Source organism: Thunnus maccoyii, chromosome 15 (genome assembly GCF_910596095.1).
Source record: "Thunnus maccoyii chromosome 15, fThuMac1.1, whole genome shotgun sequence".
NCBI lineage: Eukaryota > Metazoa > Chordata > Actinopteri > Scombriformes > Scombridae > Thunnus > Thunnus maccoyii.
In genome coordinates this window covers 11,999,147-12,136,007 of record NC_056547.1, presented here as the reverse complement: position 1 = coordinate 12,136,007, position 136,861 = coordinate 11,999,147, and the positions used below count along the sequence as shown (strand labels likewise).

General features: G+C 40.3%; 2 protein-coding genes and 1 long non-coding RNA gene across 3 annotated transcripts; all 3 read left to right on the top strand.

Moving 5' to 3' along the window:
- The first annotated feature begins 18,333 nt into the window (after nt 1-18,333).
- On the top strand, nt 18,334-39,016 carry LOC121913625 (TGF-beta receptor type-2-like). The gene is made up of 7 exons (XM_042436358.1): nt 18,334-18,719; nt 21,472-21,613; nt 22,550-22,740; nt 26,062-26,837; nt 27,706-27,847; nt 36,646-36,770; nt 37,874-39,016. The coding sequence occupies exons 1-7, from the start codon at nt 18,647-18,649 to the stop codon at nt 38,051-38,053; spliced, it is 1,629 nt and encodes a 542-aa protein (XP_042292292.1). The 5' UTR covers nt 18,334-18,646; the 3' UTR covers nt 38,054-39,016.
- A 10,827-nt stretch (nt 39,017-49,843) lies between these two features.
- Nucleotides 49,844-132,027, top strand: LOC121912805 (dolichyl-diphosphooligosaccharide--protein glycosyltransferase subunit STT3B). The gene is made up of 16 exons (XM_042435245.1): nt 49,844-50,378; nt 84,684-84,792; nt 92,490-92,777; nt 105,952-106,017; nt 113,045-113,144; nt 114,655-114,753; nt 116,885-117,031; nt 120,978-121,026; nt 121,732-121,886; nt 123,297-123,508; nt 125,012-125,199; nt 125,998-126,169; nt 126,726-126,899; nt 128,149-128,262; nt 129,961-130,167; nt 131,246-132,027. The coding sequence occupies exons 1-16, from the start codon at nt 50,119-50,121 to the stop codon at nt 131,318-131,320; spliced, it is 2,415 nt and encodes an 804-aa protein (XP_042291179.1). The 5' UTR covers nt 49,844-50,118; the 3' UTR covers nt 131,321-132,027.
- LOC121912806 lies at nt 98,284-101,497 on the top strand. Its single transcript, XR_006100155.1, has 3 exons — nt 98,284-100,545; nt 100,677-100,799; nt 101,234-101,497. It is a non-coding gene; the product is annotated as an uncharacterized LOC121912806 (long non-coding RNA).
- Nucleotides 132,028-136,861: the final 4,834 nt, after the last annotated feature.

The following is a 136,861-nucleotide window of genomic DNA, read 5'->3' as shown; positions in this document are numbered from 1 at the left end:
CACAGCCAAAGCCTATTGAAGTTTACAATGACATTAGTGGAACAATTGTATCCCAGGGGATCCTGGGGGCTGCACAGAAGGCATTGTTCCCCAGGTGGCACTACAGCGGGTCTGTGCCAAGGGCCCGGCTCTGTTCTCAATATGCTGCTGACAAAAGGTGTTAATTGAGGATATGAAGAAAATCCGTACCTCATGATTTTCATATTAATGCTGCCTGTCATTAACCCTAATGTAACCACTCAGTTTGACTCATGTTTGAACACACGGAAGGTCCGAGACAATCACACACCTGTCCTCAATTTCAGTTTTACTTTCAAATAAAGATCATTTTGGCTCGTTCACAACCCTTTTAGTTTCTTGTAGTCGCTATGGTGAGTCCAATAACTAATAAAATAAATAAGATCTATCCTTAAAGGAAACTCAAAGTGAAAGGGCAACTGTGAGGAACCCAGGTGTTTCCTCAAGCAGCAGAGATGCAGCGGAAACAAGAGAGTTTCTATTCTCATGTCAGTCACACCTATTCGAGATCTACAATTTCAGAAATTTTATTTATAAACTTAAGACAAATATCTATTCAGAGGCTAAGAGCTGTTCTGTTGGTCCCCTCTGTATGATCTGGTTTTGGCCAGTAAGAGGAGTTACGCCAGCCTTCGTCGAATTCCAATTGTGGGAAGAGATCTTAAACAGTCGTGAGTCATTTGTGCATGTGTTTATGTGAATATGCTGAGATGGCAGCTTCCCAGCATGCCGGACACAAGAGCTGACCTTTACTCTCCTTCCCACTGGAGCAGAACTAGTGACAAAAAACAATGACAATAGTCTTAACTTTAATGTAAGTGTATAGAAGCTAAGAATAACATGATATCTCCTATATGTTCTTAAAATATAAACATGTTCTCCTACCTTAGACCCTTGGGAGACAAATATAAGACCTGCATTTACATACACTGTATGACTCTCCAGTGTATTATTTTCCTGCTCTTGGGGGGGGGAGGGAGGGGGATCAAATGATTTGCTGTGAACACAGTACAGCTATTTCTGGAAGGAATATTGGGGCATCTATACTCGGATGATTGTTGCTTAAATGTGTGTGCAGTTCAATGATCTATAGCTTCCTGTTTTACATAAATATTTTCAGACAAGAAGCAGTCACAAAGAAACTGATGTTGTAGCTTTCAGAGAGTCAACACTTCTTGGCTTGGATACGCTGCAAGTCAGAGCGCAAAATCACAATCAATCAAGTTCCTCCTACACTGAGATATCACAGAGATCCTATGGAACACATCTGAAGGTTCGTCCTCAAATAAAACTCTAAAATCCCCTGATCCAGTTTCCAATAGGGATTGAGGGAACGCACCTTTATCCCTTGCCAGCCACTGAATGAAATAAACCATGCAAACAGAAATTCACCTTAGCGAGAGAATTTCCAAACACACCGTCATGAATGGAGATTGAGTTTTTTTGAGTGTGTCGTGTTTGTGCCGTGTGCGTGTGAGTGAAAAGAACAAAGGCGTGGACGGAGATAGAGAGGGGGAAACTGGGAGGTCAGGGTTGAAAAAAATTGGAGGAGAGCGATGGCGAAAGGAAATGAAGAAAGAAAGATGAAGAGAAGACGTCAGAAATGGGAGCAGAGGGGAAGGAGATGGAAAGAGTGTTGAAGGAATGGGAAGTCAGTGAAGGCAAGAGACAGGGTGAGAGAAAACTAGATAAATGGAGAGAAAACAAGAGAAGGGATATATAGGAAGAAAAATAAAGAACAGAAAGGATTCGTCATTTATTTCCTCGCTTTATCCCCCCGTGGTCCATCAGACCTTGAGGGCCGCAGGATGAGGTCCTAATAGCTCACTATCACCTCCAGGCCAAGTGATGTGATCTACGGCAACAGTGTGCAGGTGGATAAACAGTCCCCCCAATAACAAGAGAGAGACCACACATGCCCCAGGGGCCAACCCGGCGCCCCAGTGCAGCAGATTTGTGGAAGTGTAATGGGAACGTGTGTAAGCTACTGAAATGTGAGGCCATAAAGCACAGCTCCAGCCCCGGGGGCCTCCAGAACACCTCATCCCCTCCAGATGTGACCCTGATGTGTTAGGACATACTGTATATGATTGGAAGAAATATGAGGTTTATTTTAGCAATGTACTGTAAAACATCCCTCTCTATAGAAACGCTGAAGATTGAGCGTGAATGTTAATTCTTGAACTTGGAAATAGAAGTTTGACAAGTCCAATTGCTAGCTTTTTCAGAACTTTCAACACCATCTCATGATATTCCTCAGCAAAGACAGTGAGATGGGGTTTTGCCCTGTTGTCATGTGATCATGTGATGTGAAGTTCAGTAATGGGTTTACAGTATGGAGCTTGGGTCATGCGCTCATGCTGAGGAAGACTGTGAGATGTGGTTGAAAGCTCTAGAAAAAGCTAGTCATTTTTTTTGTCAAGTTTAACGTTGTGTAATCTAGAGAAATTTCTTTCAAGCAAAAAAAAAAAACAGTTTGCACCAGTAGAGTAAGAAAAAGTAACTTCACTGAATTGTTAAAAAAACTAGCATAAAAATCAAGCCATGCCAAAAAATACTGAATACTATTAAATTCTGTGAACCAATCATAAACAATGTGACATGCCACAGTAAGCGTCTTCATCTGAACCCAGTTCATTTTGCTATATTCTTCATTACTGTGGCTAATTATCTGCTGTATATTTAAACATACACTTGTTCTGCTCATGCACTCTTAGCTCTTTACTTCTTTTAGTAACTTTCTCACTAATCACACAGTTGTTTACACACTTTTCAGATCTGCTAGTTACTTTAGCTTAGCAGTTAGCGATGGATTTTCTCTTTCCCTCTCAATCTCCTGCTCTCTCTTGCCTCAGTGTGTCTTATGTTTAGCTATTCCTCTGCCTCCTCTGGTGATAATGGTACATGTGATAAATGTAGTACATTTACCGTGTTGGAGGCCAGGCTCAGTGAGTTAGAAGCACAGCTCTGCTCCATGGAAACCCAGTCATTAGCTGCTGTAGTTAGCCGACCCCCAGTAGCCAGCGCAGGTGTCAATCAAAACGTGATCTGCCACACCTACACAGTCACGAGAAATGGTTTAAACAGCAAAATTAGTTGTTTTATGAAATAGGTTTTCTAATAGTTATGAATGTTTATTTTCACCCAGATTTTTGTGGATGCTGAATGAGACATTCAACTGTGATGTCATATATTCATTTTTACTATTTCATGCCAAACCTCTAGAGGCTTTAATACATATTTTGGATAATTGTTGATTGATGATTTGACAAGCATGTAATCCGCTTTTCAGACTTGTTTCTCATCAGCTGTAACTGAAAAGCAGATTGGATATGTTACTAAGAAAGTTCAATAAGCAAGATTATTTTTCTTGGACAAGAAAAAATAAGATTTATCATGTTTTTAAAAACAAACCATGACTGAACTGAATTGCCTGTTTCTGCAGTGCAGTTTCTAAAACTGATACCTGTAACTAAAGTAACAATACTATATATAATATATATCAAATAAAAATATATATATAAAATAAAAAATATATAATATTTTACAAGTATCACCTTAAAATACACAGTGTGTGTAATAATGTTTTTCTTATCTTATCCTTTGTCTCACATTTCCTAATACACTCTAATTCTGTTGTTGGTCGCCCTGTTTCCCAAATCACATGGTGTTCAATTCATCTGTCAACTGGATAACCCTTTGCCCTCATCAGGCTGTGTGTTATGAGAGCATAGTGAAAGAATGGTGCATATACCACAAATGTCATGCCCTCTCCGGCAGCAATAACAATGGAAGGTGGACTTAAGGGCAGGGTTAAGGGCAACAACCAGGGGAAATGCCTCACTATAAATACGTCAGAATTGCTGTGTCTGAGTCTGTGAACGGCTGGCGTTGACTGACCGAGGCGGTTCTGGATTTAAGACGCTGCGAAGGGGTGTAGACTGTAAGCAGAGGAATGAAATGATTGCTGCTTATTCTGGGTCAGTGGCTATGCACCATGCACACAGACCTATACACCTCATGCAGCTTAAGTTGATATACTGCCCGGGCATATTTTCTTCTCTCACACAGATGCTTACATACTGCTCACCAAACTCAATGCAGTGTTTCCTGAAGAAAGGCCAGCAGAATGTTTTCTAATCTCTCCAGAGTTATGGTACATTACACATGTTATGGCTGCGGCAGACTAACCCTCTGCTGAACTACAAAGAAACTCGACATAGGTGAGGCCGGAGTCAGAAGGGGGCCCAAACTCTCTTAAGTACTCCCACATGTGGTGTATTTAACTCTGTATGTGCGTGTGTGTGTGTGTGCGCACATGTACATTTTACTGTGTAATTAATTTTTAGGAATTTAGCTGACCCACATGGATGTATGCATGACCTGATTCCTGCGTTTGACTGTGATTGTGTCTGTATGTGCGAGCCACAGATTGTGCTTGGGGACTAAACAGAGCAAAACAGCCATCAGTGGAGATTATCTGTCTCAAAATCAGGGGTCTCAGAACTGTCTGGTCTAGTTTTCCCCTGAAAAATCTAACTTTTCCAAGCAACATTGTTAACCTGAGACATAGTTCAACTGGCGACATGTTAAAACGGCGCCCTGCTATGTCACCATATCCCTTGAGCCCTATATGAATATAAGACCAAGATTGTAAAAAGCAGAGTTTTCTCTGAGCTTCTTCCTGCCTCTTGGACACTGCAAGTGACTGACCCAGACATCACATTATTTTTATTTTGTCTGTATTCAGTATGATTTATAGATTATATGTTTTTAACTGTTTTGGACAACAACAGAGGTCTACAGCACGGAGGAATACGATATATCACGCTTTGGATACATGCTTGTAAGTAGGATGAGTTCATTGTTGGTTTGGCACTGCACATGAGATTTCTTGACAATAAGAGAAATATAGAAAATTGTTAGCATAATTAAAGGATAAAGTTTAAGAATAATGGAATATTGCCAAGCAGTTGGCTTTCATGCATAGTAGTATGTTTTTGAGGTCCTGGCATGTGTGCAGTGCAACAACCCCACATAAATAATGAATGAGCTGCATGGATGTCAAGCTCAAGCCATGTAAACCTCATCGCACTTGTTCATCACTACCCACACCATCATGATAGGAACTGAGGCTAAAATATCTCTAAAAAATCAGATCTAATGGGGAATTTCTATGATGAGATGAGCCAGAAGACCAACAGAGCTATGCAGAAGTACTTCACCTTCCCTCCCTCAGTTTTTCACTGCTGTGCTTTAGGAGCTGGCCTGGCATTTTAATACTCACTCTTTATTGCTTTTCCTCCTGTTGCCCTGTCTTTCTGCCCAAATGTGTGTGTGTGCGTGTGTGTCTGTGTGTGTGTGTATCTCCCTCTCTCATAGCAAAAGTCTAGCAGAACGCAGACCTGTTGCCATGGTACCAGCTGGACAACAAGTGTACACATTGGTGAAGATTAAGACGTGCAGGCTGGAGTTGGCATCAAGCAGGCGAAGGGCTCTGCTGTGGCTAATGATGCTGTATTACAGTGCCAGAACATTCCTTACTGCTTTTCCATGAGACTACAGAGGGATTTCAAGAAGAATTAAAAGAGACAGATAGAAGGAGAGAGACGGGAGAGGCATGGAAAGAGTGGTGATGATATACAGTACTGTATGCCTGATGAATACAACTGGCAGCTGCTGTAGTCAGAACATCTGGAGTTAGGGGCCTCATTAGATGACAGATGAGGGCTGGATGAGTATGAGTGTCTCTATAAAGTTAAAATAAATACAGTCCTCTCTGGAGGCTTCGTGTGACCAGAAGATCCTGTGATGAGCTGTCTATCTATTACAGATTACTGAAATCTACAACATAATCTGCACACTGGTATACCAGAGAAACACTAACCACACGGCACATTTTCAGTACACTGCCTGACAGAATAAACCACTTACTATCTTATTTTCTGACGGCATATCTAACTGTACTAAATGCCATCTATAAAAAGCCGAAGAACATCCACTATCAAGCAGCGAAACTCAGAAGGCTGCTTAAAAGGTTAGGTATTAGGCCCAAAAACAGCACTGTTAGTACAGCTGTGTATTATTTAGTCATAGTTATCTGTAGACAATGTACATGGAAGTGCTAGTTCTGACTATTTGAGCTATAAAAACAAATATAAAACAATTTGTTCTTTCAGGGTGGTGTGTACTCTTGTAACCATAGCTGGCAGCAGAGAACCTGTGGAAGCAAAAATGGCCATATCCCTCTTTGTGCAACAGATTGGCTCTAAATTAGGATATCATAATTTACAGTCATGCAAGCTATTCTTTCAAAATATTTTGCATTCTTTGTCGCTCCACTTTCCTCTTCCAGCACACCACAAATTGTCTCAGTCACAAAAGGTCCACTTGAAAAATCTAAGCCCTATAATTTTCTGGCTGATTTCAGGTGACCACACTCTTTCCTCTGGACAGCAGTAGCAGCAGCGGTTTTCCTGTGAGTACAATACACCGATCCTGCAACACCCAGCCACTACTATCATTGTTCTAGCAGTTTGGCCAGTGGTCAGATAATGCAGAAGGGGTCGGGTCAGTTGGAAAATCTCAGCATGATAAAGCCAGATGGACCGACACACACACTCACTTTTTTCTGTCATCCTTATCAGATTGGAAGCGTTCAACCTTTCCACCTCATGTGCCTCTAACAATGTCTCCTCTGTGTGCTGAGGTTTCTGTCAGGAAAAATTCACCTCACCTAGCAGCTGCACTTAAAACAAAAAGCTTAGGCAGCAACTTGAGGTATAAGTTGAGCCATAATAGCAATGCATTTTAATGAGGCTGGACCACAAAGCCTGTCCTGGAAATAGACGCAGCATAGTTCATTTCCTCTGCAGATTTTTAGGCCAGGGCCAGCGTGCGTGAAAATGGGCTGCTGTGGAGAAAATGTGCTTTTATGTAGAACACATTATGCCAGAATATATAGTCCTGAATGGATAGCCGTGGACTGCTTTTCCCACTCCCACTTAAAATTTAATCTTAGCTCACTGAAAGCACATTTAAGAGAACCTTCCTCTGCTAATCTATTATGGCTGAGGGCTGGTCTGCTCTGCTGCCTGAATGAGACGTCTAAATGTTGCAAATTCGATGCAAGATATTGAGCCTTGAATTCCCTGTCCGGCTCCCATGGATTTCTTAATCTTGCATTAAAAAAACATCACGAATCGCCTTTCTATCTCAACAAGTGAAATTTCAACATCCATCTGAAACATTTAAAGCACTTTGAGTATGATCTTCACAGCTAGTGACAGAAAACAGCTTGAGAAAGCAGCCTTTACAAGAAAAAGACAAGCTCTGTTATCTGTGTTAACAAAGGCCAACACATTACTGACTGACAGTGTTGGTATTGTGAATGCAGCTGCTGATTATGTTGTAAGACCCCCTTTTTTTTTTTTTTTTTTTACAACGTGGTAAACACTCTTTCTTTCCTCTGTGTCCCTCACTCACTCCGATGTCCAGATGCACAACCCAGCAGGAAAGATGGGATTTTAAAGTTGTGTGCACCAGGAAATAACGTCCGGGTAAGTTTGGTTCTGTTTTGATTTCTAAATATATTCTGCCAAACACTGCATCTTTGTTTTGGTTTTTCTTTTTTACCTGTTTATAGCAATATAAACACTTGATACCAAGAAAGTATTACTCAGTGTTGTTTTGGGCGGTTATGATTGTGGTTGGAACAACATAATCGCTTGGCCAGATTTTTAGGGAGAGTACTATTCATCTGAGAAACATCATATTTCAGATTGGACTTCATGATGAAATTCCAGCAAAATATATAAATAATTAAAGACTCTAGTGTCTTACACTTGCACTGGAGCAGAACTGAGAGCTAAAGTCTGATTTCCTCAAATACCTAAATCATCCTGGTGTCAGGAGAGGTGGTGGGAGTGCTCTGTAAGGAAATTCCTCACAGCGAGAAAGCTGGCAGTCACTCTGTTTGGATAAGCACACTGGGATCTGGCAAAGAAAAAGCGAGGCGGTTGGCTCTGGAGTGAACCCCGACTTCATTAGATCTGATGAGTAAATGTGAAATTGATGCCTTTGTCTAAATGAAAAAATCATTTCATGTGGAAGCAGTGTATTCAGCAGGCGAAGGCATCAGTATTCAGCCTTGACATCTGTAAATCTGTGTAGTTTGTGTTCGCCAGAGAATATTTTATGATTTTCCATCAGCGGCTTGTTCTGAGCCTCATTAGCTGCACTATATGCAACTGCAATACAGTGGTTGTACTGAATAAAGCCTACGATGGCTCTATTAGAGGAGGGATGTAATTTTCTTGTCATTTGCATGCTGTGTTGATGCGCGGGCTATGAGGGAACATACAGAGGTTCAATCTCACTCTATGTCATGCACAGTTTGTTTAAAAGGCAGAAATTGCGAGCAGGTTTTCTGTGATCAAAGTCATCCACAAGAGCTGAGTGGATGGGCCCGAATTTCCATGGAGTGGGTGAAAATAAATGCATGTTCACAGTCACGGTAAATTTACAAACCGGCGAGGGAAAATGACTGCTTCGGCCGAGGAAAGCTTATGGAATGAGGCGTTAAATTAAATCCATTTGGACGATTGACGTCACAGCCATGCATATCAACTGTTTCTTAAAATGTTTGACATATTTCTCACTGGGCCAAGAGAATGAACATGTTGTTGATTGTTAGTGATATCAAACACATTCGGAGCACTTTCACACTCTCAGAGCATCACAAGTGTCTAAATATAACTCCTGCATTAACACTGGAATATAAAAGATCTCAGTGCCACTTTGTTTCAACCCCCCCTATCTAGTATCAGTAAATAAACAATCAATAAATGGTTCCTAACACACACACACTATAGTGTTCTTGTAAATATCAGCATATATGAAGCATTAATAACTGGTACACAAACAGACAATGAATGATAAAATGAATAAATGAATAAATTATTCGTTTAGAAATACTTCTTCACTCTCTCTGTATGACAAATGAGCAAACTCTGTCACCTGATGAAGGCCACAGGATGCAGCTGGAAGCCTCGGAAGTGAACTCTGAGTTAAGGTTTGGCTTTGACTAGATTTGACTATTATTCCCACGATCAAGAATGAACCTTGAAGGTCAACATATCCTCATAAATGACGAGTTTAAACATCGATCATTCATCATCTGAATGATTTTTACAACTGTAGAAACAGTTGATTAATGTAACAGGTTGTAAGGATTTGTTCTTCAGCTATGTTATGTCATTCATTAACTGTTGATATAAAGTTAATGAGTTAAGAATGCTTCATAGGAAAAGTTATGGTTCTTGACAAATGCATTAAAGGAATAGTTTCTCATTTTGGGAAATATGCTTAATCGTATACTTGCTGAAATTTAGATGAGAGGATTGACACCTCTCTCATGTCTGTAAGGTAAATATGAAGCTGGAGCTAGCAGCTAGTTAGCTTAGCTTAGCACAAAGACTGGAAACAGGGGGAAACTGCTAGCCTGGTTCTGTCCAAGTTAAAAAAATCTGCTCACCAGCTCCTCTAAGACTCACTAATAAACACATTATATCTCATTTGTTTAGTTCATATAAAAAAAACAAAGTGTAAAATCAAAGTAAACAGCCTGGCTAAGAAATTGTTTGGCACATTACCCCCCATAAAACCATGTGTTGCTTCGGTTATGTAAGGATGAAACAAATTAGATATAACCAGTTAATGAGTTATAGAGGTGCTAGAAGTTGGATTTTGATACCTTTGGACAGAACCAGACAAGCTGTTTCCCCGTGTTTTCAGTTTCCAGAAGGTTGCTTTTATCATTTTACTTATTTATATTTGCATGCATATAAAACAGCATAAAGTCCAGATGATAGAAAGAAAACAGATGGACAACAGACCTCCCCTCGACTTAAGAGAACAAAGGAAAAAATAATAAAATAATCAACGCAACATGATTTAGCAAAATACAAAGAAAATATGACATGAAATAGGTTATATCCCAAAATGTTGAACTGTCCCTTTAATAAACACTCAAAAAGTCCTAATATCATCTTACAGTGAGGAAGGAGGTTGGGTTAAAGTACAATGTTACCAGGATATCCACATTACATACATAGTGTGACCTTGCACATAAAAATCAAATCTATCTTTCTCTTTATTGCTTCATTTATATCAATCTCTCCTTTTCTCGCTCACGCACACACATATAAACACAGAGTATATGGTTCCTCCATTGTCTGGCGTTGTATACCACGTGGCCATGGTTCAGCTCCTTGTCCTTATCAGTGTTGGGTCATGGTGGTATTTCCTGCCTGTAACAAGAGCAGAAGGTGGCACAGGATGAGCGCTGCTTCCTGTGCTGGCACACCCAACATGTACCCACTGGCCCCATCCACTCTGCTCGGCAGTCAGTAGAAGTGCAGGGCTTGCTAAGTTGCTCCCGATATATACAGTGCATGTTTTCAGCTAATAATTCATACATCTGTTTGCCTGAGATCAAAGATAGCTGTGTGATGCTGACTAGCGGTTAGCTGAGAGCAGTTCATTTGCAATTCATTTGATCTCTACTGGGGTAGTGGGTGATTTTAAAGGCGTTTGTGCTCACTGGACAATATGTGAAAGAGTGACAAAAAAAAAAAAAAAGGAGGGGAGGGGTCCTGAGGTAGACCCACATCAGTGCTAGAGTGGGGGAAATGATACTTTAGCTTTAGTAATTCTGCGGGCTGTCTCAGTCATTACAAGATGAGTTAAATATTACAAGAGAGTCAGTCATTTCTTCTAATATTTGCTCAAATGAATATCCTTAAATTCCTTGTAAGGTAGAAAATCTACTCAAACAGCATATGAGATGTTAGATCACAGGACAGTAAATCCTTATTTATATCCATAATGATTCAGACACTGCTATAATCCTAAGATTAAGAAGTGATATCAACTGAAACTGCAATTTGAGGGCCTTCAGATAACCAGTAAAGCATTACGATCAATATGTAATCAAAATACTTCATGAACGTGCTTTCAGAGGAGGACTAATATCTCATTTTTTTAAAAAGATAAATATCAGGAAACCAGTTTTCTCAGTCTAAGATATTGTCAAATGTTCTTTTGATCTCCACCAATTAAGCGTTTGCTTCTTTGTGTCCCAGCTTCTTAAGAGTCCCTGCGACTCCAGATGGGGCTTTCTGGGTAGGGAGGGCTCTTTGTGTGACATTACAGTAATATACCATCCGCTAGCATTTTTATTGTGGAAATCTTGTTTGGCTGGAATGTTGTTTCATCCCGATCTTGGCGCAGCCTTTCCCATGGGAAGTACACAGAGGAATCTTTGGTCTCATCAGGGGGAATCTGCAGATGTTTGTAAATATGCACGCGGCTGCTGAGACCAGGGAGGACTTGCCTTCAAACACTCTGATGTCGAATGTTTATTAGAAGTGGGTTTCTTGGGAAACCATGATCACTGGGCTCGCTGACTGAATGTACTTGGAGTGTGGCCTGTTGCATGTCATTACAAACTGGCTTTTCTTCGCATACGCCCATCCCCTCCATCTCCGAGCTGCATCCCACAAGGAGTAAATCAGTGGATGCTGCTTGTATATTACAACCTTCAGTGGACCACTGACATTTTTTCAGTTCAAGAGCTTGATATTGGAAACCCTTGCATTTGGAGGGCAGTAGTAGCTGCAGAAACTTAATTTTATTAGTCAGTTAAAAATGATTCAAAAGTCTAAAATTTATACTTCCATGAGCAAAGATGATCTTATAGCCACATGTATTCATATTTGTATAGTGACCACTCTTGCAGACAACCTGAGAAAAGGTAGTTTTGTTTTACATTTAGACGTGTCAGTAGGAAAAGCACAAGTTTAACTAATAACGTTGACTCTGTTCTATTCAAGCGTCCCAGTAAACCATGTCAGTGTGATAGTGAACCAGCATAAACAATACCAGGAACCTGAAACCCAGAAAGGTAAATGGAGTTCAGCCATCATTCATTTTATTATTAACACTTGCTTTCCTGCTGTGATATGTCAAAATGTCCTGTGTGAAAAAGGGCATGTTAGTAATGGAAGATGTATTCTGATTAATTTATTTTTTGGCCGGTGCAACAAGCTGTAAAACACAACGTTGACACGTAATCAACTCGCAAAGTTAACATGACAAATGTTTTAGCAAATGGTTCTGCTTATCCAGCACGGCACCACATTTGCTTCCATTTAAAGTTGTGTTTGTGTCCAACTGGTGATTGTAAGTCCAATTTCCACTCTCTTTTTATATTTGTTTTGCTCTCCACAAACTGGCTCTTTAGCTGCTAAATGCTCCACTATGTTCACCATTTAGTCACTAACTTTGTCTGCTGTTCGGAGCTGGGCAGGTAGCGTACCAACAGTTTATTTGAGTTTTTTTTGGGGGGGGGGGACAGCTGCCTGCTTCTGGAAACACTGATGAAAACTGTGAGAGTCAATCGAAACAAGGAAACCAGACATTAACATGCTCTATATAGCTGAGTGGAACTGCAGAGTCAAGTGATAATTATCTCTACAAGTAACATCATTCCTTTCACAATACACATAGTCATTTGACCCATTTGTCATATAAAGCTTTTGATTGGTTCCACTTCAAGTAAAAGTAAATGTAGGTCATAAAATTATTTTTTAATACATATTTCATAAGTATGTCTTTATGTAAAAACTGCAAAATAACTTGTAAATGTCTAAGTTGTGCTGTCAAATAAAAGTAGAAAAGCATAAAAAATATACTTTTTTCTCAAATATAGTAAGGTAGAAGTATAAGATAGCATAAAATTGAAGTATCAGTAAAGTACAAGTACTATAAAACTATGCATTAGTACAGTACTTGAATAAATATTCTTATTCTTACTTTCTACTCTCCACATGACTATGTCAAACTGCTGTATTGCTGTGCTGAACAGGTCTGCAAACACACAGCACTGTAATTATATAATAATAACAATAAACTTTATTTATATAGCACTTTTCTTGACAAGGTTACAAAGTGTTAAAAAGAATTAAAAAACAGCAATTAAAATGAAGTTACACAAAAATATAAACTGTCAAAAGTGGGAAAATTAAAAAACAGCAACATATCAAACATTCATGAAAGCTTTCCGATAAAAGAATGTTTTAAGAGATTCAAAAGACAGTAAAGATGTTGCCTGTCTGATCTCGTTAGGCAGACTCTTCCACAGTTAAGAATAAGAATAACCATAATTATTAATGTAGAGATCACCTGCAGTGCATATGTTTCCTTCCTAGTATGCATGAAATTCTTTGATACACTACATCTACTCCCTCACAACACAAGACACTATGATTGCATTTGTGTGTAACTGTATCCTCAGCCCACATTAGGGACCCATCTTGAAACATTTTATTGGGGGACAGGACAACTAAATCATCCCCTCTTTGCTTAAGTAGTCTGTTCCCTGTAATCGAGGTTTGGTGAAGGGCATGACCATCATCTTCATCATCTTCTCTCTTCTCTCTCACCACAGAGGTAGTTACAGGCTCGGGACCGGTGGCAGGACAGGCTTTAGGCTGGTTTAACTCTACACTGCACAGATCACAGCATGATACCCCTTGAAGCCATTAGATAATTTGGATGCATCCAATCTGTGGTAAAAAGCCACTGGTTGATGTGTGGCATTATGCTCTAAGGAAAAAGATGGTTTACAATATCATGTGAGGAAGGAAGATGTGGGTGTTTTTTTTTTTCTTCCTCTTCCTCTTCTTCCTCTTTTGCAAGCTTTTTCTGTTTTCGGTTTCCTGTCCTCTTGTTGCTTTTTTGTGATCTTTTAAATTTAGCATGAGAGCTCGTTTTCAGGTTAACAGTGTGTGCCAATTAACAGCACTGACTAAAATTGTTTTACATAATATAATAGTTGTTTTTTTTTAATTAGCACTGCAGAATACCTAAGTAATAAACTTTTTGGCTTGTGTGAGATTGTGTTTATGCCCAGTACCATATAGGCAATATTTATGGCTTATAGAGTATCTAACCTGACTTTACACGAGGTCTGTAACTTCACCTCGACACATGAGCCACACTGAGAAACAGGATGTTGCTTGTCACACTAAGATGGGAGTCACAAGCTGCAGCATTTGCTCACATGTTTGCTTCCCCCTACAAAGCATTCTCTTTCTAAAACAAGATTTGACAGCGTTTTGGACACCTATCGATGTTCTGTCAGAGAACAATAGCCCTAAAAGTATTGCGATACCAAAGGTTGTAACCTTTGGAGCTTTTACTATTAAATAAACTTTCCCTTCCTTCACAGCATCTGACTAATGCTGGGAGACAAAAGCCTGCTCACAGCTGTGGAAGACAGAGAGAAGTTGCTGTTGTCAGAATAGGCCATTGTGACTTCCGTTTTACCAGTGGCACAGAGAAAACTGTGCCAAATCATTGTGTGGGGGTGTGTGTGTTATTGTGTATGAGCCTCAATCTGCACTACTAACTATGTTGTTATGTGTGTCCGTATGAGTGTGAACACAAACTCACATGCCAACTGTGTTGAGTCAGATTTCCCTACTATTTCACTCTAGAATTTGTACTACGTGCAAAAGAACATAAAAGCAGGAGGTTGTGTTTACTGTAATATCTTAACCATACATGGCCTGGATTCCTGCTCATATCTGTGGGTTAACGGTAATATTATTCAACTGTATTAGTATGCATACTCTATTAAGTCACGTTCCTCTTACGAGTTTCAGTTGTGAAATGTCTGCACATGATTCTTTGATGATTAAGTAATTTTTAGCCAGCTAGCAGTGTGCCTCTAGGCATGACTATGTCGATCTGTCAGACAGTCAGTTCACCACTTTTGTCTAGACTGAAATAACTGAACAACTATTAGATGAATTAATGGTCCTCAGAGGATGAATCCTACTACAGTAACTTTTGCAATCCCCTGACTTATCCCCAAGTGCCAAGAGCAGGTTAAATTTGTCACTTGTCCTAAGAAATATCTGAATATCTACTGGATAGATTATCACAATTACATTCATGGTTCCCAGAGGATGAATCCTACTGACATTGGTGACTGATTTTCTAGTTTTATTATGGGGTTGTGGCTTTGGGTTAAAATGTCTCTCCTTGGTTTATGACTTAATTCCTGCTAAACCAATGACAATCTTATCAGCCTCAGCTTTATATTTTTAGTGTTAATGAGCATGCTAACACACTACACTAAGATGGTGAATGATGAAGACCCTTCAAAGCTAGTAGGCTATCTTATGCAGTATTACTGTAATGCTGTGAGAAATGATATGAACTCTGGGTGAAAGTGTTATCTGCAGGATGGAAGAGGCATATTCACTTGACAGATTGACATTCAAAAGAAGCAGGAAAAAAAAAAAGCTTCCCTGATCTGAAAAAACATTTCATATTCTGGCTGCGTATGCAGGCCCCTTGATTATGTGCAATGTATCTGAAGAAGGCACTGATTTAAAATTACCTGATTGTTTTGTGCCTCTATTCTCACAAGCAATTTGCAAGTTGTATTACATTTCTCTCTGCTGCGCAAATATACATGCCCGAGCTTGTGGGACTCAAGAGCTGTGTTTAAAGATGTTTTTCCTTTGGCATGAGCTGTATTTGTGCATTTTATGCTGCAACAAAGTCTTGATTGAAAGAGGTTTACAAAGACGGGCGGCGTGAGGTGGCACGCTGGCAGTGGTGCAGTGATCCAGCCAGTTGCTTGCTTTTACAGCCAGTGGATAAACAACAGCCAGCAAATCAGTGACTGAACCTTCTCAGCTGAGTTGAGAGCAAGTATGCTTAGATAGATAAATGTTCCAAGCACCTACAGGATGGGTATTTATAAATCAGTTACCTCCAATGTGCCACATACAGGCAAATTCCTTTTGTTGATGAATCTGATCTGCTCTGTGTGAGATCTTCTTCAACTGTTGACAGTAAGGATTGCCTTGCGATGTTAATCTTGATGTACTGTACCGTATTAATGAAAGATTACCCATACCCACTGCAATAGTGGCGAAGATTTAATGCCAACGGGCAGTGAAAGAGGGCCGTGCTAATTAGAGTGGGCAAGCTAATTAAAGACATATTACCAAGCTGTCAAACTGGATGATAAGTCATATATCACATGATTTTAAGACTATGCCTCTTCAAAAGCAGGCATGCTGACATGGAGCTAAGAAGGTTTGGAGGCTGTTAGCTCACTGACACCTCCCAAGTTTGTGCTGCTAGGATGTCAACAACTATTTTGTGGTGATAAAAAGAATTCATATTTTAGTTTTCCTGGCCCCTTTGGTACTTTTGGTAATTTCCATAAAATGCAAAAAGTACAATCTGCGATACTATAAATATAAAATAAAGAAGTGTGACTGCTCTAGAATTGGGTTAAGTAAGTATTTGCATGTCTCATGTGACAATCTAAAACTCAAAACTTGAGCTTTACAGTCACCTGCTGTAGGGGGGGAGGCATCCCTTGTGTAATGCGCTGCCATGTATAATTTTAGGCACCGAGAACATGTTGTACAAAGCACAAATTTAAAATGCAAAATCTCGTGTCGAAAAGCTGTAGCACCATCCAACCTCGAATTAAAAAGATAATTTTCTTTCTCATCAGAACAGCTTAAAACAAAATCTAAATTCATTCAAAACCTATTAGAGTTGAACTAACTTTCAAGTGTCTTTTTAAGTGCCATAAATTCACAGTTTCTAACGGCAATTCAGCGTCTTTCCAACTTATATTTGCACCACCTCAGCTCAGTACTGAGTTGTGACTCAATATTCCTGTGTGCCCTCTCATTTTGTGGCATATTTCCAGTTGGCACTCAGTGCGGGGGAGAGAGATCTTGTAAGAAACGTAAGAAATGTGCATGCGGTTATGCGTATAATCCTGTGTGTGGGAGAGACTCTGCACTTGTGATATCACTTTATTCCTACAGAGATGCAGAGAAAGGTGCAAAGAGACTGACATCTCAAAATAATGTAATGTGCTGAACACGGCCTGTTTGCCATCGGTGTTATCTCAAGGCATGCGTCCAGAGATTTGTCATCAGGTTGCTCTGTTTGCCTTTCCACTCGACCAAAGCAGTTTACAGAAACGCCAAGCACCTGCTATTGAACATAATACCACTCAGGATGTTTGCCTGGCGCTTGTTTATCTGTGTTTGTGCAATGAGGTGGAGAAAAAAAATGTTCAAAGGGAGAGACTCACAGTAAAACTTGTGCTGGGGGGAAAGCTAAAAGTAACAGGCAAATGAAGTAACACTAAAAAAAAAAAAAAAATCATGTTTAAATAAGCTTTTCTTGGCTCACTGAAGTGTTGTGTGTTTCCTGTTGAAATGAAGCGGATAAACTTAAAAATATAAAGGACTTTATTTGGGTGTTGTGGTCAGAGCAGAGGACGCTGTTGTGACCCTCTGGGCTCCCACATGTGCTGAGGTCAGCAGGGTATGGCCGTTTTGGGCTCACAGCGCTGTCGGATCTCCACCTTGTGGCTTGGACCCCATCTTGCAGTGCTGAATGCCTGCCTGGCATACAGAGCTTGAGCAAACACATATGCACACGCCCAACTGCCCACACCAATCCAGAGCCACAAGTGAAGTACGGTCAGTTAAATGGGCTAAAAGAAATCTCTCCCAAACATGTGGACACACAGGCAGGTAAAAATCTGTCTCCCACATCTGTATCCTCACACATAAAAAAAAAAAAAAGTTCTACACTAAAACGGGCTCACCAAAAGCAATACGAGAGCTGCTACTAAAGCTCAGTGGTGTAAGAAGGAGTAGGTGTCCTGTGTGGAGAGTTATAAGCTCCGGGGTCATGGGGTCAGGACTGAAACCTGACATCACGGCTGGAGTATGCAGAGCAAAAACACATGTCTGCAAAGCTCCGGCAATAGACGGGTAATTTATGGGTGTTATAGTGGACTTAACCTCTGTGTGTCTTCAATAAAAACCAACACTATGAGATATGAAGTGACTCTCACCACCTCTTATGTCATCCTTGATTAACCGTGAGCCTGGAACCTCTCCAGGAAAACATGTAATGTAATTTACTGACTTGAAATGGACACCTAAATGACTCCAGCGTGCGGCTAAGTGTGTAAAAATTATAATTTTGTGATCAAATGAGCTGAGCTGAGCCAAACATTAAATAAAAGAGAGATGAGAGAGTTTGACAACTCCAAATAAGATCTGAAAGGTGTGAATACTTTGAAGTGAATCACGGGTGTTTGCATACGCTTGAAGCTTATAGGTGAAGTTTCTGGTTAAGCTATTTCAGAGCATGTCATTTCAAGCCTTGCTCTGCTGGGTTTCAGCCTCTTAATGACATGGTTCAAGACTTCGTGAGCCACACGAGCATGACTGAGTAAAAGAAGAAGAAGAAGAAGAAGAAGAAGAAGAAAAAAAAAAAAAAACTGTCCAACCCCTCAGAAGATTTCCTGTTTCATGAAAAGTGCACAGTATGTGAGTCATATAGGGCAAGTCCTGCCGGGTGTGTGTTTACTCTGACTCTACACGGAGCTGAGAAGGAGCAACAGGCGGACCGAAGAAAGTCCGCGGTGTCTGGATATTAACGCGTTGTCAAGGTTTCGGAAAATTAATGAGAAAGAGGGGAGTGTATAGTCCGTCTCTAAATGGAGCTACTTCGGTTTTCCGCTTTTTGGTGTGGAACGATACTCTTTGGTTGTATTCTGCTCGAACAGGCGGGTGAGTTGAACTTTACACCAGCAGAAAAGTTGCCAGAGCCCCGCGAAGATCATTTCAGTGACATTTATGAAGCTTTATCGAGCGCTACAATGTAAACAAACTGCTTCTTTTGCGAATAACTTGTGAGATCATGTTTTGTTTGTTTGTTTACATAGGCCTACGGAGCGTTATTACAGCATGTATTTAGTTAAAACAACACAAACTGCCACACTGAGGAGCTCAAAATGCCTTTTTCTTACTTAGAACAACTACAATATGTCATCTATTAATATCTGTGTACACGAAGACATGAATCTCCTTTTGGCTATCACCTGTTGTACGTCACGACCTTTTTATGCTCCCCCTCAGATGAGCTATCTTCATCTTTGATGTGCGTCCACATTGTACAGGTCTAGCAGCCCCCCCTGAGGAAGACAGCGTTTTACCTTCCTCTGTCTCAGACTCAGTCCCAGCGGCACCAAGTGGCTTTGGCTGCTCCTAATCCTCTCTCCCCCTCTCTGCAATTATACGTAGCCCTGGGTGACAATTACTACCATTCATCCCTTCCATATAGCCCGCCTCCTGGGTTTAAATGACAAGCTCTTTCAGAGGAGTTGTTCTAATGATATAATTACTCCGGCTCAGCCACCCTTCCCACCACTAGCACTCAGGCATGGACTATCCCCTCAGTGCTGATTTACTTCAAAACACCTCACCAGCCCGCCGGGCAAAGTTTTAAATTACACTGTCAAGTAGTTTAGTCTGGAGTTCAAGTGTAATATTTTGATGTTTTTATTTGTCAGGGAGCTCTTTGGTTAAGACGCAGCCAGAATGCAATATCCGTCTGCAATATCCTGCGAGCTTCTTGTGAAAGTATGTCACTCTGGCAGTGTCTGTGAAGCTGCAGGAACAGGATGCCATTGATGCACTGTATGGTGCTCTCTCAATTTGCTGCTCTTTCACGCCGCAGATTGTACAGTATTTCTGTTTCTGCAAGCCGCAGGTCTAACGCTACCCCGCAGATTGAGCGAAATGACACAGTAGGCTTTTTGTGCCAGGTTAAGAGCACACACACACACACACACACACACCACATTTTCCTCATGTCAGTGTGAAGTGAGTTTGCAGGAAACAGACACTGAACAGATTTCTTTACAGTTGATTTTATCGAGATGTTTGCTTTCACTTACACTTCCCAGCTCAGGACATCAGACTTTGTGGTCATGTGATTGAACAAAGTCTTGTCATTTCCATCTTCGGCCAACAGATACGACTACAGATACACTCCGTTTGTTTGTACGTGGGAGGTACTATTTGAGCTACAGTAGGTCGGTACAAATTAACCCACTTTCTTTTTTGGTTTGGTAACAAGTTACATATTCTCGTGCAAGGAACAGGTTCAACTTCCTGTGCACTTTGAGTCAGTCTATAGCCGAATTGTGGTTATGTGGTTTAACTGTAGCAGCGCTGTCATTTGGTTCTCACTGTAAACTAACATAACTGAAGATCTGGAAGGAGTGAAGTGCTGAAGCTCTTTTTCACCCTCTTCTCCTTCTCTGTTTACTCAATAGACTTGCAATGAGTGGCCTAATCAACATCATCTTCTTAACCATTTGGCCCTACATTGTGACACTTTTACAAACTCTTTATGTATGAAAAAATTCCAGTATGATTGTCTGTAAGCGACATGATGATGTTTCCACTACTGGGTCTAGATTGATGCTGGAAAATTTGTAATATCTTCTTTTAGGATGATTTCCAGCTCAGCTTAAATCCACGAGATCCACTTTCCACTCTTACTTTTATGTGGTGGTAATGTCGGTGAAGGGAACACTCCCTTGTAGGAAAAGGAAAATCATAGAAGAGAGGAGCGGAGAGGAGGGATTGTTCACCTTCTTTGTTGCTCCATCTCTCTTTCCTCTGCCAAACAGAAGCATGCTGTCTATCTCGTTTCTATCAGAGATAGCCTTTGCTCGTGATGAAGGACAAGCTGCTAACTGCAGTTGGAGAATTTCTACAGAATACAAATATTCACCAACGCGTACGCACACGCACACACATTTCTTTTCTCTCTGAAAACATTCATAGACGCTGATACACAATGGCGTCTTTTTTTTTTTTTTTTTTTTTTTCTTTTATATTCATGAACAGAGTTGGCACAACACCTTTCTAGATGGGGAGCCGACTCATTGGCTTGACAAATTAGAGACTTCTCAGCAAGGAGATGCATCCGTGTTTCCTTTGTTTGTTGTTCTTGTCTGTCTGGCAGTTGTCTCCTTAGATGATTATCAAACCCACAGGCACTCATCACACAATCCTGTCTGTCTCACTGGTATGGGTCTGCCTGCCGGCAAAGTCAAGTCTGAACAAGACCAAAGGAGGTGGATGCCACTGCGCGCTGCTGTTATTGTTCAGACTTCACAGGGGGAAAATCTGTCCACCCCTCTAGGAAGAAATAGTCCAGATTTTCTTGTGGTTATGTTGAATATCTGCTTCTACTTACTGGCAGATTCCAAAAGACATGCACTCTTTAATGAAATAAATTTTTGTCTTGCTTTTCATGCTAATAACTATCATGTATATTCCTGTTATTGATCACGATGAAAGTGTTTTGCATCTGTGAAACCGTTTTGATGTCAAATGACTTTTGACTGCTTAAACAATCCATTAAGTATCCAATTGCATACAAGGTAACGGTCTCAAGTCTGTTTTATGTTTTTACTGACTAGACTGAACTGTCTTTCCTCTCTCTTACTTTCTCTGTCTTCTCCAGAGGCTACTATAATGAAGTTAAAAAGGCTCTGCAAGTTCTGTGACGTACGAGCAACCAGCTGTCCTGGGAAAGGGAACTGCATGGTGGGGTGTGAGATCACGTCCATCTGCCCCGATGATGACGATGTGTGTGTCAGTATTTGGTGAGTGTCCACTAGTTCAAACATGACACCTGTATTTCCAAACCACATTCCCAGCTTAATGAAAGACAGGGGGCATACATTTATTATTACGTTATAGTTATATAGTTATAGTTAAGTATAATTATAGTGAAATGAGCTTTCACCTATTATCATACTATTATACTACATGTTCTAACAAATATGTGAGGAAACAAGGGCACAATGGATTCTCTTGTATTAGTCAGACTGGGCATCTTTTCCTCCCTGAAGCCAAAAAATTTCTTCCTTGAGATGACCTTTTCCTTTGAACACTTTGTCAGTCAGCATTCTGGTGAAAACAGTTGGCTGGATTATGACAGCACATGAGTGCCGAACCACCCATCAGCACTGAATCTGACTCTGAATGTGAGAAGCAGCAGGAAGCTGCAGGAAGCAGATTTCTGTTGGTGTTAAAAGCTTAAGGCTGCGCTGCTGTTTCTCATTATATTAGCAACGTAGCGGGCATGTTATGAGCTGAGGTTAGCAGAAAGCTAATGGCACACGGACAGCAGCACCTCTTTAAAATGTTTCTCATAAGAACACGGCCAACGCTGCACAGCAGGGAAGCAAAATTTAAATATTTATATTTGTGCAAGTTCAGGTTTTTTTCCTTGTTTCCTGTTTATAATGATATTTCAAAAATCTTGCTGTTTGTAAACATGACCTCTGAGTTGCAGTGATTTACATAATGCTGAGACTGTGGACTGCCTAAAGAGACAAATATGCCATTTACAGTCACTGCTTTATCACTGTGCGGCTGAAAAATTGCATTATTTGCACGACTGCGGGCATGCCATCATCACCTTGTTTCTTGATAACACAGATATCTGAAAACTCTCCAAAAGGGTTGTGAATAAAGACTAAAAATCGAACTTAACCCAGTAAACTGGTATTCTCTGTGTGCTTTCTCTTTCTAAGGAGGAAGAAAGATGACAATGTCACCTTCGATACGATCTGTCACAACCCAGCTCACAAGCTGTACGGCCTGGTCCTGGAGGATTACAACAACAGCAAGTGTGAGATGAAAGAAAGAAAGGGCATGGGCTCACAGTTCTTTATCTGTTCCTGCTCTGAGGATGAGTGCAACGAGCACATCTTCTTTAACCCCTGTAAGTTGAAGCAGCATTAATTGATCAATTATTCACACATCCAGCAGATACAGAGAAACATTAGCATTCATTTGTCTTCTTTCTGGAGACACGATAAATATCTGTCTGATATACACTCTCCATTTAGCTCTGATCTGGTCTCCACCTACCCATGAAGGAAATATTTGTCTGCTTAGCTCTAAAATGCTCAACCATAATAATTAATTATAATAATAAACTTTATTTATACAGTACTTTTTAAAGTTTTGCAAAGTGTTTTACATGGGAAAATTTAGATCAAACGATTCATCACTATAATTAAATAAATTCAGGCAACTAAAAGTACAGAGAGTGAAACAGAACACAAAAATGCAACAATAAAAGAAGATAAGAGTGAAATAAACTAACAGAACTGATAAAATATATTAAATCGTAAGACCAAAACAGAGGGTTGACATTAATAAAAGGCTAAAAAGTGATTTAAAAGACATTTTTTTGATTCTGCAGCCTCCGATCTTCATGTTAACCAACTAGATGTAATTTTGTCTGCAGTTCAAGTCACACAGTGGGTTCATCAGAACTTATTTGCTTAAATAAGTTTCCCTCTGTGGATGGAAACAAGGTTAAAGGAGAGCGGTTAGAGTGACACAAAACAGTAAAGTGGCTAAAACGCCCTGTAGAGGTGAGGGGAACTTCAGAGTCTGGTGATAATTCTCTTGTGGGTCACTGGTTACAAGCCCCCCATGTCACATTATGCATATTTATTTCATCCATTGTGGATATAAAAATATTGATTAGTGCAGCTTTAAGTTACACAAAGTTACATAAGTCTCTTATTGCTGCACATATCTTGCATCAGTACTTCCCTATTCACAGTGGAGCAATAATGCAGCACCACCGCATTAAGCATGTAAGAAGTGTGACTTTACAGTTTGTACATCTGCACAACATAACACGGTAACGTCATAGTCATGGTCGACCTAATATTATTATTATGCCAGCTCCTATCGGCTTGTCATGTAAGGCGTCATGCATGAATGCTAACACGTGTGCACTGTAATGTTCTCCAGATACATGATTACAAACAGCTTTTGCAGACACTGGCTTATAGGCTCCAGTTACAACATTGGCCCTGGAATCAGATGTATTTTGACTACAGCATCCAGGCAATAATAACACCGAGGTACATTTCCGAGACCTGGCTCTGCACAGAGAGCCAAATTGAAAGCATCTGCACAGTGCAGACCACGTCATGGAAATACATTCGCTCACTCTAGAGAATGTCTGTGCACACTGACTAACATGAGACAGTGTTATAATGAAGGAGCTTCAGTAGAAATAAAAAAATACAAGGTGATAATACCTGTACAGTAAATATGTTGAAAAGGAACCACTCAGCCTCAGCATTCAAGTGAAACTGCTGTACCCCTTAATCTATTAGCCAGTGTCCAGCACCTCTGAGAGAAGGGTTATGATGAATTAATGTTTTAGTACAATTCAATAAACATATCAAATTCAGTATTTAATAGAGTTAGAGGAAATATACACCAGTTTAAATATGCTCGTGTTGCCATAGTGACAGTAAACCCTTTTTAACATCTACTGCCCTGTGGCCTAACAGTGTTTTTAACCATACTATCATGAATACATTCACAAAAACGATTGAAAATACCAATAAGGGTAAAAAAGGAGACATAGATTGTGATGTTAGACAAATAAACGAAAAAGCTTTTAAATAGTTCAGTTAAATCTAAACGATTTAATTAACGTTTAATGATGAATTCATCTGTATCTGCATTAAAAAATGTTATGTCAGCTGTTGTTTCAGGTGCATGGTTGCCTCTTGAGGATCTACAGAGACAGTATCATGGTTGGGGACTGAGACTTAAAACTAGCAGGAATAGTTGAAGCTATCACAGATTGAAGTGCAAAAGTGTGCCATATTTAGAGAGCCACGTTGACTCGACCGCACATTATACATAATATACATTTTACATAGATAATTTGATGAGCTGGAGAGTTTTTTTGTCATGTGATGAAACTAAAATAAGTTGAATGTCTGTTAGGAGTACCGCACCTTAAGAGCCATTATGTAATATAATTTTAAGACATTTGTTAAGTTTACAAACAGAACTTCAGTACAAAAGCAGGTAGGACCTGAGGCAAAAACTTAAATTGAGGCGGTTTAACCAGCATCACGGTCGTCAAATTGACAATTTCTTCCACTCATAGAACATTTTCTCCTGAACATTCAATATTTCATACTATAAGTGAGGCTCTGACCCAAACTGTCTGAGAGAGGCCAGGAGGCACAGTGACAGGTTTGTTGTGAGGAATAGTTTCTCACTCTATGAAAATCAAAACAAACTGGCTGAGGCCATGTTGAGGATTTCAGACATGTGGTTTCCTGTTTAAAAAAAAAAAAAAAAAAAAGAGAGAACCAGTGAGCCTGACTGAGGAGTCAGCTAGATTCGTCCACCCTCATTTCAACCACCTCTGCTCCTCACAGCTAGCCTCTAAATACAGATTCATTTGTTTTTTAGTTCATCCATCTGGACGCTTAAATTGTAAACACATTTCTGGGTGAAACCTGTTTTCATGTCACATTTTGCAACCACAGTCTTTAACTCAATTTAAAACTTAAGGTAAAGTAGAAGCTGTGAATTTTAGAATGGAAAGACTTGTGTGGCGCTCACTCAGAACAACAACACTACATATAAATGCTTAAATTTAGAAGTCATCAAACTGGATTTTCTCATTTAGTATGTTGTGTCTAGAGATATACTGTTTATAGGACGTCTTTTACAGCTGCAGCTTCAGAAACTGGACCATAAACACAGCGTAAGCATAAACTTTCACTGTTTGCCAAAACCGTAGCTCCCAGACACACCACCTACTAAATTATAAGAATCAGACATAAACTATAAAGAGACACAATATGTGGTTGACTGGGTCATGGTTTGGAGCGGTTTGCATTTATGGTCCAGGCGCTAACTTTAGCTTTCTTATGCTTATAGACATTCCACAGGGAAGAGTCAGGTTCCTGTGCTGTTCAGAGAATATTACTTTACTCTTGGCTAGATGTTGATACAATCTGCAGAGACAGAATTTGAGTTTTAAATCTTTTTATTAGGGGAGACAAATCGTTACATGTTTATGAAGGTTCCAAAAAAGCACAAGTGAAAAAAGACAGTGTCTCCAAAGAGCTTAGATCATGTTCTCACAGAGCGGAGAGAAAAATACAAGAGGAAGATACATCTCCCACTTTTTGTCCCCTTGTCTTGCTCATTGTGTTTTTCTACTACATCCTCTTACTTAAGTTTTCACCTTTTGGTCCCTCAGACAAAGATTCCCAGGTGGTGGCTGTCATCTTAGTGAGCTTGGTTCCACTTCTGGTTATGGCTGTTCTCGTCATCACTTCCTTCTACTGTTATCGAGTCTACCGCCAGCGCCAAGCCACCTCCAGACGCAAGAGAGGTCTTCCTCTGGACTTCAGTGACGCTCACGCCATAATGATAGATGATGAAGGTTCGGACAGCAGCTCCACACACGCCAACAACCTCAACCATAACACTGAGCTGCTGCCCATCGAGCTGGACGTTCAGGTCGGAAAAGGACGCTTTGCGGAAGTTTACAAAGCCAAGCTGAAGCAGGGCTCCTCGGTCAGCGAGGAGCAGGGCTTTGAGACTGTGGCTATCAAGATTTTCTCATATGAGGAGTACGCCTCCTGGAAGAATGAGAAGGAAATTTTCTCAGACGCAGACTTGAGACATGACAATGTGCTTCACTTCTTGACAGCAGAGGAAAGGAAGGTGCAGAGACAGTACTGGCTGATCACAGCGTACCAGCCTAGAGGGAACCTTCAGGAGTACTTGATTCACCATATTGTCAGCTGGCATGACCTGTGGCTCCTCGGGGGTTCGCTAGCCCGTGGATTGGCGCACCTTCACAGCGACCACACCACATGCGGTCGCTACAAAGTGCCTATCGCACACAGGGACATTAAGAGCTCCAACATATTAGTGAAAAGTGACCTGACCTGTTGCGTGTGTGACTTTGGCCTCGCACTTCGCCTGGATAACTCTCTATCTGTGGATGAGCTGGCCAACAGTGGGCAGGTAAAGCTCTCTAATCCTAAATTAGAGGTTTTTATTTGGATTCACTTGGCTCTTGATCCTCTCAGAGATTAAAAAAAAAACTCTACACTAGACACGGCCATTTATTTCTTTAATGATATTTATCAGACGCTGAAAAGAGCCTCGCTATCAGTCAAACTTTTCATTTCTAATCATCCTCCTTCATCACTCAGGGACACCATCTCTTAATATTTGGCGCTCTATATCTTGGCCACAGGTGGACAGTGCTGATAGAAATAGTGCTGTAGGTGTTCTTAGGTTGTCATTCTATTATAGTCACAAGACAAAGAGCCTTGTTTGATTCTTAATGGACTCATTATGCTGATGTAATAGGCCAGAGCCATTTCAGACTGTTATGAAAATGACTCATTATGAAAAGGCATCACCCTTTGCTGCTCAGCACACCTAATGCATTGTAATGCCCTTAATGCATCTGAACACATTTTCCAAGGTGGTAATTATGTGAAGACAAGCAACGAGTTGTCGAGCTCTGAGCTACTTTTGTTTTTCCAATTATTTTAAACATTAAACATGTTTTGATTTAAATAAATGTGAATATGACATCTCACTACAGCACAAAATTACCACCTGCCCACTTGATCAAGGCAAGTAAATAACTGTTACTGCAAAGATTGTCTACTTAGCCTGAGATTTTCACAACAACTCCCCTTTAATTGTGAAAATGCAGTCATTGCTTGAAAATGTTATGGTTTGCCAGCTCTCCTTACCTGAAGCACCATGTTTAAGCCACACAAAACAATATTTTACATTCCCTTACAGTTCATGTCGGTGGTACCAAGGACTTAAATGACATAGAAAACTTTTTTATCCCTGTCTGCTTTTGTCACAGGTGGGAACAGCCAGGTACATGGCTCCAGAGGTCTTGGAGTCCAGAATCAACCTGGAAAACATCGAGTCTTTCAAACAGGCCGATGTTTACTCCATGGCTCTTGTACTGTGGGAGATCATCTCCAGGTGTAGCGCTATTGGAGGTAAGATATGATCACACACACGTGACTATATGCAGTTTTGATCAGAGACGTTGGAGAAAAGTTTTGATGCCTCAATTACTGCATGGTAATGTTAGCCTTTGAATTTGATAGTTAATGCAGTAGTTTTGGATGGAAGCTGCTGACAGCTTATATTTTGTGGGAAAGTTTAAAATGTTTACATGTATAAATAGTTTCATCATACTTATCCCGTTGAGCATTCAGACCATGGGACATCAAAACCTCCACTGAAACCTAATCAAAACATTTTGCCTTTTTATCTTGAGCAACTTAAAGTAAATGGATAAATTAGGCAATAAATTAATCATTAATTTGAATAAAACATTACTGAAAGATTAAGTGAATATATAAAATCTGCAAAAAATAACATTTTCATTTATAAATTTTACAGACACACTCTCACTGTAATGCAGCTGAGTTCAAGGATGATATAGACAACAAGCCAGTGTGCAGGCCAAAATCAGTTTAAGCTCTCTATATTGAATTTAAGAATACGAGTGTATAGCTTGCCCCTCTTCCAAAAGAGGTTAAAAATACTGGCACAGTCAGAGAACAGTAGGCCTGGAGTCAGTGTGTTTCTCAGAGACACTCTATTAGATATAGTAGATACAGTAGACACTTAAAAAGCCCCTGAAGATGGACTCTTTAAAGGAATAGTTTGACATTTTAGGAAATATGCTCATTCACTTTCTTGCTGAGAGTTAGATGAGAAGATCAAGAACACTCTCACAACTGTCAAACTGTTAAATTTGAAGCTATAACCAGCTACAAGCTTAGCTTAGCATAAAGACTAGAAACAGGGGAAACAGCTAGCCTAGCTGTGTGCAAAGTCAACAAAGCCCACCTACTAACACCTCTAAAGCTCACTAATTAACATTTTATATCTCTCATGTGTTTAATTTGTACAAAAAGTAAAAACACCAATTTTGTGGTTTTGGTCTTGTTGTCAGCGTGAGGTTGCCAGTGAGCCTGGGGAGCCTTCATTAGGCCGCTGCCTCCAGCACATAATCCCCCATAAAACCACAACTTGACAACTATGGGAGTGGTTTCGATCTTCTTACCAAACTCTTGGCAAGAATAAGCATATTTCCCAAAGTGTGGAACTATTCCTTTAATCAATATTGCACCTTGCAGCTCTCAGCACCCATGTTAGTTTTTCTTAGTGTTTATTATGATTAATTATTCAAGATTCAAGATTAACTTTACTGTCCCACAGAGTGGGAAATTTGTCTTGGGCTCTTCACTCATGCTGCAGCCATAAAAAGACAAAGTTTCATAAACAGAAAAAATACAAATGAGCTTATAAATAACAAACAAAGCTCTAAAACCACATTTCACATACAGAAAATATACAAAGGTGTTAATAAATAACATACCAAGGTTCTAAAAGTACCTAGGCAAACAGAGAAACAGAGAAAATCCCCTTTTCATTAAAAAACAAGGGACTGTGAACCTCCTACCAGAGGACAGTAGCTGGTACTCAGTGTGTAGAACATGAGGGGTCAGTTACTATCCTATTGGTTTGCCTTAGGGTAGCCTGTTTGTAAGTAAACTGCAGGGACATATGCTGTTTTATTTATGTTTATTTATGTTTTAATTATGTTTGGTGGATGCCTACTGTAAACAAGATATTCAAGTGTACCTGGTCAGTAACATCAAACCTCCACTGTACACACAGTAAACATCACTGTGACCTTTAGTTAATAATAGACATAACTACGTTCTCCTTGGTAAATTAGAGATTAGCCTGGGTTGTTGCATGTAAAGGAAATCAATAGAAACACTGATTGATGAAATTCCCTTTGGAGCCTGTGTAAGTATCCTCTAGAAATACAGTAAAAACAAAAATTGCTTCCGCAGCTCGCTTGACCTCTGAGGAATACGAGCACATTGATGACTTTACCAATTAGGAGTGCAGTGACCAACTCCACCTTGAGTTCACTTACTGGATGTGTGTGTCGTTTATATCCCATTAATGTGGGAACAAAATCTAAAAGTGTCACACACACACACACACACACACACACACACACACACACACACACACACACACACACACAATCCGTCTTATAGAAGTCTCAAGGATCAGCTTTCACTTTACTAATGTACCATTGCTTCTGTTTGTCATTCTGTTGCAAAAACAAGGCCAGGATATGTGCAAATAATAGAAATGGGTGATTATCTGAAAGCAAACCACAGGGCAGTATTTCATGTCGACACTCAGCCATTTGTTTTCACTTCCCTTAAGTGTCTCTGCGGAGTAGCTTGTTTCTGTGACTGGTCCTGTCTCCATTGTGTCAGAGCATTGATGGAAAGCTGGATTTGGACATGAACTTGTCTCCTTTAGCTTTTTCCTGTTTTGCCCCCTGTCTCCCCTCGGGGCCCCTTGAAGTGTATTGCACAGTTACGTTGCCCAAGAGTCCTGTGAAGAAAAAAACATGGCCGAGTGACCCACGATCTCCCTCGCTTTTCCTTCCCAGCAGCAAGAATATGTTTGCCCTGTGGGTACACGTTTGAAAAGAAAATAGACTATTTCCTGTTTTGCAAAGAGCACAGTCCCAAGACAGACTGTTTTTTTTTTTTTTAGTGTGAAGTTAACTTTGTAAGTATGGATGTCTTCTTTTATATGAGGATGTTTTGCGGGTAATGTCTCTTGAGAGTGGACCAGGCAGGATACATGTTGGTAGTGATGGACTAAACGAATTCAGGCTCACTGGACGGATGTTAATGTGGCTTCTCTTGGTTTCCTCTTGAGGAATTTGACACACAACAGCTTGATTCATTCCACACATCTTCCTCCCATCCCATCCCTTTCATTCATTTCTTACATCTTACTTTCATTACCTTACTTTCCATTTAGATATTAACAAAAACTGTAAAAGGAAGCAAACGTTATTTTAGGCACATTTAAATACTGAATGTCCTTGCACAGAAACTCTTTGTCATTCTCTGCTTCTAAATTTGACACTCTCAACCTCTTAACACTTCCCTCCCCCCCTCTGTCTGTCTATCTTTTTCTCTGTCTCTCTTTTTCTTCCTACCCTGAGGCAGGTGAGACAGCAGTTAATCACTCTCCCACTGCACCGCAACACTGTAGACGACCATCCAGCCTTACTCATGCCGGCACAGACAGACAGGGAGGACAGGCTAGTGTAGATTTACTGGAGAGAGGGGAAGCAGAGGGGTTTTCATCCCACCCTTGGACCAGAATAGAGATTATAGACAGAGACAGCTTGGGTTCAGTTCATGTGTTTTTCTGTGTATGTCTACCCCCTTTTTCTTTTCTAGACTTGGCATCTCTCCGAGATGAGCAGAGGGGTGAAATGTAGTTCATTAAAGCCAAAAACTTAAGGAGATGTACTCATGCTAAAAGGTTAAAACTTTGTACAAACACAGCCAACCCTCTTCTCTTGACAGATCCTGAGGAAAGTGGAAAGAATAAGCCGTGCAAATGAGATGCAGTAATTTGATTTTGCTTCACTGGCAGCTCAAAAAAAAAAAATCCCCATAGATAGTACGCTGACAAAGATCTGGTATTGATTCTGGAATCAGAGCACCACGAGAGTAAAACTGATGTGTTTACAGAGTGCACTTAAAGAGTTCCATGCTTTCATGCTGCTAGTCTCTTGTTTTTCCTGAAGTTGCCAAGTTATAACTGGAGGTCTGTGAGTCACTCATGACACCCTGAGAACTCACCTCTTTTGAGACAAAATGTGAGTACGTGCACCCAAACACGCACAGATTCAGAGTGACGCATCCCAGGGCAGCGTTATAATGACTGGGGTGAAGCCTTGCTGCTTGCCTCTTGTCTCAGATGCCACCTGTGTACATGTGTGTGGAAGACAGATGTCTGATCAGCGCCCTGCGTCTCAGTGGCAGGCAGCCACACAGCCACTCTGTCAGAGTTCCTGGGGCCGAGGTCTGATCTGAGATCTGCCGGGCGAGAAGAACAAGAACGACAGCGCCAGTCAGCCAGCCATGAGCCATCACTCTGCTTTCTTTATCTTCCCAGACTACAAAGGCAGAGGAAGAGTTAGAGTGAGAGGGAAATGGCATGATAAGCACACCTTTGAGAGAAGGAAAAGTTGGATTCAGGGCTCAGGCCTTTTTATCTTTGCCTCCGTTCCCTAAAATGTCTCTCCTGTATAATTTAGCCAGTCCAGATTTAAGGCTTGGAAAGACTATGAGGGCGTTCCTCAGGCGGGTGGGGCTAAGTAGGGGGATAATAGCGGAGTGGCGTTGAACATGGAGCTGTAGACAGAGAAATGCCTTCAGTCCCTAGAGGGAAAGGTTGGGCTAGACTGAAGAGGAGGAGAGGTTAGGGCAGCTGCTTTCCAGATGTCAGACCATCAGCCCCTTCAGGACTGGAGGGCCTGACGTGTACTGTATATACTGTGTGTGCGCGTGTGTTTTTGTTACCTCATTGGGGACCTTCTCCGGTATAAACACCAACCTTGTTGAGACCAGTAGTCCTCATGGGGACCAAAGCCCAACCCTAATGTGGCAAAACGTCATTTCTGAGGTCCTGGTTAAGGTTGTGGGTAAGGTGTGAATTGATGTTAGGTTAAGCTTAGGGTTAGGCATGAATTGGTTATGGTTAAGGTCCGGGTTTGGGTTAGGCTGTCCACAATGAATGGAAGTCAATGCAATGTCCTAACAAGGATAGCTGTGCAAACTTCTCACTCAGTGGAAAAAAAGAATTGCAAGCATTTTGTGATACACATGAAGTATTAAAACACTTCACATCCTGACAATATATTTTCAATATGGAAACATATATTCTAATTTTTCACTTGGGAACTTCATCATGGTTCCCATCAGTAGCCATGTAAGCCCATATTCATCATTCTGGCATGTAAACCCACATTTTCTATCATGGATACTATATATACGTTTGCATGCTTGTGTTGGCACACACACATACACTGTCATTCACTTATTCATGCACTCAAAAATACTAAAACATCCTTCATTAATGAACACATCGAGACCACCGAGATGCATCAGAATCTCAAATCTCTCAGACTGTTTTGTTCCACATCTTGTATTGATTGCACTTTTACAGACAGACAGTGCCTAATGCTTTCCCCAACTCTGTGTGTGTGTGTGTGTGTGTGTGTGTGTGTGTGGAGCTGGAGGTCCAGCATCTTTTGAGGACAAATTTTGGACTTGAAACCACTTGACTGGGGACAAAATGTTCGTGTCCAATTTGGTTTCAGTGAAGTTGCATCCAGCGTGAGCTAAAATGGTTTTGGTCTTCTTTAATGGGGTTAGGTGAAGGTTAGGGCATGTTATACTTAATGGTAGTGTAAGCCTCCAGGCTAAGTTGATGCCATATGTCCAAAAGTAAGCTCTGCTAATGTGCATTGTACATGCATGCAATGTGTGTGTGTGTGTGAGTGTGTGTGTGTGTTGATCTGTACTAAATGACTTTAACAACCTGCGAGGAACACAAAACAAGTGTCACAGCCACCGCAGCCTAATGAAAACCAGCAGAGAAGGCTGTGAGTTGGATTTGTGTTGTTGCAGACTCAGACAGACTTTGGGAAACAGACAAAGTTGCTGTGATCACATTACTAATTTATTACCACGTTCATGTCGAAGATCTGTTTTTCTGCATTATTTATGTGTTTAGGTGAAAGAATTTCTGTTCTTTTTTTTCTGTATTTATGCTTTGTTGAGCATAATTGGACAAAAATGTCAACTTGGATTGTTAGCAGGACAAGTATATCAAACAAGATATCAAATGTGTGCTTGCAACTGTGCTGTAAAGATTCAAGACGGTTTGTATGTCTCTTTCTCTTTTTTGTTTTGTTTTGTCTTGGCCTGCCACTATAATTGAGCATTTATAACTAAACATAACAAGTTAATGGTTGATATATCAATATGTAGCACAGCATCTGGCCGTTGTATGAAAGACAAAACTGAAGGATGACACTCATTGAGAAGTTTCCCTACTCTGCTGTTGTTGCTAAATATAAGTGAATTTCTCTTGGCTGCAGACTCTCAGACAGTTTCTACAGGCATGCCTGACAACTGGCATGAAAAATAGACATTTAAGGATGAAATATGTGCAAGCTTTGCAAATTTCACATCACTACATTTCAGCTGTCGTAGGAGACATAGTGCATGTTCCCCATAGTTACTGTGCTGAACTTGTTATACTGTATTGCTTTGCAGAAATCTTGTCAATATGCAGTGTGTGACTTCTGCAAACCACAGCATTCCTCACTCGCCCTGTGTTGTGTTTTGAATAGCGTTTGCTAGTTCGGAGTTTAATTTAAGGTTTGCCCATGAAAAAAAAAAAAAAAAAAACATTTTTCCTTTTAGAGAAGGATTGGCAAATCTTTCCGTGCTGGAATACACAGTTTTGTTTACACTGCAAAGTGCCCAGTAGTATGATTTCATATATTTTTGGACCCATTGTTTGAGGATGAACACATAAACATGTTTGCCCAACAGTTTACATAGTGGATTTGCAGTGTAGCACGTAGTTATACTCTCCCTCTAACCTGTCAAAACAAAAAGAAACATCTGTCTCCTTTTATTTTAAATAATGACTGATGTTTGGGTGGGGCTGTGTTAAAGCTTTTACACCAAACCAGAGAAACTATGCATGCAAAATATAGGACATTTCAGCCTTTGAAAAGAATTGCATTAGTTTGTGTCCCAGAAGCCTCCGATTCCCGTCTGCCGGCTTCTTAACTTCCTGTGAGCTTCTTTGAAACATGATTTCAAATAGTGAAATGAAACTCATCTGTTCTGAAGTGGATGGTCTACTTCAATATTTTCGTTTAATCAATGTGGTGTTGTGGATTCCTTAATTCCTTTTATTTTTCAGTAATCTTCATACAAGATGTGTCAGTTTACGAGACATGTTTGCCTCGTGACTGGGCGGGTAACTCCAGAGCTCGCTGACTCTGATCGACACTGCTTTGTTTCAGTTATGTAAACTCTGCGGGACAGATTTACGTGCAGGAAAATGCCGGACAAACCTGCTCTGCACCTTTCATTCAGGTTATGTTTGCAATCTGTGTGTATTTAAAGCCTGATGTAATAAGTTGTCATCTAATTACACAATCAGTAAGATTTGCACGCTTAGAAAAAATAAATGAAGCAATTAGAGCTGCCCCCTGAAAGTCAATGAGTCGAGTCATCTGTCGGATACCCCTCGGTCAACTGAGATTCTTCAAGTCAAGTATGTTGGCAATTCAAATAAGCCGCAATTCAGATCTTGCACCATATGCAGCTGTCTTTTATTGATTTTTAAAATCCTTAAAAATATGCTCCCATGACTAAAAAATCATTGCTGAAACTCATGCCAATGGATTTTCTTATTGCCCAATAGTCCCAAAATGAAAAAAAACAAATAGTTGAATCTGCGTATTGAACAGTCAAATCTGATTTGACTGACAAAACTCTGAGTCGGGTACAGCTAGAAGCTACAACCAAAACAAGTTAAACGACAATGAAGGTTGCAATAGACTAAATCCAAGCAGTAACTCTGCTAAACCCTAAACAGCCAGTAACAGCCTCTGTATTTTATAGCTTATGACACTAAATAGCAGCTAGGAATCATCAGATGTTACATCGTATTTGTTTTTGATTAACATCACCATTGTTAATCATAGTTCCTGCTACACATGATACATTTCTGACTTCTTGAGTATTTACCGTCATTTATCATTCTTGTGTAATAATGACGCGAATTTACGGTATGTTTAACTATCAGAATAATCTGGTAAAATGAGTCACAGTTGTAAAAAACAAAAGCAATGTACTGAATGTACTCCAATCTGTCTTTCTAAGTGGTATCCATTCTGACATACAGTAGTTATTGCAACAGCTGAGAAGCATTATTGTGTTCAGCTACAGTCAACAGTGATCAACAATTTAAAGTTTTCAAAGCAGTGTAAAATAAAGAAAGCAGATTTTCTGTTGTCTTTTCCTGTTTGCTGTTCAACGGTTTTTGTCCGCCTTTGTCACGGTGTTATTCGTGGAATTTTATGTGATTCTCAAACTGCTGTTTCATCTCCTGGTCATCTTTTAATTATTGAAAATCCACTAAAGGCTAATTATTTACTTCAACATTCCTCACACAGTCATGTCCTTCATCAGACTTTTCTTATCTCGCTGGATTTCCGAAACTTGTGTTTTCTTTATACAAGCACTCCACGCTTCAAAGCCAATTGGAATTTGATTTGTTGTTTTACTCCAAGGATATATTAATTCATGTAAAGATAAACTGTCTTTGGAAATTCTTGACCCACAGTTTCCAGAATATATCTTCCAAGCCAACACTTTGAAATCTTGCCCTGAGTAAAACTGGTAAATTGCCTTTGACAAGCACTCTGGGTTTTGTTGTGTAAGAGAGCTGACACAAAGCCAGAGCTGTGTTGGTGAGATACTTTAAGCCCATTGATGCTGAGAGTAAAAATGTGATAATAATAAGTGTTTCTCTTCAGCAAATCTCCCTCTCGGCCCCTCTATCAGCAGCACAGGATTCTTTAGTTGTTTGTGCTGCCTCAGTGCTATTTAAAGTTTGCAACCTGCAGTTTTAATTTAGAGCGCACAGTGAATCCTTTGAGAGGTGTTGTTGATGTGTGTGCTGTGGGGCACTGCCATCTGATCTAGCCTCTCTGTTCAACAGAATTGCATCTTCCAGTAGATGTGAATGAAAGTTTATTGCTTGTATAAAACATCCAAGGCTCACCGTTTTGATGAGATCACAGGCTAATTTTTTTTTTGTTCCTTTCTCTTATTTGTGTGTTTGCATACAGAGGTGAAAGAATATGAGCCACCCTTCGGGAACCTGAGGGAACATCCGTGTGTAGAGAGCATGAAGGACAGCGTTGTCCGAGACAGAGGAAGACCTGAGATCCCCAACAGCTGGATAAACCATACAGTAAGAGACACCACACACAAGCATACGTACATGCAAGACATGTTTTAACGTCAATCGGAGAACGTTATGATGTCCTACGGGGTGAGGTGACTTTATGACCATTCAGGTTCACAAAGCCCTTTCAATACTTGTTGGATAACCTGAGAAGTTAATGATGCTCAACTTGAAAATAATTCACTCTGTTTTCATGCTGGTGAAAGGCAAAGGTGCAAACACAGGTGAATTGTTAGTTGAATTTAGCGCGTTACATTTTTTCTTTGTACATGCACTTATTTGATGACTTCAAGATTTCAAACTTACCTCCTCACCCCAAGGGTGTGGCACAGACATGCCTGGATTAATTTTCTAGGGAGCCCTGGAGAAAAACTGAGCTGCTAGGCCCCCTCACACTCCCATTTCTCTCACTGTCTGTGTAATGTTAACAGTTTTTTTTATGCTAGAATACTACCTGGCCCCAGTTTTAGTGTGTTGTAATTTGATTAAATACATACAAGAACAAAACTAAAGTAAATCTTAAAACTAGTTGTAGAGAGTGAGAAGATTAGGTAATAAAGCTGAACCCTCCTCACGTCATTAGTGCTGCAATGATTAGTTGATTAATCGATGGTCAGAATTAATTGGCAACTATTTTGATCATCAGTCATTTTTCAATTAATCGATTAAACGAGAAAATAATCTGCGGATTAATCGATAATGAAAAGTAACTGTTAATTACAGCCCTACATATCATGCGCTTTATTCGTGCACTTTCCTAAACCATGTTTTAAATTAAATTAGCACAAACAAGTTGACACACAATCTTCTTAATTGTTTCCATTCAAACGAAACTAACATAAAGTAGGCAAGGAGATCAGATCAATCAATTAAGCACAATGTATACCTGCGCAGAATAGTTCCCATCTATAACTCTAGTGTATTATTCTCTATTCATGACCCCATCTTTTTCTTTTATACAGACAGATTGATACACAGATGGAAACACATAAAAACATATGAACATTCATAGAGTTTCAGCTTTAGGGAAGGATAATATTCTTTGTCAGTCTTGCCTCAAGTCAGTATTATTGACTGATGATATCTGTGCTCCACTGCTCCCCCTGCAGGGCATCCAGCTGGTGTGCGCGTCCATAGACGATTGCTGGGACCACGACCCGGAGGCCCGTCTGACGGCCCAGTGTGTCGCTGAGCGCTTCGACGACATGGAGTACCTGGACAAGCTGTCCGAGCGCTCCAACTCAGAGGAGAAGATCCCTGAAGAAATCATTGTGGTGGATGAGAAGTAGAGCTCAACAGAAACACTGCCCCCACCAGGGTGGCTGAGGACTTACAACCAAGCAGCTGGGAGAGAAAGAAATTCCAGTGGATCCGTTGTTTGCTATGGGTTCGTCAAAAATGTGCGACGGAGGAGCAAACTGGAAAATCATGTAGATGAAAGGGAACTGTTAACAGAGATGGACCTGTTGGACTTTGTTTTCTTCTACATGCTTCAGAGACTGGATCAAGTCATAAACAAACAGGGATGTCACATTATAAAGCTTGTTAACCAAATACTATTTGCACTTTATCAGTATCTATGCACACCAAATGATATATATTCAGTGTCTATTTTGTTTTGACAATACATTTCAGGTATACGGAATAAAGGGACGACATATATTTAGAAAAAAAGGGGGCAAAAGGGAGCTATTTAAAATATTAAGACTATTAGTAACACTAATATCCCCCTTACAGTGTATTTGTATCATACTAAAATGGTTTCCTAGTTGCCTTGGATAGATGTCAACGTGACTGGATGACAGTACGATGCAAGATTCAAGGTGCAAGTATAATTTTTTCTGGCATAAAATGGAAATTACCCACATGAAAGAAATAGAAAACTCATCCAAGGCAGTAATCTGCGGGGAAAGCTGATATCATAACTGTAAAATAAAGACAGCAAAATCAGCCACAAAGGAAAAAGGCAACTGCGTGTGTGCGTGTGTATTACTCAGAGGACTCCGATCTAAAAAAGAACGTCTGCTTAATCAGACCAGGAGAATAAAGGGAAAAAAGATACTGTGTGTGTATTAAGGACTCTAAACTGAAAGTTCCAGACTGCTGCCTATCTGCTACAAAAGCACTTCTTCTGCTTTTGTAGACATTTTGTGACAGAAAGGGGAATTCTGATCCTGTGCTTAGAACAGATCTATATCAAACTCATTTTTGTATAAAAGTGTAAAGCCATAAAATAAAAGTGTTACAGTATTCATTGTACCAAGTGGTGTCTTTAATGCTAACATATTGCTTCATACTTTTACTTTCAGATGATTTTTCTTAACTGACTTAAGTGTTTTCAACAAAAGTGTTTTGTGAGATGATCGGCAGTGTCTGTCAATCACTGACTTGCATCATACAATGTAAGCCATCACTTCCTCCCAATCTGGACTACTCTGCAATTTTCAGCACCGCACTTACTGTATAGTTTCATTATGACATTAGGATGTATAACTCTCATAATTTACTAGTATTACAATTATTAGCCAATATTCTACATAAAAATGTATTTAAAGCTCCATAAAGAAACATTTTTGACATTTCCAACATTGAATCAAATGACCTGTAATTCCAAATGTTGCTAATTCTGTTGATCCCACTGAGTTATTTCAACACTGTCAAATTCAATGAGTACATACCTTTTTTTTTAGGTTAACAAAAGGTTAAACTACAGGGAAAACTCCACTAAGTTGAGACTAAAAGATCAGTGAATACTAGACAAAACTGAGGCTAAAACACCACCGACTAATGCCCCAAACCAGGTCTAAACTACCAGTGAATTTTGAGTTTAATCTTTTTTATTTTTCTTATTCCTTTCATTTGCCATCAGTGGGAAAAAAAACATTGCAAGCGTACTATGATACACTTGAAGTATGAAAACACTTCACATCCTGAAAATATACTTTCAGTATGGAAACATATATTCTAATTTTTCATTTGGGAACTTCACTCCTGCTGGTTGACAGGCTCATTACAGGAACATCGTGATCATGGTAGCCCATCAGTTGGCATGTATGCCCATATTCATCATTCTGGCATTTAAACCCACATTTTCTATCATGGATACTATATAGATATTTGCATGCTCGTGTTGGCACACACACATACACTGTTATTCACTTATTCATGCACTCAAAAATACTAAAACATCCTTCATTAATGAACACATCAAGACCACCAAGATGCATCAAAATCTCAAATCTGTCAGACTGTGTTGTCATCTTCTATTGAATGCACTTTTACAGACAGACAGTGCCTAATGCTTTACACCTACAATGTGTGTGTGTGTGTGAGTGTTGGATGAGACCAAGGTAAGAGGTTCAGCAGGTCCACATGGTGTTTGGCAAGGAGTGTGTCTGCGGTGTATGAAGCTGACAGGCCTTTCATCGTATGCCCACAGCTGACTCTGACTGTAAGATTTGTCGGTGTCTGTCTGTGACTTTCATCCTACCTGTCTGTCCAACTATTTGTCTGTCTGTCTGTATGTCTGTGTCTGTGTCTTGCAGGCAGCTGCTTTTAATTCATCCATTGGCTTCCAGAATCAATTTTGCCATGCTGTTAAAAAGGCTCCACTAAGCAAAAACAGACTTCTTAGACTGAACTATAAATCAGAACCCACAGCAGGATGAGAATCTACCAGGAAGGGGAGGCATATAGTATGTATGAGTGTTTAGCTCTCCTCTGTCAAGCCTTAACTAAGTGTTGTGTGAGAATTTCAGTTTCCAGCACTCAATCTATTACATCAAAATTGCAAAAAATGGACCAGAAACCTTCCTTTCACTCAAAACGCATTAACCTAGACTGCAGTTGTGAAGCTGCTCCACTGAAAATGCATGAACTGTTCAACAAATGCTCTCATGAACAGTAAGAAAGTGATTTATCAGCTACAGTGGGCTGTCGTCTCACAGGGAGATTTCCATTGCCCTTCTTGCAGTTTACATGCTCTATTTACATAAACTATGCCACAGGCACACTTGGTGTAGGTTGCGCTACAGATAAATTGGACACCACCCCAGGATATACATGCTGATGATAAATGATTTATAATTTTACATTATAAATGGATTACCACAGGGGCGTCAAACATAACAAAAGTAACATTTGTCTTCATTTTTCACTATCAAATAATGTGATGCCAATTTTCCTGCAGCACAGGAGTTCTCAAAAGGAGATTCTTTTTTTCTTTTTTTAAGTGAATGCCTCTAAATGCCTCCTGAAGCGTGTCTTTTTTTACTGACAAAACATTTGTCAGTGTCACTGTAAGAATGACATCTTCATTCCAATAGTAAATTCAAATAAGCTTTTACTATTTTTATTGCAGAAGTAATAGAGAACCTCAAAAAGGTAACTGCAGTTAGGTGCAGTTTGGTTAACAGCCTGGGACAAGTGTAAAGCAATTACATATGAATCATGTAACACATGGAGTCATTCAACAATAATCCTGTTATGTTTAATCCTGTTATGCCAGTTCACATTCCTGTACCTTGCAAATTAATTCACTAAATTTTGGCTTTAGTAATAGTTGTAGGAGAATAGTAATTAAGAGAACAAATTGATGACATTTTTTCATATTTCTTTCATGTTTGTTTTTTAAACTTTAGGCTATAGATGATTTTTTTGTCTCGTCAGCATTAATGATAATCATGTCTTCAGTCAATTGGTACAAATTCTCCTATCTGTATCACAGTGTTTGTTGTAATTAAAGTGAAATGTAAGCATGGACACACAACACACACTCTGCAACACTACTGCAGAATATTCTTATTGCCTGCATTTTGTCTTTGCACCAGTAGAGGGCGTAGTGGTTCCACTGGATACTACAGACAAAGACATCATTTGTGTCTTGTGGAACCAACTGGGTTAAAGTGCTGAGGTTCTGGATCCAGTGTGCTTACATTTCTGCTTTGAGGGGGGAAAAAAGGGAAGCGTGTGCTGTAAAAATGAAGGGACTGAGCTCAAGACTTGACAGGTCTTTCCATTACCAAGAGTCATACTTTGTAGTGCTAACCAGTCACCAAACACTAGAGTCATTTTGTATCCTGGTGGGACCTAATTGCATTTAAACAGCTGCCGTTGGCAAGCGTAACTTAACAAATTTTTCTCTGTCTGATTCTCTCACTCTGTCGAGTCTCTCTCTTCATTCCTCACAGCGCTCTCCATCACTCGCCTGTCACAACATCTCAGGAAGTAGAAGCTCAAGCCACCAGTGTACAGCCCTCCATTAGTATTACTTCATACCTGCGGCACTGAATGTACTGTGCCAACAGCAGGCAGGAGCATTTAGCCAAGATCAACTCGTCATTGCTTCCATACAAAGAGGCAAACGCTCACACAACCCTTACGTGGTCTTAATAATGCAGAAGGAGATACTCTCCTGCCAAAGTCACATATCATTCCCACATGCTGGTTGCCATGGTGACACCTCATACATCAATCAAAGATGCTGAGGAATGCGTTGGTTGGTGGGAGCGATAAACAATATTTTAAACTCCAGTAAGGAAATGACCAGGAAGACAAATGACTCCTTGCTTTGAAATCACCTCCTCTCTCCACTCTCCAGGTCAGTTAACATCAGAGGCCATTTCCCCCACTAGCCCAGTCATTTACAAATCCTTTTTTTTTTTTTAAATTCCAAATACCTATATGGTTTGCTTGACATATTATAAAGCAACTTTTTGTATTGGCAGCAATAGTGGCAGCAGCAGGAGTCACACTCTTGAAGAAACTTTAAGGCCCTGAGCCACAATAGCATGTGGCAATTGTCCAGGGGATGATGTGCCTGTTAAGATAAGAGCAGCAGGCAGCTGAGGCCCCAAGATGGAGAGACGAGACTACTGGTGTATTAGGAGCCATTAACCCTGCTGTCCTCTCAGACATTTTTGTCTGATGGCAATGGACTTGATAGCGCTGATATTACCTTATGCCTGAATGAACCATCGTGTCATTATATTCTCAGCTTGCAAGCCACTCAAAGACCTTAATAGAAAAAGGCAACTTATTGAGGAGAAACACAGCTGTGTCACAGTATGTTTGATCCGAAGGTGTTTGGCTTGTGAGGGTACATTAAGAGTGCTGTTTGCTTACATTAAACAAGACCCATGCTTGGCAGTTATATTGCAGTTTCCCCTCCAACAAAAGCTGGAATGATTTGATCATTTGAGCCTACAAGGAGCATGCCAGTCCATGTAATTCCCTACATCAATCACCCCCTACATGGTGTGATGATGATTTGGGACTAATTTGGCTCGGTGTATATTTTAATCTGTGTCCCATATCAATTTGTCCTTTTAAAAATAATTTACTGATTGCTGTCCCATTCCAGTTAATGTCGCACAAGAGACTGCAGCGAACCATGTGTGACACTGATAATCTACAGCCACGTCTATTATTGCACAGTTAAAACCTGTTTGCATTTCATGGTCAGCTCATCATGAATAAAACTACACCAAAGAATTTCTTTGACCTCAAAGGTCAAAGAAAGTTGAAGCCAGACAAGAGCAAATTGAAAAAAGACAAAAAGAAAAGATCAAAATTTTAAACAAAAGTTATAAAAGTTTGTATAACTAGTAAAGTCAAAATATGACTAAATAATAGTCATTAGAATTCCACTACACAGCTGCAAAATGTATTTAACGTACTAGTTAGTTTTACTGTGATAAAACACTGGCTGCTACACACTGAACTGAAACATTATGGCTTTGGAAGAAACCCCCTCAAATTGTTGTTTCTCATTTTGGGAAATACACTTATTTGCTTTCTTGCCAAAAGTTAGATAAGAAGATTGATACCACTTGAAGCTGGGGGGAGACGATTAGCTTAACATTAAGACTGAAAGCAGGTGGAAAAAAGCTAGCTTAGCTCAGTCCAAAGGTACAAAAAGCCACCTACCAGCAATTCTCAAGCTCACTAATTAACATGTTATAGTTCCTCTGTTTCATTCATACAAAAATGGAAGTGTAAAAACTTGTCACGACCACGAGGTTGCTAGGGAAGCAGTGGAGACTCCACTGCAAACAAATGAGATAAACCGTTTATCGGTTAGTTTTAGAGGATTGACTTTTGGGCATGTTTTTTTGTCTGGAAATACATTTCCATATTCTAATATCAATCAAAAACCTGCTTTACCACGCAAAGTTGCATGTGTTGACAAATAACATTGTCTCATTACGCCCTCATTTAAAAAAAAGGAAAAAAAAGCAAATGTTTGTGGGTTAAAACTGTAATTTTTTAATGTGTGCACCGTGTCCTTATGGCTGACAGTAGAGGCATGGTCAGTGATTACGTCACTAGCACTGAACAGCCGGTAGAGGGCTGGCAGTCTCCCTCTTTCTCTCTCCCCCCCTCCCTGTGTTTATCCTCTGGTTTCTCTCCTGCTGGTCCTGCACCCCCATCTCATCCCATCTCTCCCATATTCATTACAGAGGCCAGCAAGGTTTAACTTTATTTGGAAGGCGTGAATGGTGCCCTGTCAGGCGACCAATCGAGGGCAACCAAGAGGAGAATCGATTGGACACGGGCTGAGCAAAGAGATGCGTAGGCCTGACCAAGGCGCCACTTTGTATTGAACCACCTTTACGGAGTGCTCTTTGGTCAGAAAATAGACCAGGGTTGGCCTTTAATTTAATGTATTTCCACATATAAAAAGGGCATGAAAACAAAAAAAGAACAAGCATCAGTCTTGAGTTCATATATGCAGAAAATCTTCACAAAAACCGAAGCTAACGAGGCATTGTGCATCACAGAAATACCACAGATACCTCACATCACATGTAAAATCATAGACTGTAAAGTAAAATGTCAATTCAAGATGAAAGTGCAGTGAATGCAGGTATTGGAAAGACATGTTGTTACCACAGAAGAATAACATAAGTGAAGCAGCTCTCATGTCTGCTCCTCTTGTTTTGAATGTGGCTGCTGTAATTTTGCCACAGAGACTTCAGGGCTGTCATTGAAGCAATATCACATAAATCTGTCATCTTCTGAATTGAGACAGCCCATGTTGGCCACTCAGGAAAGTGAAAGAAGGGTCATTTGTCAAGCTGAGGCAGCTGGGAAATTGGGAAGCATACTTCAATTTTCAACATGTGAGTCATATTTTTTTTCTTCCCTGCGGGGATAATGTCAGACTAAGTTCAACTGTTTTCTACGCACTATATCTCTCATATCTGAATGGCAAGCCCCCTCAAAAGACATAGTGAAGAGGCTGTTCTAACCATACCAAAGCAAGAAAAATGTTGATAAGGCAGCAGTTATTCTGAAGAGGTAGGAATGCAAGCCAACGTTTCAGAGTCTGACATTCTGCCTGCAGACAGTTGATATCTCTGTTGAGCGCAGGTTAGTAGCTCACTCCTCATTTTTTTTCCCATCTCTCTCTCTTTCTCTTCCGCTATCAATTGAAACTTTCCTATAAACTTTTTTATGTAGTATGCCAATCGGATTTGAAGCATCACCGCAGGCAGTTTTAGTTGTGTAGACAGGTCAGAATCAATCTGGATGAAAGTGGTGAATTGTGTTTATTTACGAGCCGTTTTCTATATAGATACTTTTTGAGTGTTCTTCTCAGAAAATAAAATAAAAATAAAAGTTTTCTTTCCTTATTCATGTGCAAAGGCCTACTTTATGCACGCAGATGCAACAGACTTTTTATTAGTTCCATAATTGCATAATTATTGTATAATTTCATGGGATAATTATTGTGATTAAAGGCCTGATTAGAAATTAAAACAATAGGTGACTGTGCTATCATTTCAAATTATGATTTGGGGTAAGATGAAGATGCAGGGATCCGACTTTTATCAAAAAACTATGATACATTCTGATTTATTTTTTATTTACGTTGTCAAAAATGAAGCTTTCATTGACAAAATTGCTTTTCTCCCATTCTGGTGATGCGGTTGATGAAAGTATTTTTGCAATCAAATAAGAAATCAAAACATATTTTCAATCAGAACTGTCATTGTCTCTTAAGCTCACAGCCTCTTAGGGAGAAATAACGTTTCATCTGCTTTGGAAAATGACAGATGGATGCAATGAATGCAATAGCATCCCGAGGCAGATGCAGCCTTATAAATTGAGCTCTCTGATCTCCCAGATGATAGATCACACCATATTCTGTTACAAAATACAGTAGCTTATCCCGCTATTTCATATTTTATCACAACATGCAATTTTCCCCAAAGAAGGAGTCTGGGCTTGACTGTGCAAGGTGCATACGAATAGCTAAGTAATGCAGTGCTATAGGTAATCACAGTGGATTGCCCATGACATTATCAAGATTAACAATCCTATCATACAAGGTGAAACCCATGGCCAATCCCCTGCTGGCGCACCTTCCATCAATGTCAAGATTAAGTTGTTGTGCCATTGTAGAGTATCATCCGAATGCGTTGCCTGGGACTGAGTGGGTCATGTTCACATCTAGTAGACTTAACTGCTTCTCTGTGCCCCATTGACTGTTGGAGGAATGAGGCATGCTCAGTGTGAAATGATGTGTCACTGATGAGGCCGCACAGGTAACCCTCTGCACTCTGTGAAAGACCCCACATCATTAACTCAGGTCATTAATCACATTTTCATGTTTTTTTTTTCATCTCCTCTCATCATCAAGACTAGGACTCTATAGATGTCATTAAACTCTGTTGTCATAGAAACCTATTGAAGCCTGTTTTTGAAATTCAACGAGGAATTATATTTATGACACATGAAACTTGACCTTGAGCCAGTTATTATGATGCTGAACAGCTTCTTAGAGAGTATTAAAACAGACTGTAACTATCTGTTGGCAACAGGTAAATAAATAGTTCATAACATTTAAAAGCCATACCTCATTGGGATGCTAAATGGTTTTCTTTAAGTGCTCTCATTTCTGATAATGATCGTGGTGCAGATGGGTCTGTGCAGTGGCGATCCCCAGGCGCCGGCTAATCATCCTGTTACACTGGACCACACAGAGAGACACTATAGAGTCTTTAAAGCTTTCTACTCTCTCAATGAACAAACATCCTGTTCTGCCATGCTTTTTGATTGAATGGATTTTCACCCTGTAAGCTCGTGCGTCATGTAGATGATGCACGAGCAGTTAAAGAAGAGTAATGCCAAGTGAATTAAAAAAAAGGACAATAAAAACTTAACAACAATGCTCAGAGCAAACACAACAAGAAAATCCTGGTGTTGAATTTTCTCTCTGTGTGCAGTTTGTTAAAGAAGGAATCTGGCTAATCAAAGACTCTACATACTGTAGGTGTGTGAATGTGTTTGATTCTCTAGGTGTTATCCCTGTGATGCATTGGCAATCAATGTAGTACGTTTCCCTGCTACAGGCAAAGTGCATGATGGGAAGGGCTCCAGCAACTACTAAAAACCTGCAATAGGAATAAGTGGGTATAGATGATACATGGATCTATAATTCCAATTTTTGTGAATTTTTTCAGCTTCTTTTGTAATGCAGATATGTGTTGCAAGGATGTCAGAAATCTGGGAACATGATGTGCTTGCTTCCCAGACAACCTTCACGCTGCAGTCTACGCCTTAAAAAACACATTACAACATCAGATTCTTTCCCACTGTGCAATCCTCATACCACCTTCATAAAATTGGATACTTCCTTTAAAAGTACACAGTAACTTCCCCTCCATCAGAGACAGCTGATTCACGGAGGATTCTTTGCTTTGCCCCACATGCTTACATAACACCGTGCACAACTGATTGATTATTATGCATCTTGAGACAAATCGCTGAAGGAGCTTTGAGGATTCTCTTGATGCACCATTTTCAATTACATCAGTTTAGGCAAAACATGTAAAAATGGACATAATGATATAATCCTCTTGACCAGTTATGACACCTCGCTCTCTCTCTCTCTTTCTCTCTCTTTCTCTTGCTCTCTCTCACACACTCTCAGAGCAAAGAGAGAATGACAGATAGAAAGGTGCAAAGAGTGTTTCTTGCCAGGCATCTTAAGCTTTTTGCACGACTGGCCTTTGGCAAAAAAAAAGGGAAGTATAGACACGTAAGAATGCCAAGCATAAACATGGCAAGAATGCAATGTTTTTGGAAGAAAAAATGAAAAAAAGAAAGACAAAGCAAACACAAACATTCAAGTCTGCCTCTGGAGACAGAGGAAAGCAAAGCTGCCCTGCCTGGCAACAGCAGTCATTTTGGCTGGCTTTCATCTGGGTTTGGCCTTTTGACAATAGATGCGATTGAAGCAATCTTCACAGTCTGCATTTCTTTTTGTCTCAAAGATCATCCATTCAGAATTCGGAGGTAGAGGGGAGAGGTGAAGGGGTAGAGTGTTCATCATGACATAATCAGGTCTTGATGAATGATTGAGGTGTATGTGTGTGTGTGTCTGTGTGAACACATGGTGGTGTGTCTGCTGGTGTAAACATGTATTCATCAGTATGTATGTGTATGTGGGAATACATGTGTTGCATGTATGCACTGTATCTTTACACACTCTGTTGCCTGTGTATATATGTTTACTGTGTGCGTGACAATATCTTTTGGCACCAACTTTCAGCTGCAGCATATGACTGTTGATACTGTCTGTCACACGAAGCTTTGGTCTCTATGATCTGTTCATGAAATCAAAACTCTTATCCATTTCTGCCACTCCATCTACTCTCCATGATGACCTCCATCAATTTTCATAATCATCCTTTTACTCTCATTTATTATCTGCCTTCCATCTCCCCATCTCTCTCCTCTTAAGCCGGCTCAAACTTCAGTCCAATACTCCTACATTAATGTTTCATTTAGTTTTTTTTTTGAAAATCATTATCTTATGGATGATAGGGTAGCTGTAAACTGTGTTGATGCAAAACAAGGATGGGAATTTGGAGAAATTTGTAGAGTACTTAAACCAGAAAATAGCCTATTCTAAAATCAAAGGTGCCAAAAGCGGATTTGCAGCTAATTAACTACTTGTTTTATGGCAAACAATACAAACTTTGATACTTTGCAGTTGCTGCCCAAATGCACAGTATCTGTTTAAACATTTCTATAATTCAACCAAAGCAATGGTCCTTGAAATCCAGTGTATTACATAAATAATAGGAATTCATAATTTGAATTTATAATAATGTTTTGGAGGGCAGTGATTAAATTACATCGCTGTTTGTTTAGACATAGGCTCCTTTGATTATACACTGCTCCAAGGAAAACCTCTGTGTAAGATGAAGCTCTGAGTAACAGATTTACATAAAGCAGCATAAGTGTTAGAGGAGGTGAGGAAAATATTTTTTGTCCACACTGACTTATTGTACAAGAACAAATTGTTTCTATCTGTGACGTTACTCTGAGGACTGTTGTTCATCCCCCTTTTGGGACTGAATCACATCTCAGATAAATCGATAACCCTCCTTCCCTCTGTCTCATGGTTGTATCAAACAGTGCGAGCACAAAATGAATGTATACAATCAATCAAAAACTTCAGCATTTATTTGAAATGTTCAGAAAAGGTGTCTTATTCCATTATAGTGTTTCAAGGCTTTGGGGAAGTTGTGAAAATACATCCAGAGTTTAAGAGAATGATGAATGCTGTGTTCTTGTCTTTGCTGGGGGACATAATAATGATGAGACACATCAATCTTTATTACCACTCTACCACCCAGTCCAGAACATCCAAGGGCAACAGAAATATTGCACTCACAGAGAACATTTATCTTCTCTCACCTGCCTATAGCTTTTGGCTGCAAGGAGGTCTTTTCCTTATTCAGATTTTGGACTATGTGCACTTATATTTATTATTCTCTAAAAAAAACGATTTAAATCCTATACAGCTAACTTCAAACTGAGTAATAAGGATTATATTTACACAGAGCACCAGAATGACTCAATTTTATATATAACAGGGGATAATCCTTATTCCAATAAACTGCAATCATATATCAGTGTGTTTCCATTGGTGGAGTTATCTGTCGATCCACTCAATACTACTCTCGGATTGGCTGTACGAAGTCAAACCCCGCCCCCTCGTACCTGTCGATCTGTGAGAGGCCGCCAGAGCTTCCCTACGCCCCGCCTATCGCATCCCTCCCTCCAGTTTCCAACGGCATTCAATCGTGTCGCGGATTGACTGTTGCAAGACTCGGTATGTGGCGCACGAGTATGCGTCTCGGGATGTAACTGCTGTCTCTCGGAGTAGCGATACTGAATTAAATATTTACTAACGGGGGGGCACAGAGGACAGGATACGGAGGGAAAGCAGGCACCGACTGACTGAGGGAGTTTTACGACAGCACGGAGCGGAGGAAGACACGGGAGCGCGGCTGGAGGGACGCTCGAGCAAATCCAACCGACACCGCACGCAGAAATGGCGGAGCACCACGCAGCCAGCGACGGCAAGCACAAAGCGTCCACCAATGCCGGGGGCTCGGTGCACGGGAACAGCCGACCCGGCGCCGCGGGTGGAGGAGGGGGCAAAGGAGGCCTGTCTGGCGGACTGACACAGCCAGCAGGGTGGCAGTCTTTACTCTCCTTTAGCATCCTTTTTCTGGCCTGCCTGGCTGGATTCAGCTCCAGACTTTTCGCGGTGATCCGGTTCGAGAGCATCATTCACGAGTTTGATCCCTGGTAAGCTTGCTAACGTTTAACTGTCGCTTGCAGCGGTAATGAAAGCCAATGTAAGAGGTCCGAGTCGCTGCAGCAAGTCAATTTTTTAATGAATTAGAAATAACGTTATATTAATTTTCACTTATTATTTTACTTCTTTATAAGTCAGCACAATAGCAGTGATTGTTTTGAATGCCGCCTTAACTACTTAACGCTAACAATGTCCTGTTAACGTTTGTTAGCTCCTCACACTCAGGATAAACAGTTGTTTTTCCACATTGTGACCAGCGGTAGGATTTTTCTCTGATGTCCTTGGGACAAACACTTTGAATATTGAGGCCAGTGGTCTGATGTGTAGTCTGTCTGAGGAACCTTGACATTTAAAAATGTGATGATACTAATGACATGCAGCTAGCCAATCTGGTTTCGTCTAGTGTTGTTTTTTTGCATCCACTTATCACAAAATAATAGCCGCATTGAGCCTCCAGCCTGCAGGTACAACTTTGCTTCGACTTCAGGTAAACGTGTAGATAACTGGGAGGAAGACATGCATGCTTTCTCTGTACTTAGAGCGTGTTTTAATGCATTGAAAACTCAGTTCATTGTGAGCGAGTGAAGTTGAAATAGTTCTTATATAGGAATTATGGCTTCAGCAGTGACTGATTGAGGATGTTTTACTACTGGGATAGAGTCCATCTGATGGTGTAACTTGTTAATTTTATAAACACTCTGTAGTGAAAGCATACTTGACAACCAGGTTTTCGCGCACATTACAGCCGGTGTGCATCACGATAGCATACTGTTTAACCCGGAAGCCAACTGATCCAGTCTGGTGTGTCTGTCATCACAATGCGGGATTATTCCGCTTTGTAACAGTGTCACATGGGCCCACAAGTGTCCGCCCGGTTGCAATGCACTGTCATTCCCCCACTGCTCTCACATACTCCTGTGGCAATGAACCAGGCAGCACGGCTGATGCATTCATTTATTACATTTCAAGGACAGGTTCTCCATCTTGTTCAGGGTGACACCTGCCTCTTTAATTATGTTGATAACTTGATTACGTTTTATAGCCAAGGGCCAAGGCTTGGGGTTTGGGGAGGGTCACCATTTCGACATGGTTGAGAGCTTAAAGCCTGGAATTTGCACCAAGGAATGACCTTAGCTTTGTTAAAGAGTGGTCCTAAGTGTTACATACTCTTTGCGGGCTGCATTCTTCCATGTCAGCCTTCATATATCCGATTATTATCCTGAGTGGTCACACAGTTGGTATATTACCTATGGTATTTTGCTACACTACAGAGTGACAGTGGGAGCTGTTTTCCCTCAGTAAAAGGCTATTAAGTGGTATCAGTTTCCACAGTTACAGAGCTAGAACTGCACAGCTTTTTGGCAACATGTCACTGAAAAGAAAGCATAGGCACTCTTTCATATTCAAAATTTTGAAAGCTCTTGTAGCTATGAGTAGTCTACATCTGAACGTCAAGTAGTTTAAAAAAAATTCTAGACTTTTGGTCCCCGAAAACAAAGCAGTGCTTGGATGGAACAGACTTTTTGCAGGCTTAAATGTGCAAAAATGGTGAATTCAGTAACAAAGCAACAGCTTTTTAGATCTTTTGGATGGTTCACTTAATTGTTGGAAGAAGCATTAGGGGCTGCAAATAGTCATAATTTTATAAGGGAAGTATTTTTATCCATTGATTTATCAACACAGATTAACACCAGAAATATATTCATGTTTGACTATTCATAAATCTTGCAACATCCACCCCCCTTTCAGCTGATCCCATGTGTAATCCTGATCAGGTTGCTGAGAACCATTGCCCTACATTTTTTTTACAACAGTTGACACTCTGGGGAGTTTGTCAGTGTGTGTAATAGCCATAGCACTAGAGTTTTATATAGATTATTTACACATAAAATTGACCCCAATGTGAGCACTGTGTTTGCCAAGGTTATTAAATGGAACATTATTCAAAGATGTTTTCTGGTATACTCTGTCAACTTTCATGCACTCTAATTACCTTTGATGAAAGGAGACCAGTCTGTTTCTTTTTAAAAAGCATGTTTTTTTTTTGCATAATGTAGTATAACTTTGACAATAAGGAATGGAAAAAAACCTTGACAACGTTAGACACACTGGATTCTGTTTGGAAATAGGGCAGTGATGGTATGGATTTTTTCTTACCGCAGAGAAAATGCAACATATACCCTCGATTTGTTGGTTTACCATAGTCCAAAAATAATTTTAAGAGATAAAAAGGTCTACATTTGACTGCTAGAACCACCTTTAATGCTGAGCAGTGTGCAGAGATGATCACCACGTTCGTACACCAGTCTTCGTTAATATAAACACAACAGTGCCTTGAGTCTTAATGGACAATGAAGCAATCCTGTCTGACTGGAGAGCAGTTAGCCCGGCTAGCTGGATAACAGAGTTGGAGATACACTCCTGCAGCCACGTGATGAAGTCAGAAGCAGTCTTGCATAGTCTAGTTTATTGTTGATGGAGTGGACGTTGAAGAGGATGACTGACAGGAGAGCTGGTTGATGGGGGTTAGCCTTTAGCGTAGCTTGGATGCTGGCTCGCTTGCTGTGGTTCCACTTCCTTGGGCACCATTTTTGGCACCCCCCCCTCCACCCCCCGGGCAGTCGTTCTCGTGGGGCGATGCCAAGGTCTTGCAGCCTGGTGCCCGGGACAAACCGAGGCAACACAGATTCTCCAGTGTATCTCCTCCTGGTTGTGTTTGGCATTTAAAAAAAAAAATCGTGGTGATGACGATAATGAGCTCAACCCTGCGGTAGACATCACATGACCGTGGCAATGCGGTTATTGTCACAGCGCTAATTGGAAGTGTCTGTCACTCCAAGACGCACATGATTAGTTCCTTTGTCATCTGAATGCATGGATGCTGTCATTGATTTTCCTCTGAACTTCAAAGAGAGCTTCAAATTATCTGCAGCTTACCATTACATTTAACAAGCTGGCAATGTGAAGAATCAAGATTGGATTGATAAGCACTAAATGTCAGGCATATTCTGCACAGTGCAAACACCACAAGCTGCACTGAGTTTGCAGGCAAGGCCCTGATATGACCTTCCTGTTATCTGGCTGCACTTATTTTGGTTTCCTAATAATTGTTGATGATTTTAAGAGCAGCTGGGCTTTAGTTGTTTTTGTTTTCTCCATTCATGAAAGTAATTAAAAAGTTGTGTCCTGACTTAAAAATGCATTACACTGTCTTTAACCAACCCCAAGTTCTCATGCTCAATCCTGAATGAATGTTTTTATGACTGCTTACTATTAAACTTAAGCTTGTGGAGATGTAACCCTTCATTATCTGGTAAGACCCTTCGACCCTGCTGGTACAAATATATCCCTTTTTGTTAAGTAATACTCATATTTGCCAAGCTGCTAGTGGTGATTTGTTCCTTTCCCTGAGTTGACTCTTATACAAATCATTTGTCTGCATGTTTATTGAGTCGGTGGAAATAGAAATTTAAGTAGACTGAAACCTGTATGGTGAGAGACATAAGTGTGTGTATGGGAGGGGGAGCCTTCCTTGGAAGCTGTCAGGCTTTTTCCACATTGCTTATGTCAGGAATAGAGCCCATTCTGACAGTGGAGTGAGGGGGGGTGGGGGGTGGGGGGTGGTGAGCATCGTCTCTGTCAAGCAAATAATGAGCTGGATATTCGGGTTTAGCAAGCGAAGATAGACATACACATTCACACTCACACACACTTACTCTTACTCGCTCTACGACCTGTCAGCATCAGAAGTGCTTCTGCTTCACATGACTGGATTTTTGTTCAAGGTCTAGATGGATGCCGGCCGTGCGGCATACAGGATTCTAGCTTTTAGTGCCTAACGTTAAAAGGACAAGTTGATGAATCGATCAGTCGCCTTGACATTTGCTTCAGTCATTTATCATATGGAAATTCCAAAACTTTTGGATGTTTCATATGATTGTGAATTGAATACTTAACATTTTAAACTGTTTGTCACAAAAATAATCAACTTAAATTAAAGTTGCACTGATGCTACTTTTTCTCTCCCAATACCATTCTGTTACCTCAGATTGTATCAAGAGTATTGATCCAATAATGATACTGTCTTCTTCCCAAATGTAAAATCTGTGTATGTGAGATAACATGAGAGCAGAGATTGCTGTGGCACCAAAAATCGAGTTTGTGGCCCTTAATGATAGCAGAAAACCTGAATGACAGATACCTGATGCACAAGGTTAGGATCGGTGGTATCTATAATTTTAAGGAATAATTTTTAGTTTGGTAACTTGTGATAGCATTTTCCATATTTTTTTATCTTCATATATACTAAAATATATCAATTAAGAAACTGTAATTTTATTACAGTATGAATGTAATGGTAACACTTTCTGTGAAGCCCATAACGCATTATAAACATCTTTATAATGCGTTATAATCTGCTTATAGCACTGTATAGGCCTAACTATAGTTATAAGCCCTCATAAATATTCATAATGCTTTATAACAATAATCAATATAATAAATAATGTAGCAGTGCTTAATTTCTGACCCTTAAACATATCAATTTTACGTTTTGTGTGTTCTTGCATAATGTCATGGTGCAGGCTGTGCCCTCTAGAGAGTAACAACCATGGATGACTAGATGCTCTGGCTCTTGGCCAACGGCTTAATTCTTTTGCTGACTGGTCAGTGTAGCTGTCTGTGGTCTGGGAGACCAGGGTTTGAGACCCGGTGTGGTAACCCTCCGTTGCTACACATAGATTTATTGATATTTTTCTCACTTTACTTGAAGCACCCAATGACCACTTAGAGTAACTTATAACAGTGATTATAATGCATTGTAAATTATTATCATTTATCACAACTATGGGAATTATAATACGATATGAACCTTGCAGACCTGGTAAGAGACAGTTAGGATTGTAGTGTTAGTGCCATCTGCTGCTGTGCACGCATCTTCACTACAGCAACGTAACCACGTTAGGACAAGAATTTCAGCCCAGAAGCCCCCTGGAAAACTGCCTGACATGCTCTAAAACTATCAGAACACATCTTTATTTCTATTCTTCCTTCTCAGCTCTTCCTGCTCGCCCGCCTACCCTCTTTCACCCGCCTCTCCTCTTGTGCTCTATAAGATTTGAATTTCTCTAAGGAAACACAAATCTGAAAATCGTAACAGCTGCTTTTATTGGTTGCATTATTATCCAGAAAGGATCTCAAGTAACCCCCCCACCCATCTGCAGACTTTTTGGAAGCAGCGACGAAGACATCCAGCGATATTTACCTGCTTTTGATTGTTAGTCCCAAAAAGAAGTGTGACTTAACACCGGAAACATCAGCGGTTTCAAAGACGCTTTGTACCATCATCCACTATCTCAAGCAACACTTTCATATCAGTTGATACTTCGGAAAAGATGTTTTAGTGCTTCTGACCCGTTTAATAATACAGTTTTTTGCTGCTTGAAAGTTGTGAAGTGCTGTGAAAATGAATCCCCCCCCCCCTTCCCCACAAGTGATGTTACCACCTCAGCTCTTTTAAAAAGCCTGCGAAAATTAGGGGGGGGTTGCAGCTTTTATGTGTGGACTTTTTCACACACACCTCTCTTTTTTTTTCTCTCCTTCTGTCTTTTTCACACACAAAAACATGACACCTATTTCAAAGTAGATTAGGCCATCCCAACAGCAGCTGCTGGCACAGCAACACATTAGCTAGTGTAGTACAGGGCTTTCTGCAAGGATATGGAATAGCCAGCTAGAGGGTCCGGGGGGATGCCTACCCAGAGAAAAATTTTGGCTGTAAAAGCCTAAATTTGGTTGCCATCTAATGCTTCTATTCCATCATATACACTGATCTTAATTATTGCATATTTTAATGAGTTTGTCTACCTGATTGTAAACATGTAGTCAGTTATTGTAAAGGAGAATTAAGCTTCTTGTGCGTTTTAGCCTACATAGTCTGTAAGTAGCTATTAATATTTAAAATGACGCCAGTTCCTGACTAATTAAGAATCATCAGACCTCATTTAGTATTTTTTATTTATTGACGCCTTCACTGTAAGGTTTATCAAGACATGCCACAATGATGGTTAAAATGATTTTACTAGAAACATAAATTCACTCTTATTAAACAAAAATAAACAAGGTTATGTTAAGGGGGGGACTTGTTTTTAATCCCATGTCTTATCTAGCATATGTATTGGTTTTAAATTAAATTATTTATAAAATAAACCTATACCAAACATAACTCTAAAATAACAAAACATGTGAATCACTTAACTCAAATCATGTGAATCTACTGAATCAACTCAACTTCTAGTCATCTTCGTCTTCATTTTCATCTTCACCCGAGTGTGAGGCTGAGGCATAGCCTTCGTCTTCCTCCTGTGACATTGGCCTGTTGCTTTGACAACATGGCCTGTTTTAGTGTGTTTGCAATACGTCTTACAGATGGCCCTGCTGTAAAAAGCACAATGTAAAGATAATTCATTCATTAGTTTGTTCATTAAGCCCATAAATGTTTTGTGTGGTGTATATGGAAGATACAGCGCTTCCAGTGGACTTTTTAATGCTACTTAATGCACAATCGTCAAGTCGCTGCCACTGGTGATTTCCGAAACAGGCTGTCTAATCAGGATGTTCCCTATCTTTGCAATCAATGTGGTTTGCCATCAGTTGTTTTGCTAATATTTGTCATACAATGAAGACGACTCTCCACTTTCTACTCGGCAGGACACAACCTCTCAGCAGAGCGCACGCACGCACACAGGTTCATGTAGAGCATGTGTGGGCGGGACTGATACAGACAGATAGGCATGTTTCTCTATCGTCATGCTTGCATCGTTTTGAAGCGGAGGCTAGTGGTTGTATACGTACATGCATAGTTAATCTAAACTACTTTATTGGAATCAAAACTTAATCTAATCAAGTAGTCGGCTGGATTTAAATGAGTGCTCAGGCAGTAGTGTGGGAAAATGTAAAATAAGTCACAATTGATCTTTCTACCAGACACTTTGCTGGAGCTGTGAACCCTGCTTTAACCCCTGACTGACTGTCTAACAGCTTATGAAATACTCATCCTAGAGACGGTGTCCTGTTACCTGCAGTAGAAAAAGTTGCAGTGAGTGCCCAATCTCAGTCATTATAGGCTGGTTTCCTAGACTCACATTAGCCCAGTCCTTGTATAATACAGTAGATTGGAGTTACCACAGCAACTTATTATCCATTTCACAGCATACCTCTGTGCCAAAAGTAATAACTATTTTGGCTCTGGTTCTTTTGTCTCTACTCCAGCCTAGCAGGCCAGGCCTCCTTGCACATAAGTCATAGATATCACAACACTTGCAGGACACAAGAAAGCTAACACATTCAGTTTTTTCAGTCTCCCTCGCAGAACTTTTTTTATTCGCTGCTTTCTCCTCAGTCAGGGGTCTCGATGTCAAGCCCCCGATGATTAAGTGTTATTTCCCAGGCCGAGCTCCCAACTGACTAGTGTCAGGTATAGCAGGGGGAGTCTGTGAATCCAAGATGTGCTGAGTGTGTGTGAGACGGATAGCAACAGATCTGTTCCAGGGCACCGGGGGCATGTGTAGATGAGCTGCTTCTGGCGGGAAGGGAGCGTCAGGCACTGGGAAGCGACTGGCTAGCACAGTGAAAGGCATACACTCACAATTTCATACAAGATGTAACTGTTTGGTTTTTTTGCTTGTTTAGGGTGATATTTATAATAGACTAATTTCTACCAATAGTAAAAGTGTGCTAATTATTCCAAAACGAGTAACACAATTTTTGTCTGTGGCTGTTTTGTTGAATCTTTAACCTTTATACTCTGTATGCTGACGTTATCCTCTGGCTGTGGATTGACAAGTCAAGTCAGTTTTATTTATATAGCATAGAACCGGGCTCTAGGTGGGCGGCCATCTGCCTTAACCGAATGTGCGTTCCAAAATTTGTGCTTTCAGCCTCTTATTAACTATTCCAGGGCACTGTTCAGGACATTAACAAAAGGGCAATATACTTTATAAAGGTGAAAAAGCACTGGTCAGTTCATTCACATTGAATTAAGATAGCTGCCATCCTAGTTTTTTAGCCCCCAATCAGCCAGTTTGGTGGGGCTGTTCTGGAAGTGTTTGGAAAATTGCCACCAAACAAGAGGTGCTCTACAGCAGCCCGGAGGCCACATGAGTTACAGATGCCTTGATGGAGGATGATGGCACAGAGAGATAGCCCAATTTGTTACTCTCATAGAATTGTCACTCACTGAATACAGTGTGAAGCTCACTGTTTACAATGAAGCTGTGTTACGGCAAAGTCAAGATATCAAAATGCTATGGAGACATTAGAGCCAGCGGTAAATTACCAAAGAGCTGCACAGATCAATTCATCGGATCATGCAGCTGAGATGACCAGCTGTCTCACCTGGCCAGCAGCTGCAGCAGCAGCAGCATCTGCCAACAATGTCGGCACAAATATCCAAATAGGTGTTATTTGGAAACTTGCAGCAACTTTCAGCCTAGCTCAAAATATCTGCCATTGCTGTCATGGTGATTAAGGGCAGTGCTACTTCTTCTTCCTCTCATGTTAGACTGAGGGCAAGCTGGACACTACAGTGACTCACTATCCCCCTTGAAGTACAAAGTGGTGGCCGGGGCTAGCTGGTTAGCATGCTAACTTCAGTAGATAGCTCTGCAACACAATATCAGGAGTGCAAACTAGTCATTTTTAGGCAAAAATCTCTGTTTTATCCAAAATAGGTCATTTGTGAGATTCGTGTAGATCCGATGAGTTTTTGAAATTGTGGTGGGGGGGGGGGTCAACCAAAAATACACGTCTCAGAATAACATGAAAGATCTCTAGCAAAGCACCTCTCACTCCCACTCAGTCAGCCAGTACTGTACCGACATGACAGTGTTGACACTTGTGATTTTGTCGTTGGGTTTGTCTGAAGGTGAGTTGTTCATGTGAAATGATTCAGTCGTGTTTTCACTCAGCTGCCAACAATGGAGCCGCGCTGAAGCTGCATGCAGGACAACAGTATGACTGACTATAAACGTTAAAGTCTTGTTTTAATGTTATCTATGAGCAAAACTAGCTGTATTGGAAACAACGGCTCATTTCTGTTTCCATGCTCCGGCGCCGAGTGCAGTAAAGTTGGCTGGACTCATTTTGAACCAGACGGCGGTGCAGCCTCCTCTGCCGCTGCCCGGTGTAGTCGGTTCTTTGGCCACTCACACTGGCCACTGCCCAGGTATCAGGAATGACCGACAGGTTTCATCTGAGCTGACAGCCTGTTTACTGGAAGTCTCAGTAAATGCAATGAAACAGTCCTTTTTTAATTTGAGCTCAGCTGATATCTCTGAGAACAGTGGCTGCATTAACTGAGGTTTTGTTCTCCTGTGAAACAAGCAGAGACCTGTAACGAACAGAACACAATGTCAGACAATGGTTATAGTTGGTTATAATTTATGTGATGTCTTCAAATGTCACATTTTGTCCGAATCCCAATATATTCAGTTTACTGTTATGTATGACACACAAGAGGAAGAAGCTGCATCAAAAACATTTTTGGCATTTTTCCTTTAAGAAATGACTGAACATCATCGAATGTCTTAAACTAAACTTCTTGCCAAATATTAGCCTACACCTTTTTAACTTTACATTTAATTACATGGGGGTGGGAGAGGTTCAGCATAGCCTTCTGCTTGCATAAGCTACAGAACAATGTAGCCTTGGCTATTATTCATTACAAATTACCTTGAGCTGGTCCTCTGCCCCACCTTTCTGAACCGCCGTCTTCTCACTAGTTTTGGCAGTCGTACACTAATGAGATTTTAAGAGCATTGTCCTCTGACAGCTTTCAGCACTGTGTCTCAACTCTTTTCTCATTATTGAAAGCTGAAGAGTGTGATCTTGTACTCCTATAACTTTCAAACATGGCTGCAACGCAAGCAACTGATTATTCCCAAACCTGGTGCTCACATCTCCATATTTAGGATGTAGATGGCAGTGTTTCCTATACTTTACATTCACTAATCAGCAGTGGGCCTCAACAGTTTAATTAAATTATAGTTAAATTAAATTCATTTCAGATCACCAGCGTGGGTTATTGTTCAGTCCATTCTCATAATGTAGTTCTGTATAATCTGTGTGGAGTGTATTTGCTGTTTGAATGTCAACACATATACTGATAAAAATGTGAATGTACATGACATGTTACTGAAATGAAGTATTGCTTTGGTTGTGTGGCGATATATTGAAAAGATAATGCAAGCTTCTTATCTTGTTGCAAGGTCTTCGCGTTTGCTTGTTGTGACAGTTTCAGTGTGTGTTTTGAAGGACGGGTTACGCTTATCATTGAAATGCTTGTAGTGTGGGTGGTTTCCTTACAGCTGTGCGTCACTGCAGGTAGTGATCTGCAGTGATGCTGATGAAAGTCATTATTATGATGAAAAATAAGACCTTGTCTAATAAAGGGGTTATTTAAGTAATTTGATGTCGATGCGGCTGTTGTAAGATATGCGCTTTAGCAAGTATATATCAGAAAGCACATACAGATATTGTCACAGGCCTTATTGTTGCAGCACTGTGCTCATATTGTGCAGTCCTAATATGTCTTGATATAAACGTCCAAAAAAGCATCACGTCTAATACTGTATCCCCTACAGGAATTGGTTGTGGAATGGGCCCAGGCACGAACCTGGGTAGCAGAGCTAAATTTATCCCCCAGTCTTCTCATCTAGAGAAAAAGCTACAGGAAACAGTGGATAAACTTCAAGCACACACACACACACACACTCACACTTCCATGTGTGTCGCACAGTGTGGAGATGCGTGGTTGATGCAGCTTTTGTCAAGCTGTTCGTTCTGTGTTGTCATGGGTGGTTTGATGTGATTGTTGTTCCATGACCACCCAGCCTGTAGAACCCATGTGTCCGGGGAAAAACAGTAGGAGCGACGTGTCTGCTTAACAAATGCAGTGCTGTAATTGACGGCAACTCCTTCTGAACGCCCGTGTGAGCGCTTTCTCTTGTGTGTTTTCTTATAGAAATTGTTCTGTGCATGATTAGTACAAGTGTGTGCCAGATCAGCAGTCTGTCTTCATGCTTTGAGTTCCTCCAGCACCACCACCACACACACATATCTCCTCACTCTTCCATCAGTGAATTGAGACATGTAGGGCAAGTAATATTGGTCAGGATTTTCATGGTGCAGTCTTTGTTTTAGGTTTGGGAAGGGGAAGTTAGACCTGTGTTAACAGTGGTTGAGAAACCACTGTAAAAGACTGAATAATGTAAGTCCAACAGGTGTAGAAGATGCATTTGCAGAGCCAACCCTAAAGTAGGGCTTCTCCCGAGGGACAAACCTGTGAAGTTATACTTGGAAGAGAAAGCCTAGTATCTGCCTGTTAAGAGTCTTGGGACTTTGTTTGTGGTTACTTGGATCACTGGTGGTCAGGTCATTCTCAGATATTGGCTCAGCCTTACTGTTTACCATCTATTCTTTCTCACTTTGGTGTCGAAATAGTCCTTGACGCCCTCTGGATGGAATGCAGAGGATGGCGGGGTGTAAATGGGGCAGAGGGAACAACGAGGATCTGTGCTTATCATACATCCCTGTCCTCTTACTGACAGGAGTCAGCATGCAGCTCTGTGGGCGAGCGCACCTGCATACAGAGAGGAGAAGAAAAGAGGAGCGAAAGGAGAGACAGTGGTAGGATGGTAGGAGGCGGAGGGGGATGGAAGAAACTTATGCCTGCCAGGCATCCAATCTGAGGGAGGTTTTGGTGGTGGAGCCAAAGCGATTTCATTGTTCCAAAAACTGCTTCATCAGTTTGTTTGAGTATACATGTACATATATGTCCGTGCTTTATGTTTTCAAGCAGGGCGGATAGGGTTGATTTGTTACTTTGTGGGCCTCAGGTTAAATTGAATGTCTTCTGTAGCTGTACTAGCTGTACTTAAAGGAGAGCCTATTTAATAAGATCAGCTGCTTAAAGCATCTCTAAAGCATTACTGAATAGTTCAAATAGCTCAACTCAGCTTATTCTTGAGTCATTTTTCCTTACATTTTAATCCCTCCAACATTTTGTAGAAGCTCCCTAGAAATTCACTGTCTAGCATACGTAGTGATGAGCTGGATTAATCAATTAAATCCTAAAGTAGAGGCTATTATGAAGGTCAGGTAGTTGTAGTCACACTGTGGTGTTTGATATAATGATTCAGCTACCATTGCATGCTTTTAAATCATGATTTGCCTGCTTAATTCTGCGTTAATACACCCATCGGCTGGATCCTCACTAAGATAATTGGCTGGCTATCCTTTTGCACCTCTCTTAAATGCCATGTGTCCTGTTATTGAAATTCTGTTATGTATTTATCGAAAGTCTATAATTTCCTTTTTCTGGTTTCAAGGTACATTTTATGTAACCCTTTGCACATTTTTGTATCTCATGTATATCAATGAGTAATTTAGTTTTCAAATTGTTGCTGTATGACGTTGCAATTCAACACAGCCTGTTTTTAGTCTTTCATCACTATGCAAATAAACTAAACCCATAACTAAAGCTGATCTCAGAGATGATGCTACCGCAGTTCCTAGAAAGAGTGACACAGCTTTTGCCTCTTCTATAATTCTGGTTTGTAGGTGCCACAGTAAATCCATCACAATATCCTCTTTTTTTTGAATATTGATGTATTCTGGTGGAGCTGCGGACCTTTCAGTTTCACGTCCCCTGCTTCGGTTCTGTTCCTATACAAATACGGAGGTGTTCAGGATTGGGAATACTCCTGTCATTCCCCTTCACCGATGCACTGGCCTCAAATCTGAACGTGGTCCCCGGCTGCCATGTGGTAGCTTTCCACAACTTTTAAATAATTAGGACATATCAAATGCTCTGAGAAAGCCCACAAAGTTTGGTATTTACTAAGAATTATTGTTAAAGCAATTTTAAACAAAGATATTTTGATTCATTTTTTGCTAAGAGGAGTAGATCTTTTGAAATGATACTTTCCCACGCATCAAAAAGCTGCTTTGCAAAAAGAAGACACTGAAGTTTACAATAAACGGGGCCCTCTTGTAGAGGAGACAGATAAGCTTATGGTAATAGAGAGTGAAAAGCAAACTGGGATGAAAATGCAAAATTGCTCCCGATTATGCTGCATATCAGCTAGAGTCCCTTGAAGTAATTAAACTAAGGAAATGTTGAAACCACATAATTTTCATGCTGGAAGTTGTATTTATATAATAATATTTTACTTATGTTTTTGTAGTGTTGCAGTTTTTATCCATATCCTGTTTTTTTAGTATTCAGAATAGAAACTGATTCCCTGATAATATAAATGTTTTTGGTTTTGTATTAAAAATAATGAATACAAAGTATAATGGTACTTTGCCCATTGCATGTCTGCCAGTGGGCATCTTTCCATTTTGGCAGCACCCTCTCTCTTGTTTTCCTGGTGCAGATGTGGCCATTGTTCAGCCGTCGCGCTTGTGTTCATTCTCATCGGCCCATTGAGAGGGGATGACTTTATTGTCACAGCCTAGCCACTGGCAAGTCCACCTGGTATGACATTACAGAGCATTATAGTCCGAGGCCACAGCTTTGTGTCAGGTGGTCAGAACAGCTGACCGCCAGGCACAAACACAAACTGCCCGGGGTTGCTTTCCCGTTGTTAGCAGACGAACAGACGAATGGAGGAGTAGTTGAAGGGAGGAGTGGGCGGAAGAGGGCACGAGCAGCGGATGAGAAATGACAGATGGATGAATGGAGTGGTGTCAAGCAGGACAGAATGACAGCTGGAATAGGTTGTCAATCTGTGACTGGCCGAGAAAGATGAGCCTGTCAGACGGCTGTCATATCATTGCGGTTATCAAGCACAGCAGCTGGCAGGTAGTCTGGGTGAGCCACATCAGCTATGAAATGAGGTTGAGCGAGGGGGAGGGGCGGAGGCACTCGGATCGGTGAGAGTTGATTACATATGTACAGGAATATAAGTTGGTTGTGATTTGATTTGTCGTGAACTTTTATGGATTTTTTTTGACGGCCCACCGGGATTTGTCCCAGTTTGTCCGATGGCCAACACTGCGCTGGAAATTTAGGAATGCAAAAGCTCTCCGTTTTTTTTTTGGTAACAAGCACCACTTTTAGAGCATGTATCCTGTCCAAAACAAGAACCAATTAAAAGTCCTTGAGGGTAGACTTTTTAAATTCTTAGCACTGAATTACTAATGTATTACAAAAGTTATTCATTCCCTTGTCTAAAGTGTACAGATGTTCCCTCTTATTCATGAAAATGTCTCTTTGTTGTGTGCCTCTTCTGCTGACCTCTAAAATAGATAACAGTTCAGGGTGTCTCCATGGCAAAGGTGAAATTTCTGCTGAAAGGGAAATGGGAGGGAAACTGAGGTTGAAATTAATCATCTGCAACAAATTAATCAAGAAAGTTAAAAGCCCCTTCAAAATCCATTATAGATGTTTGATAACCAGCATGAGAGGGTTTTAACCCCTGCAAGGATATATCTATGCAGTTGTCTGTTCATGTTGTAGTTGGAATGATTTCAAGATATAGAGAAAGAAATTCAGCCAGAACTTGCAGAGTCTATTTTTTTTTCTCAGATATGGTTTCTGGTAAACGGCAACATCATCGCCAATTATATGGAAAGAGACACTTTCTAGTCATATTTTGACAGTTTTTTTCATCTGGTAAGCTTATTTATTTCAAAGAAAAGACCACACAGAAATCCCAGGGATCCTGCGGTTGCTTTTTATTTCCGCCAGTACTTTTAGGTCAGTGTCATTATTTAAGCACCTGTCGTCCACTGTCATCTCCATGCCCAGACCGAGTGGCAGAAGGCAGAATGTAATGTGAGTGCTCACCGAGAACATGTTTCCCTCATGGAAACTGTGGGCATTGTTGGCATGCAGCTAACCTGCTGCTATAAAAAGTCCAAGGAGTGCTTTGAGAATGGCATGACTCATTGTGGCTCCAGGCAACCCTCAACAGGCATCAGTGCACTTGCAGGCCATTAGATAAACCGTTTGTTTCGGCCTCAAGACATCTCCGATTTTTAAAAAGCAACCCTTTTCAAATTCTAGTAGAAGATTATAGGCTTATCACAGTTTGCTTTTTAACCCTATTTGACAGATAAATATAGCTCTTTATGAATTGTGATCGGCCAAAATAGAGAAAAGAGCCCATTTGATTCAGAGCCAAAAGATGATTTGTGTGAAACTGTGTTTGTTTGACAGCATGCAAAAAAGAAATCTTAATATTCTATCTACCACAATTTAAGCTCTTAAAGTATTTTGGATGATGTGGTTCGTCTGACCTTGTCTGAGGCCAAAGGTGTTAAAAGGTGTTCCAACAAGTATGCCATCACAGAAAGGGGCAAGATGCAATAATTGTTCAAATGGGGATAATTTGGCACATAATTTCTGACAATCTATCCTCGAAGGCTTCCCTCGTGTTGCAATCATTTGAACAGAAATAACGGAGGAAGAGAATGTGTGAAGAATAAAAAAAAAAGAGCTTTAGAAAGAAGTTCAAATTCTGCCCACTTTCTCTACACCTGGTCGATCATGTGAAGTGTACTGATTGTCTTGGTTGCCAGTAACACAGTTTCAAAAATTGTCGGTGGCAGCCCCCCAATTTCGACTCGCAGGGGGGGGGGCGGGTGTTTGGCAATCTGAAGAGCATTCATTTGAACCCCTTTAACCACTCAGCTATGTCCAGCTTCTTGATCCCCTTTTGAGGGTGGCCTTTCAAGTGTACAGTCATGTCCAGAAGTCTGAGACCACATTGAAAATCTCTCTCTATCTCTTATTATTTTCACGTAAAACCTGGAAATAATCTGAAAATTTGAGGATTTCAGAAACACAAGAAGTTATGACATGTAAAATGAAGAAGAAATATTTAAGATTCTGCACATTTCTAGGTCAGCAATCAAATTGAAGCAAATTTGTGGCATTGACCAACTTAACTCCTTTTGTTACTCTTTTTTCATTACTAAAGAATTGGTCTTTTCCTAAGATATCATTTAAAAAAATTTCAGAACAGGATTAGACTTGATTTATATTTTAAATACATCTAAATACTGTTTTTAGAGCAGCAAAAGTAATGTTTACAACACTAAAGTCACTATATAAACTCAATAATATCTCACTGAAAAGGTCAGTAAAATAAAGAACATTTCTGACATCAAAATACTGGGTGAAGTTTAGAAAGAATGAAGAACACATCAGTCAGTATCATTCATCTTGGGCATGTCACGACTTGAGGACAACATTACTTGCTGTACGTTTCATAATCACAGCTTAAATTATGACAAATGCAACAAGAAGAGGTCAGTATATAATATTTTCTCATTTCATCTTGCAGCATTTCAGTCTGCAGAGAAACACCTCTGCCCACTCGCTTTGCTTTTTATGATGCCTCTTCCTAATCTAGCCAAGTCCTCAGAACAGACTTTGCTGAAATTAATTAATAAAAAGTCCCCCCACCAGACACCTCTTCAATTTAATGTGTCCTTAAAACACGGAGCACCACAGGAATAGAAGAACTTTTCCTCTCGAATGCTAATCGTGGTCCTGAGGGTCACAATCCCTCTTGTCTTGCCGTGGTCTTTTCTACATTTCCCAACCACAGGATGGACTGGCCCACTCGACCGGTAGGCTTAGTCTTCGCATTCCACACTGTTCTCAGAATCTCTGTTTGATTGTTCACATTTTTGTCAAGCTGTTTCAGCTTGGTGGGGAAGAAGTAAGGCAACCATTCTTGGACATGATTGTTATTGAGTCACAGCAGCAGTTTGGCAGTCCAACTCAATATCTCTCTCCGTGTCAGCTGCCACACGGATGTCATGGCGATACTGACATATCCCTAGGATTTATCACAACTTCTCTTGTTTTGTTATGGTGATGGTTCATGTCTTCAGAGATGAGTTAAGTGAAGCAAAGAGGCTGTTTAAGTTTATGCTAGTTATTATTGTTCCTTCCACATACTTATTACTTCAAATCTAACCACAAGGAGGGTTGTGCTTTCTAATTTTGCCTAAGGCTTGAAATGGGAGTGAGTTTAATAATCAGTTTCTTCACAGATGGAGTAGAAAGGTCTGCTCACTAATTGATCTCCTGTAGTTTGTGTTTCTTTACAAGACCTCGGCCTGATATCTGCAGGCTGCTGGTTGCTAGCATTAGCTACATGGCAGGTAGAGACAAACAAATCTAATTAATCAAATTAATTTGAGATATCACCTAGCCCTCGAGGGTGGAGAAACAGTAGTCTGAGCTTGGTTGCCCACCCTGGCTGGCAGGCCACCAGACTACTGCCAAACAAAAATTTGATTGAAAACGTTTTAAGCACTTAAAGCTGCACTTCTTAGTACCTTGTTGAATTCTTGCTCTTTTTTTTTGTACACTCACTTATCCCATCTTCTCTGTCTCCTAAGGGATAGTTTCATGCAGAGCATTTTGGTCACGTCTAGCTCGGGTGCAACATTTTAGCGGTTTCCTCCCGCTCTCCCGTTCTAACTTCACTATGCATCAGTGAAAACCAATAGCTGGTACTCCATTGAAGGGCTCCCATAGCATGAAAAATGAGATGATGGATGCTTTTTTAAGGGTACTCTTTCAGAGTGCATATCTTATATAGTAACTTATGGCTCCTTGGAAATTCCTCAGTGTCTATTCAAAGATATAGCTGTAGTTAATTATCTGGATTGGTCTTGCGCACCGACTAAACTTCCTAGTCAAATGATGCCGCAGCTTAGAGTATAATGAATTCTTGACTCAATGTAAATGTTTTAGTTATAGCAACAGGTTTATTATTTATGCCGCTGTTTTTCTTTTATCCTCTTGTTTCTGTTCTGTTTGTGACAAGCACTGCCTTTCTGCTTTTCCCTCCCCGGTCCTTTGCATTTGACACCAAACTCAAAGACTCTGAAGTTAATGTAGGGCTGTGATGGTGACATCTTCTCTCCCTGAGTTTTTCATCTCAACCTGTGACCTTCAAAGCATGTTTCCTTTTAAGCAGATGCGCTCAAGTTAGTGAGATCAAGGAGGATATTTCCGACACTTAAGGAATGAATCCAGCTCTGAAGATGGCACCTCTCCATTTAAAAGTGCTCCCAAAGCTTCATCGGAATATATGAAGGAGATCATTAGGCACTTCATATCATTTCACTCAGGAGAGAGAAGTGACTGCAGACTTCGACATTTCCTTCCTTTCGATATAGCTCCAGCAATTTAGCAATTACCACACTCATTAGAATTTCATTTACCATGACCGCTTATCTTGACCTTCAAACATACTTCCTCAATCCTAGTAGCAAACTGACTCTTCTCACTGTCATTCTCAGTTACTTATTTGCCAGTTCCATTTTTATGTCTCTGTTCTCTTCCCATGAGCATGTCTTTGTGCAAGCAGGTCTTGTTCTCAGTCTGTGATCTTACTGCCGTCTGGTCCTCCCAGCAGAGTTTCATTTCAAAGCAAGATGAACTTGTAGAAGCCTTGGAAAACTCTCACCTACCGTTCTGGTCACTTAAAAACGGACGTAAGTCTGGAACCCTTGTGCGGTGACAACAATGATAGTGATTAAACCTGTGAATTATCACAAGCACCGTTGTGGTTTTAGTGTTTTTTTTCTCCTCTCTTTGATAGCACACTTACCCCCTGCAGTCAGTCAGTGTGCTAGTGGTTGTTAAGGAATATTATTTTTTGATAATGCTCTTACTGTTGCCATCTGGCACATCATATGAGGAGCATTCCCATGGTATTTGGCTGCCAAATTTCATCTATTTTCTTCTTATTGGAGGTTTTAGGCTATTAAGCTTTAAAACTGCAAATAGAGCTGGCATCTTGAAATATTTTGGGAAGTTGAATTTGTGTTGTGGAGAAATAATTTAAGGATGCTTTAAGAGTGATAATGTGTTTTTTAAAATGACCATTTCTTTGGATGTGATGATTTTGGCTGTTTTAGTCAATGCTTTAAAGTGTTTTTCATTTTTATATAGAGCTGAAATGATAGTCAATCAGTCAGTTAATAGCCTATATTAACTGAAAATTACTCATCAATTTCAATAATCAATTAATTGTTTCAAGTAGAAATGCCCCCCCCCCCCCCCCCCCCCCCCCCCCCCCAACCAACCTGCTGCCACCGCAAGCTGTTGAGCTCACATTACGTTATTAATTTAACAAAACTCACACAACCCCTGTGAAATGACTTGTTTCACTATCAGAATTTGATCCATTCTGTTAACATTTGGAAAGTCTATAAGAGCCCCATGATTAAATTATTTTAACCCCGTTCAAGTTAGCAGAGGGCTAACTGGAAGTTAGCCGGCTTGGCAGGCAGAAGTCTCTGGTGTGGATTACCGTAATTATCGGTAAAGCAAAAAAATTAACAGAGCAAATGGAAGCAGATCAGAAAACAAGGAGGCTTCATACTAAAATATGAAAAAATATATTTATCAAACCAAGGAAATTAGAAATAAAGGCCTTTCTCTAATATAAGCCTGCTTCCAATAAAGACCTGGTACCCCAAGCAGTTGAGGTAAATAAAGGCCTGGCCACAATTAGAGGAAACATGGTAATTTTGTTTACTTGGTTAATATGTAGACTGGTCTTCAGTGTTTATTTCTTTATGTTTGCTTAGTTAATTTATGTGAAGTTAATTTATAAAGTGAATCTGCCTTTCTAGTCTTCTTTAGTGTTCTTGATATCCCCTCCCCCCTCCCATATCATCATCATCTTCTGTTGAGCTCTATGGCGGTTTGCATTCATAAGTGTAGCATGACCGTCATCTGCAGGACTTTTCCTTGCCCCACCTATTCCGGTATTGCCATGCCATGTGTGAAAAGGCGCAAAACGGAAAAGTTCCTGAATGCGAATAGTGAAAATCACTAGCGGTGCCTAAAAGGTTATCCCAGTAATTTACCAGGAACTATGTGTGAAAGAGGCTTGAAATTGGCCCACAGTTTGTCTCTTTTTAAAGGTGCTGGCTGTATGGCCTGTGACATTAGTCTTGCTGTCTGCATCAGCATCATTCACTTGCAGAGGGAAATCAGAGGGAAGATTCCCCCTTCTGCATTTCTGGGCAGCAGTTCAATCAGGACGCTTGAGCTGAGGGAGTCATCTGTCTCTTTCTCCGTCTCCATCACCCTCTCTTTTCAAAGAACACACACACACACACACCTACATAGACACACACCCTCCCTTCATTTGCTGCAGCCAGAGCTGGCATAATGTCATTATGACACTCCAAGCGAAGGTTGGGCCCTATTTGATGGGGCCCGCTAGACAAAAGCTGTATTTGGCTGTGAATGAACCACAGTCCCATCTCTCAGGCTCCCTGTAATAGGGTGCTGGATCTGTTTCCCCCTCTGGCTGAGATATGCTACCCAGACAAGAGAATGAGAGGAAGCCTTTGCACTCATTCACCACTTCAAATCCATCGGGTGTGGGGGAGAGGGTGTGTGTGGAGTTTTCACCCAGGATGAGCTCATTCTTGCCTTTTATGTATTCTCTTTGCCCAGAGCCCCGTTTTCTACTAAGATGCTATCGCTGTGCATTTCACACCTACTTTATCTGTGAGTGCTTGTGCTTGCTTGATTTTTATCTTTGCTGAAGTTTCAAAGTCAGATTAGGACAACTGTGTGTTTTCAGTGTAGAAAGACTGATTACATTTCTGTTCATTTATTGGGAGTTTGCGGAGACCACGTTCATGCCGAGGCAGTGCCGACAACTTGCCTCGCATAGAATCAATGTGCTTAATTGCTAACCACCATGTACTTTGTTTATTTTAGTGATAACGAGGGATGTAGTGATTATAGATTTTGATGGTAAAATTATAGTCTGAGGAAAAACCATGGTTTCATGATGATTATACGTTGATTTATTTCACAATACTACGTATGGATAAAATCACATGACGTGTTAAGAAACACATTTCACTAAGGATTATGCAACAGAGGGATTAAGTGCAGCAGTACCCGAGGTAGTCTTAGGCTAAAAGTGAAGAAGAAAAATTAAAATAAATAATCCAAGATGAATTTAGATTGGACATTGCAGTAATGACTTAATTGATTTGTAATATTTAAAGTATAAAATATTTGATTATTAAAATAAGATTAAGATGAACTTTATTGATCCCCCCAGGGGAAAATATTACAAATGTATGTAATAAACTGAATTGTTTTATCATCAACTGTCATCATTCCTATTTTTTAAATTAATTTTTAATAATCTATTTTAATAATGAATCTAATTTTACATGTGGCCTGAAAGTCCTGTCTATTATTGGGGTTTTTTTGTTGCAATTGTTTTAGTAAAAATGAAAGAAAGAAATTGAGAACATCTCTTATGCAGCTGTTATTAATCACAGAAATGAAATGAACCGTTGTTTATAGAAAAATCACGTACCATAATGTCCCTCCTTTGAGAGTGAGAACAGAACAGAAAACACACAGTGTAGCTGAGCCTTTATGGTTACAAAACTGTGACGTTTTAAAGCGTGATTAATAGTGAAATCTGTTAATCTCTGCATCTCTAGTGATAACCTGAGGCAGTAGGGTGGCTGTAGCAGCTTGACAGAAACAGAAAGAGGACTGTAATTGAACACTGATGGGGGAAAAGTTTGGAAAAATAAAGATGCATTCACGTAACAGCAAGTTTTGAAAGGGTTTTGTTGTAGTTCGTCTCACACATAGAAGGATCTGCAAATGCCACACGGTTCCTCACATCCTATGACACCAGAATAGGTCACACAGCTGTTTTTAGCAGGCACTACACACCAAGAAGTGTGTAAGATTGTGTTAAATCAGACGACAGTGACTCAGTGTGGACCTTAAAAACTCTGCCGCATGGTCTCAGTCACTGAACAAAAATTATCCCAGTGCCGAGACGCATTTAGGATGCTTTTGCCTCGAATGAGCTACAGTATTCTCCATTTAGCCACAAGCCATCCTTCATCCTCTGCACGAAGGCCTCAAGTGTGGAAGCTTCACCATGTCTGGGGTGACATTTAATTGGAAGAATAACAAAAGGCTCATTGTCTTTCCTCTGCTGGAAATTACTACAGCAATTTTGCTCCCCACCAAACAAATCAATGTCCCCTTCCTCCAGTACAATTATGCATGCAGAGTCACAGTTATGATGGAGTAGCTTTTTCTGTGTTTTACAAAGTCGGGAAGCCCCCTGTGGTGGTATCTGTATTTAGCATGGTTGCTCATTAGATTGCGTGGATCATTAAGGGCTGCTACATCAAACAAGCTCTTTTTGGGGTTACATGCACTCATGTTGTCTGTGTTGTCTATGTTGCTCTCCAGCTTCTATGAAGAAGACCTGATCTTACAATGGCTCTTTGAGGCAAACTTTTAATATCTGTTTTCTTTTTTTCTGTGATGAAATTAAGTATATGGAGAACAAAACCTTTTACTGAAAGTAATGACGCGATTTGTTTTTTTAATGTTTAGCTGTTTATCAAACCATCCAAGTAACTCAGCAAAAAGCTTTTAATTGATGGAATTCTTAAACTGAGTCACTCACCTAATTACTCCAGAACTTTGGTGTCATCCTTTGTAAGTGTGAATAATGCATTCTGTCACACTAGTTCAATCAGGTCAAATGAAATTTAAATGAAAGTTAATGCGGTTTCTAAATTAAACTAAGAGTTCTGTATGCATAGAGCGTCTCAGCACCTCTTCTGTTTGTCCAAACAAAATTTAGCACCGCATACACACAGTATCAGTGCCATCAAAGAAAACAGAGCACACATTCAGTATGTGATTTAACAGAGCTTTGCATTTGCAGGTAAGTTTTGAAGCTCTTTGAAGTGCTACAGCTGGCTGACTAACTAGCTAAATATCCTGGGTAATGATGTCCATTTTTCCCTTTGAGAGTTTCTTTGCTAGTTCATTCAGTAAACCACGGTATGTGTTCGTGCTTGTAGGGAAGAAAGAGACACTGTGACTTGAAAGCTAATTTTTGTTTTGTGCACACAGTCTATGGCTCCTACAGAATAGATAAACACTCACCGGCCACTTCATTAGGTACACCTGTGCAATCATGCAATACAATACAACAGCTCTGCCATAAATTCTACATTGATGAAGCTTATACGTTTTCAGTTTTTGTCAACATAATTATGTTTATTATTGAGGTTGTAGTGGGTGGCGGTGGTGTACTGGGGTGCATTATATTGAATGATGTTCCTAATATTTTGTCCACCCCATTAACATACATGAGGGGGGGGGCAAAATATTAGGAACACATTGTGTGACTATGACAGCTTCATTTTGTGCATAAACAAACCATGAGAGAGTCCTCAAGCACTTGTTGCTATCACAGCTCATCAGTAACATGTGTCCAAGTCCCTGAGGGTGTTCGTTATATACTGATGTGTCTTTCCCAAGAGATCACATTAAGAATCACAACACTGTCAAATTAATTCTAAATTAACCAGCTACCTGCTGCTGTTTAACATTAGCTCTTCACTTTCATGCAATTTAAAAAAAAAAAAAAAAAAAAAAAAAAACCTGGCTCATAAGCCAAGCTAGTTAAGTGGCTAGCTGCAATATGTAGCACAGACTTTATGTGTCTATGGAGGCCATAAGATTTGAGAATTTATACCTGCTCAAAGACTCCCATGTGGAAGAATGAAACATTGCTTTGTCACCACTATAGAAAAAGAGAGAAAAAAAGAATAAGAGCGAGAAAGAGAAGCAATCCCCTCTGTTCTCTTCCATTATCTCATAGCCATAGAATATGAAACAGCAGAAGCAGCCATGTGTTAGGAAATAATGATGAAGAGATCACAGCGGTACAGAAGACCGTGTATAATTACTCAGCCCTGGCAGTAAATTTTGACCCCACAGGATTTTGGTACCACAGTGGCAAACCCATTCATGCAGATATGGCAGCTTTGGGGCAGCAATAACTTGTGTTATGATGTAGGCTCACTGTCATAATGATTGTCGAGTTTTGCAGGGAGAGGTTGTGCAAAGTGCTCAGTATCTTCTTGACTGGAGTGTTATTGAGCGCCTGGCACTGATGTTTAAGCCAATGAGGCATAAATGTCTTACCGGCTTTCTCTACTGTCTCTTAGTGACTCTACAGCTCACAGCAAAGCCATTATGCTCAACGGCAGAGCAATGACAACTTTTTGTCCAGGGGAATCAGTTCTATGTAGATAGCGTAATTGTCCACAGCTGTGTTTTTTAACATCCAGTTTTATGGTCTCATTTCTGGCTATTGTGGTGTCTTTCCCCCCCCCAGTTCTCTACTTTCTACTGCAGCAGGTGGATGTTTGGATGAAGAGAAGATGATTTTTAAGCTGTAGATGGCCGTGGGCAGCTGCCCTCGGTTCACCCTCAATGCAGGATTTTTAGCCTAGAGCCTCGCAGCGGGGGATTTGCTACATGCTTGTGTGTAGCTTTCTACTTATGTGTTGCTTTCCTTCACATCCATAAGAAGGGCAAAAACACAAGTACACCATCAGCACTTGTACATATGTTAATTGCCTTCCTCATTACACCTTGTCAGTGGTTAGACTAGAAACTTTAGAGTAAAGCTGTGCTGTTCTTTTTTTTTCCAAATCATGATGAAACATTCAGACGTGATTTCTTTTGAGAATGCCTTCAATAGAGATCCCAGTCTGTGATGATTAGGCCTGTAATTATTGCTGCTGTTTGTCCTCGGTGTTTGTGTTTGTGATATCCAATTGATTAGCCGCCCGTTATGACAGCAAAGCTCTTTGTGTGCCAGTAATTACTCCCTATCTCTGGGATTCACTGCTGCCTGCTGTTTCTGCCCGGCTCTTCCAGTGCCCTCCCTTATTTTTGGTCGATGGTAACAGTGGGTTTTGATAAAAGAGAATCCGCTGCCCCTGTGGACTCCTTGGCTAAATGTGGAATTGGCATGCCTTTCATCCATTTCCTTTGATTCGCACGGCGTAGTTTGAAATTCTGTGACTTTGTGCTTTTCAATGTAACTTCTTATCCCCCTCCTTACCTTGTAAATGGACTCAAAGTACAAATCTTTAGTTTCCTTTGAATCATTCTTGTTTCAAGGACATATGACATGATTCTTAATCTATTATTGTGTATAGTTTGGCTCATTGGGTCTGTAGCTTTTAAGAGCAAGTAAAGTTCACCTTCTGTTAACACTTACATAAGGCGCCCTTAAACAAATTCACCGTCTGGGAATTTTCATGCTATAATGCGTAACTATTCATCAAACAGCCGACAAAAATGTTTAAAACATTTACTGTTAACCTTCCTCCGTTAATCCTCTATGAAACAACGCGTTCATTGACAAAAATCAACTTTGATTTTTCGTCTTGTATTGTCTTTGTCGTCTTTGTTTGGTGTGTTTAATTTTGTCAAACCATGTGCTTGAGCATAGCCTGAATGTCTCACTGGCCTGCCAAAATATTATTGTATCCATTTTTCATAATCAGCTTAAACCAAATAAAGTGAAGTGAAAATGATCAGGTCCCTTAATGTTGAAAGGTCTCAAGTGACGCTGTAAGTATTTATCAATAAAAATTGAACGTCTCCTACCTTGTACATTAGTGTCCACTCATTGGTACTCAGCTCAAGATGAGACGGCTTTTAATATTGACAGCAGCAGGGTGTTTCTCCACTGTTTGTGTGGAACAATCTTAAATTATTTTCACAGGTTTAACGCTAAGCTGCTTCTGTTTGGTTCCTCAGAGGCAGGCGTCAGTTATTGGCTTAGTAAAGTGAATTGCTGTGGAATGAAGATATATTGTACTATGTTTCAAAGGCTTTCACCATCAGTCCTTTTTGGACAGGATGATTATGGGTTAAATGGTGTTTTACAATACTAACCCCATCGTATATCTTCTTTTAATGTGTTTAGTTCAATGCATCTTTATTTATCCCTAGATTGTATAGAATTTATATAGATTTTGTACCCACACAGTGTGTCTACATTGCAGATAGTGGCGCTCATCTTTGTGCTGGCACTTAATCTCCAGTGTTGAGAACCATGCTTCTAATTCTCCATCTGGTGTCCATGTAGTGTGCAGTAGCTGTCACAGAAACATCTGTTGCAATTGAAGTCCATTCATCAGTTGTCAGCCCAACATATTCATCAGACAGGATTTGTACAAGATCATGGATTTACCACTGAAATTTCAGTCCCTATGAAATGTCTCTGCAAATGAAATACACCAGTTTATCAGCCATGGTTACCGACTGACATCTTTTATGTTGAAGTTGGGCAGAAATATTGTAATGTGGCTTATTTACATGCTAATGGCTCAGTCTTAGTGTCTGCAAGCTGTTATGTCTTTTTTAAAAGTCGGCCTTTTAGTTATGGAGTGATATTTCAGTCTATGCAAACTGTACAAGAACAGCATGCTTACGGTGATTCTTTCCTTTTTAAAGAGGGGAATACAATTTACATTTAGTAAATGAACAGGAGAATTCTCTGCTCTAGGCGTGTTTTTATAGTTTTTTTTCTTGACCATCTGTTGGTGGAATGCATCCATAAAGGCTTTGATTATTTGCCCAGTACTTTGTCCTGATTTCATGTCCTTTCTGAGTTCAGTCACGGTCATTCTTGGGAGATAGGAAGCTAAGCTCTGTGGGGAATTCATTGTTATACAGCCCACACTTAGATAAGCTTACTCTTTTAAAAGACGAGCTGTTTGTTTGAACTCGGACAGATTCAGCTCCATTTCTACAATCATGCAATAGAATATTAAGTCTGATAGGTGATATTTGAAGACTTCCCAAGGTAATGTTAGGTTAGCTAGATTGTAATATATATTTTCACATTATGTGGTTATTAATGGTATCTGGCTATTATAAGTCTGGCTCATGTTATACTCATACACCGATATTACCCAAGAATGCTTTCTGCACGGTAATTGCTGTGGTGTCAAGCCAATACTTGATGTGGTTCAGATTTCTCATCTTTCCTCTGTAATTGCTAATCGATGCTAACCTAGCTCCAGTTGGTTAACTGTATGCCACGTGGCTACTTCTCTATAGTGTTATCGAACGCAGAAAGCGCAGTTGCCTAATGGTTTTGTCATTGATGGATTCTCTGCGCATCAGCCCACAGTTTTGCAAGTGGTGATAAACTTGACCCAGCCTATTATGGCTGAACTCCGGAGTCAGTTTGTTTCCTTTGTCAGTGCAACCTGTTTTTACACTCAACACAGATATCCTAAACTGTTTTCACATAAGAAATGTGGACAATGTCCTGAGAATCAGGTCTGGACATTGTCCGGAGTTGCCCTTTCACACATGTACCACACAGCAGAAGATTGTCCGTGCCATAGACATGTTCTCACCTACTTGAAATACTGCGTTTGCTTTCGGAGAGGGGTGACGCCTGTGTAGAGGGTGCAGGAGGCAGGACATGATGCAAAAAGTACGCTGTGGTTGTAATTCGGTGTTTTTAAGCTTCTCACCAGAAATAAAACTGCTTTTATTTCACAAGAAATCACAGGAGGTCCTCTCTCCCATTAGCACTAACTTCACAGTGGAGCTTTCAGGCCCAGTCACAACTATGCACTTAGCTTTCCTACTGCGTTTATCCAGCATCAGCAGCATGTCATCAATGTCATCAACATGCCCACTTGCTCTCTGTGAATTCTTCAGAAAATTACCTGTTGTATTCACACATGGGTTCAATCGGACATTACATGGACTTTGCACTAGGGAGCTGGCAGGGTAAAGTCAGTTTAATGTATAGGTCAGCTGAGTCAGACATTTGCGTTCATGCATACAGCTCCTCCGGGTAATGTCCAGAATGTGTGAAAGGGGCTTTACAAATAGGCCTAATAGATCTGATTTTTTTTCCATCATAACTATCCATTCATTTAATTTTTGTTGAGACAGAAAGGGGTTGGAAGGGAGGGGTTGACACAGTTTTGTCGTGTGTTGTATTATGTTCAAAGACAATGCTAATATTTTGACCACCCCCATTTACATTACAAATATCTTGGGATAGAAAACACCAGTCTCAAAACTGTTTTACTTCCATTGTACATTAAATACCTTTACAGAAGGGCTATTCTAAGTATTTTCTCAACGATGTGTTGGATCAGCTGCACTTTCCAATCTGTAATTACAACATCTCCTGCTCATTACTAACATGACATTACATTTGATCTTTCCCATATGATACTGCTGTTACTGACATTACTCATACATTTGTTGTTTGTTCTGTCTGAAACAGTTTAATTACAGTAGAGACAGTGCAGTGCGTTACCTACATAGAACATAGGATTGTCTGGTTGGCTTATTGGCCTAGGTATTGCCAAGCTGTTTTCACACAGGTGTGAATAAGGGACTGTGTATCTGTGAAAATATAATTAGGATGTCAATAGCAGTGACTCTGTTCTCTATAAATCTGATATCAGGAAAAAGAAGAGCTCATTGGCAATTGCCTTTAAATAGCTCAGACTCTGAGTATTTTACACAAAAGCAGCACTTTCCAAGACTGAACAAATCGCAATCCTCAAGCCTTCTCCTGCATTTGCTGAGTAAGAGACATAGCACCTACACATTCACAAAATAGCACCTAGGCACAGACAAGTCTTTATCAGTTTATGCTCCATTTCAGAAATGAATAACTCTGCTCCCAACAGCCTCTTTTTTTATGCCCAAATTGTTTTATGTGTGTATTTATCTTCACTGTCAAAATGTGGAGGTATTGGAGCAAATAAACAATGCTGGTTTATAGCCATTCTCTCTCTAATGGCTAGTCCCAGTTAGAGCAGGAGCACAGTAATGTGTATTGAAGTTATTCCCCAAGGCAAGTCAATATTTATGCCATTATGTCTCTTTACCTCAAGATGCAATGTCATTTTTCACTTTTCATTCATTAGTTTCAACAGGCAGTAATCTCTTTGCATATTGTCAGGAAGACCTTATACCCCACCAAGGAAAAAACAAAAAACAAAAACAGGAACCATCTGGTTGTGTTACTACTTTTAGCTGGTTTATTCTGAGAAGTTTCAATTTGAGGGGCCAATTTTCTTTTCTTTTTAATTTGTTATCAAGCCATTGCTAATCACTGATCTAAATAGAAATTAAATCAGTACAATATCGTGATTGAGTTCTCAACATGTCTCATCTAATACTTTTTTTTGTCTCCTGTTACTTTGGGAATCCTAGTTGCTGTGTGCACTGTAGTCATTGCCTCTACAAACACCATTTCTTTGTCTTGTGACGTTATAGATAGTCTTATTCCAGCGACATGACAGATTAACTTGGAATGGATGTAATTAGAAACTTTTGTATTTCAAGCATGAGGGTTGGGATTGTAATGTTTTTTTTGGGGTGGAGTTTTCAATAGCATGGCTTTTCCTGGACCTATTAAAAAAAGATCAAAAGATGAGCTCTGCACTCAGGATTCAATTGAAGGAATGCTCTCCGCAGTGTCAGCAAGTGCTCCAACATTGAAATTAGGATATTTATACTTTTGCCAGTTTAGGCAAATAATGACCTGGCAGAATAATTAGTTGCTTATTTTGTATTTATCTTCTAATGACACTGTACATGTAATTCTTGCCGCTTCTCTTTGTATAAACAATCCTATATTAACTGAGACAGAGCCTCATGGAACCTACTGCACATGCTGGCAGACTAGTAATTATAGCTAATATTTAATTTCAGATTCATTAAGTCACGTCTTGTAACATGTGTGCGATATTGCCATCACACAACCACAGATTGCAATTACCTTACTGGGCCATTGAACAAGCAAGTACACACACACACTTCGAATAAAGTGATATTGCACCCAGATGATACGCCAGGATGCCTCATCTTGTCAGGTGATGGCAAGCATGCTGGACACTCAGCACTATTAAAGCTTTGGCTGCTGTCCAATGAGCCTGTTAGTGTGACCCTTTCCACCAGCATGGAGGTATTAGTCTTGGGGCAGGAGGGAAAAGTGTGGAAACTATCTTGCCATTCTCAGGTAATCCAACCAGAAAATCCCATCGAGAGACTGTTAAAAGGCAAATTTGCAAGCTGCAGATAGTTGTAATCCTGTTCTTTAAGTGGTCATGAAACAGCTAGGGGCTTGTCTGGAAGCCTAATCAGTGTACCAGCATTACAGTTGGGGTTGCAAGTAAGTCTAGTGGCTCATAAGACCGTCCTTCAAATGGATGATGCTGGCTATTGTGATATTAAATAACATACTTTTCACTTGTGGTTGTCTGTTATGGTCCAGGTCACCAATATCCCACATCTTCATCTACTAAAGACCTCCTCTGTCATACCAAGAGACTGCTGTGTTTAAAAAAACAAAAACAACCCAATAACTTGATGTCTTGGCGATGCTCAAACTTGCCCATCTGATGTGTGTCTAGTTGATGTTCTTACTTGCCCTCTGGGTCCCTAAGTGGTCTCTCATTTGCAGGTCATCCATTCAGAACAGAGGTGTCTAATAAGTCAAGGTTGATGATTACACCCGTGGAACCAAAAGTCTATTCAGACATTCACCATATCACGAACCAGTGGGGGGGAAAAGCAATGAAGCATCTGATTATGTAGTTGATACTGAATGAGGCATTACCGGCTTGTAAACAGCAATGGAGCCCTCTTAGTCATGCTGATATGATGGCCCTGTCTCAACAGGAAACTGGTAATCAGTGAAACGGACCTTGATTAAAATGAATTATGATGCCTGCAGGGGGGCCCCAAGTGATCTAAAGTGCGCAGTATGGCGCTCCTAATTTTCATTGTTGTTTTGAGATATTATCTGGTGAGTTAATATAGGGGCCCATTTTCCCCTTGATCTTCCTCGCTATCAGTCCAGGAGTGTGTTTTTATGGCGTTTAGAGGTGGTGTTGCCAGGTTTGAACCACGCTTTCTGGTTGTTGGGGGTGCTGCAGTGGTATTCCTAGTCATTATGTGCTCTGTTGCCTGAGACCATATTGGCAGTTATGCATTAAATTGCTAATGTGTCTGGCAGAGCTACATCATCCGTCCCATCAAAGTGACAAGGGCAGGGATAAAGCACTCTGCTCGGCTGTCCACGAGATCATTGGAAAATGGGTTTTGTGGATATGGCTTGGCAGCTCGCAAAGTTTTCTTTTAGAATGCTTTCTTTGAATTCGCTTTGTTTCTGCCTCGCCGATTTGACAGCCAAAGAACAATGAGGCAGAAGTGGCTAGCCAGTTCCGCCTGCATTGGAAATCCCTCTGTGGTAGAACTCTCTCACACCTGGCTGCCTCTGCAGCTTTGCACTTTGTTACTTTGTGTTTTTTTGTACACCTCTATATGTAAGGAAATACACTCACAGAATGAAAGAACAAAAGTATTGTCTGAACCACCATTTGATTTTTGAGGAGCAGTTTGGTTGGACACAGCAAATTATGTGCAGTAAATAAAGCTTTGCATGATGGAACAACTAAGTTTTGATGGACAAAGCAAAATCTTTGATGGCTGAGAGTACATTTTAAGGTGAATTTTTACTAGCCAAAAAACTGGGATACAACTATAATTTAAGTGTGTACTTTTCTGTGTGACTCTTGAATTCCAGCTGGAATGAGTTTGGCCAAATGAGTTTGGCAAAGTCTGTACTGTGTCCTGACTCAGGCCCTTTGGGTTGTTGAGTTATATGATGGGAATGCCTAAAGGAACAACAAGGATAAACACATCAGATCCTCAATCGTTTTTCAAGATCACTTTAAGAAACACAACGCCTGTTATAGTTTTGTCTGTTTGGCCTTTCCATCTAGGCACACATAAGATTGCATTTGTAATTTCTGATCACTTTACTACCTGCTGTTATGAAAAAATGAATTTCCTTCTCTGAACTATCTATAGAGAACTTACATTTGTAGTTTTCAGTGCAGCCTGATGTTAAAAATAAACATTGAACTTGAGTGATGTATATCTGCATATAAAACAGAAATTCAAAATGTATCATATAAACACAGTTGCAAACAAATATCAATCACTGAAATTGTTTCCTATCCTAAGAAATAGTCTTAAAACTGACTGGATAAAAATGTTGGAAATGTTTACAGTATAATCAGTTGTGCAAAAGCTGATCTTTAAAATGAAACATGGTGCTTAAGATGAACACAAGAAGCGTGTTCTCAGTGTTGGGTTTGAAATTACTAATACCTGGCCAGACCAACATGGGCTCTCTGGAAACAAGAGCCAAGATGGGAGGTCTTGCATGAGGGAGGAGTGCTCCAGCTTCAAGTGTGATGTGGAGGAGGTAGAAAATCAGGCACTTTGTGATGATTAATGAGCTGCGCCTCATGCCAGCAATTTTAAAACACACTGTCCTGATCATGAGTGTGAGTGGCGCACACTCCAGCAGCTTTGTGTTCTTATGCTGCCTCTTCCCCCCGTCTTACTTGCATTTACAAACACACACATACACGCAAACCATGATAAACTGAATAAATGCCTGCTGTGGCAAAGATGGAAATAAGGAAATGTTGTTTATTTGATTTAGGGTTGGTTGACGGGCCTGTATTTCTCTTACTTTTTTGAGGTCATACCTTTTTTCTGCTTGTGTGTTCTGTGAAGGCGTTTCTTTGTAGTCTTCTTTTTATTCTTTCTACAATGAACATAGCATTAATTACCACAATGTTACTGGGATTTATTTGCTCCCAGTTGCCTCCATCAAGGTCCTGTTTGTTTGTCTGTAAGAATAGTTGAATATCTCAAGGACTAGTGTAGCGTTTTCAGTGAAGTTTGGAGGAATAGTAGGTCATAGGCTATGGAACAATTGTCTCTGAATTTAAGGTTTTTTAATTTTTTCGGAATTTCTAAACATTTTCTACATTTTCTCATGTTGCATGTGCATCAATTTAAAAAAAAAAAAAAAAGTCATATGTATCCCATGAGTGTCTGTTTGTTTATGAAGAAGATTCAGATTGAGATTAATAAAAATTTCTTAATAATTCGTATTATTAAAATAGCAAACTTAAATGCAATGTGTGTTAAGCAGCGTATTCTTATAATTACATAGTCTTAATGAGCAGATGAAAGAAACGTGAGATATGTACTGAGCAGGACATTTTACAGTTAAAAATAAACTTGTCAGTGATTTCTAGATGGCAAACCATTTAATGGCAACAGCGTTTTTTCAATTACCGCAAACATATCCGTGACATTTCTCTTCTGCAATTTCTTATTACTTTTCAGCCGACACATACAACAATATGATATATCTGCGATAAGCTAATATCACCCATCTGACTTGATCGATCAGGCTCTAGTTATCACTAAGCATGGTTAGAAAACTACATGGGTAGGCAACACAGATACACAGCATCAGTGTGATATTGTCGGCTTAGATCTCAGCCTTTTATCACAGCCACGCATGCATGTTTGGTCTCGGGGAAAGAAATTGGAGTGAAGATACAGTACATACAAAAATGAAGGTTGTTCAAACTAAATCACACTTGAACATACCTTTGCATTATTTTGTAGCATTTTAGGCTCTTCACTGTAATCTTACTTTGTGTTGGTTGGCTCCATTGGGCTGATTAGTCGCACCGGTATACATCTCTATTAGAGTGAGCCAGAGCAGGTAATTGTCCTCCAGTGAAGTGCTCTGCCTCGCTATAAGTTCTCTATGCATCAAGTGTCTTACGTGAGGTATATGAGCCTTTATCTGAGCATACCATAGAGCAGCCCACATTAATGAGCTGCGCATCAAAGAAGGTGCCTCAGAAGATATACTGAACACTTGCTCCGTTCTCTTTGGCAGCAGTCTTCTCAACAGTGTCAGCTCTTTCGTTCTGCTGCTTGACACTGTTCCAGCCCCCTCAGCTTACCACAGCTACAGTGTGAATCAAGGCCTGTTTGCAGTGATATTTCTTATATTTATTCTTTTGGCTTTTTTTTTTTTTTTTCTGTTCTAACTCCATACCCATTTTATGTCTTTGTCACATCAGCACATGCCACTGGCTGCAGTTGGAATTATCTGTACAATAAGCAGGCTTTGTTCTGAAAAATGCCACAGTATGTGTGAGAGCCCTTCATCTCTCCATTTTTTAACCGAGGGCTGACCTGAGAGTCGTTGGCATCAGCACAAAGGCTCACATAGTGAATGGAGGCTTTATCTTCCCAATTCTAACAAGGCAAAATCTCTGCAGCTTTAGCCGTTCTGCCCGCCTTCAGAAAATCTGGAAATGAAATAACCCATTATTTCTCAGAGTTAAGTGTTTTCGGTCTGTCAACAGCTTAAGAACTTTGGCAAAATATGGTTAATAAACGGAAATAGATTTTCCCTCTCTGTGTGTGGTTGTTGTTTTGCCTCGAACCTTAACCCTCTAAGTCTTCTCTTTTTCTTCTGTCCCTTTAGGTTTAACTACAGATCAACACACCATCTCACCACAAATGGCTTCTACGAGTTTCTCAACTGGTTTGATGAAAGAGCCTGGTACCCCTTGGGCAGGATTGTTGGTGGCACAGTAAGTTTCTCCACAAAAACATGCCGCCAAGTTTCATGTCACACGTTTGTTTAATTGTTCATCAGTTCCAGAGCGCTTTTTTTTGTAGGAATACAGATTTAGTTACAGACAACACCATTCTTGTGAAGTAAAAGGAAAATTTAATGATTAAATTGCAGAGTTTCCAGTTTTGTCATCTCAGGATTGCATCACTATATTTTGCTGATTATGTAATACTGTTAGCTTCATCAGACTGTGACCGCCAATGTGGATTAGCTTGCTTCGCATCAGACAATAAAGCAGTTTGGAAAAGAGTCAGTAACTCTGAGTCTGAGGTCTGAGCCCTCTTCAGCTTGGGAGCAAGTTAATGGCCCAGGTGAAGTAGGACATGGAAGGTTGGATCTTGTTCATGAGAGAGGGTAAGATGGAGCCTGACATTGCCAGTGATGTGAGTTTTGTACCTGACTATGGATGGAGCTGAGCCTGCAGGTGAAACTCTGGATTTACTAGGTGATGTCTCACCTGTGTTGATGAGCTCTGGTTAGTGAGTAAAATAAGATCATTGATTCATCTTGATTTAATGAGTTTTCCAGATAGGGTGTCTGGGCTCACCCCTAGAGATTAGATGAGAAGCTCAGACACTCACAAGTATCTTGTTGCGTAAACCACAGCTCTTGTGTGTTGAAAAGGGCCAGTCGAGGCGGTTTAGGCATCCGATCAGGAATGCCTCCTACGCATCTCCATATGGAGATAGCCTAGGCTCGTCCAGCTGGGAAGAGACCCCAAGCAGACCCAGAACATGCTGGAGGGGTTACTACGCATCCCACAGAGCCTGGGAATGCTTCAGAATCCCCAAGGAAGAGCTAGTTGGGGAAAAGAATGTCTGGGCTACCTTGTTTAGCGTGCCATTGTTACCCTGACCTGGTTAAGTGGCAAAAAAAGGAGGCATGAATGGAAGAAATTTCTGGGGATTTTGCAAATCCTGCAGTCTCAATCCTTTTTATATTAGATGCTAATCAGAGTGACCTGAGCACCAGACTGCTTGCAGTAAGCCCTTCATTCAGTACAGTTAAGCATCACATTACTGTATGCCTACAATTATGCTTAAAGGGGACATATTATGCACATTTCCAGGTCTATATTTTTAATCTAGTGCTCTAGAATATTTTTGCATGGTTTACAGTTAAAAAAAACCAACTATTTTATCTGATACATATCCTTTATGCAGCCCATCAGTTTAGCCGACTCCAGCTCGATGGCAAGGTAGAAAAAACATTGCAAACGAAGTGGTCAGGGCAGACTGAATGCCTGGGCTTTTTGACTTACATACATTAACCTCAAGTTTTAGACCTTTGACCATGTTTAACATAGACGTCCAACATCATAACAGTATATAAATAACAGAAAATCACAAAAATCATGATATATGATAATAATATTTAAGTACCTATGGCCACCATAACCCAGATAAGCAGTTTATATGTCAGACCAGCAAATACTCATTTTATTTAAATTCTTATATGTCCACTGTTCATGAACAGGTAGGGGCTTACTCATAGATTCTGATATTTAGTCAGCTTCACAGTTACCTCGTCGGTGGTTAATGCAAGAAAAAGGGGACGTCTGTGGTCATGGGTATCCCCACTGCTGAGTGTGTTTCTGGGGGAGGTGTCATGGGGTTATCTGGGGATAGACAAGGCAGTGCAGGGATACTGTAGAGTCCTATAAGCCTGTGCTGGGCAGCATGGATTTAAGTCACAATCCAGTAGCAATAGTGAGCTGTTAACTTGACAGATTCCCCTCTGTCTATCCCTCAAAGCTATCTGGGCCTCCCTGTTTACCAGCAGCAATGATTGTTGTGAAACATTGACCCTTTTCAGTGAAAAATACAACGTGCCAATGCCACAAAATTTATCTCCCATTCCCCCACCTCTCCTCCTCTGAGCATCTCTTCTCCCTGCCTCATCTTCTCAGCCCTGCATCTTGTGAACTGTAGAGTCTGTGTGAGTAAAATACCTTTGGCCTATCCATCTCCCTCTCCTCTTTAACAACCCCACCTGCTTTCTTTTCTCTCAACCAAGCTCCATAGACCCACCAAGGTTGGATTCTATGCTGTAATTGCACTAGCTAATGATGTATCAGGACTTCATAATCCAGGTCTTCAGTGCAAGATAAACCTTGAAATGTCTCCCTACATGTTTCTGTTATTCAGTCCAGCTGGGGGGCTAGAATAGAACTTGGCCCCTGGTGCCTGTGGTGCCTCTGTTTCTCTCTCTTTTTTTTATTTTGTTCCTTTCTTCCTATCTCTGTGTAGTGTAAACTAAGTCCTGTGGGCTGTTTTGGAGAGTTCTTCTGCACTGTTGAGACAGCAGGGCATTTTAATGCTGTGCATAGCTATCGGATGCTGTTATCATTACAGCACCAAGCAGATGGTGAGGGGCAGGAGCTGTAGCCACGCTAGATGCTGATGTTTGAATATAGTATTCACTACTGCACAACAGGCGCAAGGAATTGGAATCCAAAACCTATCCATCAGCATTCATCTGTCATAGGCAATTACCATCCGCTAACGGTAATTGCATTTGACAAGCCAAGCTTGTAATAATGGATGTGCTAGTACTGTTAAGGTACATGGATACTTAGGTTAGATCTTGTACCATGGAGTGGAAGCTGAAACTCATGATTAGACTGGTAATCAGAATTGGAAGGCGTATTGTTTTAATTTAATTTTCATGACATTTACAAGATCCCTGGACTGCACAACGCCATTTTCTTCTGTATACAAATAAGCACACAAAGAATATACAGCTCATATTCTTTCTCTACACTCTTATTTTGGCATTTCATGAATGTATGAGTAACTAGAAGAGTGCACTCAGTAGAGTACAGATTTCTGCATCTCAAAGAAAACTGAGACTATACATGCCCCCAGACGCACCTGGTGAAGAATAATGTAATGGTATTGTAATATAGAGAGTCCTCCTGGGTTCGCCTAAACCACCTTAATAAGGTAACAATAAACATGATGATGAAGTCCAAACTTCTCAATTTAAACATTATTTATTCATAACATTTTGTTATTTAGAACATTCTGTTGTAACACATCACACAAAATAAAACCCCTCCCTCCTTCCTTCTCCCCTCCCAAACAAAGAGGAGTTGAATGTCACTCAGTTGTCCCTCCCAGCTCCCTTACAGTCAAGATGGCAGCAAAGCTAACAAAAATGGGGATTTATTCATCTTATATCATACTTAACTTAAGTGGATCATACTATCAGGTACAGAATTAATCTGCAAATGCTCCGGTTCAAGACGAGACCAAACTTTTCTATAGATGTCAGTTTTTGAGCCATGACAAAGGCCAAAAGACTTGTTTTTAGCCTACCTGATTGCTGGAAATGCCTTTTGCTGCAGTTGTTGATCACTGGCAGTGCCTACTGGCTGGTTAAGAGGAGTGAGGAGTCAGCAGTCAATGGCGTTATAAAATAGTTTTTTCAACAGTTGTGAATCATCGCAACCATGAAAGGTCCTTGAGCGTACAGTCATGAATGTACACAAAAAAGTATTAGGCTGATGGGTCCAGTATTATGCGAGATTAGCTGCAGACGGATATACACACGGACACACAGGCGCACACAACCAAACACATGATCTCTGCCAGGCGTAACAAAAACAAAAAATAATTGCAGAGTAATTTACAGCATGATTCATTTGAAGCAGCTTACTGGAGGTTTTTCTGATCTCTTCTGGTAAAAATTTGTTTCACTTAAGTCATTTCATTTTCCAGTTGAACACTACTTTAAATATTTTAATTTGCTCAGGAAACCCCCCTCAAGCTTGACCAATCTGCAAATGCTGTATCCAAGCTGGGCTTAGGTGCTGTGCCAATTACCGGTAACCACCTACATGGCAGAGCTGGCCTCTTTCTGTAGATCGTTTCCCTTTATGAATATGAACTCTGTTGCTCTGAACATAATTTTCTGATTCATATTATGTTGTAACTTAATAATCCACTCTATGGATGGACATTTGCTTTGGTCTCAAACAGCTTTATTACACAAAAAGTAAATTAACAGTTCAGTACCATACCCAGCATGAAAGAAACGCTGGGTATGGTACAGCTTTATTACACAAAAAGTAAATTAACAGTTCAGTACCATACCCAGCATGAAAGAAACGCACACAATAAAACAATACACATGTTAAAATTCCTTTAAACAAAGAGAAGTTTAAATAGCAGAGGTGTATACAAGACCTAGCCTATATGGTTTCTAATGTCTCTCTCTTGAAAGTCATGGGTTGAGCAGTTGATTTCAGTGGGAACAATTTGTGAAGTGATTCTCCTGGCCAGAGTATGTCTTTCACTGTCTCTTAGCAATTACAGAGCAATGACAGAGGTCATGTTGTCCTTGCACCATGTTATTATTTTGAATAGTGTCAGCAAATGATTGTTTCCCCACCAGTGCCACTTAGACAAGTTACCAGACACCCTTTTTTATTTGTTACAGACACTCCAGTACCGTTGGTGTTGAAATCAGCTAATGTACAGCGTGCTGGAGCCAATGGGTTGCTTTACATGCTGTTTTGCTAATGTAATTTAAGTAATTCCACTGTCTCGATGATAGATGCATTGCAGCAGAACGACTGTGGCGTCAGATAAGTGAGGTGTCGTTAAGAGGCGAGGCCTATTGTAACCCACAGTGGACTCGGAAGAAGTTTAGTGCCAGATGGCAAGTCACATTCTGCCTCATAGGGTTCACAGAGATTTTGATAGCAGGTGGGTGGGTCATTCTGTTGACCATACTGAATGCAAATATCTCCCTACAGTATGCAAATCTATGCAAAATGAAGCAAGATCTATGAATCGATGCAAAAGAGAGATCTGACAGAGCTCAGCCGGCGGGCTCAGTGATAGATCTGTGTTCATCTCAGCCTTTATTGTTAGAGGCTGAGGTGGTTGGAATATTTTAAATACAGAGGGACTCACGCAATGTGAATGAACTTCTTAACACTGGCTGAACAATCTGGCGCTTGCTCAAGGCACCCTGACAGTAGTGGACTGTGGCGGCTGGGGCTCAGGAGGTAGAGCAGGTCATCCACCAATCAGAAGGTGGGTGGTTCGATCCCCCGACTCCTCCTGTCCACATGTCGAAGTGTCCTTGGGCAAGATACTGAACCTCAAATTACCCCTGATGGTTGTGCCAGTACCCTGCATGGCAGCTTGGCGCCATCAGTGTGTGTGTGAGAATGTGTCAGTGAGCAGCAGAAACATCGTAAAGTGCTTTGGATAAAAGTGCCATTTACTTTTTTTTTTTTTTTTTTTTTTTTTTTTTACCATTTACCATTTTAGTTGCTGGAGTAACCAAAAGCCACTCGCTCATTTACCATGTTGGCTAATTGTCAAAATCTCACTTATTTGCATGACTGAACTAGATAATTTTCTGAAAACAGACAAGCCTCATGGAAGCAGGGCATAAAGTTTACTCCCACACTGCATTAGAAATCATAAAATGAATGTGTGAGAGCTCTTATTTGCATCAAGCCTATGCTTTTAAAACATGCAGGGGTGTGGAAAAGTGTTGGGTTCATCTCAGTCTGTTTCAGAGTCCATAATACAGTTGCAATCTGTGGTCGTCGTTCAAAAAAACTTTAGATAGTTTAGGAAATACAAAAGTTCCGTTCCCGTCTTATTTTCAAATGGCTGTCTTGCCATTTTAATAATGTCAGTCGCGTCTCTCAGGCTGAATGGTGGTCGGTGACCCTGCTGGCTCTAGGTTGAATCCACAGATCCACCTTTGCTCTATCCGAGAGCAGTGACCGAGACTCTCGCATTCAACCTTTTACCTGCCTGCACTCTGTTTAACACACCCTCTCTCTCTCTCCTCTCAGTCGCTATCTTTCGATTTTCTCCCTCATTCTCTCCAGCCTCTCTACCTCTTTATCTTTCATCATCTCTCCTCTGGTGTCTGCCTCTGCCTTTCTCTAATGTCTCTCGGTCTTTTCTCACCTTCACCGCGCCTCCATTCTTTGCTCTCGCCTTTATTCTTACCCCGTCCCCTCTTCTTTATTCAAAATCAGACAGATGATCCTGACAGTCCTCATTAATTGTGTATGATAGCGTTAAGTCTCTAAGCGCTCAGATGGGTCACACCGTTTGGAAGACCGACGAGCCGATATCAGTTAATGTGACAGTTGCTGTCTGGACCAGTCCACCTGCCCTCTCCCTTTTTTTTATTTCCCTTTCACTCCCACCCACCCTCCACTCCCCCAGAGGATGACTGTCAGTTGCTCTTTCTCCTGAGCCATAGATAAGGGAGGAGTGCTTCTCTAATGTGACAGTCCATAACAACAGAGCGCTGTTGAGCCAATAGACCACTCTTTGTAACCATGAGGACAGTGTCTCAAGTGCGTTTTTGATAGTTGATGGTATTTTCATAATGACCAAGTTATGTAATGTATTCTTGAATGTCAGTTTAGGGAGAAGTTTGGATAAATTACGCACAAATGTTTTTATCCATCAAGCCAAAACCTAACCAAATCTACTTGGCTATAATGACTAATCACAATTCTCTCTGTAATGTTTTGAGGACCCGAACCGTACCAGAGTTCAGAATGGTTAATAATTACAAGAGTGGTTTTATAAATGGCAGGATACCGCTCCATTAGACAGAGTCCAATCCTCAGAGCCGAGAGGCAAGACGTGGTTGGTTTTCATTGAAGTAGATTGGTTGATGAAGCTTAGGTCTCTTAGGCACCAGCTAATTAGAGACGTGAAGACCTGAGTTTATTAGCGGCAAGGCAAAGTGCATGGATTGCGGCTACAGCGAACACACATCAGGGACATCACTCACGCGTTAAACATAGCCTCGCTTTACTTCAGACAGCCAGTGTACTGCACAGGGCCCTAATTGGATCTGCTCTCATGTATTGTTGAGACAGGGCCACGAGGCCTCACCTACTCAGGCCTTAGCTTCAACTGAGCGGAGAGTATAATTAATTACAACTTTCTGTTGAAGAGCACCCATTACATGACAACCATTTTTGATAGTAGATTAATGGTGTAAGTTGTTTATCAAGCAAAAAATGTCAAACATTTACTGGTTCCAAGACTCTGAAATGTGAAGATTTACAGCTTTTTTTTTATTGTTGTAAATTGAGTATCTGTAAACAAACAGTTCATAGGGTTTACCTTGACCTGAAATTGTGATGGACATTTTTCACTGTTTTCTGACATTTTATCGACCAAAAGATTAATTGATTGATTATTTGGACAAATAATTGCTCCCCTACTTGGCAGTGCAACTGTGCGAGTGTGACGTTGTACTTCGGGGTTGTGGAGTACAAGGCAGCAACATAGATTTTTCACACTTTTTTCCGGTCTACAGGGAAGCATTACTTGATTTTCACTGGAAAACTGTAGCTGTAATGAATACTAGTGGGACCAGAATCTATTGATATTATAATAAAGTGATGGTACATATAATTTACCAACTCAAGAAAAAGGGGATTTAGTGTAAAGTTGTAAGCCTTGATAGAGCTTGTTTCTTCCTCCATGTACGTGCTGTTTATAACGTTGTAAATTTTTGTTTTACCTTTTCTTATATCCATATAAAATAGCTTACACTTCTCTCTGTCCCTCACATCTATCCCAATCTTTATGTTGGTGTTCCTCATTGCTCCTCTCACAACTTCTCCCTTTCTCCCCCCCCCCTTCTCAGGTATATCCAGGGTTAATGGTGACTGCGGGCCTCATCCACTATGTGCTCAACCTGCTCCACATCACGGTCCACATCCGCGATGTGTGCGTCTTTCTGGCACCCGTGTTCAGTGGTCTGACCGCCATCTCCACCTTCCTGCTGACACGAGAGCTGTGGAACCAGGGTGCAGGACTGCTGGCGGCCTGCTTCATTGCCATCGTCCCGGGCTATATCTCCCGCTCTGTTGCCGGCTCTTTCGACAATGAGGGCATCGCCATCTTCGCCCTGCAGTTCACCTACTATCTATGGGTATGTACACTAGTCACTTGATGAATTCTTCCTTATTTCTTCCTTAGGATGCAAGAAAGAAAGAGTCTTACATAGACACGTACATGGAAATGTAACGTAGGCATGTGTGACGAATCAGAATAACACCTGAACTATGTTGATCTGGCTTAAGATCTGCTTTAGCTGAAAAACAATGTTAAAATCTCTAGTCCAGTAGTGTTTGCACAGTCCTGTGTATCCCTGTTTTGAAGTGTTGCTTGGCCACAGAACAGTTGAATTATTTATCTAGGCACACTGGGCATCTATGCCGGCCATGTGGAGTCCAGGAAATGACATGCTGCACTGTGAAACCTTCACAATAACATGACCTTCAAGAGTAGAATAGGAAAGATCTTGGGTTAAACATTGAATAGCCCTTCTCCTAAGGTACCTTACTTTCCTCTGTGTGTGACTGTGTCTGTATCTCTCTCAATCTCTCTCTCTCTCTCCCTCTCTCTATGTATATATATATATATATATATATGTGTGTGTGTGTGTGTGTGTGTGTGTGTGTGTGTGTGTGTGTGTGTGTGTGTTGTGTTGTGTTTTACCTCAAAAAGCAGCTGACCTCATAGAATGTATGTATGTAATTATCACATGTAGAGCTGCAACAATTAGTGAATTAATTAGTTAATCAATTAGTCGAATGGAAAACATTAGCTGGTTCCAGCTTCTTAAATGTGTGGATGTTATTGCTTTCTTTCGTCTTCTGTGATGGTAAACTGAATGTCTTTGGGTTCTGGACTTCTGGGAAAATTACAAAATCGCAATTCAGTAAACATTTCAAAGGTTTAAAAATCTATTTTTTATGTTAAGCACCAGTCTCTTTGTGTGTTTCAAAAATATTTTTCTTCCAGTAGTTAAAACCTTATTTGTCCAGGGTATCCTTGCAAGCTAGACCTTGACCAAACAAAGCAATCCCACAGATGAGAAGTAAAGGTTATTTTTGAATAGAGGTTGGATGTTTGCAGGAACTACAGAGCAAATAATTTTTGAAAGGAAGGAAGGAAGGGGCTTTTCAAGCTGAACGATGTCTGAAACAGACTTCACTTTACTTCAGTCTGTCCACTCTTTTCAGTTACATCAGCAGCTGCCTTACAGCCCTGCAGCTATCTCACATGAATGCATCTCGCTTGTGTGTGTGCATGTGCGAGTGTGTGAAATGGAAAAGCTCTGCTTTGTAAACAACCATCAGCATCCCCCTTCTTCCATGTTATTGAAACTGACCTTGACAAGTATTGAGGAATTTTTCATTTTGTAAAAAATAAAAAATGGGAAACTTGAAAGAGAAAAGAATGAAAGAAAAATGTTTCCAGATTAGTTATCAGCTGTGTCTGTTAAACCAGGTTTCTCCTAACATTAAAGAGGGGGGGTGGGTTTGTGAAGGTCATTTATATGCAACATGTTAACCGATTAAGATGCTCTTAACAGATTAAAAGCAGAGCAATACATATATCTTTAGAATTGCTCTGTGGAAATGTGCTGAATGTAAAAGTCCTTAGAAATACTAAGAAATAATAAAAGCTATACTCTGAAAATTATTGCGAAATGTTGCATTTACACTAATATTTTCAACAAATTAAGTAACCAAGACTGGAAAATGGAATATGTTTAAGAATTTGAGAAATTGGTGTTTTCTGTCATGAAGAACATTCTTTTAATGGATAGATCTTTGTAATACAGGATATCATAACTGTTAAAAATATTCTTTATTACTGTTAAAAATAATTGTATTTCTGCTGCTGCAGCTAGAGAGGGTTGCAGGAGGAAAAGTGCAGATAATCTGAATGCATAAATATCACTGTCTGTTATTAGAACACAGTGGGCTTACTTCTATTTATACAACATTGTCATATCATTGAGTACATAAAATTATTTTCTGTTAACAATATTGCTTCATGTTTGTGAAGCTAACAGGTTACAGTGAGCCAGTTACCATGAACACTGTGAAAGAATTCCACGCCTGCACAGTTAACCTTTCGTGGGAGCACGTGTCGAATGAATATGGGGGTTTATATTAAAGGTCACATGTTATACTCGTTTTCAACAAGTTAATATAGGCCCTAAAACTTTCAGTTCAATTCAGTTTTATTTATGTAGCGCCATATCACAACAGAAGTTATCTCAGGGCATGTCTTTGAAGTTCTTTTTTTTTGCTGAAAATGCATCCTAGCGTGCCTCTATAAACCTCTGTTTCAGTCCTGTTGTCGATTGGCTGTTTCTGTGTCTTTAGCTTTAAATGCAAGTAAGCTGCTGTTCCCCGTGCCCCACTTCAGAACTGATTGTGGCTTTCAGGCCGTGATACAATGCAAGATTATATGACTGCAACAGAGGAGACCAAGGGCTGTTGACAGTATTCATATTCACACTGGAACTGCAATGGAGCTGCAGTAGCGTCACTAATACTAGTATTACAGTAACGCTAAGTATATCTGTGGATCAGAGTGATCGTATTAGCCTCGGCTTGACTTTACACACATTGCCCAGCGGGCCACTACAGCATTACGGTCTGAGCAAGTTATCTGCTGGGTGCTAATCCAAGTTACACAACGTTGCCAAGCAAAGGAATTCCTGCAGTTTGACTACTTTGTTTTCACACGTGTATCGTTCCTAGGGATGGAAATTAGCGTCCGCCACTAGCCAAACGCCTGTGAATTTGTGAAGTGGCTGGTGAATTGGCTCAAACAAACCAGCAACGGTGGCCGCTGGCATTCAGTGGAGCTGCAAGAGACAACTGACAAACCAAAAGTTAAAAGGCGATTTTTTTTTTTTCAGTGAGAAGTGGAGATGAACCGACAATGGGGAGTTACGTGACCGGCTAGTTTTTGATTAAAGTAGTCAGTCAATGTTTTGCTCCAACATTCTGTATCACGCTTCAACTGGCAGCAAAAAAAAAAGACAGCTTTACTGTGGGCACCAAAAATTTAAAATTGGATCAAGGACCACGAAGCATCCAAAGGCCACAAGGAGGTGATCTGCATCATACAAGGAAAGTGTGGCACAGCTGCAACAAATGTGTGTGTGTGTGTTATTATGTGTGGTAGATTGTTAAAGTTCTGATAAAAGTTCTCATTTAAATTGGATCTTCAGTGCCCCGCTGTTTGGGTGTCTGTATTTTGCTTTTGTGTATTTGAAGAGTGTGTGTGTGAGGGAGAGAGAATTAGAAATGGATAACCATAAGGGAATAAATATTACATTAATACATTTTATGGAAAAAATGTGTATTAGTTGTTTTTTTTTTTTTTTTTTAATTTTAATTACTTTTTTTCTGAAGCAAGACAAACATTACATAAAAGTTGGTTACACATAAAAGTGCAGTTACAAAATGGTGGCTGTTGGAATTTTCTAATCCACCAGCCACTTTGGCAGGTGGAAGAAAAAGTGAACACTGATCTTTACCTTCATGTCATGTCTATCAAGCACATTTATATAACATTACAGCAGCAACACACACATACCGGTGAGGATCATGGAGCAGAACAGGCTTCCGTGTAACAACAAAACTAGCTACTGGCGCTGCAGTAACGTTATAAAGTTCCATAAAAAGCAACATGAAAAAACAGTTACCACCATCTAATCTATTAAAAACATTAGTCCTACATTAGTCCTTCCATTAGCCATATTAGCCACGTGACATGCTAATGCCAAGTTCAACAGGCTAATCTTCTAAATAAACAGTAAAACAAACAGCATAAAACATGGCAAAACTTACAGCCTCCAAGTTTGAGGTAGGGTCACGGACAGCCAGTATCAATCTATCTCACACACACACACACACACACACACACACACACACACACACACAACAGTTTTCCAGTTGATGTGGGGACCAACAAGTCTTCACCTCTTCAGATGATGGGAGGACAAAAAGATTGGTTCTTGCAGCACAACAACAGAACAACTTGATCAAGTAGGTTGTCAGTGGGCGGGGACTGTCTGCCTGCTGAAGGGCTGGGGGAGATCTAAAGAGAAAGTATGGTCTTTCCTCATAGTTTGGAGGTCTCCAGACACACCGGGGACACATTTATGTTAAAAAGATATGAAAAAGTGCACTTTGCATAATATGTGACCTTTAAGCGTATCCAGATTTAATATTGTAGATTTTACCAATATAACAGAGATCAAGCAAACAGAAAAGCTGTCCCCACCTGCAAGTGCTTCTCTTGAATGGACATGCAACATGGGAGGATGGCTGTTAAAGTAATATCACTGGAAATGATTTAATATCCTGAATATCTGGCTGTAAATACAAGCGTCGTTTCAGATGTAAATGGACTGTACTTGTATAGCTCCTTTCTAGTCTTCCGACCACTCAAAGTGCTTTTACACTACAAATCACATTCACCCATTCACACACATTCATACGCTGAATGGGTACAGGGGCTACCATGCAAGGTCCCAACCTGCCCATCAGAGGAAGCTAACCATTCACACACATTCTCACACTGATGGCACAGCCATCAGGAGCAATTTGGGGTTAAGTATCTTGCCCTAGGACACATCGACATGCGGACTGGAGGAGCCGGGAATCGAACCGCCCATCTTCCGATTAGTGAACGAACTGCTCTACCTCCTGAGCCACAGCCGTCCTTTGGTATTGATGCTGCATAGCCAACGCTTCCATTAGCCATCATCTTTGGCTTTAAACAGCACATTTCATAAACAGTAAGAATAGAAATTACAGTAAAGAAATTCACCATTTGCTTTCATCTGTTTACTCTTTGCTAAATCTTTTTGTCTCTTTTGCATCTCTGCTGACAAAGGACATTTTTATTTATTTTTGTAAGCTGTAAGCTTTGGTATTATCTGGAAAAGACAACTACATGATAGGATGCCGCAATCTTATTGGAACCAGAGAACAATGCAAATGAACCACATGTCCGTTATCGACTAACTGGATGTGTTGGTGCACGGAGACAAACTAATCATGGCTTGTTCATATAAGTGTACCAGAGTTGTAAAGACAAGACAGACAAATAAAACCCCAGTTTTGTTTAAACTCCGCTGATTATTTTTTCATTATACCCATGGCGTTCAAACGAGACCGCCCGCAGCTGTAAAAAACACCCTCACTGCTTGAAACAGTGCAAGAGTCCCACATTTATGCAGATATCTATTTGGAGCCCACACATTACTGCACATCAGCATTCAAGATAAATGTTCTGTCTCATCTGATAGTTTGCTGAGTCAATTACTGGACAGCACAAACTAACAGATTCAGGCTACTATTACAGCTAAACTATCCACACAACAAATGCACAGACATGTTTGCCTCATCATCACAGATGTTTAATTAGCAAACATGGGAATTGAGTTTGTCACTTGATGTATTCACATCGCCTGTGTGTGCGTGAAGACGCGGCTTTAAATGAAACATAGTCGTTGTAAATCTTCTCTTTTTGGTTTTCCATTTTTACTTAATTTTTCCAATTTCATATCGTGTATCTTCTTCAATATTCCAATTTTAAGTCATGTCTTTGCTATTTTTTCTATAATTTAACTGTCATTTGAATTCTCAAATAAGTTATACAGAGAGACAAATTTTTCTTCATATGATTTAGTGGTGAACGGCAGTGGGAGCAGGCAGGGTGATGAGCAGTAAAACTGGTATTCTAACTGTTGTCTTCTTCCAAGGGTGTTTTAGTAAGTGCACAGAAAAGAGCTTTCATTATGCATGCCACAGGCAGTCAGAGTGGTAATAGTAGCTTGTAGGATATTTGTCCAATTTTTTTATTTTACCTTCAAGGTGTTGATCTCTTTTTGCTTGAGCCAAAAGACGTGCTGTGGCGAGGGGGCTTTCATCCAGGTTGAAGTAGTGATACAAGTATTTCATCATGCCATGCTTCACTGCTGTTTGTCACAGCATTAACAAGCTTGGCAGTACAGTTGCCGTCGGGCTGGAAGGGACCTTTTATCCATCCAAGGATTCAGCCATCCCAGTTTATGTTGCTGTCAAATCATGCATGGATGTGTCTCTTCATGTTGTTTGTAGGTAGTCTGAGTCACTTGACTCCACGGAGCCTGCAGACTGCTCTGTGGTCCTTTCTGAACTCACTCACTGTCACTGATCTGGCATTGACCCTCAGTTTAGTGTCCAGGTGGCTGCTGAGCACGCCTGTTGTGACTACAGTTTAAGTCTCGATACGACACGACTGGCTTTGTGTCAGTTTACTGGCTCAGTGGAGTGAAACCAAACAGCTGATAGTTGCACTCACAGGGAAGGGTTTAGGAACATACAGTGCATATTTGGTAGCCAAAAAGTCTTAGGAAATGTATGCACATATGCTTTCATATGTACATGTGCAGTAAATACTGAAAAAAGAAACACACCCTAATACACATACATAAAAGAAACAAACAGAATTTAATTAGCTTTAAGGGACCTTATATGTCACTGGCATTGCCCAAATTCTTCACGATAAAATTAAATTTCAAGGACACTGTTTTCATCTATATAGCTCAAGACAAGGGACAAACCTAAGATTATTGCAGCAGGGACTAAACATCCCACAAGTAACGACCATTTCCACTAAAAACTGCAACAATAAGTCGATTTAAAGCAGGGGTAGGCAGTTTTTTTTATTTTTGGGCATCACTGGACAACAATTCCATAATAACCTTTCAGCATGTTGTAATTCAAGTGGTCTGGCAGAATACTAGACTTCAGCACCTCCTCTTGGCTCTGTATTCAGGCTTCAGAAAATCCAGCCTAGGATGGGAGATTCAAGCCACTCGCGTGTCATTTCAGAGAGCAGGCATTCCTATTGGCTGTTCTACAAATGCAGATGCACATACATGTCCCTTCAGATGGTCTGATTCAATGGCGGAAAATCCTGGAGAAAAATTCGTTATTCCAGCATTGGCAAAAACTGCCTACACTGCAAAGCAACCCCAAAAAAAGGATGCCAGACTTATCAAAAAGATCAAAAGACAGACTGACTACAAAATTAATAAAACGCGTATTAATATATATCGGCGAAGTATTTCAGAGATGAAGAGAACTTTGCGATCGCATTGGCCTGAAGTTGGACTCCGAGATTGCCGTTCTGCTTCCTGGACAGGTAAGCTGCTAACTTCATTTTTCCTGTAATATCTAAATGTGTTGTTTACCTCCGGTGCACATCAGAAACTTCCTGAAACTTGGGCTCATTGGGCTCATGCAGGGCTGTGTGCAGTTAGACTCGCAGTGCGTTTATGGCAGCAGCAGGTGAGCTAAGCGACATGACTTCCTTTTTATTTCTTGTAATAAGGATCAACCAGTCACATCTATGTAAACTAAATCAAAAGCCTCCTGGTCTGCTGCCACTGTCTTGCTGTCACAAGCATGAGAGCAGAATTGATTCATGGTCTGTGAGTTATATGTTTTCATGTCCACCAGTTTTTTTAGTATCCACTAATTAGACCCCAGGACTCTGGTTGTCGGTCATCAGTTTGTGCGGCTTGTGTCGCTCCCTTTGATTTATACAATGATGTAGCCACGGTCAGGAGTAAGTTTTACTCCTTATCAGATGTCCTGCTAGTCATAGAGAACACACAGAATGAAAGTAAAAACATAACAGCTGTGAAATTGAAAGTTGTGTAGTGTTTGTAAAAGCAAATGATAGCAGGTCTGCTATCTCTACTGTAGACGTGATGTTTTAGCATATGCTATAAACTATGCTGTGTGTGTACTTACTACAGAGATGAAGAAATTCCTGTCAGGAATTCAAGAATTGGCAGAAGATATTGCACTGCAACAACTGGGTACAAGGTTGGTTTGGTTCAAGTCTTTCTTTTGCAGCTCTAGGGCTTTATTGATATTTATTATTCATTGTTATTGACTATTGCATTACTTTTTGAACTGACTTTCTTATGTCCCCCAAATTGTCTGTTTGATTCCAGTCATTGTAGACTGGTGTTTTGCACCATGTCACCTGCCACCACAGACCATTGCCAGAGAGCCACAGCAACATCTGGACCGAGCAAGATTGCACACAGGACCCAGATCTAAGTTCTGCATTTTTGGTAATCAAGTGTATGTTCACAATCACATGGATCACTTTGGACGTATAGTATCGGGTGAAGAAATAAGGATATATTTTATCATTCATCTATTAGAGAAAATATGTTTTGTTTTGTAATTTGCCATTTGTACTATGTATAGATCAACTGCAGAACTGGAGTAATTTCACAACCACATCTTGATGTTCTTATTCAGCCCACCTGTGTATGAGGCTTGCACCATGCCTGCAGGCTTGGATTATAACCATAATGTCCGCAGTTCAGCAATGAAAAACAGGGATAGCATTTTGCTGTATGTTAAACCCAATGTACTTTACTAAACCACTGACTTAAATGTATTTATAATTACAATTACAAATACAACTACTACAAAAACTACTACGAATCAAAGAGAGTCATCATGTACAAATTGTTCTTTTACCTTTTTTTTTCTTTAGGTACCACAAAGTCTGGAGCAAATAGTCCGGGAGATGGAGCTTTTATACTGTCGAAGTTCTCAAGGACTGCAGTTCCATGCCAGACCTGCTGGCATGTAACCTTTTTTTGACACCACAAGTACCACACGATAATTTCCAGCAGTCAATCAGAACAGCGGCTTTCCATCAACCTGGCAAATGAAAAGAACAGATATGGACAGTACTTTGACAGTATATGTTATTTTAAAGTTTGACATTTTACAGTTGGTGATTGTTTCAAGTAGAGAGCTGACACATTTAGATGTAATTATCTCTATAATAAGTGTAATAAAATATAAAGTTTTGTAGCATATTGTCTGTCATGATTTTGTATTTGTATAGGTATTTAGCTTTGGTTATGTTATTACACATAGTTATAAGTTTTAAGCAGTACAATGTGATACAAGCCAATTCAATGCAAAACAGTTTTAAAAGCTTCAAGACTCCAGTTCTGGCCGTCCCTGTGAGAGCTCATGATTCAATTCTGGATTATTTGAGTGCTGTAATGATGTTGGCTTGCACCGCAGTGCCTTTTTCAATGGTGCCAGAAAAAACAAGGTACAAATGTGGTGTTTTCAGCCAGAACAAGTATTATGAAACATTAGATGACTGTTTTAAACCAATTAGGACATCACATAGACAGGTGCAATCTTTTATTACAATGCAGCGCAAAACAAGATGAAAACTAATTAGTCACAATAAGAAGTATAAGAGAAGTAAAAATAAATCCAAAGACAAATGTTCACAATTTCATTATGAAACTGTGTGTGTCTGTTGGCATGTTCCAGTAATAGTTTCCACTGCAGCACAACTCAACTGTTTCAACAATAGTTACGGTCAATGAGCTATTGTTGGATGTTTATTTTTTTCAAAATAAAAGACCAAAATGTTATTTTCTACTTTTCTTTTTTTTTTCTCCTGCTGTACAGAAATCGTAGTGAACCATGGCCTCTAAACCGAGGTACATACCAAACCATGGGTTTTGTGTACCGTTACACCCCTAGTTGTTCAGTCAAAATAAGACATTTAAAGACTTAACCTTTTACTCTGGGACATTATAATGGGCATTTTCACCAATCACTGACATTTTACAGACAAAATGATTAATTGTTAATGAAAATAATCATTACCTGCAGCCATAATTTCCACCAACAGACATATATTTTTAGTCGCAACATTTAAATGTTTTTTCTCACATATTTGAGATCTTTTCTTCCTGTGTCCAACTTGTATCATTTTTAATTCTGCGAGAGCCTCCAAAATTCACCGTTAAACTTTTCAGGACTTATCTAAGAGCTGTCATGATAACCATTTGTCTCACACCAGGAAATGTGTATTAGGGTGTGTTAGGGACATCTGTTTGTGTCTGCATTATTGTAATGGCTTCTTGTCATCTTGTGTGTATGCGCAATACATTTCCGAGTGAGGCAGGTGTTCCTCGAGGCAGTCATCACCGCCTCTTAAGGTGATGTGTCATCAGCGGAGCAGTGCCATCAAGAAAAATCCCCCTCCACTCACCTACCACCCCTCGTGCACCGTTGTATTTGGCAAGGGCCCTGAAAAACAATCATCCCGGCCATGCGCCACTGCTTCCCATTATCAGTCTCATTTACGCACATTTGTCTCTGCATTTTCCTTTCCTCCTCTGTCTTTCTTCCATCTCGTCTCCCTTTAATTGTCTTTGTCTTCTTTTGTCCCCACCATTGTTTTCTCCCTGCTGTGTTCTGCTTTCTGCCTCCTCTGTCTTGCTTCCCGCCTTGCTTTCTCTTCCTGTATCTCGTTATTGCTCATTCCTTTCTTCTGCTCTCTTCCTTGTTTCTTCACCCCCGTCCTCTCCTCCACATGGTGAAAACGTTCAGAGCTGTTCTCTCAAGTCTCAGCCCAATCTTCATTATCCGACTCCTTCGTTTTATCCACTAATAACCCATTCAACTCCACTCGCTTAATCTCTGTGTTTACCCCCCCCCCTCCAACACACACACACACACTCACATAATCTATAATTGAATCCTCTCGCACCCAGGAGAGCTGCTCTTTTTAACACCATAGCTCATCATAACATGAATACACACACACATACACACTTGCAGTTGCACTGCCTCCCTCCCTCGCTCTAACCCCATGCACCATGCCTACATTATTGTAACAGTAATTCCACTCTTTCTCTCGGCTCACATTTAATTAGCTGGACTGGTATCACACTGTGTGACTTCTGTGTCTTGGCAAAGGGAGAGGAGTCTGGGAGGGCAGTTGGGAGAAGGAGCTGGGGCACCACTTGAACATGACTTGTACAGTACATGCACTGAATGGACAACACAAGGCTAGCTTTGGCATGGCTTGAGTGGGAATACTGTCTAAGGAGAACACTGACGTATGAAGACTGTACAGCATCTATTGTCATCCTGTCCTCACATAATGTTTGATTTTGCTCTGGTGTAAATAGCAGCAACAAAGACTGAATGTGGAACAATTCATTGGTTTGTGTTTATGTGGCTGTTCCTTTGTCAATGTAAGATAAAACTTTGTCACGTTATGTCAACTTAAACAGAGCTACAGTGCCCAAAAATGTGGTGACATTTCTGTTCCATAAACAGAAGTTCCACCTTCTCTTACAGGAAGGGGGTATGATAATCAGGTCACCACAGACCGACCCACTTACTGTAGCCTACACACTAGGAGAATGCCACTTGAGGTTTATTTTTGTGGTAAAGTGTGATTTTCTTTAATTTTTATACTGTTATGATGTTGGATGTCAGTGTTAAACATGATCAAAGATCCAAAACTTGTGAATGTATGTAAAAATGCTCCCTGAAAGTGAAAAGCCCAGGCTTCTCTGAATGCTTCATTCGCAATGTTGCGTCAACTTCCTCCTCATAATAATGTCAAACAAAGACGTTTGCGCATGTTCACAAACAGCCGTCTGTTCTGTAGCCTTTGTTGCTAAGGTTGTTCCACAGGTTGTTCGCCTTGTCCACTCACATATTTCAGATAGGATTCTGGCTTAAACATGCACGGATGAACTTTAGAAATTTCCATTTCAAGTAAAGAACAGGAAAAAGGAAGTGAAGTCATACTACTGCTGTTTATTTATGTAGCATCCCAAGGGGCAGCTTTCAGGAGCTGGCTAATCAGAACAGAGTGGGGTCATCGGGAGGTGAGCTTTAAAGAGACAGGAGCTAAACTGGCCTGTTTCAGACAGAGGCTGAACTTAGGGGTTGTATACAAGGCCAGTATAAGATAAATAAGGAGTTTTTTTTTTTTACTGTAAATCATGCAAAGATGTACCAGTAAAGCTTCAGAATAAAAATATAGACCTGGAAATGTACATGATATGTCTTCTTTAAAAAGGCACTCTAGTAATTTAATGTTACACTTATATACATAAATTTAGTGGATTCACAAGAGACAGATTTAAAAAAAAAAAAAAAAGATTGTCCAAATTACAAATTAAAGCAAAGATATTCTTACATTTAGTGGAAGACGGGAGTAAACAAGGCATCATTATTGCTGTGGCATCTCCCTTATAAACCCATGCAGTAATGCGGTGATTACACATGATTAACCCAATCATCAGTGCTTTCACTGTAAATTTAAGAACGTTCAGTTCGACTCTGCTGCCACACTAATGGCGGCAGGCTAGAAAACACAACATATAAATCGGTTGACAGATTAGTCTATAGGTCAAGCAATGCCTACAGTTCCCTTAATGCTTCATTATACAAATGTGTCCACAGATCGTGTAGTGCTTCTTGACCGATAAACTGGTCTTCATGTGTTAAATTGGTGGAATGTCCTTTTAAGTGTCCCTTTTGTATGTACAAGGCAGTATTAGTGTCTATTTGTGCATGCAGGCGATTGATTGCTGGTTGTCTGTGATGCTGTGTATCTTAGCAAGACAAAACCATCTTGGTCCAGTGATCATTGACTCGCCGTCATCAACAAATCATTGCTCCACCATTGTTGGACATAATCAGACCTCTTGACTGACTCACCATCCATCCCCATCACTAGAGTTTAATATCTCCAAAGAGCTCTGAGTGTCTTTTTTTCTGTGTGTGTGCATTTAAGTTTTCCATTGAGTGTGTTTTTAAATGTTAATGTGTACACTTGCCTGCTTTATTGGCCTGTGGCGGGGGAAAGAGAGCTTGTTTACAAAATGATGGTGGTGGTCTAGTCTAAATTGGTCTCCTCTCATCCTCTCTCACAGCTGGCGGTTACATTATCTGCCATTACTATTAAACTAGTTTTAAAGAGGCACAAAATAAACCTTTTTAAGCACCTCTTAACCCTTTCTTAATGCAAATACAAGTTTGTTTTATACATTTTGAATAAGCAATATTTAGAGTTTCAAAACCCATGTCACATACACTCACATTTGTGAATTAAACAGAGCTTTTAATGGGGTTATGATGTTTCAACAGTAGGGGATCATAAAACCAGTTGAGTGAAACTTTAGAGGAGAAGTCTGCATTCAGTCCAGATTTTAGATTTTTCTATTTTAATGGAAGGAGAATATCATGTCATTATTGCAGAAAATGTGCAGCATGTGGTGCTTTAGTTTCTAGTGTCCCTGAAATACTGTCCTAACTGTGGGTCTCTAAGTCTTATTTGATGTTGAATCACGGCCAACATACTGCTGTGACTCTTAGACCATTTTGTACTCACTCTTTCTTTCCCTCCTCTCTCTCTCTCTCTCTTAGGTGAAATCAGTGAAGACAGGCTCAGTATTTTGGACTATTGGCTGTTGTCTCTCCTATTTCTATATGGTAAGAATAATTCACACACAAACACTGATACATACACACTGGGTACATACTTACCATAGGCTGGATTCCATTGATTTGACTTAATCAACACTTTTTTTTAGCTCAGTGACTCATTATCTCTGCCACCTCTGAAGTTAAACTTTTGTATTTGGTGTAAATATCATACAAATCAAGTGATTTATTGATTAAGCTTTACTATTTCGGGTTTAATTTATATTTTTGTCCATTTTGGTTAAGATTCTGTTTTTGGTTCTTATCAAATTTTGTCCATTTTTGCACACCGAAAGCAAATATCTCTGCAAATTTGGGCTGCCAAAAACAATCATTCATCACAAGCAAGAGAGGATTTTGTGATTCTTTTTAGTTTACATGTAAAATGAATAAAAACATTCTGTGTTTAGTCATGCACAAAAAACATCTGTGCACCGTTTTATATTGGTCTTGACTTGAGTTGAACATGCTGATTGTGTGGAACTTTGATTACGACAGCGGACATAAAAAAAAAACACTGAATTCTCTTACCGTGCTACAGGAAATGCTTTGTCTAGCTAGTCATACTTTTCTCCCCACTATGAAATCATTTTCATGTAGTGCATCTGCCCTAAGTGCTACCTCTGACATGTGCATGGATACAAACTGACCAAGGCACAGGAGATCTAAACTTTGCTTTCAGGAGTTTATATGTTGAATTGCAAAGCATGTTTCACCCTTAATTCCAATTCAGAACTGGTTCCAGATAATCAGCCCTGCTCCTGAGATGGTACTGTTGGGATCATCTTATGTTCAGCATGGACATGGCAATGTATGGATAAAAAGGAGGAGCAGAGTGGCCAGTGTTTTCTGCATTATTTATAAATTCAGGCACAACCCATCAGGGGGTTTATGAGAGAGCGAGAGATGAGATAAAAAGACGATTCCAGGCACACTGCCTCAGCGACAGATTGTTTGCATGTGTGTGTGTGACGGAGCATGAGCGCCTATGAATATCTCCAGCTTCTTGCCCATTCCAGGCTAAATCTCTGTGGCCGGCAGTGAGACAGATGTCAAATGAAACAGATTACCGAAATCCAGCTTCATCGATCACTTTGGGCCACAGCATCCGAGGGTGGCAGAGAGGATTGGAAAGACCAGGGGAGAGAGAGAGAGAGAGAGAGAGAGAGGAGTGATAGAAAGATGAATACAGTGTGAGACAAAACTGAGAATGGTGACAGGCTGAGGCTAAGGAATGGATACAGGGGTGGGAAGATAAGAAGGGGAGAAAAGGGAAGAAAAGAGGGGACAGCAAGAGATGGAAAGAAACAGAATAAGACAGGAAAGAGAATATATATTGAGGTGTGAAACTTCCAACGTCTTTTTCTTTTGCCGCACTCCTGACCTACTCCTGAAGCAATGAGAACATTGAGTTTCCATGCTTCTTTGTCCTTATTATTTCTTCCTCTCCTTCGCACCCTCTCTCTCTGAGGTGATGTGCTCTTCCTCTGTAATGTTTCTGCAGCCCACCCACTGTTGCAGATACGTTCTGTAGCAACAAACTAGGCTTGTATGTCTCCATCAAGACCACCAATCTACCGATCGCCCCCACTGTTTCCTTTTGGTCTCGCGTACGCTCGCTGACCCACGCATACTTTTCTACCACCTTATGCTGTCAATTTAATCAGGTTACAGCCAAGGCTACGTTTTCCCCATGGGACTTAATCGAATGTGACACTCGTAAAGCAGATACGGAGACAGAGAGGGAGAGATCCCCTGCCTGGATATTGGCATAATCAGAGGAGAGAGGACAGAGAAGGGCAAGATTAAGAAAAGGATCAGAGCAGCTGGACCCACTGATGGACAAGAGCCACAGGAACCATTTTGGTAAATGTGCAACAGCCTCCTTTCATCCCTCTGGGGGCGAGGGTAGTGTGGGTGAGGGGGAAAAACAGAGGACAGAGCAGAAACGGATACACGGATCAACTATACTGCCTGCATGCTCATCCAAAGCTTTGGCTTATTCTTCTGTCTAAATACCCCACTGTTCCTACTAGCAGAGCAACCTGTACCGTAAGGGAGCGTCATAAGCTCCTTTTTGCCCAATCGAGTATCACTTAAATGCTCTGAACACACAGCTCCTGGGGTAGATCTCAAAAAAGTCTCTTTGTTTTACTGCTAGCAGTGTTTCTCTATGGATGGAAATCGTGGTCAGTCAGTCCACCACTTTGGTTCAGACTAGAATATCTCAACAACTATTGGATGGATTACCCATCCCACCCACCCATTTCCTGCAACGCCGCCAGCAGGTCAAAGTTTTCACTTATTATGAGAAATATCTCAACATCTGCTAAATGGATTGACACACAATTTTGTATAGGAATTCATGGTTCCCAGATGATGAATCCTATCCCTTGACTTTTCCTGTGTTGCCAAAAGGAGGTTGACATTTGTGGTTTTGAGTGAAATGTCTCGACAACTTTTGCATTGATTTCCATGATATTTGATTCATTTCCTGATCAATTATAATTCTACCAATACCTGATTTATGACCAAATACCTGCAAAACTATCACATTTCCATCAGTCTCAGCTGTACACGGTGTTTAGTACTAATTAGCAAATGTTAGCAAGCTAACACGCTAAACCAAGATGGTTATCTAACCATCAACATATTTGCATCATCATTGTGAGCACGTTAACATACTGAGGTTAGTAAAATTAGTAAAATAAAATTGCAGCTCACAACTAAAATATCACTGTGATAAGAGCAAAAAGTAAGTAGAACTATGGCCTTGAAGTATGCCCAAGATGTAACCCTGACTCATATGCAGGCATACATACTAATACACATACAGATCTTCCACCTAACAGAGGAATATAGATTCACAAAACGGTCTGAGTTGTAGCCGCAACCCTTCTGGTGATTCTTAATTGTTAAATGTCTTTGCTTTTCTTCATCTTAAAGTTTTATTAATGAACCAGAAAGTCACTGCTGGTATTAAAGATGGTGCAGTTACTGTGACAAAAAAAACACACATTCATTTTCATTTTCTCAAATAAACAATGCCAAACCAGAGCACGTAGACAGACTTGGAACGCTTGTGCACACACACACACACACACAGTAAACCCTTCTCCCTGTTGCATGCTGTGTTCTCTATATCCTCTTCACAGTGGCCCCATGGTCATCAGATAAGCCCAGTATGAAATGCAGAGAGTGATAACGGCTAAAAGACTTTGCTCCAAACATTTTCTGATTCCTGCCCTGAGCTGGTTAGCCTGTGGCTGGAGCACAGGGTCAGCTTTTAGAACCATGGTTTCAAATAGAGCTTGTTCGTGTGTGCACACACACCGACAGCTCTGGTTTTGTCACAGGCATTCATCTTTGTGTGGTCCTCTAATGTGACCAGATGGCCAGTTTCTCCCATCCTTTCTCCTGCAGGTGATTTTGTGCTCTGCTGGTTTGACCACCTTTTCCAAAGACTCAAGATATAAATCTGCAAGTTGCATTTTAGAGTTTAGAAAGCTCAGATATATTCAACCTTGTGCTAGATATCACTAAATAACAAACACGGATGCCTTATGTCAGCTGAAGCTCATTATTGATTACCTTGCGAGGCAGCTGGATTTGCAAGATCACGACTTAGTGATCACACGAGAATCCATCTTTTCAGGCTACAAGTTATGCACTTGTGTCAGAACCACCGGTGGTTCAGACCACTCAGCTCTCACGTGATCTTGTGATCTTGCGAATCCAGCTGCCTCACAAGGGTAGACGGTGATAGACAGATGGTTCATGTAATCGCCTGCAAAGTATTTTTTGGAAGTGCCTGCACTTTTCCAAACAGTTTCCAAAGACAACTTCTTAGAGGGTTCTGTATAACAAACCATCTGGTGCGTCAGGTTACATTACTGACTCAGTGTTACTAAACCTTGCTTTAATGCAGTTTTAGTAAATACATTTTTAAACCCACACACATGCCAAACTCCGCCTATTATATAACTGTTACACAACAGTTGACAACTATTCCTTTAGTATGTAGATAACACTGCTGGTAATCTCCATTTTTAGTTCTCCAGTGCCCTGAACACTTGCAAATAGTGACTATGGGAAGTTTCCCACTGTCCTCCATCTTACTGACATGGCATTGAGCCTTTCACACTTTTGCCTAGTTAAGTATCCAAAGGGGAAAACAAGCCTAAAAAATAATATTGACTTTGATTCCCTGAGTCAATAATGCACCTTACTGATATCAGGGAGTCTAACCGGAGAGATCGATATTTTGAAGCAGCTTTATTATCAGGCTTATCCTGAAAAAGACTAGTGTGGTTGGCATGGTTTCTCTGGATTAATACATGCCATCATTTCTCAAACATGCATATCGATTCACAGACCTTCACAGCTAAGTGACCGGGCGACTAGTCTATCATGTCTGCACAGGCATGACGTACACCACATGTTGGACTACGCTCAATTTTGGTGTAAAAGAGCTGGTTTGATGTACTCTCTTATCCTGACTCTATCACACATGCTCACAAGACATGAATAACAGCAGACCGTGTTGTATTTGGTAATGTTTGCACGGCCAGTAGCCTCAGCCACCGTGTTACCAGCGTTATGTTTTCAATTAGTTCCCAGCCAGTCAACAGCAGAGAGACTTGATCAGCCACCCCTGTGTCAACACTGAAAATTAGTCTTAAATTGAAGCCATCTCTGGTATTCATTCAAGTTACGGTTCACATGCTACTAATTGGCTGTCACCATCTGAGAGAAAAGATGCAAATGACTGCCAAAAGTTAATTGCACCTAACCATTCAGTGAGGAACTTATTTAGGAGTTTTTTTTTTCTTTCACTCTCTGCCTTAATGTAGCATATTGATGTTTTATCAATTAGATATGTTAAGCTGTTTTTTGTCCTGTGATTGCATCAGTGTAATGAATGCTCTTCTCATTGTACTTCCAGTGGCAGGTGCAAAGGGGCTTTTTCTGACAAGCTGTTGCCAATAAAGGATCAAACAATTTGCTGCTATTTAGTCTCATTTCCTTTTTAATTCGCTCCCCTTCTCTTGTTTCTTCTTTCTCTGTTTCTAACACTTCCTCTGTCTCGCTCTTTCTCTGAACGCTTGCCTTTTCTGTGGTCTTTCGCTCTTTCCCCATGCTCTCCTGTCTGTCTAGTGCTCTCATAGTTTCCATTTGCCCTTTCGCTGTAGTCAAGCACAGGCAATTGAAAACTTGTAAGTGATGTTTTTGTAGAGTCGTTTTATAGCCCCCACATCCAGCGCTGCGATACTTAGCGGACCTCAAAACGGGCGAGGTATAATTTTAGTGGAGCTTCTAAAGTTATTGGTGCATCTCACAATTTACATCTAACATGTACAAGTATGATTGTCTAGTTTTTATAGATTCTATATACGTCAGTGTTTTACAGCTGTGTGTGTCTAATAGGAAAGAGGCAGTAAGATGTTTTTACATCCTTCTTGAATGATTCTATCCAAGGTGTGTATACTGGTGTAGGGGTTGGATGTATGTGGACTGCTTGTGTTTATGGATTTTTGACTCAGTTCAAATCATGATTGATAATGGATTTCATATGATATTTAAATTAGAGCTGAATCAATTATTTAACTAGTCAATCGACACAAAATTCATCTGCAATTATCGCCAACTTTGATAACTGGCAGGCAAATGTTTTGGTTCCAGCTTCTTCAGTGTTCATTTTTGCTGGTATTATATTGTATATCTTTGGGTTTTGGACTGTTGGCAGAACAAAATTAGAGTATTAAGTGCTATTAAGTATTTTCTGACGTTTTACAGAAAGAATTATTATCAGTCAAGAATCAATTGAAAAAATAATTGACAGATTAAAGGATAAGTTTAGTTTTTCAAGCCTGTTTTAAAACAATAGTCAGCTGCCCATAAGAACATTGAAACAGGTTTTACTTTATTTCTTCTATTCATACTGACCTTTAGAGGATCCAAAAACAAAATCCACAGTCCTTGTTTTGAACAAAAATGTATTTAAAAGTTTATCTGAGGATAATATTAGGCTTCAGCAGGCTGAGTTAGTCAAATAAAGTGGATATCCTCCACAGTCTGTCTTTTTAGTGAAAAAGTCCCTCTTTGTGTCTTGGCAGACAATGTTTTCCTGTTGCGCCGCAGTGGAAGGATAGTTACAAAAAGAGGGAATTTGGCACTAAAAAGACTATAACTTTGAAAGATATCCGCTTTAATTTGAATGGCTGAAGCCTCATATTAGCTTCAAATACACTTTTAATTACATTTTTACATGGAAGGAGAACCGTGGATGTTGGCCTCCATATTGAAAATGCATTATGAGGGATCTTTTAATGGCCAATATGAACAGGAGGAATGATTACAGCAAGAAAAACATGTGACAATGTTCATTTGGGCATCTGACTATTGCTTTTTTGTTGTTATTGGTTTTAAATTGTAAACCTATCATTTAATCCATATAAAAACAGTTTTCTCCTTTTATTTGTGTACTGTATGTGATGTAAATGCGTGAAGACAGTGATAAAATTTGAAGAGAAGTGGTTAAATTAAAGCGGTCGCAACCAGTAAACACATCCAGAGGTGTTGCGAGAGGTATAGAATTGATTGTGGTGGTCAATCCCTGTGGGAGTGGTGGTGGGGGGTGTGGGGGGGTGGGGGGTGGGGTGGCAAACAGCACTGAATTCACAGGCTAATTTACCATTGCAAATGCATGCAACATTGTGACAGACTATTCAATCTGCGATTTTAGTTGCATTTTCATACAGACCTTTTGAAAGGCGGAAAGAATGGCAAAAATCTCATGGTCTCAACTGGACTTTGATTAGTTCCCCTCATCCAGGAAAACCTGACACATCCTTCCTGCCAAGCTAATTTGTAGCATTTTAACAGGAAAGCCTCCACTCACTGTAAAAACAAAACGAGGCATAATTGACCATGTGGGACTTTTAAATTCTTTGAGAGTAAAGAAAAAATATTTTGTTAAAAAGGATGATGGATGATGTCCGCAGTAGGGTTGACTGTCTGTGTCTGTGTGTTCTAGGTGTCAGCATGGGGAGGTTATGTGTTTATTATCAACTTGATTCCCCTGCATGTGTTTGTGCTGCTGCTGATGCAACGCTACAGCAGAAGAGTCTACATTGGTAAGATGCACACACACACACACACACATACATACATACACACAAGCAATTAAACCAGAAATTTGATTGTGTGACTATTTTGAGACCTTCCCCCATTAGAATAAAAATGTACGCATAAAAACAAACCGCTACTCTTTCCTGTGCGTCTCCCAACATGTTTGCCCAAGCATTTGACCCTGAAACAAGCTCAAATGCCCAGTCATGCGCCTGTGTTCATCTCTCACCACCGTAAGCATTCCATCATCAGCAGTGCAGACATCCACACACCCACATACCGCTTAACAGTAAATGCAACCACCTGCTACCTGATCCTCTTCATTTTTTTTTTTTTTTTTTTTTTTTTTGCAACTACCAGGGGCAGAGCGCTGGTGGAGAGGATAGGCTTGTTATTCCACAGAATATCCCGGTTTCACAGAGCACGTGGCAGCTCCAGCACATTATCCGTTGGCTCAGACAACACAAGCTGAACCCTCCACCATCCACACACATCCATCGTCAGCTTTAGCCGAACGCTCGCGTCAGGCACTCCTGTTGTGGTCAAGATAAATGATACCATGTCAAGTATCATTTACACATGATTATATGTAGCTGCAAAGCATAGTCTTTGAGAGCTTTGCAAATAAATTGTGGCCTCTTCACAACGAGAGGGCTTTGACCTACCTTTGATCTATCTCCAAACTCTTCAACAGTGAAATTCTACCTGACGATGCAGTGTCGTCAGATGAAGTGGAATATTTCCTTCCGTCTTCTTTGTTCCTCAAGGATGTCTGCAACTGGAGCATCAGTTAGTAACTTCATGCACCTTTTTGGTCGCAAATGAGAGATGGGGGGAACTATATTTTTAGACGTTTTCTGTTGACAGAAATGTCATTAGATCCTGAAGCGCCTCCAATACCGCTCATCGTCACCCTCGCTAACATCTCGCAGCTCTTCTTTTCAGAGCCAGGTGTCTCTCAGTTACTATGAAGGAACATGTTAAAAGGAGAAGGGGAAAAAAAAAAAAAATCCTGTTTTAATAAAATGCCTCGCAGTCTATGTTCCCTCACAATTCATCTCTCTCTGTCTTGAGTCAATAGCAGATGTGTGAGAAAGAGATTGCTGAGGGCGGTCACAACTACTTCAAAAACGAAGCACACTCTTCAGGAAGAGTATGAAATCTTAATTAAGCTGGTGCGTCTGCGAATCGGTTCCCCTCAGCTACAAAGGTGGGAGTTGTACTGTTCTCAGCACCATCGTCTAACTCCAGGCCTCCCCGCCACACTGCGCCGAGCCAACTCCCATTTTCTCAGTAAATGACATTAGATTAGGTATTTTGTATTTACTCCCTCTGAGGTGCGACAGTGAAAATCAATAGACTTTAAATACCTCTATTGAAGTTGATTTCCCTTAGTTGGACCCCAACTGGAGTAGAAAGTTTTTAGTAGGGCAGTAGATTGTTATGATTGTTTGATTTTTTTGTCTTCCCTCTCTTTCTCTCTCTCTCTCTCTCTCTCTGTCTCTCTCCCTACAGCTTACAGCACTTTCTACATTGTGGGTCTCATACTGTCGATGCAGATCCCTTTCGTTGGCTTCCAGCCAATCAGGACGAGCGAGCACATGGCTGCTGCCGGTAAGTCCCACCGTCTTTACCTCCAGCGTTGGTAATCCCGCATTCTTCTGGGGAAAACAAATTCCCCTCTCGAAAAATATCAACATGAATGCCGTTTAGAGTCTAACGATGACGTCAGCAACTGTAGGAAAATGTTGCCGCCTGATTTTTTCCAAGCTGTGCCTCGATAATACCTTTCACACCAAAAGTTAGAGCTTTTCACAAGTATGTGAATGCAAAAGCAACATTTCTGAAGCAGCGACAAGCAGCTGCTGGGGGATTAATGCAACATTTGTCTTTGTTAAAATAGCGGGCCTTAGGCAAGAACCACCCATACGAACAGATTTTGTTGTCAGTTGGCGCATATGACTGATTCGTGGCATTCACCAAAGTTATGACTGGTCCAGCCAGACCTGTCATACGAGTCATGAACAAGTAGTTTACCTTTCTTCACAAAGGGAAAAACATTGTTTGAGTTAAGAATTATAATGAATCTCGAATTTAAATATTATACCAAAATCAATAAAATGAAATATATAACTAAAACAACCTGAAATGCAAAATTGATCATCTTTTCATCATATCATCATCATGGCATGCTAATTTACTGAGATTTTTTTTTTTTAGTGCTACAATTTGTTGCTGTCTGTCTAATTCAAGGGCTTGTCGACAAATTATTCTGACTCCTCAGAGGTTGAACGCACACACACGCACACATGTCAACTTCCAACCTGTCCTGACCCCGTAAGCGCTGCTAACAAATGTATGCCTCAAAACACAAGGGAAAAGGATTCAGGCTGATTGCTTTAGTTTATGGATTAAAGGTATGACTTTACATAAGCCACTTGCTTGTTATCCAAAGCACCTTATAGTACCCGATGCACACACTTTAAGATTGTTAGGCTGCAGTGGGAATTGAATCCCCTTACCCTGACTGTGTTAGTCATGCTCTCTCTGTAGAAAGATACTGGATCTTCTCAGAATACATTTACGAAATAGAAATAAGTATGCAGCTTCACAATCCACCCGTATGGATATAGCACTTTAAGTACTTTTCTTTTTTGGCGTGTGGGTAGTTTATTAAAGCTTGTTCAGTTTTGCCTCTCAAGAGTGGGCCCATCTGCTGCCTGACAGCACGGGTGGGTGCGTATGTGCGTGCACGATTCTTGTGTTCATTTACATCCAGACTGGGAGAGGACTGTCATTGGCAGCTTTAGGGAGCTCAGCAGCACCTTGTTTGAGAATTCTCTTAACTCTGCAGCAGGCGTACGTTGAAGTGTCCCTGTTTTCCTGGGTGTCTACAACACAAACAACATTATGAGAGGCTTTGAAGGATGCACTACCAAAAATCATCTCTGCCTCTCTCTGTTTTTGGCTCCCCACTCTCCCTATCTCTCAAGGAGTGAGTGTGTTTTTATGTCGCCAGGGTGTAGCAGCTGCTCAGAACATCTGGTGGAAGCATTCAGGGAGCACAGTGGGAGACAGGAAGAGAGTGACAGAGCCGTGGACCTGTCTGTACCGTAGAGATGTCAGTCCCCGAGGCAAGCAAGCAGGGTGGCATAGAGTGACAAGCGTGTTAGCACCATGGCGGCTCTCCAGGAGACGGGCAGGGGCTTAACCTTGAAAATGGGTGAGACCTGCCGTGGGCAGTGGTGGGCTAGCGGAGGAGTAGGGTGATTTCACACAAGGTTTGTCAAAGGATGGGAGGTGACGAAAGGGAGCGAAACCAGGCCTCTTTTCAATTTTTTATATCGAATTCACCAGACAAACAAAGAGACACACTGGAGAGAACTGAACTGAGAAAGTGAGGGAAAGTGAGCCAAGGAATGGAGGAAAAGGAGTGTGACCGAAGGGGCTGCAAAAGAAAGACAAGGCGAGGGAAGGAGAAGGGCTTATTTACCCAAATCGGTCTCATGCATTTAAAATATGTTGTCCCGCAGTATTTGTCTTTGACATCTGCATGAACAGCCAAAGGGGCCTACGAACTGCTTTGTCAAGAATTCTGCCACACTGACAATGGCACTCCTTAACCACGTAAACCTGCTTTGTACCCTGCAGGAGGCAGCAAGAATCAGGGCCTCTTCAAATATTCTGTACGGGTTTCCATTGTATGTTTGCTCATTCTTTTGTTGCCGTCTGTGTCTTTTCTCAGGTGTGTTTGCACTCCTCCAAGCCTATGCCTTCCTGCAGTACCTGAAGGACAGGCTGACCAAACAGGAATTCCAGACACTTTTCTTCCTCGGAGTCTCTCTCGCTGCTGGCGTGGTCTTCCTCACAGTGATCTATCTCACGTACACAGGTCTGTATGTCCGCTCGTATGTATTCACAGTATTTATTAGTCAGGAGGCACATGATACTTCTCATATATTGTAATTGGTGTGTGGAAAGATTGTTGAGTAGCTCAGCTAATTTTGAAAAACAAAATCTTCCTATTAACCTGAGTCAATTGTAACACTTTTGACGCCACAAGCTCCAATTGAGAGAGCATGAGAGCTGGTTAGCAACTGAGCAGAGACGTTTAAAGAGCTAAAATTGCTAAAACATATTGTAACTATATCAACTTTTATATAATTGTATCGATCAATGAAACAGTACTTCTAATAAGGTTGTGAAGGATGAATTAGTGTATTGTTTCTGTCCTTGCAAGCAGTTATGTCCAATTGCAGCAGTTTACTGAATGTCTTGCATTTTATGTTAACATGGACAGGCTATTATAGAAAACGGTTAGTCTGTTTTGAGATGTTATTACTGGCTATATACTTTATATATACGCGTGAGTACTCATGACTGCATATATTAATAAATAGTGCTTACCAGTAGGTTTTCACATAATTGGTTCATGAACGCATTGAGGTTATTGACTGCAGAGATATTTGCCTGCACAAACCAATAAATGTAAGGCAGCATTAAAGCAGATAAACGTAGAAATAGATGACACTGTGTCAGATGATAACAATGTTTAAGCTACTGTACTGCAAACAACAACTGGTTAACTTACATCTAGTATTTCCTGAGTTTTTTTTCCTGGTGAGTACTGATGTCTAGATCATGATTTAAGACTTGACTTCTGTGTAACACAGAAGGTGTTAATGTTTTTGGCCCCATCTGTATGTGTGTTTATTAGCACAATATGTTCAAAAAAAAAAAAAGGATTTTGGCTGAAATTTGGTTGATAAATAGCCCTTTTGTGCAAGGATCAGTTGACTAGATTTTGGTGGCGATCCAGATCTGGGATATCAGCCATTTTAGATTTTGTTTTCTGTTTTAATCCAAAAAGTTAGTGTGTTCATACACTATCCCCTGATGGTCTGATCTCCAGGCCTCCCAAATGGGCTGCTAATCAGTGCTCGGTTTATCAGAAAATTAAACCTGGAAGGCAAATGATAAACAAACTGATATGGATGCGGCAGCTTTGCAAGTCAGAGAACTATTCAGCGTCGGTAGAGGATTGTGCTCTATTGAGTGCCTTTTTTTTTTTTTTTTTTTAAACATCAGTGCACTTGTATGTGTTGTTTTTGACCGGCCCGGTTGAACCCTGATGCACACATCCAGCTGGTTGAACTTTATCCTTGTTAATGTTTTTCTCTTATTATATTCAGCTCTGCTTGGGTTTGTGGCCACAGCAGAGGCCTCAAGGTTTCAGTCTTTTAGCCTCTTTGCTATTTATTGATTTCATTTGTCTCCTGCTGAAGTGTTTATATATACGATGACATTCAGAACCTTGACCTATTTGAAGGATACACATAGCATAACATCTCATTTTGAAAGCACAAAGTGATGGAGAACTTGGTGTACAAAAAGGCACATAACACCACAGAGGCACAACGATTGAAATGATTTACAGCATCACACTGGCTTTGCATCCCTAGTGGTTTATAAATTGATGCCGGTTGCATGGAAGCTGATTTACATGTGTTTGTTTTGTAAGTAGAAAGCTCAATTATATGTACACATTGCTTTCAGTATGTTTTTGAAGAATATACATGGGTTTGTTTTTCTTGCTTTGATTAGATTAGCAAATTATTTACCCGCCTTCACCAACAATCTGGTATAATGTCACTCCAGATTACGTAAAACGCTGCAGCAAGGGCCTTTTGCCCAGTGCAAAGTGATGGTGGCACATTACATCTAATATTGGCATTCTGAGATTGGTTACAGGCGTCCTCTAGAACTCATTGGCCAGTCATGTGAGCGCAGACGTCCAATCTTGTGGGGATACTGGCTTCAGCTGGAGTCTGGTAAACACTGTGATCTGTCAGCCATCTGAACTGAGCAGTGGGAGTCAGTGACTGTTTGGTGGTGTGCCAGTTTTGCAGTGAAACTGCGCATGCCCTCCTCCGGTCTGTCAGACGTTTTCATCTCATAAAATCTCTGCAAGATAGTAGCCGGGTGGTTTTCCTCAGCATCTTGAACACGGAGCCAAGTATTGATCGGTTAAATCAGTCATCCTTTAAATCACCTCTCAGAATATCTCCTTCCCCTCACTTTTACCGCTTTTTATATCTTCCCCCCCCCCTGCTTTGGTTCAGTGCTTTCCAAAATCATATTTGAAAAGGGCTCTACTTTTATGATGAACTTCAATATATCATTGTTATTCTTAAACACATCAGTCAGTCTGTTTTTTTAAAGAGCAACAGATTACACGATACAGCTATAGATTGGAGCAAACGTGTCACAGAATTTAAAATATGGGGCTTAGGTTTTTGTTTGTGTTTTCTGCACTTGTGTGTTTGTGAGTGTGTGTGTGGCTGTGAGAGCCCCAAGGCAACAGTTCAGAGCTGAAATGTATTCCAGATCAAAGCTTAACCAAAATAAGACATTTGCATGCGCACATAAAATGCCCTGTGCGTTCTAATTTGCTGCTTAAATGGTTTCAGTTACATTTATAAACAAGTCAATTTCAGTAATTAAGTACCATCAATAGAATACATTTTCAGCATTGACACATTCTGCACCGAGTGGAGAATGTGTCTATGCAAATTTTTTTTCTTGAGTTGTCAGTTGTTGGACAACATATAAATGCTCTAAAAGAACCTAAGAAACTTATGTTCTCCATCAACTTCTTACTATGAAAAATACGGTCCTACATGAACACAAAATGTGTTTAAGTTAGAACAGTTTTGGTTACTTTGAAAGAGATTTTTGTGTTTTTCTCTGCTCACTGGTTTGAATTGGGCGGGACTTTTTTGAAAACTGTGATGTCACGTACTTCCGTGCACCAATCCGTTTGTAACATTTGAATCAAAATGCAACGCTTATGTCGTCAGCGCAGTCAGTTAAATCTAATCAAAACGACACCCACACTGTCCTGATGAAGAGTATAAGATGAGTTTTTGAGTATTAAACGTACCCGGTGGAGATTTCTTTAAAAAAAAACAAATCTTAGCGTTAATCACCACAAACGTGTTGAGTGCATTTCCTTCTTCATAAAAATTCAGATTTTTAAAATATTTAATTGTGGGTTGTTTTTTTTTTTTTTTCACATCCAGGTTTGCTTGCTAGCAGTCTTCGGTACTGCCGTTGTTTCTTGGCACATTACTGCCACCTACTGTTAATTAGTGTAATAGCATGAAACCAACAACAGAATATGAGTTGAGTCCTGCAGCACGATACAAACAAACTGGGACCCAATCATAAAAACATTGATCCACAATGCTCCTAGCAATCAAAAACTCCACAGGGTACCTTTAACTCTTAACAAATAGCAACTTAAGATGTGTTTTCCCAACCTTTTCCTTTACTTTGATTATTGCTGATTTAGTCATTAATATGTACTGCTATAGAGCAATCCATAAGATCAGAAGTTTTCAAGGGCTTTACATAGAATGGAGGTAAATTACTACATTATATTTATGTAGTATATTTCAGTTTTGATTCATACAGTGAATAGTAAGATGTCTGTTGTAATGTCTCTGCTACACATTTTTCTAGGCCTGTAGGTCAGATAGTATTTGCTGTTTTTTTCCATTGTTTATCTGAAGCTTCTGCTTTGTTTATTTGAAGCTGCTCAGTTGGGTTGCGTTTGCCAAATAAATAATTATATTTTTGTTATGACAAAGGACAATCACATGAATATTTTAAAGTTGTCTTACTATATTTTCCCGTGACTGACAACCTTTATCTTAAAATATCTTTTCATTAGCGCAATTCAACACAACTCCCACAGGCAGCCCTCGTGTTCTGAGGCTCCAACGGAAAGACGAGTTTCATATATTTCTTTATTGATTGTGTTTTTGCTTCTCCAGGATACATCGCTCCTTGGAGTGGTCGTTTCTACTCTCTCTGGGACACCGGGTAAGCTCTGCTGACCTTCACACTCTCACTGTCGATTGAACACTTGTTCAGTCGAGTGCATGCGTGTGTTTTCTAAGACTGCTATAAAATCCCTCCCCGTGCACTATCCCAGAGGGGCACAGCATAGACTCTGTGTTTAACTACTGTCTTACTTCCAAACAGCACCAGGCACCCTGTGCTCTCCAAATGCACTGCAACGTGTTTGATATTTCAGCACACCCAATCAATTCTCCCCCCCCCCCCCTGTTTGCTGACTAAAGCAGTATGGGATGTTTTTTTTTTTCTTTCCTTTGGAGGCTTATACTAATTCCTTAATGTGCTGTGTGTTTTCTATTTCCCAGCTGTAATCACAAAACACTTTAGAGAGAAATATTTAAAATCATATAGAAACTGCTTTGTAAAAGCCTGTAATGAATAAAGAGGGAGCACAAAGATAAGAAACTAATGGTGAAAGAAGAACATAACTCATCTGTGGTGCTAGATTTGTTCATATTTTACCATGCGGATGCCGGGGAGCTAAATTATCTTTTTTTCCTCATAATTCTGGAGTTAATCAGGAAGATCTATTGTATAATTTGTCTCAACACTCCCTGTGCGCTAAACCCAACATGAATTACATCCTGTCTGTCTGTCTCTCCCTCCCCCCCAACTGTCCTCCCCTCCCCTCCCCTCCCTTCCCCTCCCCTCACCCACCCCTCTCCCCAGCTATGCTAAGATCCACATCCCCATCATAGCGTCCGTGTCGGAGCACCAGCCGACGACGTGGGTCTCCTTCTTCTTTGACCTCCACATCCTGGTCTGCACATTTCCAGCAGGCCTCTGGTTCTGCATCAAGAACATCAATGACGAACGAGTGTTCGGTACGAAGATTTTTATCGAAAACTCTTTCTGAAAATATGCTTTAAAACGTAATTTCCACTGTGGCATCATGTAAGTCGTTATTTGTCAGATTAAATTAGATTAAATTACCGTGGATAACAGCAACACTATAGCTCCCAGAATTCCTGAGGCAGCAAAAACAGTGCAGTTTAAAGTACAGCCAAACAAACCCATGTTGTTTTAATTAAAGTGAGTCAATAATTGGCCTTTTTCCATCATGCCGTGAGCAACTGCAATCTTGATTTCATGCTGCGCACACTGCATGTAGTTTTCCACACAGTCGGTTACCTCGCAGAGAAGTCGGACGTGTGTTCATCTAACAGCTCACTCTGGCTGTTCGTCCTTGTTCCATTCATCCATGCAATATTTAAAAGTGATCCACTGTCAAAAAAATCATATCTGTCTTGCAGGGCACAAAATGTACACCAGCCACCGACCAAGTGCTGATAAAATATACAAGTGGCTGGTAGATTTGCTTCACTCACCAGCCAAAAAAAACAATGGTAATCTATTGAGTGGCTGGTAAAAATTTGACCATTCACTAGTCACTTAATTTTGCACCGTGCCTGTTTTGCTCAGATATGGCTTTAGTAAAGTGAACAGTAAATAGTGAGGCTGATATCAATGTGTGATAATGATAAAAACTACTAAATGGAGCGATGGTTACAAATGTAAATACATCGAGTAGCTATTGCTAAAAAGAAATGTTGACCATTAATCTGAAATCTTGAAATTTTTAAGGAATTACAACATTTAATTAGCATTGTTCTTTCCCCACTGATTGTTCTGTGGTCTTTTATATGCCTTGTTAACAGTGATTCAATAGTGTATCAAAAGGCAAATAAAACATAGTGTACCGATTCCTAGTCTTGTCTCTGGTTCGGAATAAATGCCTGCTCTCACTAGTATGTTTGTCTCTCCTAGTATAACTCTCTCTCAGCTTTCTATCAGCCTGAAAGAAAAACATTTAAAGGGACTGAGCTTCTCTAAAAAAAACAAATCAAACCAAACTTTTGTGTTTACAAAGTAAGACAACCCAGATCAAGGGCAGAGATCCTTTGAGCACTAGAGACAAAGTCCTTCAGCACTCTGTTTCTCTTCAGACTTAATCAGCCAATTACAGCTATTGATTAGCGATGCACCTGTTGAGTCGGGTCGGCTGCTTTCAAGGACGGAAGGCAGCCAGCTCTCTTTCTATTTAGGGTTTTGAGTTGTGCAGAGCTTCCGTAGATTGATTATGCTTGCCAATTTCTCTTTTTCATGTCTTTATCCCCCGTTCGCTCTCCGCCATATTTCCTGTCTCTTCTTTACATTCACAAATTTCTTTCTCCTTATCTGACCTCTGTCTGCTTTGTTTTCTCTCCGCCTCCTTTTTGTCTTTTGCCTTCCAGTGGCCTTGTACGCCATCAGTGCAGTGTATTTCGCTGGTGTGATGGTGCGTCTGATGCTGACGCTGACTCCGGTGGTGTGCATGCTGTCGGCGGTGGCTTTCTCCAGCGTATTCGAACACTACATGGGAGACGACACAAAGAGGGAGAAACCCCCCGCCGAGGACAGCAGCGACGAGGATGACAAGAGGAACTCAGGGAATCTCTATGATAAGGTCAAGACCGGATGGAGTCAATGTTGAAATTATCTACAGTAGTAATAATGTGATACTTTTCACTCATTGCCCAACAACAGTTCAGGTTGCTATACTGGGATTTTGACTGTCAAACAAATAAGAAAAGCCTAAAAGTGTCATAAGCAGTCACTGACACGTTCCTCATGTTGCTACTCTGGACTTTAGTCAAGTCAAGTCAGTTTTTATTTATACAGCCCAACACCACAAATCAGAAACTTGCCTTAGGGGGTGTCTGTACAGCATCCAACATCCTCTTTCCTCAGACCTTTACACACCGTTGCAGCACTGTTTGCTCAGGAGTTTGGATTTAAAGCTGACAGACATACAACTGTCAGTTTTCCTTCTCTCTTCCCACCAATTTTGCCTGTCGGTTGAGCTAAACTGTGATTCATCTGTGATTCAGCTGCAACTGTTTGATGCTGTTGCCATCATTTTAGCTGGCTCACTTTGTTGAATTTTTGAATTGACTGCCGTAGTCACCGTTGAGTCAAACAAAGGGCTTTGTCTTTTTCAGTCCACCTTGTAATCACAGCATTGTGCGCTACCCACACATCTAAAATCTCAGCTCGTATAACACATTTTGTAAAACCGACAAGCGCTTCTAAAATTATATATTATGTATGGTAAGGCTGGTTTTCGAAAAATCAAGATGATAATGTTGAGAATTTTGATTACACCACCTCGCTGCTCTGCACCGGCAGAAAAAAAATTCAGTGATACAAGTTTGCCACACTCGAAGATTTTCCTGTTAATAGAAGCTGCTAGTGCTCATAAAAAAAATAATAATAATGTGATACAAACTGTGATACACATTTCTGCCAACATTTGATGGCGATGAAGGTTGTGAAAAGTAGCAGTGTGCCAATAGTGCATCATTAGTATAAATGATGCAGGTTTCAAGACAAAAGGCTGTGCTAATGTTTTGAGGTCAGAAATACATTAAGTGTGATTTTTAAGCCTTAAAAATGCACACAGATAACACTTAATGTAAATAAGAATATACCTTTACTGTACCTTTAAGACAGACACTCCGTCTTATGACATGTGTTTGTTTTATTGTTGATAACCTTCTTTGTTAACTAAATCAGTTTTAGTCGAACTGACAGAATTGGATTTCTTCTCAGCAGAAATCAAATGTTATGTCATCTCATCTACAGTACATCTATTTTTGCCCCACTTTCAGCCAGCAGTTTAGGTGTCAGAGAAATGTAAATGCAGATGCTGGTGGAAGAACCATGTTAACATAATGCAGATTTTTCTCCTTACTCCCTACTGGCTGTGTAAAATAATATTAAGCCATCATAGGATTCATCTCAAAATCCTTAGTGACGCATCTTCAGACAGTACAGAGAACTTGAGGATGCTCTAAGATACTTTGCTCAATTAGTTCATTCAATAATTTATTCCACTCAATAATTCATCCTTTTCTGGAACACCACAGACTTGGCTGTCCATCATCAGAGCATTTGTCTCCCCCTGCAGGCTGGCAAGGTGCGAAAACATGTGTCAGAACAGGAGAAAGCAGAGGAGGGTTTGGGTCCGAACATCAAGTCCATAGTCACCATGCTCATGTTGATGCTGCTGATGATGTTCGCCGTCCACTGTACCTGGGTCACCAGCAACGCCTACTCCAGTCCCAGCGTGGTGCTCGCCTCATACAACCATGACGGGTATGAATTATACACACTGCACACGCCTCAGTTGTAATGTGTTAATGGATGTAAATAACCGCAAGGAGTCGAACAAAGTCTCTAGTAATGGTTCATAATAGAAAAGGGTTGGATGGCTTCGCTTTGCATATAAATGAGTGCATGCAGGAACGTACAGAGAGAGCACATGTATATTTCATAAGACGTTTGTGGAAATATTGATATGTGCACCTATAAGATTTAGCATGATTGCTTAACTTAGTGTTTCTAGGTCACAGAAAACATCTGTGGACCATCTCCGCATTCACAAAAAGCTGATATATTATTCTGTACGAGATTCTTTAAAGGAATAATTATTCCCTTTAAGCATTAGGGAGGAAATATTGAAGGACAAGACTAAATGGTAGACGCAAGTTCTCATACATATATTAATGATACCACAGCAGCTCGCAGACAATGGTTTAGCCTTGCTACTGGGAGCAGCATAGCTGTCACTCTGTTCTTTTCTCTTGCACATATACACCCACACACTTACGCATTAATGCACCCACACACACACACACATACAGACATAATATGATTACCTACAGTTAATTGGTTGCTTGGCTTTATGTCTGCTCCTGCTCCTCGAGGTAAATTTAGGCCACGAGCGTTCAAAGTGCGAAGTGTTTTTTAACCCTCAGTTTATTATGCATGGGTGCTCTATTTTCAGCTGTTGTTGCCCTTCTGATTCAAAGTCTTAACTGAAATATTAATAGCCTCCGCAGCCATATGCCTGTCAACCATGTTACCTGTCAACCTTATTTTTTTCCTTCTCAGCACACGTAACATCCTGGATGACTTCAGGGAGGCCTACTACTGGTTGAGACAGAACACAGACGAGCACGCGCGCGTCATGTCGTGGTGGGATTACGGTTACCAAATAGCAGGGATGGCCAACAGGACCACGCTAGTAGATAATAACACATGGAACAACAGTCACATAGCACTGGTGAGCTGTTTTCTTTCTTCGTCTTGTCATATTCCGTTGTCTTCCGTCATCTCCATCTCTTCGCTTTGTTCCTGGTTTGGATGCGTGCGTATACAGAGAAACAAATGATTTCTTCTGGCAGCCGCTGGATGATTAGCAGCTCTTCAGTGAATTTTTCATGTAATTGCCACATTGTATAAAACTGCTCCCTCCAACAAGCCAGATAATCTTGTTTGCTTAAACTTTTCCCATTGAATTTACACTGTAGGGGGATTTCAGTTAATTGCTGCCACATTCTTCGGGTTTGATTTTTTTTTTTTTTCTCTTGCTGCTGCCAAATGTGTAGAGGAATGTTTTTGTCTTTTAGTTAAGTCTGCTAAAGCCCTCTAGCTTTCTTCTTTTTTGCTTTCTACTCTACCTGCTGCTTGTTGTCTCTTCAGCATCTGTCCCTGGGAAATGTAATTACAGAGAATGCATGATGGATCTCTGTTAAATAATTCCTATTTTCAACTCCGTATTGAAGTACCGTGTGGTTTGAAAAAAGGAAACCCCAGTTAAATCACCACTTGTTTTTTAGGTGGGGAAAGCCATGTCGTCCAACGAAAGCGCGGCCTACAAAATCATGAGGTCGCTGGACGTGGACTACGTCCTGATCATCTTCGGAGGTGTGATAGGCTACTCGGGCGACGATATAAACAAGTTCCTGTGGATGGTGAGGATAGCGGAGGGAGAGCATCCTAAGGACATCAGGGTGAGTGTGTGACAGCAGCACCTTCAGCTGTATGTAGTACACACTTACACAGCAGTGAAATCAATGTTTCCTCTTCACTCTTACAATCTTACACCCGTCACTCTCACACTTTTATAATGATGCTCAAGGACCATACTGATGTTTTCACACCTTCGTAGCTCAGAGATAAAAAAAACAAAAAAACAACTCTTGTACTCATGAGAAGCTCAGTCATCTATGACTTTGAGGAGCTTTCTGAACAGCGGCAATTATAATGAATTACATTGATCATGTTCATAAAGTCCATGTTACACCTGAAACAATCATCAGAAAATGTTCTGTTAGTTTCTGTGTTCTCTCAATGTTGACGTTTTGTTGGGTTTACACTTTGTTGTTTGCCTCGTCTATGCTTTATGGTTTTGTTTGGTTTTGTTGTTATGCACAAATAAGTAAAAGAAAGATTGCAAATTAATTGGCAACCTTTTCCTTTCTCACTATTCAAGCAAACATGCCAAATATCCTCTGGTTCCTGCTTCATAAATATGAGGATTTGCTGTTTCTCTCAGTTATATTTACTGTTTCTCTGGGAAATTATTATTTTCATTTTTTTCTCTATTTTCTGACTAAATGATTATTGGATTAATCAAAAAAATAATCAGCAGATTAACTGCTAATGAAAATAACCTTTAGTTGCTGTCCTTGTCCATGTTTATTCAATGTTTTGTGCAGCTTTAATTTCAACATTCAACAGCACGCTTTCTGTCCAAGAACTGACTTTAGAATAAACTCAGAGTCCTTTGCTAGCAGTCTACACACAGTTACAATCACCATTCATAAAAACACATTGAGACCTGCACTGAGTTCTTGTTTTGTGTGTGACACAGATTTATATGCTACTACTAATCTATTAGGTAACTTAATATAATCAGCTAGTCTCATTCAGATCAAGATTTTCTTTTCGAGACTGAACCGAGGACAAGAGTTTAAAATCTAGTGGGGGACAGAAAAACACATTTTTTTATTTTCATGAACCATGCCCTCATCAGCTGGCATGAAATTGTCCCCAAATCCAATCCCAATCAGTCAGTGGCCTCGGACTGCGTCATGCTCGGGTTTTGGTTCAGGCAGTCACAGTCTGGCTTTTTTTCTGGCTTTAAATTGAAGCTTTTATCGTCATCTCTGGTCACTGAGTTCTCGGTGCTGGTGCTACTAAAAGTTTTACTCATTTTCTGGAACTTATTTTTCCTCACTTCCTTGCTTTTTCTTTCAGGAGAGTGACTACTTCACCCCTCAGGGAGAATTCAGGGTGGACAAGGCCGGTTCACCGACTCTGCTCAACTGCCTCATGTACAAGATGTCTTATTACCGATTTGGTGAAATGCAGGTGAGGAGAGAGGCTCTAACTAAAGACTTTCTTTCACTTTCTGGCCAAGAAACATCACCAATAACTCTGCACCCATGCATGTCTTTCATCATTTTTTCATCTCAAGGTCAGGTCAGGGCTGCAGAGTAGCTCAGCTGAATTTGAAGAGAATTTTTCGGGGGTTATGATCCACTTCATAGGTACAAATAATCAATTCTGGATAAGCACAAAGATCAAAAAGTCACAAGCAGCCTCCATCACCAAAGAAGTCAAAAGTACTGCTACGACATTTTATGCAGCTTTTCCAGAGAATAACAAGCAGCTGCCACCACCAAAGGTGTAAAACGTCCTGCTACTGTGTCTTAAAAGCAGAGCTTTCTGACAGGCAGAAGAGGATTTAAGGAGATGCCTTGGGGAGCTCCTGTGGTATGAAAAAGGGGTTTTGGGGGAAAGAAAGGATGGAGGGAGAATATGAAGGATTGGCAGAAGCTTTTAAAATGTGCCATGGCTACTTCTGGCTGGTAGCAGAGGAGAGATGAGAGGGATCCTCCTTGCCAGGTGCTTACATCCCTGCTGTAGATGCAGCCCAGCCAACAATCGAGCTGAGATGGGAGAATCAATGCAGCCGCCATCCTCAGACAGAACGCCAAAAGCTCCGTATAGCTCACAGCGCTGTTTCAGGGTAAAGAGATGGAGAGACTGAGGCACAGAAGTAGACAGCGGACAGGAGGGAGTGAGCTCAACGAGGGAAGATAGAAAAGGGAGGGGGCGGGTAGATTAGGTTTACGGAAACAGGATGTGACAAGGGGAAACGGAGGCTTAGAGGACATAGGGAAAAAGACAGTAAGCAGAGTGGGGTGAACCATGGAACAGGATAGTTGAGGATGCAGTTTGTGGTGAGCAAATGGAGTGGAGATTAAAGGATAATACTGATGCATAATACAGTACAGAATAGTAGATATTATAATGAATAGAACCCATGGTCTTCATATCGTGGTGTCCCCAAAAAACTAATTTGTTTTCTTTTTCTTATCTTTTGAACGACAGGTTGAACAGCACTAATAAATATATGTCGGGAGACTAAACTATTGTGGCTAATAATAATCTAATATTTCATACCGTGTGTCCTCTGAAGCAGCCTGAAGGCACAGAGGAGATACTGAAGATATCGTAGATGAGAAATTGTTACACAAAGGGAGAGTGAAAAGCAAAGAGGAAACGGGAGAAGAATACAATATAGCGAAGGTAGATAGAGCGTGTCGTTTTGAGAATAGAGGTGACAAGGGCAAATCATAGCAGAGACTGGAGGAGCAGTTGAGGGCTTTTAGAGCAGAATAATAAGAACGAGGGTGTAAGTGGTTCCTACAGAGTATAATCAAAACGTAAGGCAGATGCTGTTGTGTAATCAAAGTGCTATCAAACATTTTGTTTTTCTTTTTATAATTGTGTTGTTTGTCATTGTCTCCTTCTGTTAGGCACTAATATTAAACGAGTAAAGCTGCTGTGGGCTAGTATTAAATAAAAAAAAGAAGCCGCGTCGTAATTGTCACATTCTGTTGCAAAAGTTTCTCCCCTTTCTGTCTGTTTTTATCCATTTCATTTTTTTACCAAGACAAACAGCTACCTTCTAGCTCGTGGGTCAGATGTACAGTTTTTTTTTGTTGTTGTTGTTGTTTTTTAAATTGAAGCACTGTTTTATTTTTACCACCTGTCTCCCAGCTGGACTTCCGGACACCGCCTGGCTTCGACCGGACGCGCAACGCCGAGATTGGCAACAAGGATATTAAGTTCAAGCACCTGGAGGAGGCTTTCACCTCAGAGCACTGGCTGGTCCGGATCTACAAGGTCAAGAACCTGGACAACAGAGAGCCGCTGGACCACAAGCTTCGCAGCGTAGTGCCCAAGCAGAAGTACACCTCCAAAAAGGTAGCAGGAGAGATCCTTTATTTATTTATTTAGATGGTTTAATCCATTTTAATCCATACACAGTGTAGAGGATTCATTCATTTGTTGATTCATTTTATTTGTTTGTATTTCAAAGGTAAGCACACCCAAAAACAGAAATTTATCCTAAAGTAAAAACTTGATATCATTGACTCATGTTCTGATACTCCTCACTGCAAATTGGAAATACCATAGAATATCTTCAAAGAGTAACTTAACACCCCATTTTAACTTGAACCCCTTCACAAGAAGCGTATTTTTCCCTAGTCGACGTGGAAGTTCCCCTGAGTCACAGACTGTCTGGATGGACTTGTTAGCTTAGCTTTTTTTAAGGATGGCTTCAGGAAATGTAGCAGAGACAGCGGAGAGTGAGAGAACATGTGATATGAATGAGAGGAAGGGATGTACATTTCCTCAAACAATGTTGCACTGATTAACACTGTAAAAACAACTAGCTTACTAGAAGTAGCAGTGTTTTTACTAGTAATACTCTCAGCTCCACTACTCTTCAGTGGGGGTGTGTGTGGGCGGGATGCAGGGTTAATGTGACCTTGGCTTGTAGTTTGGGGATGTTGAATACCAGCCACCTCACAGACCTTTTTTGTCCCCAAGACAGAATTACTGGATTTTCCTTGGAAAAGGGCAAAAAAACGTGAAGATTATAGGCTGGGACCAATGTAGAAAAGAGACTGTACATAAAATTCAATAACTCAAATAAGGAGATTTATTATTAAGTTACTCTATGAGATAGTCTTAAATAAATATCTAGGCCAATAAGCTACTCTCCATCATGTATAGAGTATATGCTCCAACATATTTAAATCTTTAAAAACAGTTTGTGCATAATAAGTACTTGCTCCCAGTAGCTCTCAGTCAGAATTTGTTTTGACCCTTTATATTCATCATAATCATTCATCCTATAGTCATCAGATTATAAGAATAGGTTCTTTTTGATGGGCCAAAAGTGTAAGTCATTTATATCCAAGTATATCCAGTAAATTTGACATAAAACTATTTCAGTTACAGAATGGTTTGTAAGTAGATTTTTGTCTCTAAACAGACTGCCAAGAGGAAGCGAGGACACATCAAGAACAAGCTCGCCCTGAGGAAAGGCAAGAAACTGCAAAAAAAATAATGATGACGAACTCCTCTAGGAAAACAAACAAATAAATGCGAAGAAACCTCTTAACAACCAATGAAGAAGAACACAACAGGGGCCATTTATCTGGCACTTGGTATCAAGCGCTTCTCTTTAGAGCGCCCCCGTGTGTTGAGGAAGTTGAAGTGTCATATCTGGCTCGCTCCAGGACTGTTGTCTGTTTTATCCTGAGGACCTTTGTCTTGCTTAATTTCTCCTGTTTCGTTTTTTTTTTTTGTTTTTGTTTTTTTGTTTTTTACTTTATATTTGAATGTGTGGCAAGGCATAGGGCTGCTCTACTTGGTTCAGCGTCGATTTAATTTTTGTGGTACATTAATTAACTGCTTATCAGTACGGGGATCGGGTGAAGGGGGAAGAGAAATAAGACTAGGAACATTTTGCACCAAAGACCCATTGACCTGACCTTGCTCCATGGCACATGTGAACTCATTAATGAGAGTGAGGAAGCGCAGGAGTGAAAGCTGAGGACTTGTTCCTGACACGTGTACAGAGGACAGTATGCGGTATGGAGGAACGTCACTGTCTAGGCACAGCCCACCTGTAATATTAACCTTTTTATCATCACCATCTCCTTTATGTCTGCCTGGCTCCCTGTCTTTCTTTTACAACAAATTCTTTAGAAAAAAAATTGGCCTACTATGTAAATATGTTATGTAAAGAAAATGACTAAAAGGATTATAATATATTGGATTATTGTGGTGATTTTTAAATATGCAGTTTTTTTTTTGTTTTTCTCTTAATTTCATTATGTGATTGTTTTTGTTTTGTTATGAGTTTTTTAATGACAACAAATAGAACAGTGAATGCAATAATTCTTGTACAGAGGGGCTTGAGATTTTGTTGAAAGAATGAATGTGAATTTTTACAATGCCCCCCCCCCCCTCCCCCCTCCTCCCACCCCTCCTTTTTGCATAGATTGTACATTTTTGCTGCTAAGGTTTAAAGACGGAAGCAAGCAACTGTGTGTAAAAAGTAGTGATAATAAATTAGGCCTCCCTTCCTGCAGAGGGAGCTCTCTAGTTCAGTGAGCAAGCCTAGTGCCTCATCGCTGGTCATCATCATCTCGTTGATTGTTGTCTACCTTGTTAGCTTTTTTTTTTTTTGTTTAGCTCATGTATCAATACGGCAGGTTGGGTGCTTCGACCACACTGAGGCATTGGAAACTGGAAATCGACTGGTGAACTGTGAAGAGGGTGTAGTTAGTACACAAGCACTGATATTGAAATAGGAAAAGACATGGTGACAGGTCAGGAAAGGTACAAATTTTTAAAGAACTTCCATCTCTGCCTGTGACTACGGTGAGATCCGTAGGAATGACGGACAGACTGACGACTATAGGTACTCTAGAGCTGTGTCCCAATTCCAAACTGCATATAAAAAAGTTATTAGTGTGTAGTCCATTTACAGGGTAGAATTAACAGCTATTGTCAAACTTTTAATAAATGTTACGGCTGCAGCCAACAATTATTTTAATGACTGAGTAATTTGCCAATTATTTTCTTGACAAGTAAATTAGTTATTGTGCCTGTAAAATGTCAGAAAATAATCAAATAATTGCACAATTTCCCACAGCCCAAGGCAACATCTTTAAATGTCTTATTTTGTCCAAAACCCCAAAATATTTACAATGTTAAACAGAGAAAAGCAGCAAATCTTGAAGCTTGAACCAGAGAAATGTTTGCCATTTTTTCTTGATACATTACTTATCAAACTTACTTATCAAATTAGCTGCGGATAAATTTTCTGTTGATCGACTCATGAATAAATCAACTAATCGCTTTTAGTTTAGGGCTTCAGCTAACTAATTTTTTCATTATCACGCAATGGTAACCTTTTACTTTCTTGATTGAAAGATTAATTCTTTGGTCAATAAAATGTTAAACTGGGGGGGAAAATTCCCATTACAGTTTCCTGCAGCCCAAAATGACATTTTCATGTTGCTTGTTTTGTCCAACCTACAGTCCTAAACCGCAAAATATTCCATTTATAATAATATAAAACAGAGAAAAGCAGCAAATTGCTCAAAGAATGATTTTCACACTGATTTTCAATTACTGTTTCATAAAGTTGAGGAATAGTCAAAATCAAAGAAGCAAAGGCCGAAATAACCCTGACTTTTAGTCCATAGTATGGATCTAAAAAGCTCCAAAAATGCAGATTCATACATTTCCCATAATACACCTCAATATTGTGGCCCTTTAATTTCCTGTTGAATCGTTTAAATTCTAGTAATCATACTAGATTAGATATTTGAGTGCGCTGTTAATGAACATCTGTGTATACTTATTAGTACATAGTATACATTAGGGACACAGCTCTAATCAGCGGTAACCTTTGACTTCTTATACTATGGGCACTGCACTGTTCTATGTGTGTTTGGGTTCTTCAGATGCCATGTTTCCGTTTCTGTAAGGAGTTTCTGTATGTGCACGCCTCAGTAACTTTTATTTTTTATCAAGTCAGTGACACATCAAAAGAGTAATACATCATACAGCTGTACTTCTTTTTGTCACATCTGTACCCATTTCACAAAAAGTGACTTGTTATTAGTGTCACCAGTTTATTTTTTTCTTTACACTTTTTAAAAAATGTGTCTGAATCCCTTTGTTCTCTTTGCTTTGATCTTCTTTGGAGCAGTGTGTCACCATTTCGAGATTTCAGACCTTTGACACAATGCCACATTGTTGTTCAGTTACACAATGCCTAAAATTGTGTCTTGCCCTTTTGATTTCTCATTTTGTCAAGAGAGGAGAGAGTTCAGACTAAGCCTTAATGTGATGTACAGTTTGTTTGCCCTCTTATTTTCTCATTTTGTGCATTTTTAATAAGGAACGGCAGATCAGTTCCTTCCTCTACTAAGTTTACTCGTCTACACCTTTTTTTTTTTTTTTTGATGCAATCCCTACCCGCTTGTCTCACTCTCACTTTCAAAGTTTACATTTTTACATTGTTGCTCTGTTCAGTCATCTTTAAATATACACTTTAATGAAAACATTTGTGTAAGTTGTTATTGTGGTTTCCCCTTCTCCCCACAATGCATCTATGAAAGAAGTCACTTCAAGCCAAAGCATAATTCAGATCTGTATATATCTTGAGTTTCTCCTGTGCAGATGCGCTTTTCAACCCAGGTGAACACAAACTGGACCACATGATGGCAGCATTAGCCTTTGGATGAAGACATTTGCTTCTGAGTCTGCAACGGTAGTTATGATGGATGACTTTATACTCCACAGACTGGTGAGAATAGTTGGTGGTGGGTTTCAGAAGCATGCATGTAATGGTGTGCTTACTGGGTGGAATCCCTTGATATTCGGGTAAATATTGATTTGGTAATGCAAAGTAAAGCTTTTCTCCAACTTCCTAATGTAACTTGAGTAAGGCACTTGAAAACCAGTAACATAAAGCACTTTTGTACCAAATAGTTCTGGGGACCCTTGAGAGGAACTACCCACTGGGGAACTCCCCCGAGAAGCAAATAGCTTCAAGGGGGTTTTTTTCTGTTCGTATTCGCACAGCCAGTAGGAATGCTGAAGTGACGTAAGCTGGTCGGCGGTTGGTATAGCAACTTAACTTCTGCGCTAGATACAATAACAACAAGATGGAGAACACCGTGATCGGAGCTGGGTCGTGGGTTTCATGATAATAATAGTTTGAAAGGAGACAAAAATAGGTCTGTGTAAACATGGCGGTTGCCAGTGCTGCATTGGCTCGTGTGTTCCACCAATTAAAGTACCATTATGTCTGGACCAATCACCGTACACTTATGTCACTCAAGGTTCCTCCCGTGCTGGGAGAGTACCTAGCCTAAAATAGGAGCTTAAAAGAGTCCCTCAAGTCGGCATTCTAAGATCTACGATCGTTCCCAGGTCTTGCAGCGCGGACACTAAAAAGGGGGTAATTCCTCAGACAGTTCTAAGAAATATGGAAAAGACTTGTCATTGATATGAAAACGCCTGACAATCAAGCAAGTAGGGATGCTTCCGTTGTTAAAGAGATTAAACCAACAATTACTGGATATGGTGGTATATTGTCAACACACACAATATTTTAACCCTCATTTGACCAACTCTTTAATCATTACAACCGCCTTGAGTTCTCCTGTGATGTGAATGCTCGCAAGTTGTAAACATGGGAATTGATTCTCTACCATCTATCCCATATGACGGAGTAGCATGTTCCTGCAGTAGAGGAGGCTGCAGTCTGCAGTTTCAGGACCGCAATCCTAGGACCGCATTTCTAGGACCCTGGTTTTTTGCGAAACTGCCACTGGCACACTGCCAAAAAGTGGACTTTGCTGTTTGCTTCCTGTTTCCAACTGAGAGTCAGGACAGTTTTTTAAAAACCATAACTACAATTGTTGGGGTGTTTACTGTAGCCATGACGACGAATATTGCCTAGCTTAAAGGAAGTAGTAACTTTAACCCAAACCACCTTTCCCTAACAAAGTGGTTCGTGTACCTAAACCTAACCAGACCTTAACCACAGCATTGTCACACCTTAAAACATAATTGTTTTTTAATAGTGATTTGTAACATTTTTGAAAAGCACTGATAGAGGCGGCATATTTGAAAACACTCCTAAGTATGTACTTGGACAGAAAGTAGTATTTGGGTGCGCTTTTGCAGTCACGACAAATTAGGGTCCTAGAAATGCGGTCCTGAACCTGCAGCCTCCTCTACTGCAGGAACATTGACAGGATGTGAATGTAGAATTAGGCTCAGCTGAGGTTTGAGCTTCATGCTAATGCTGCGTTTACATCATATTGGAGGTACTGTAGTTTCTCACTTGTAAGTAACGTTTATATCAACTAAGTCGTAATCACGACTGTTATTTTTGTGAAAGCTTTGATCCAACTTGGCACTTAAAAATATGGAAGTACCTGAAAACTGAGCAAACATGGACGCCTCACGTCAATCGTTGTTCAATGTAATTAAACCCATATTTGGATATATTTTATCAAGGGACAGAATTTTAAACCATCATTTGACCAACTCTTTAGTCATCCAGTTGTCTTGAACTGTCTGTGAATGCTCACAAGTCATAAACGTGGAAATCTTTCCCATTTTACCATCAATCCAATGAATGCGGCACAATACACTATATTTAGCACGTAAAAATGCTAACATTTAGCACGTTAACATCCATCTATGTTAACTACTGGAAAAATTCAGTTGTTGAATGTTCCCATGCTAGCAGGCTAATGCTAATGTTATCATGGTCACAAACATTGAGTAAGTAATGTTTCACTTGTTAGCATGTGTATAGTTAGCATGTTCACAAGTTAATTTACCATGACAACATACATTCAGTTTATTAGTATAAAATGCTCTTGTATTAGCATGCTATGTTAGCATTAATCTACATCTGAGTCTAATGGGTCTTTTGTTTTAAAAGTTGAGTCAGGGAATCATCAAAGTAATCTAAGGTTCATCCTCTGGATACTGGGAATGTCTGCACCACATTTCATACTAATATAGCCTATAATCTGTTTTGGACTAGACTAGCATATTGCTAAAA

What these genes read in the sequence shown, in the direction of transcription:
- LOC121913625 (XM_042436358.1), top strand. Translation starts at nt 18,647, where the DNA reads ATGGAGCTACTTCGGTTTTCCGCTTTTTGGTGTGGAACGATACTCTTT. An exon ending in GCACATCTTCTTTAACCCCT is followed by an intron (nt 22,741 to 26,061) that starts GTAAGTTGAAGC and finishes TTGGTCCCTCAG; the next exon opens with ACAAAGATTCCCAGGTGGTG. An exon ending in AGCTGGCCAACAGTGGGCAG is followed by an intron (nt 26,838 to 27,705) that starts GTAAAGCTCTCT and finishes CTTTTGTCACAG; the next exon opens with GTGGGAACAGCCAGGTACAT.
- LOC121912805 (XM_042435245.1), top strand. Translation starts at nt 50,119, where the DNA reads ATGGCGGAGCACCACGCAGCCAGCGACGGCAAGCACAAAGCGTCCACC. An exon ending in CAGCAGAAGAGTCTACATTG is followed by an intron (nt 113,145 to 114,654) that starts GTAAGATGCACA and finishes CTCTCCCTACAG; the next exon opens with CTTACAGCACTTTCTACATT. An exon ending in CGAGCACATGGCTGCTGCCG is followed by an intron (nt 114,754 to 116,884) that starts GTAAGTCCCACC and finishes GTCTTTTCTCAG; the next exon opens with GTGTGTTTGCACTCCTCCAA.